We start from the raw sequence: 124,583 nt of genomic DNA on the forward strand, positions 1-124,583 counted from the left end.
TCGCGATAACTCGCGTGAAGCTCACCATGTAACTCGGAATAACTCGCGACAACTCGGCATGGCTCGGCGGAGCTCGTTCAAGCTCGGGACAACTCTCCTTGAAGTCGTGAGCAGTCCCAAAATTTTGAACATGTTCAAAAATTTTGCTAACTCGCTGTAACTCGTGCTGAACTCAGCTAGACTCGTTATATACTCGCGGTACTCGCAATAACTCGAAAGAAGCTCGAGATAAACTCGTAATAACTCGCCATATTTGAGCATACGCGAGTGCATTCCGAGTTTACTAGAGCGAGATACGAGCACTGCGATCGTATTACGAGTGAAGGAGAGGTGCCCGCGAGATTAGCGCGAGTTCAGATCGAGCACCCCGAGTTACAGCGAGTTTCGTATGAGTTTAGTCAGATTGCGTTGCAAATGCACATTGACATGCCAGCTGAATAATGAATATCCAGTGTTCTATATTTTTCCATATATATTTTAAAATGAGAGCACATTTTAATCGACCCACGCATGTACACGTACTTTTAAAACGGCCATTGTCACTGTATTATTACAACTAGCAAATAGGAGAGGAATGTGCCCCGACCCAAGAGATCCAAGAGTTGTGGCCATTCAGGTAGTTAAACACCGAAAGAATAATGTCATTCAAACAAGGGTAGAAGTAGAAGAAGTGCAGGAAGAGAGAATGGAGACGGAAGAGGAGATCAATGACGAGCAGAGACAGGTAAAAGAACAAGACACCAAACTAGACCAGGTCCAAGCTCAAACTACTGAGCATCAGGCCTCGCCTGTCGAACTGGTTGGGGAGGAAAATGAACCCATTTTTCTCCACTCGCAATGTTCTCCGTCTGGCACGCCAGGGAAGACGAAAAAAAAAAAAGAACAAAGAAGTCCACCCCAAACAAGAAGTCCACCCCTAAGAAGTTCACCCCGAAGAGACGAAAAACACCTCACTGCATACACATTCACTGAAGAGCAAGAAGTAGAATAAGCAGAGTGGTACAGAGATCACGATTGTCCGTATAACAGGTGACTAAAGTCATGTGAAGGATACTGCAAAGAAGACAACGCTATAATCGAAGAGAAGGCCAAGGAGTACGATCCGATGTGCTCCGGTAAGTGAAGATGAATATAATACCCCTTTCATAAACTCATCCTCCTATTATCCGCATAAGAATAATGCGGACAATTCAATAAAAAATGCGTTCACAAACTCTGAAAATAATCCGCATTATTTTTACGAGCGCCCGTCCTGAAAAAGGCGGATAATCGTCATGGTGACTGCACACGTCCCTCCTGCGGGAAAGACAGGTGACGTTTAACCGCACCCCGGCAATTATCCGCATTATTTGGGTTTGCGTTCATAAACTCAAAATCTGGTCCCGACGCTGCTATTATGCGGATAATAGAAGGGTCGAAATAATGCGCATATATCCCCGCTCCGATTTTACGACCAAATGTTGCGGATATTATCCGCATTATTGAGTTTATGAAAGGGGTATAAATATCTATTATTTAGGGGGGGGGGGGGGCTCTGGCAGCAAAACGGAGTTTCGCTAAATATATTTTGTTGAATTCATTACCATGATTACTACTATGATTATGATTGCCATAATTATCGAAAATCCTGTAAACAACTGACAACATGACATGCATAATATTTAGTCCTGAAAATTTTGACCCCCACATTTCGTTTATCCCGTTAGCTAGCTATATACTTTACTGTATGAGAAACAAGAATTTAGTAAAGTTATTTGTTTCTTTCCATTAATTTATGTGATCTAAATTCCCAGTGTTCGATTTTTTTTCCAGTTGAACAGCTGAACAATTTCCTCAAGTCTATGAGGACACAGTACAGCCGTCTGACGAACCCAAGGTCTGGAAAGGGGACCAGAGACACACCTTACAGTGAGAGAGATCAGTGGATTCTCAATACATTCCGCGTCCTGGAGGGACATATTGTGAGGATGAAAGGGAGAACATTGGGAAGGGTAAATATGCATTTGATTTTATTAAGATCTGTAATAAGCTACATTTAAACAAAATATAGAAATCGCCATACATTAATAGGTGATTAAACATTATGATAATGAACATTGTTCTGTATTAAAGAAAAGGAACAGTAAAGTGTTACATTACTGTCATTAATCAAAATATGTTTTATTACGTGTGCAGAACATTTTGGTTAACTGTGATTTTTTTTTTTTTCAGTACTCTCGAGATAATTTCGTGATACCGTATAATTCCTGGTTAACTGCTCAATAACTTACTAGTTTTGTGTAACATGGTGAAATATAAACGATGTACCCTTATGAGTATTGAAGTGACTGGTATCCTTTTATTATGTTGCAGCTCCTCCAGCGAGCAGATGAGGTCAGAGATCTACGAAGGTCTTCTTTCGCCTTGTCATATCCCCCGCAAGACCGCCCAGGTCTTCACCAGCTAACTCCGCCATCAGCGTCGCATAGTGTCCGTACTTTGGCCTCCTCAACAACCAGGGTCTTGTCCAAAACCCAAAGCATTTTGGTCCTCTCTTGAGCATCTCTTTTTCTGCGGCGCCTCCTTGACAACAGGGTCGCACCAATCGTGCAGAAGATCAGGGTCTCTTCTTCTTCAAGCAGAGCGAAAATGCTTCTGGCATCCATCTTTGAGCGCCAAAAATGTGCATTATGTCCCGCCCCTCGATCGTATAAAACTCTTATTACTCGTAATAAAATCTTGACAACTCGTTTAAAGCTCGCTTTTAGTCGTATAAAGGTCACTGCAACTCATACTAAGCTCGGTATGTCTCGTTTCGAGCTCGGTTCACTCGTACAGCGAGCGTAGTGAACTCGGCGTTGAGTCTTATAATATTATCACTCATGCAAATTCCAGAAAAAAAAATACATTTCGCGCGAGTTTGTGCGAGTTAACGCGAGTTGGAGTTCGCACAGCTCGCGCACGACTCGCGACTCCAACTCGCCAAAGTGTAAACGTTGCTGACGGCGCAGTGTGCCAACTGTGAGCCTGAAGGCCATTTTGGGAGGGCTATTTTACTGCCATACCTGTTGTATTTGTACAATGCACCTGCCTAGTAAGTTGCAGCAAGTACTCACGTGTATTCATACCGAGTTTGGAGGAATTTCGTGAAACTTCGCCATCGCGGTACCTTTTCAATATTCATAAACCATGTCATTTTAGCCCCGAGTGAACAACCAACCAATTATGTTCATACACTAAAGCAATTGCGTGCTTCTCATTTGAATACGCTACGTTTTTACGAGGTCGCATCGGGTCAACGCGTGATCGTGACGAAGCGCGTATGCAAAGTCGTGACGTGACAATAGGTGCGCTCGTCTTTATTACTATTTAGATTTCATTAATACATTAGCTCAACGTAGCATTTGCTGTGCGTGATTGCATCATGAATATGTATTATTCTTTAACGCTCAACGCACTGTGATAGGTGGTATGCAAATGACGGATTATGTCATAGCTTATTATCTGTTTGTCACCGTTCGCGTGTAGACTTTTTGTCCGTTTACACTGCCGGGCTCGGCCGCGCTTTTAATTCAAACCTTTCAATATTTTGTCGTAGTGGCGCTCTGCTTGAAACAAACCAGTGCCGTAAAGAGAGTTTGGCCAACTCGGTTTTTGGCTTATGTGTTTTGAAGCCTGTGATTGGTCAAAAGCTGGTCCCGTGATCTACAGGCGCCATGTCGTTACTGAAGTGCGCTCATACGCAGTGCCCATTGTCAACTACCCCTTATTTGGCTTGGTTATTTTGTTACGTCTGAGCGTAAACGCTAACCCTGTAACGCGTAATACGCGCGGTAACGACATAATAAAAAAAAATGATAATAGTGAGACTCTTATAAAGCGCACATTTCTACCTAAAAAAGATACTCAAGGCGCTATAGAACAGAGTACATATTGAGTCACGTTACAACAGTATCACAGAAACTAAGACAACAAATTTAAACCAACAAACAATAGGCCTATATACGTACATATATACTATACATACAGGTATACAATGGCGTCCAAATTAGCAGTTGGCCAGACTCTCTTTACATACGGCACTGAGACAAACGCAATTTGGTATAGTCTGGTTTTCAGACCCTTTGCCAACTGGATTCCGTGGCGACGAAGTCGCCGTTCGGGCACAGGCCTTTGCCGAAGGAAAAATCCTTTGCAAGACAAAACCACCTTAAACTATACTAGTTTTCGACGTTGAGGGGGTTAATATCCAGAATAGCGAAATAGTACGGGCAGAGGGTCTGGAAGCCAGACTAAAATTGGCCGTGCATTTGGCCCAGTTTGCGTTTACACTGAGAAGAGGCCGGGCCACCTCTAGAGCGTGGCCAAATGCGCGGCCAATATTGGCCCCGCATTTGGCCTTTTGCGCGTTTACACTGAAATGAAGGCGGGCTCGGCAATGTAAACGGGGTTTGAAACGCAAACTGGGCCAAATGCGCGGCCAATTTTAGTCTGGCTCCCATGCAGACCTGATCTGCCCGTACTATTTCGCTATTCAGGATATTAACCCCTTCAACGTCGAAAACTAGTTTCATATTGAAAACTTTCGGTCATCTGCGAAGCCGCGCTTCCGCGCGAACGCTACAACACGTAAAACGGGTCAAAAATCGACGCATTTTTCCACAAAATCTGCCATTACTTTTAAACTATTTAAGAAGCAAACTTGGGGCGCCCGGATTCTGAATGTAGACACTTTAGGGATTATTTATGTGTATATATCATTATTGTAACATTTGTAGTCGTGACGCAAATTTGATCAGAAAAGTACCTTATGAGTAGATTTGTCTATGGCGAACAGTCCAAATTTGACGAATTTGAGCATATTTTCCCGTCTTGCAATTCTTCCACACGGGATATCTCGAGAACGGAAAGTCGCACGAACTTGGGGCGCACGGTTTTAGAAAGTAGAGATTCTGTCCATTTTTGTGATATAAGAATCTTGTTCATTGGTTCGGCAGTCCTGACGCAAATAAGCAGTAAATCTAGACTACCCAGTCACAATTGCTGTCATAGGGAACGTGTACAATCCACACAGAGCTATCACGTGACGAGACTACCAACGAAAATTTGAGCCGTTGACCTTCACTGTCTGCCGTCGTCAGCAGTGTGAATTCCTGTGATTTCAAGCTTTTGTTTCTCGCCAAATATCATTTTCAATGCAATATCAAGATACAGTTGTATGTGAGACATTATCTAGATACGTAACAGCCTTATGAGCAACATAACTGTTAAGTTTGGGAGCAAAAACAACCAAATACATTTCACATTCCGTCTCATTTTTCGATGATGGCTCTAGTCGGACTGGTGCATTTTCTTCGGAGGTGGTAATAATGTAAGTAGTTGCAACGGTCGCTTGCCACCTGCTGTCTGCAATCGGGTGCTTATATACACGTGTTGTGCACAGGTAATCAACTGAAATAATGTTGTAAAGGAATGATAAGGTCCTAGATTATATCTCAACTGTATATTTAACCCGATTTCTGCCGCCTACACACAACACACTACGCGTGAAATTATATGAACATGATGTCCCTCCACGCACGGTGCTGCAGGCCACCCCCATTAACGTGTCGACTAGCCACTCGCCCCACACGCACTCACTTTCTCCAGCGTCTGCTACGTCGGATTTTCTGCGTGAATTAGGGCGAAAGTTTTCAATATGTGTCCTGCAAAGGATTTTTCCTTCGGCAAAGGCCTTTGCCCTAACGGAGACTTCGTCGCCACGGAATCCAGTTGGCAAAGGACTATTTTTTTTTTTTTTTTTTTTTTTTTGGAGACAATTATTCGAGATGCCACTTATGTATCCTACTCGGATTTCTACGCCTGAAATTTGAAAGTAAAATAATATGTGAGGGATTTACTAGTAGCCTAACACAAAAGTACGTGGAGAGCTCATTAGGCCTACGAGGCGGTTATACAATGTATTTGTTTTATATTAAGGCACTGAGATACCATCGTAACCAGCTACGCTAAGAGGGCTTACTCCCGCGATTTCGCGTAGTACGCTCATGGGCGAAATACGGACGCCATTAGCAAACAGTGATTTAGCTGTTCCACGTTGCTTTAACTATTCATTATTTTCAAACTGTTGCTGGTGCAGTCGCGAATTTTAAGGCACGTTTCTCCAACAATCTCTGGTCTACATTACAATACACGTGACTCTGCATGTCCATTGCCCCACATACTGAAAACCGTGTATTGTTTACGTGCGTGATGTGACTAGCTGCTCATCTAAAAACTTTGGAATTGTATCACTTATTTACCTGTGCACTTAACTACCGAGGATGGCTACTGGCAACGCAGGCAAACGTGATTTGACATTGACCCCGACCACATCATCCAATAAAGCGGCATCAAAGAAATTCAGACCTGATTTGCAAAAATCAATAATCGAAACCCAAGGGATGGATGACAGCAGTGACCCAGACCCCGAGTCAAGTGACATCTCTATCCAGGACATCATCAAGGACACTCTTGCGGAGCACCTCTGTTTCGACAGCGAAGCTGCCTCTCAGCCACCTAAACCTCGGGGCAAAGGAAAAGGTGGAAAAGGTGAGAACCCTGCCCAGTTGGATGTTGCCGAACTTACCAATCAGATCATAATGAAGGTGCTACCTGTAATTGTTGACACTGTCGCCACAGCAGTCGATAAAGCTGTTACTGCCGTTGTCAAGAAGCTCACTGAGTCTCTGGACACCAAGGGTACTCAAAGCAAACTGCAAAGGCAGGCCTTGATGGCAAAGTACGATACTGACCGCCTCGAACAGTACACACGTCGCGAGACGATTAGGATTTCAGGGTTACCTGAAGAAGGAGGCGAAGATGTGGCCAGGAAGGTCATTGACCTAGGCAAGAAGATTGGGGTCAACCTCGATACCAAAGACATTTCGGTCGCCCACCGCAATGGCAGAAAGGATCAGGGCCAACCCCGGCAAATCTTGTGCAGATTTGTGTCAAGAGCCTTTGCCGATATGCTGCACGCCAAGCGGAGTCACCTTAGACTTCGAAGAATACCGTAGGAAGGTGTACATCAATGAGGACCTCACACCTCTGAGGGAGTCGTATGTTGGGATATGCCAAAAGCGTAGCTGGTGTGAAGCGCGTGTCCAGTAAGAACGGGAAGATCTTCTGCAACATGTCCATGAACGACAGGCTTGTCATCCTGGACTCTCCAGACGACATGCTCAAGCTCGGGCTTGAGAGTGTCGACTATAGGCGGCTTGGTCTTGGCTGTTACCTGTATGCTGAGGCCTAGGATGCAGGCAGAGGACCTGGAGCCCACCACCACGTCGACCCTCCTAAGTTGCTGCCCCACCCCCCTGGAACCCAACATGATGCTTATTCCTCTTTCAAAAGCTGTGAATCTATCTGCAAGTACAACTGTTATACTCCTACATGCCCCAACACCAACAACACTTGTAACCCCTCACCTGCCCACATTGATATTCCCAGTGACAGTCTCAATGCTACCCCCCACAATGCTGGTGATCCATCATCTGTTTTTGACCACCAATACTCACGAAAAACTGACTCCGCTACCTTGAACTTAGCCCTTCTGAATGTCTGTGGTCTGGTTAATAAGGTCTCCCTTCCTGACTTTTTGAACTTTACCTCTGATAAAGACATTGTATCGTTGACTGAAACAAAAATGGATGCTTTCGATATTCCCAATGTTCAACTAGATAATTACTCTTTGTTCTTTAAAAATAGAAAAGGCTGTAGCCATAAATCAGGCGGTGTTGCCGCCTATATCAGTAACAATATCATTAACGATTTTAAGATTCTTGATGGTAACTGTAATAATGTGCTATGGTTCCAAGTAGACAAGAAGGTTATTGGCTTCCAGTTTTTATTGGGCCTTGTTTACATCCCTCCCGAATCCTCTAGATTCTCTTCTATAACATTATTTGATGACTTGGAGAATGACATTGTTAATCTTTCGGTAAAGGGTGAAGTTACCTGTATGTATTGGTGGAGACTTCAATGCGTGGACAGGCCGAAAACCTGACTATATTAGTTTTGATAATGATGTACCTCTCAATGTTGGTCATGATGAAAATATATTTCATCAAATTGTTAACATGAGACTATTGATACACTCGGTTTTGAGCTGCAACGTAATTCTTCACACAATGCTACTAATAATTATGGTTTGAGACTAATTCAGATGTGTAAAAATCTTGATCTCTACATCGCAAATGGAAGGCTAGGATATGATCGCTATCATGGAAGGCCAACCTATAAAAACTCTTCCGTTGTGGATTACATACTTTATTATGTCTCCTGAAATGATGCCCTTTGTTTTGCAATTTGAGATTGCAGATTTTGATATCACTTTATCTGATGTACATAACCCTGTCCTGCTCAGTTTCTACAACAGTAACTCTGATCCTTGCAAAACTACTGAACCTGATATAAAAGATAAAGATTATCAGGGTAATGTTCCATCGTTTGTTAGACCTTACTGGAATACCTCTATGGAAATACCCTTTCGTGATAACATTGGTGTGGATCAGATAATGAAAATAGAAGCTGAGCTGGACAAGCTTCTCCTGAAGCCTGTGTCAATTGATTCTCATGCAATATATTCTCTAATTGGAAAAATCAATATGTTTATAACATCTGCCAAACTGACGGATTGTATTAAAAATAGTAAACATAAAATTAGTACATGTAATAAAAATAAAATGGTAGCTTCAGTTATCAACATAATAAGTGGTTTAATTATAAATGTCAAGAAGCTAGAAAAAGGTTAAATCGAGCTAGAGTCAGATACAGAAATAATAAATCACAGACAAATTATGTGAAGATGAATGACATGGGTAAGCTATATAAACAAGTACTTAGAAAAGCTAAATGTGGCTACGAAAAGAAATTTGTGAAGAAAATAAAGACACTGAAATCTAAGAATCCTAGGGAGTTTTGGAAACTTCTGAAAGACCCAACCTCTAAGCAAGGTAACCAGGCTAATTTTGATTTGCTTGTTAAACATTTTGTAGAACTGAATAACCCTTTTTGTGTAAATGATGTTTGTAATGACCACATACCTCAGGTCAGTCTAGATTCAATTAATACAATTATTAATAAGGACTTTACTGAATTAGAAGTAAGTAATGGTATTTGCCAACTAAAACATAATAAAGCTGCTGGCATAGATAATATTCTTAATGAATTTATTATATACTCCAAAGAAAAGATGTTAAGCATGTTGACAAAAATGTTTAACGCTATCTTATTATCTGGTTGTACTCCTGATGCATGGTCAATAGGTATTTTGTCCAATACTTAAAAAGGGCTCACCCCTGAATCCTGATAATTACCGAGGCATTTCTGTTCTCAGTTGTGTCGGTAAACTGTTTACTTTGTTACTTAATAATAGAATTTCTCAGTTTCTGGAAGCGTCTGGCTCACTTGGAAGTGAACAAGCTGGTTTTCGTCATAATTATTCCACATTGGATCACATAATTAGCCTCAAATCAATTATTGACCTTTACCTCAATAAAAAGAAGAGATTGTATTGCACTTTTATTGATTATCGGAAGGCCTTCGACTCTATAAATAGGGTCAAACTGTGGAATCGACTTATCGCTTATGGCATAAATGGTAAAGTCATAAATGTTATTATTAACTTATACAAGAAAGCCAGATCATGTGTTAAGTCCAACGCTGGCCAGCTATCACAACTTTTTCCATCATTAGTTGGAGTAAGACAGGGTGACAATTTGTCACCCCTCCTTTTTGCAATCTATTTGAATGATCTTGAAAGGTGCCTCTTGAATTCTTGCAAGGGACTTTCCCTTATTTCAAACCTCACATATTATGACATACTCCAGACCGATGATACAGTTGTTTACCTAAATTTAATTACACTTTTGTATGCTGATGATACCATAATTCTAGCAGAGTCAAAAGAAGATATGCAAAAATCATTAGATGCTCTTTATTCTTATTGTAATGAAAAAGACCTGAATATAAATGTTTCTAAACCTAAAGTTGTTATATTTTCAAAAGGCAAGGTGAGAAACATCCCCTCATTTCACATAGGAAACTCATGCATAGATGTTGTAGATGAGTATGTTTATCTAGGTATTACTTTCAATTATAATGGAAGCTTTGCTAAAGCCCAGAAAAAACTGTATGATCAAGCCAGCAGAGCTATGTACTCTTTGATAGCTAGATGTAGGAGACTTGCTCTGCCTATTGATATCCAACTTGACTTATTTGATAGTCTAGTACTACCAATTCTTACCTATGGTTGTGAGATTTGGGGCTACTCTCATTGTCACCTCGCCGAAAAGCTCCACCTGAAATTCTGTAAAATAGTTCTTAGCTGTAAATTGTCAACTCCCACCTGCATGGTGTCAGGTGAACTTGGACGCTATCCAATAGCAAACCACATAAGGTACAGAATGGTTAATTTCTGGGCAAAACTCATACACAAAAGCGAGAGTAATATTGCTTTTACCATCTATAGTCTTATTTTTCAGATGCATAACACCCAAGGTTATCAGTCAGAATGGTTAGAATGTGTTAGAAGAACTCTTTCACAGTGGCGGATCCAGAGGGGGGCGCAAGAGGCGCACGCCCCCCTTTATTTATCGTTAAAAACAAAAGAAATAAAAAGAAAAAAAAAATGAAATGAAACCCGGAAGTGGCACAAAAAACAACAGTTACGCCCCCCTTTACAGAATTCCTGGATCCGCCCCTGTTTCAGATTGTGGTTTTAGTGGGGTTTGGTCATCACAAACATGTAACCTTTCATGGTTGAAAGCCAACATTAAACGAAGATTGGATGACCAATACATCCAAAGTTGGTATTCTTCTATTGAATCATCAAGTGCCTGTATAAATAATAGAATTTTCAAGAAAAAATTTGGCCTTGAGAAATACTTATTAATACTCCCACGAAAATATGCCATTAACTTGACTAAATTCAGATTGGGTTTTACCCATCTCCCCGTCACTAGGAAGATTTGGAGATACTAGTTATGATGAAAGGTACTGTACTCTGTGTAAAAGTGAAAAGATTGGTGATGAATTTCATGTCCTTTTTTAATGCAGTTCATTAGAAAATACCAGGTCAGAATTATTACCAATTAAGCTATTATTATACTAAGCCAAATACATATAAAATGGAAAAGCTGTTTAATGTTGCAGATAGAAAGATTTTGATCATACTTGCCAAGTTTGCCCATGCTATTATGGTGGAACTCAAGTCCTCTAAGCCACCATTTTAGCTCCTCCCCACCCCCATCCCTCCCCTTCCCCTCCCCATAGAATACATTTTCCCCCCTCCTAATTCCATGACTCTTAATATTATTGTTTTATTTAGAAACTATATAATGTCTTATGCACCATTACTATTTATCTGGTTCCGACTTAAAGGGATGGTTCAATAGTGGAACAAAATCGAAGCTTTCAACTGTCTTAAAAAACTCTTTGTTATTGTATACTCCGATTAAAATGTAACTTTATTACTTTAGAACCTATTTGCATTTTTGTCCTAGTTTTTAGAGAACTTACAATTCAAAAGAGATGAAAACTTTGTTAATCGATGAATTTATAATCGAAAATCTTTTTTTAAAAAAAATATTTTAGACCTCCCTCTACCCCACTGCTGAACCTTCCCTTTAAGTAATTAAGTAATTAATTTTGCTTACTGCCAAGTAGACCTTGATTCACAGATTGAGTGACGGCTGACAACGTACTCTATATACATGTATATTTGTAAATATATTCTGTATCGTTATAGTATTATGTTTATGTTATGTGCGTTTAAGCCTTTATATGCCCCCACGGGGCCAAAAGGTGTTATTCTCAATAAAGTTCAAAGTTCAAAGTTCAAAGTTTCCCTTTCATTTTCCCCTTTTTAGGAGACATACAGGGGAAGAGATGTCATCTATTTTCCAATATGCAGTCCCACAAAGTTTGAGCTAAAGTAGCCCGAGAAAGAAAGAGATATAGACGGCGTTTGCCAGCTCAAACAGCACAAACTTTGAAGGACTACGTAGAATACAGATTGAAAAGTAATGACATTACTTAACGTATCGACAGAAAATATACTTCTGCTGGCATACTCGTGAAATAGGCCCCACCACTGCGTGTCCGTACTGAATACTACGGCGGCTCTGATTTTTGAGGTATGAAACACAATAAGGATGGTAGGGTTCGCTCCATAGGCTCGCGCTATTAATACTAAAATGGCTGCCGTTGGGCACCATGTGGGGCTCCCAAAGAGATTTTCCCCAGTGGGGAGGAGAAAAATCTCTTTGGGGGCTCCATGGCGTACTACCGTGCGTACTTTACTACACGATGTGTAAGAGTTCTGTGTACTACACCCGTTTGCGTGCGAAATCGCGAGAGTACGCCCTCTTTAGCTTCTAGTTGTCTATACTCTTTGGTTTTTATTACGTGCTTAGCTAGGCCTACCTACTTGTTTTTGACGAAGAAACGTGCAGACGATGCTTGCCGCTTCGCTCGTAGTGGGGAGTGAGTATTCACGGTTCCCACATCATCTTGACGGAATTATATTATGAATGGGTTCATTTACTTGCCAGAAACGGCTATTTATTTTCATAGTCTTTACTGGTTGCCTGTACAATCTAGATCACTTATTTGTACATACTTTGCTAGTCTGTTGCCCCGATACGATGTGATACTGTTTGACGGCTTTGATCCCACATATTATAACTCGTGTTGGTAAAACTAGAGTAGAAGGGATCTCCCGTTTTAAATTTAGTCTAGCTCGCGCTCTTAACATGCTTAACAATGTTGCTAACAGTCTTTAATGTTGTTAGACTTTACTCTTAGAGTCTTAGTCTTGCTGGGGGTGGTCCACTGATCCCTATAAACCCCAGGTATTTTATTAGATGTTGATGTGATCTAGAATCTAGTCTAACTAGACTTCATTAAAAAGCCTTCGACAAGGTACCGCCGCATCGACGATTGTTAGAAAAAAATCAAGTCTTTCAGCATTGTTAATCCCTTGCTTGATTGGCTGAAATCTTTTCTTCTTGGGAAGAAGCAACGTGTTTGTGTTAATGCATGGTACTGTTTCATGTTGGGATGATGTCATTAGTGGTATTCCCCAGGGAAGTGTCCTTGGTCCTAAATATTGATGACTATGTTGTTTGTTATGTAAATGTTATGTTATTATTCAAATGACCTTCCCGAGCAGGTAGGCCTACATGTAACTTCCAGTTCCAGTAGTATTTATTTGTTTGCTGATGACACGAAAATTTTTAAACATATTACTTCCAATAGAGGTGCTGTGTTTCTGCAAAAAGATCTTGATTGTCTTATTGTTTGGTCGAATAAGTGGCTCCTCAAGGCCGTGTCAGTCACACCATTCCGGGCAAGCTACGCGGGCTTGTGGCGAGGAGGTAGCTTCCAGCACGTAGAAGATTTTCAGCGGGCGAACAAGAATGTTTGCAATTTTCATTCATGCCTTGTCATACCGTACGGGGGAACTTCTGCGGCTTGACTTGCGGGGAAACAAATTTACTCCCCGGAGCTCTCCGCAGTTGGTCCGCACCTGACAGTATCTAGTGCGGCGTAGTTGCCCTGAGGTGCTAACGCAAGTCCGATTTAACCGCAGCCAAGTTTTGAGCATGACCAAAACTTTTTCCGGGTGAGTCGCGGGAATGCCCATAGAGGTCCACGCAGAACGCCAGCAGGAGACCCTTAGGGGCAGTACTTTCCAGGCAATTCCCACGCAGGTACTTCGCAGTCCTGTATGCAGCCAAGATAATGAAATTCTGTGAGATTTCAGCCATTCCATTGGAGGAATTCCTTCACTGAGTTGTCAGCCCCCTCGTGACTGGTACAAAGGTCACACAGTATACTCGCAAGTATAACGCGTCCAGCAAGTAAGACACATGCGCTGACTCGCACAAATCCTTTTCCGCCCTCAGGAATGTCCGGTATGCTAGAAAATCCCTACACGTAACAAGCCCGAGTAGCTTGCCCGGAAAAGTGTGACAGGGCCTAAACACGGTTGCGGGTAAAAAAATATGCGTGCGCACCTCCGGGCGACTACTTTTGAGATACGTGCTAGGTACTGTCATGTGCGGATCATCTACGGGGACCTTCGGGTAGTCAAAATTGTTCTTTGCAAGTCGCACGCAAGGCTGGTGTGACACGGCCTTTAGGTTTCATCCTAAAAAATGTTGTGTTCTTACGGTTGGCAACCAAGAATAGCAAGATAATTTGTACGATTACACTATGAATATTGGAAACACTGTACATTATCTTTCACACGTAGATTCATGTAAGGACCTAGGAATCACAGTTGATTCTAAACTTAAGTTTGAACAACATTTCCAGGAACAAATAAACATGCCAATAAAATTATGAATATATTAATAAGACGCACATTTGTTTATTTAAATAAAGATAATTTTTTTACTGTTATATAAAGCTTTGGTAAGACCTCATTTAGAATACGCCAATGCGGTATGGAGTCCTTATTTGAAAAAAACATATTGATCTAGTAGCTTTAGAAAATGTACAATGGAGGGCCACAAAATTAGTATGTGAAATAAGATCCTTATCTTATGAATACAAGATTGAGGCACCTGGGACTTTCAACTCTAGCATACCGCAGGGCGAGAGGTGACATGATTGAAGCTTTTAAATTATTTCATAAATATGATCAGGAAGTAGTGCCTGACTTTGGTTTAATAAAAAAATGCACAAGAGGACATAGTAAGAAATTATATATTTTTCGATCGCAAACCACTACAAGAAGAAATTCATTTTACATGCGTATCAGGAAACCATGGAATAGTTTACCTAGAAATTTAAAAGATGCACCCAGTGTCTTCAGTTTTAAAATTGGTTTGGATAAATTCTGGGACAATGAACCCATAAAATTTAAGTTTGACGCCACGCCACCTGGTCACAACCCAGCTCATCAGAAGGACTGAACCTGGATCTGAATATAGAGGCTCAGCCTGCGTTCAGAATCTTCCATAGGTATCCATAGGTATAGGTATTAGGATGTTGGCAATCTTGATCGGACCCACATACTTCAATGACTTTGTCTAAAGTAACTGTTAGAGGCTAAAAATTAAAATTGTCTAGTCTATACAAAGGAAAGCTGCCCGCTTTAAACCAACGACCTATACTGTGGGAGCTCTGTAACAACCATGCTCCATCAGAACAGCAAACGACCTACCTTGGAACATAAACGTCACATGAACAGCATCATAAGATGCACAGAATAATCTATGGCCTGGTCGATTTGCCCTCTGAAAGACATGGTGAATTCAACCCTGAACCACTTGACGTTAGAAGGACCAGGGGCCCGTTTCATAAAACTCCAACCGGATTTTTTTCCGGTTGAAATCACAAAATTCCGGTTGGAAGCTCCAAACCAGAGTTTTTATGCAACAGATTTTACAGTCTTAGGTTAGCAACCTTTAAAAATTCAGGTTGGGCAAATCCCAACCTGAATTTTTTAAGGTTGCTAAAAAAGTTTTATGCAACGGGACCCTGGAGTTGGAAACCTCTTCAGATAAAGCTCCCTACTTCCAAGTTCCAGAACTGATCTCCATGTATACATTCATTCTTCCCAAGAACCAGCAGATACTGGAAAGTGGAATGTTTTACCACAAGCAATAACCGACATAGCTGATCCAAATTTATTCAAAGATACATTTTAAAACACTGAGTAACGTCCCTCCCGGGAGGCACTAGCTCCCACCATGACCTATGAACCAAAGTTGAGTGTTGCTCTACCAGGGCTGATCAACGTATACCATCAAGATCAAGATGTATCTGGTCGTCGGGGATATGTTCCGCGGAGACTGCGTCTGGCTTCACGGAATCCCCACAGAGGAGAGTGATAACGTCCAAAAAAATAAAAAAGACTCCTCCGGCTCACAGGGGGAAGAGCATTAGAGCATTTAGTAACAGTGTACGGTGTGGCGTACCATCAAGTGCTTTCATTTACAGTATAAGGTGTTATTTTCGCGAATTTCTTAAATTACAGTCGGATCACGAATTTGATTACACGAAAATGTATCCATGCCCTATGGTAATAATGCATTTATGTTTGTGTTTGCATCTATTCTTGAGAACAACATCTTGCAAAAATGTCTCTGACCTCATTCACAAAAATATCTTTACCCCAAAATAACAGCTTATATGCATACTACTAGTACGCACATAGACAGAAGGATCCGTCTGTCCAGGGGAGTCTTTTATTTTTTTGACGTTATCGCTCTCCTCCGTAGAATAGGGGGGGATCTGTGAAGCCAGATGCAGTCTCCGCGGAACGTATCCCCGACGACCAGATACAGACCGATCTTTCAGTCAAGTATGCACACACATCGACACATGCACACACAAAGGAAATTCTACAAAAACAAAATGCCTTCAATATTTAGATGGTAGATGATATCAGTAAACTCAGTTGTCCTGCTCACCCCTCAGTACTTCAATTTCTTTATGACTCTAAATTCATTTATCCATGTCACGTCTTCCCCTAACAGCAACTTATTTCACGGAACAGGAGCTTCAGATGTCAGGAAGTACACATGCTTCTTGCTGGACCAGTCGCCTCCTTCATAGTTCTTTCTGCATGTACCAGGGCTTGTGATGGACTTTGGAAACTTTGATGATGATCTGTTTGCTAAGGAGAGACCAAAAACCAAGAAGACTCCTCAGTCTGACTACAAGCCAAGGGAAATTACACCTCAGGTTCATTCATTTATGCATAACAGGATTATTATCAATTTATTTCATTAGGTGTACATACAAGTAGGATTTGAAGGCAACTTACATACATGTGTATTACTGTAAAAGTGGACATTTTCGCGGTGTTGAAATTTTCGCGCATTTCGCGCAACCAGAAACTAGCGCGAAAATAAAAACACACGAATATTTTTGCTTGCCATACATTCCTGTGCGTGATGTCTTGATTCCGCGGAATTAAAAACACGCGAAACTCTTCTGACCCGGCCTAGCGCGAAAAATTAGTCACGCGAAAATATCCACTTTTACAGTATTTGGTATCTAAACAGATCCTCCCAATATTTCCTTAGATTTATATCTGCTCAGCAGAACCTTAAAATGATTAGTGTGTTGAGTTGATGCCTGAAAAGACTGATGTGAAATGAGATAATTAAGTGCTGATAACTAAGCTTGGGAGTTTTGCGTATCAGGGCAATTACCCCCCCAACTACATGGTAAATACTGGTTAGTGATAAGGTAAGAGTAAAGCTTAGGGTTAGGTTTAGGGTCTAGAGTTTGGGATAAGGTTAAGATTAGGTTCGTGGGGTTCAGGGGAAGGGTCCGGGGTAATCACTCAGGGGGTAATAGTCCTAGACCTGTATGCTTTAGAGTGGTCTCGGGTGTCAGATTGTGATAAGTTGAGGAGTCATAAGTGTGTACTGTTTCCCCAGAACATTTTGGTGATTGCAGAAAGAGTAAAGCACTGTTTTTACTATACCACTGTTATTTGAAGAAAACCAAGCAATCTCTTCAAAAGTTATGAATTTTATTTTTTTTTTAAATCAAATCCACATGCCTTCATCACTAGATTTAAGGCTACAAGAACTATTTATGATGTGACAGTAGTGTATTGATATTTATGGGAAGATTTAATGAGAATTTCTATAAAAAAAAAAAAAGAAGGTATTTTCAATGAAAATTCCACAAGGCACTCGACCTATTTATTGACATGAGATGGGATAGTATTATAAGGAAATATCTGGACATAATTGTTTTGTTTTTAGGCTGCTTAGGTTTGCTTGCACTTTTATTCAAGATCTTGATCCTCAACAAACTAGGATTGATACCAATTTCAAGCATTTGACACAATTATTGATTTTAATTCATATGTTTTATGTCAGATCTAGAACATATCAAATCTGATTGGTACTCATAAAGAGTTTTGGCTGTGTAATATACTTATATTTGGAATGTACACATATGTCACCCAACTATCAAAGAGATTACCAATGTTACACCAAGCCTACATCTTACTAAATGTTTGCCATCTTTCTCCTGGCAGTGGTTCCTCGATGAGCAAGCACCAGTGCGCGATGACCCCATTGAGCAAATGCAGCTCTTCATCCACCGAGGCGACCACCACTACTACCTCGGTGCGTGGGGGGCAGCACAGGATGCCTACGCCAGAGCTTTGGAGCATGTTGCCCCTAACAACCCCACCATGAGACGCCTCCTCCTGGAGTGTCTGGCGCGATGTCAACATTGGGATGGGGACCACAAGGTTGCCATGGAAACTGGAAAGAGATTGGTGAGCCATGTATGACTACTTGCAGTTGGGAGATGCATGCATACATACCACTTTGCAGAATAGTGATTATTGAACTTAGAGCTGAAGTCCTTGTATATGCATACATATTCACATTTGCAAAGTCCAAGTAAGTATCAAATCATTGATGTGTTTGTTTACTAACTTCTGTTTCTGTGAATGGAGATTGATTCAACGCTTATTACTGTACAGGGTTTTCTGTTGTATTGTTAAAACTTGCATTACTGTGGTTCCTACATGTTGTTGCTACAAAATAGAGTGGATAACCCTAAAGTGTGTCTGAGGCTTGCTTACTATACAATGGCATCACATGATGGCTAGAATATTCACAGTATTGGACTTTGGCACAGCAGCTGAAATAGTGTGCTTGAGGGTGAAAATAAGCTGGTTAATCACAGTGGGATATCACTGTGAGAACGTGGCACGTTTAGATTATCAGTTTTGTTTTGTTTTGTTCTTTCCCGTGATTCAGCTGGCAGAATCCACCAGCGAGGATCAGCTGTTTGGAGCGCACAGCCTTCTGTCATTACTATGTCAGGCTGCAGGAGATGACACTGGTGAGAGTGACATGAAAAGCTACAGTCAGCCTTGCCTAAGTCAAATCTGCGGGGACTTGAGAAAGTCCTTAGACTTCTGTGAATTTGGACTTACATGATCAATTTAACACATTTTCATGTCCATTCAGGTTATAATTTTTCTTCAACCAAGCCAACTTTTTGATTTGTGTGAGGTCGACTTACGTGAGGATGACTGAATTTCCTCCAAGTCCAAACCTGTTGAATCAGGTAATAAAGTTAAGGAGGATTGCTGTATCCCAAAGGCAATATTTCATGTCCAATTGCAGCTTGAGACAAATTGTTGTTATGAGAAGGGATCTTGTGCAGTCCCCTCATCCCACCCCACCCCACTGATGACCTGTAAGGAAAAATTTGATGGTTTCTGTGTTCACAGGTCAATTTAATCCTGACAACAAGCCAAAATGGGCAAAACCAACTTTGACATTTCAGGGAAGATTGTTGCTGCAAACTTGATTATATAACTGGCAAAGAGGTATCTCCTGTGTCTCCCATGATTTTTATCACAAGAATGTGCAACAACTTGGAAGACAATAATTCTTGCAACCTGTTTGACTGCCTGGGTAATCCCTCAACAATTTTAAGATGGGGCATTTGCAGGAGGGTTACTGAAAGGGATATAAGTCCCTCTTTGGTACAGTGCCAAACATTCCTCTCATCATGGACCTCTCATACACTTCTTTTAACAAGTATGGGAGATTTCAAATTCAGCGCTAGTGCTATTGCTATCTCGGCACAAGCACTGACTATAAAACCAAACTTGAAATCCCCTAAATGTTATGACCTATTTCCAGTAGTTGGTATTGAGCCCGGTATTGAATGTCATCTGCTGAATCGAGTTCCACAGTTTGATTGTTAGTGGTGATTTACATGTTTTTAGCCCATTGGCTAACACAAGCCCCTTGGGATTATCATCTTTGTCATTTCAAGTTCAGTGCTGGTGTTAGCATTACTGTGTGAGACTCACATTTACATCCATATGTAGATGCAAGTTGTACTGTATGTAAGTCTATGCTAATGCAGTGGTCACCCATGTAATGTACACATTTTTTCAAATGCTCTTTAATGGCTACATAAATCTGAGGCTGGGAGCAAAATTAAGATTGTCGTATTTTGGAGGAGGCATTTTAATCCATCTTCCTCATATCATTTGTCTGAAACTAAGCAGCCACGACTTCATCCTTCAATCATTCCTTTATTCATTACACAATTTCTGCACACTTTGCGGTGGTTTGATGCCAACACCTGGTGTTAGGGATCCATAATTGTGATCAGTACCATTGCATTAATCTGACCATCAGTGTTGGAGCTCAGTTTAAGATAGTCATTTTGGAGAGAGTAGTGCTAGCACTACAACTAGCACCAAACTTGAAATGAGCAAATGTGGCAGTTTTCCTGCAAGGTCTGTCCATACGACTGTAGATGCCATAAATCATCAAGATACCTAGCCTTGACCTTTAATGTCAGTTATCTTAACGATTCTCTCCCTCGTGTCCTTTCTTATCATAGGTGTCATTAAGAGCCTTAAGTTTTGCCTGGCTGTGCGGCCATCCAGTGTTCAGCATCAGATCCGATTGGCAAAGGCCTACCTCAGGCTGGCTTCTAGAGCAGATTGTTGCCAGCAACCTTCTAATCATGCCAAAGTCTTGCCTTCTGAGCAACCAAGCAATCTAGTGATCAATGGCTGGGCACCAGCCTGCAAGACACTGACAAACTCTGAAGACGCTTCAAGGCCTCAAGCCGCAGGTGACCAACAAAATATGAATGCTGTTGCAGATGGAGCAAACTCCACTTGTGCACCCCTCAGAGGCCGGTCTCCATCTACTGGTCAGCCTGCTTCTCATGAAAAGAAGTGGTCTTCTCCAAAGCATGCATACTGTCACGGAAATCCGAGTGGTGATGGTATTCAAGAAAGAACGCAAAAGGTTCCAACAGGATGCAACTACACTGTACCTCCGGCAGTAAACTCAAATGCCAGTTGCAGCAAACCTGCTTATGTACCAGCCCATGGGACTTTGCCTGGCAATGTGAGATTGGAAGCTTTGACTGATGCTGCATCACGTGGTGCTGGAGGATGCCCACTGCCAGACAGCGAGTCAGTTGCTGTAGCAACCATACAGTCCTTGTCTTTGAAGGATGAGGATAGGAGAGAGAGATGCCCTCCGTTGTTGGGGTCTGGGGAACGCTCCCTCTCGGAGGAGGATGGGGAAACATCCAAAAGACTCATTCTAGAAGCTGCTGCATGTCTTGTGAGAGCTCAGTGAGTTTTATCCATACTCAACTTCATATCTTCCTCATTTATTTGTAAATCCCCTTGATCCTGCAGTGTATTTAGATATCAGTGTGTATCCTCTGTATGTAAAGACATTGTAATGCAAGCATCAAGTAATATAGCCATCTTTGCACAATAGATTATCTTTCTTAGACATACATGTATATGCAATATTGGTACTAAAACATTTTACCCAATTAAAGACAATGTTATGATGGCTCATTATTAAGAAAAGAAAAGTGGCAAACATTTCTGATTAATGTGCATATGATGGTCAAGTTACTGGGAAAAAACAAAACATGCTCAAGCCTACAAAAGTTTTGAAACTTGTGATGTTGCTATCAAGATACTTGTGAGCAAAATTGCTGATAATAATAAATTGTTTACTACATATTTAGTTTATTCTATTACTACTCTCACGGATGACTTTGCAACTTTCTGACTTGTGCTCGCAAAGGCTTTGCTATCAATTCTTGCCAGATTTGTCCGTGGCAATATATATATATATATATATATATATATATATATATATATATACATATATATATATATATATATATATGTATACATACATACATACATATATATGTATATGTATATATATATATCAGGGCTCGACACTAACGGTGGCCACCAAAAATGAAAGTCGGGCCACTAAATTTCAAAAAAGGGCAAATTTGGTGGCCCACTTTGGGCCACCAAAACTCACATGGAGTGAGTTAATGTTTTTTATTGTTGTTGTTGTTTTTTTTTTGGGGGGGGGGGGGGCCACCAAAAAAAAAGTTAGTGTGGAGCCCTGATATAATATATATATATTTTTTTTTTCCATTGACTATTGGTTTTGTTTGTGTTACTTGTTTTTAGCAGTCAGTGATCATTTTCATTTATACAAATTTTGTCAAATTTCTACACAACAACAAAGACACTTAATGCATATATTAGCATAATTTCCTTTCCATTTTTTTTTTTTTTCAAGGCAAGGTAAGTTTTTACTTTTCCCCTCACAGAGTCAAGAAAAGTACTGCTTTGGTATTGGTACGACCAACATCTTAAACGACCTTCTGAGTCATCATTATTTGCACACACAGGCAAACACATGAACACCTAAACACACAAACAACCATATAGTGTACAAACACACGCATGCATGTGTATTGCATATACTTACAGTACATACATGTGTATGTATTTAATGGCCTTTATTCCTTGTGTGTAAATCCACCTGCTTGGTACTGAGATGTGCTTGGGGTAAGTTGTAATTCCCCATGCCCTTCTTTAATTCTCTAAAAATATGTAATGTTTCTGACCCACTTTCAGATTGCTCCTGACGTCCATACAAAGCATTGCCATATCATTTGCAAAGAAGAGAAACTCTGAGCTTCTGGCAGAGGTAAGCAGTGCTGGAACTGTAGATTGGTCTTTTTGCATTGGTATACAATATTCTGAGTAACCACATAGCAACAAGAATGTATTGAACCAAAGAGCTAAAAGATTTGTTATTCTAAAGACTGATGCAATTGAAATAATGCAAACCTGCTATCAGTGTATGCATTTTCAAATAAAGTTTGTCTCATTCATGGGGTGTCAAATGTAAATGGTATGGACAATAATGATAACAATAATGACAGTGTTAATTATTACAAAATACTGTACACGCCATGTGTGACTGTGCATCACAAAACCAACAAAAAATCTGATGACCTGATTTTGCGTGAAGACTCAAAACAGTTGAAATGGGTCAACCCAGTCAATATTTAGGTTTTCATATTTTTTGATACTGTAAAAGTGGAAATTTTCGCGGTGTTGAAATTTTCGCGCATTTCGCGCAACCAGAAACTAGCGCGAAAATAAAAACACGCGAATATTTTTGCTTGCCATACGTTCCTGTGCGTGATGTCGTGATTCCGCGGAATTAAAAACACGCGAAACTCTTCTGACCCAGCCTAGCGCGAAAAATTAGTCGCGCGAAAATATCCACTATTACAGTAGAGCAATTTTTCTACATAATTCTAAAGTTTGGAATCATGAATTCCTGTATAATAATAGTAGTAGTAGCAGTAGTAGTAGTAGTGGTGGTGGTGGTGGTGGTGATAATAATAAGGTCTTCTTTATCCAGCGTAGCCTCTTCAGTGTTGCCAATGCTCTACTAGAGGGCCCTGCCATTATTATTACCCTAGCGTTGCTAGGTACCCATTTATACACTTGGGCCCGAATTCTCAAGCTGGAATAAGTTATTCCACCTTTGACAATAGATTCCGGGCAAGAAATCGTGTCATTTTACGTCATGAGGGCCTGATTTGCATAAGAGGCGTAATACTGTAAATCGGCAGAATAAGCGGTGTAATAAAGTTATTCCACCTTTGAGAATTCAGGCCAAGGTGCAAGAGGGACGTGGTGGGTACATCGAACTCGGATCCTCCAATTGGGAGTCGGGAGTCTTATCCACTATGCTACAGCATCCAAACTCTTTACAAGCTCTTCACTTTCAACTCTGATGACTTTTGAAAAGACAATGCTACTGCTTTGAAAGCTAAGGATGTGTTGAATTTAATGCGCTTTATACAGAGAACAAAATTTCAGCTTAATCTGATAATTCCTTCATTGTGGGGGATATATAATGGAGTTGTACGTCCTGTTTTTGTCCCATACATTGCATAGAGCGCAGTATGGTGAGATTAAGTACTTGAATGGACCCTAAACTTCAAAGCCTCTTTTCTCATTAAACACTTTTCCAGAGTGTATTTTCTGAAGTCCATATGTGCTGAATTTAATATATCATTTTATCATTCTGTCCCTCGGATGGGACATAAAATGGAGGTCCCGTGTATGAGAGAGTCACAACTCATGCACGTAAAAGATCCCGCTTCATTCATCCATCGCAAAGAGCAGGGTGTTTAACCCGGTGAAGTGGTCTCCCCTCACATCCAACTGAACCCCATGGAAAACCAGCTTAACGTAGCTGAATATGGGCTATCCAGCCATCACCTCAGATGGAAATGAACAAACAAACAAAGCTTAGAGTCTACTCTTTCCGAATCTGCCTTTCAATAAAAATCTGTGTCTGGCGACTTTTTGGTGGTTCTGTAGTGCAGGGTCTCATAAAAATGAGTCTCATTTTTAGCCAATCGGGACTTCCCAGCAATGTCGCGAGTGTTTGAATTTGCGATAGTGGAGTACAGTACTGAATGGAGAAATGAATGAATGCACTTTGCATTCATGGCAAGAAATAATTTCGAGTTGTTAATTTCGCAGATAGCACCTAAATTGCAAAATTCGCAAAAATAAAGAGCTCACGAAATATTTGGGGTAAACAGTAGTCTCTAGTTTATTTATAAGTTGTCATGTGTGCTTTGTCCAATGCAGGTGGAGGAATTACTTGACTCACTGCCACTTGATCGGTGTGTGCTCCAGGAAATCTGTGATCAAACAGCAGAAAGTCTTCCAGGGAAGGGAGCCTTCAAATGACAGTCAGCCAACAGACAGCATCTGTGTCTCGTCAAATCAATGCTGGATTGTACTAGGCTGGAGTAGGCACTGAACAGAGTGTGTGCTTGTCTGTCTGGAAAATACAGACAAGATTAAATTCTGGACTAAAGCCTAGGCCAAGTTTAGATGCCTCAAGCTTGGACCAATATACTCTTTTTCCCTTGTTCCTGTAGCATACCTGCCAATATGGAACTGCCAAAAAATCAGCATAAGAGGAACATGGACACTGTCAGGGAGCAAAGCACCTAAGCCTGAAAGAGCATAACGACCAAAAAGGGAGGGGGGTGAGATTGTTTTCCCCCTCTCACAGCAGGGAGCTTTTGCATTTTTAAGATGAAATTGTGATATTTTTCAGGGTATTAATTTTCACAAATTTTGGGAGTTGAATGCTATTCACAAATGTTATGCGGAAAAATATTTACTCTGATCCCGTCATGAATGCTACATGCACACATACATTTCCCCACCCATTGTTGGGAGGCCCCAATTTGCAAAATATTAGACCCCCTAAATATACATTTGAATGGCACATTTAGTAATATAGCAAGTATTTTAACTGATTTTCAAAGCAGCATTTATGTATACAATCAGTACCAAATAATGGCAGTGAGATCAGTCTTACCTAAAACATGGTCCATAGTCTAGAATCTCAAGCCAGCTAACGTGGCCTGCTTGGCCTGTTTAAGTACATGTATGTCTGTAGAACAAGTCACAGATTGGCATGGTGTTCCTGTTGCAGCTATCAGTGGTCATCTTCCTCGTTATCATCAGGTTCTCCAAGATCTTCGTAGACAACCTGGACAGAATTTCACAAGACTGAAGATCCTTTCCCAGTCGCCGTTACTATGGTTCATGACCAACACTCTTTGCAAGCTTTACTTCTGTGGGACACATTGTATTGCCAGTTGCTACAGACCAGAGTTTGGAATTTCCATTCCAAATTGTGTCTTACCTCTCCTCTTGCTTCAGAATGCCATCAAGATCATCTGCCTGAAATCTGCAGAATTCGTCTTCAGTATTATCCGTGCCTTGGTTACACAGAAATTGTGACAATGTGTCTGCTAGGTACAATCACTGCTTTAGCTCATTTGCTGTCTCCTTGGCATGTCTAACACTTTTGCAAAAAAAAAAAAAAAAAAAAAAAATTAATGTTGAGATGTTTTTTTGGTACTTTGCGTTTGTTGGTTTGCTCTAACTTTCATTTTTGCCACATCGTTGTATGCCAGGTTTAAGGCCCAATGTTTGTTCTCCCCCCCCCCCCCCCCCTTTCACTCATGCTGTTGCTATTTAACTATTTTCCTATTCTTTTCCCTTGTGTTGTTCCTTGTCTTGTTTGATGTTGCCTCCCTATTCATCTTTATCCTTAACAGGTTGCCCCCTATGACCCTAGCTTGGGATCATCACTGGCCCACCTCTGCCTTTTGTCTGTTCACCCCGTGCTTTAATCCCCCTCATACCTGTTTAGCTCCCTGCCTTTGACACCTAAATACCCCTTTTGTTTCCTTTGTTCTGTGTCCCTAGCCCTCCTTACACTGTGCCCATTGTGTGTACTGTAGTCCATATAAATTATGTGATTTGCTTCACTACATGTTTTTCCCCTTTGCCTCTTATGAAGATTCTGGTAGGATCAAAAGCTTAGGCCCTTTTTGAATCCGCTTTTTGCATTCTGGAGAACTTCCTCCTTGATTGGGTAGGGTTTGAATATGTGACCCTGCACCACAAAATAAACAAAAAGTCGCCAGACATGGATTTTTAGTTAAGGGCAGATTCTGAAAGAGCAGACTCAAAGCTTTGAAATGATGTATAACTCAATTCAGATGGACTCTCCTAACCTGTCTAAATACTTGAATGAAAGCACACACTCTTGAAAAGTGTGAACTGAGAAAAGAGGTTCTGAAGTACAGAGCCTATTCAAGCGCTTAATCTTTACCAAGCCATGCTAGCTGTGCGATGAAAGGGACAAAACACAGGATGTAAACCACTGGAGCAACAACAATGAAGGGATTATCGGATTGAACTGAAATTGGGCATGTTCCATTAACACATTCTGTCCATGATTAATGCCAATTTTCAAAGCAGTAGCGTTATCCTTTCAAAAGTTATTAGACTTGAAATTGAAGAGAGTGCTAGGGATTTCAAGAAATGAAAGGGGACCTCTAAAACATACCTAATCATTTTACTCTCCCCGAAAAAGGGTTGTAGAAAAACTGCTGAAAACACACTTTCTCATTCATGTTATGATCCCAAATTAAAGCATAATGTAGAAGGATAGCTCTTTCAGAAAATATGAAAAACTGAAGATTGACTCAACTGACCCATTTTACCTTTTTTGAGCTCTCACGTAAAAATCAAGGGATGCGACTTTTTGTTTGTTTTGTGATACACGGTCACTTATGTAGGTGTGAGCTGCAAGATAATGGCTGCAGAAACTGATGTACATGGTAGAGGTGCTTTTGTGTCTCACTGTTGTTCATGTTCCCTCAAGTATGTTCTTGCTGTCCAGCCAACAAACAATTCATCATCACACTTTTGATTGCATTCACTTGTGAAGTCAACTTCATACACTTTGGAATGTGAAGCGAGCACTTCAGGTCTCGCAAACCTAATAAGGAGCACCTGAAGTTGATAAGACATAACACTGTGTAAACAATGGATACACGGTTCATTCTTCTAAAATAGCACATTGTTCCCTTCGGACAGCGGCATTGTCTTTTTCAGAAACAAAGTTTATGTATGACATGATGATATCACATTGAGACTTAGAAGTAGAATCAAGTGTCTTACTGTGGGTGAAGAACTAGCACTAGCATTGTGCTTCTTAGAAGATGACTTTTGAGCTAGTCTTGAAGATCTAATAGGATGGATGAGATGCATTTCTATTTGTTATTGTGCTTCGTTTACTTGAAGCAAAAAGACTACCGGTAGTCATTTTCTTCACAGTTTTTACAGCAGGTGTTGATTTCTCCAGAAAAAAAAAGAAAATTGAGTTTGCAAAGAATGGGTTACTTGCCACACAAAAATGTGGACCTACGGTTCCTGAATTAGCAGGAGTACTCAAACCAGACATTGCCTTACCCATCCTTGTTCTGAGCAGCACCTGATTCTACTGATGGAGCAGCCACCTATGTCCTAGTCCAGTACTGAACTCGGCTGCATTCCTGACAAATACATACCCTTTTTTTTTTTTTTTTTTTTTTTAAAGTTTTACAAGTACAGATGTAGATTCCATAGTTATATGCCATACCCATACGCTGCATTCAGATGATCCCCTGCTTCGCGGGGAATGTGCCGTTTGCCAGAACGTTCCCCATCAATCCCATCGTGTGAAAGCTCGCCGGGGACTGACCTTGATCTCTCGCGCAGCTGTTTTCCTCAGAAGTGTGCATGCTTGAAATATGGTGGCAAAGTAGGCAATCAGGCACTGTACAGATTGCTATCGTATGAATTTGCAATTGCGCGTCCTACAGTGCCACTTATGGTGACCGAACACACAGCTGAAACCACCAGCCATGATTTTGTCTCCCTTTCAGCAGGGGATTTCAATGCATGTGTGGACGGTCTACCGTAACACTCTACAAACTGCCCCCGCAAAGCTGGGGATCGTCTGAAACTAGGGCAAGTCATACATACAGGTTTACCTTCTTGGCTTACCTTCTTCCTATGCAGCTGGCTGACCAGGGCCCCATTTCATAAAGACAGTTGCAATGATAGCAACTCTTGCTGCACATGGCAAGTGTCATGGTATTGATCCTGATTCCTGGTTGGCTGTTGCTACGAGAATTTGCTATTCTAGCCAGAGTTGCTATGCTAGAAACAGCTTTTGTGAAATGGGAACCCAGACAAGATTTCTGGCTGTTAGAGTAGTCCTTGTTATTGAGATATTACATGCATGAAATTTGCATTGTCGGTTAACCCTCCCCCCCCCCCCCCCCCCCATCATAATTATGCAATCAATCCAGCTTTTTGTTGGAGACATTCTTGATTCAGTTGATTAAGTCTACCGGTATTTCATATACACTGTACTTGATTCTTCTTCGAAAATAAGAAACTCCCCCATTGACTCCTAGTGACTGTTTATTCATGTACAAACATGTAAGTAAACCTTGCCTAAGTCTAATCTATTTGGACTGAAGAAATAGCTTTGACTAAGAGAAAATTCGACTTATGAGGGATAAAAATCAAGAGAATATAAAGAGAAGACTTAAAAAGTTATTCGACTTAATGCGAAATTGACTTGAGCAAGGGTGACTATATTACAGAGATTCTGAAAGTGCTAGACTTTGTGTGCTCTAGATGAGGAAAATCCTTATTTTGACAAATTTTGAACAAGGTCAAAATAAAATTATTTAACAAGACCCAGATGAATGTTTGCTTTTATGGCTGGTTTCACGATAGTTTATGTGTGTGTGTGTGTGTGTGTGTATGTGTGTGTGTGTGTGTGTGTGTGCTCAAATACATGATGCAGTTTTAAAAATCTCTGACAACAGGGAGGAAACCAATGATATGAAAGTGACATTTCAATATTTTCAAGATTTATTTGTCATAATTGGTTACAAGAATAAGGCATATGGACAAAAATAATTGTATCAAATCTTTTGCATGGTAAACTGTTGTTTGTACATGTACAAGGATAGTATAGCTGCATCTATAGCTATGATGGTGCAGAATATACTTTGCTTTCCTTTTCCTACAAAATTGCATGAAAATATTGCTTTAATTAAAGAACATAATCTCTCAGAACTATAGTGGCATTTCATATCTTGGTGTACATTATATTATATAATTTACACAAATCTAATTTACAAGTATTCAGAGTGATGCTTACTTGACTTTTTGACTTTGGTAAGAATTAGTGAGAAAGAGAGACAGAGAGGGGGAAAAGAAAGAGAGGAAAAGATTCAAAACTTGAAGTGGCTGACATAACAGATTTCAACAGACTTGGAACAGAGGCACAAAACATGTAAAGCCAAGATAAAAATGTTGACATGCGTTACTGTACAATGCTTTCAACATAAGGTGAAAAAAAAAAATACAGTAAACTCTCCTTAAGTTGAATCTCCTGGGACTGAGAAAGAAACCTTATGAAAAACAACAGAAAATAAATGAATAGGACTGGCAAATTATGTTTGACTTAGACGATGTTTGACTTAGGCAAATTCAACTTAAGCAGAGTCTACTGTACCATAACAAGACGAAATAAATGTGATGGTATACAGGTACAATGATTATACAACTGTCTCACAAAGAGAACACAATTTGGCACAACAACTCTCTCTCATGTTTCCGTTGAAAATCTGAGCTGCATACAAATGTAGTCCCATATGCAACCAGAGTTTCTTGACACTACATATGATGCTTTAAAAAAAAAAAATGGGGTTGAAATAAGCTCAAGATACTTCAAACAAGAGAAAATTTATGAGTGATTGGATTTAGCATGCTTGATATTTCCCACAGGGAAAAGTTTCAGACTAACCATGCAAGAGAAATGTTAAACACATGGAGACACACACATATATTTGTTCATAGATTTTCTTGACAATGGCAGCAATCATTCGCAATATGTTCGTATTCTGGAATAGTTTTTAAAACCCATTTGAACATCATCGCACAGCTCCTGTCAGCAGCATTCAACATTCTCTTTTTCTTTCTTGGCTTGAGCCACTGCCATGTTAACCAATGTCACTAAGTTTTCATTATTTATTCATCTATCTTTATACATTTTATGGACTGATTTTGACATTGGTTTTTTTTTTCAGACACTAAGTAAATACATGTAGTCGTGAATCAAAAGTATCATAAAAATGGCATGCAAACTTATTGCATAAGACATCAAATATGCATTCATGTGTTCTGCATTGTATTGGACAGTGCAGCTTTTTTCTTTTTCTTTTTCTTTTTTTTTTTAAATCCTGGTCTGTCTTCTTATTATGTTACTGATCAGTAACTCTACTGAAAGGCACTAAATTCAGGAGCAATTAAAACCTACAGGTTAAAAGATACAAATCTGCAATAAAATGGTATCGTCTGAATGTATCTTATACATGTACATAATATACATTTGCACTACACAATTTTGAATGTCTAAAACTACGCCAGAACCTGCTCAACTGTACATCATTGGATGGACACTAAAATCATCAAAATCTTATCAAAAATACACAATGAGTTATTGATTGCATAAAAACAAATACCAGTAATTATCCAGACTGTGACAGTGGTACATTGTAAGTAGGTGATGCCATTCTGACTAGCTAACAAACTACAACATAAACATCCAACTGCAGTTATAAAATACATATAATCTTAAAAATCATCATCACAATACATGTTCAAATTCAAATAAAAACAAAAACAAAAACAAAAAATACACTTCAGAATAACATACATTTCTGTACACCTACACAATATGAGACAACAAACAGGACATGGGCACAGGAGACTTAATGAATGAAATATTAATAGTGCATTTCCTTTCGGTTAAACAATCAAGTTATGTCTTGAAGGAGAAGAAAAAGAAGTACTGCTACATGTAAGTCCTCCCCCAACATGTATGAGTGCAAACATACCCACAATCCTCAGTAACAACTGAAGCAACTCCATATTTCAGGTCTGCCAACATTCCCACATCCAAATCAGGGAGATTCCACACAGCAATCAGGGAGATATGTGTTACATGCATTTCAATGGGCAAAAATAATTCCCAAATAGGGGAGATTTTAATATTCTCTTATTCAGACATGAACAGATTTTGACATTTTCAGGGAGACTCCTGCAGAATCAGGGAGACTTGGCAGCTCTGACATTATTCAACACATTGTGGCTAGACACATAGAGACCAAACTGAATACCCTTGCAGTACAATGTAGCTGTATTTTTGCAAAGATTGCGAGTCAACAAATAATTGTGACAGTTAAAACAATGCCAAAATATTGCTTCCTGAAACCCAACAGTGATGCATCTTATCTCTAGGGTGGAAAACTCAAGGTATCTTTGCTTCCTGGGAAGGGATAATACAACCATTTTTCATTTCAACTGCTGTGGTTTTGGGTCATAGATTTAACTACAGTGTCTTCAAAACATAAACGTCCTGAATGTCCTGATTCCCAAAATATGTATGGCACATACAGTACTGGCTATCAGCATCATGATTACACTAACCATACATGCACAGCCACACAATCACTGATTTAGCTACATTGTACAGTGGACTCCCGTTACAGCGAAGTCCTTGGGACCGCCAGTTTTCTTTCGTCATATCGAAATTCTGTTATAACCGAACAAATAACATTAAAAAACATGAAATGGATAATGTTGCAGCCTGAATTTTTAGTTAGTTGTAACAGGAATCTTGTTATAACCGTGTTTGTTATAATGGAAGTGCACTGTACAGGTATATGTCAGCTATTGGCAAAGTGTCATGTAAACTCAGTCACACACTTCCACAGTAGAATGTACACAGGATAGAAATAACATAATTCTACAGCTCTTGCCAATATTTCTTACAAATACACCCGAGAGCTGATGGAATGAAATTGATCCAGAAGGAATTGGGTAGATTCACTGTTGTAATCTAAGTTACCATAGGGAGTGTCTGATTTGATTGCATCAAAACGCAAAACTGCATGTGTAGAATACCTTCATCTATTGTCTATACTCGGGCAAGTGTCTATGGGAAATGTATGTTGTAGCAAAATCAGTCTGTCCTCAACAGGTTAAAAACAAACAAACAAAAAATAACAAAAACAAAACTGTTGTAGAAGTGGCCTATGATCACGATGCTCTGAGCATTACATGGTACTGTCAAGCTCAGTAATTTGTTTTGTATACTCTGAACTTGATGCTGGCACCCGAAATCATAAAAAGGAGGCAGTCAGGGGTTAGGGGTCATGGGTCAGTTGTCCCAGGGCTGCTAGTGGACTGCTTGTCTGACTGTCCAAAGAGTGAGTGCTTGAATATGCTGCAATGTAGAAGAGCCTCCGATATCCATGGATCTCTTGAACCTGAGAAATGTGATTCAGCTGAAAGTATTCAGTAGACTCTTGATTTCATATAGCATACAACTACAATGTACATCATATTCTTCTTTTTTCTTTCATATACTGTAAGTAGAGAAATTTTTCTGGTTCAAGCTGCTATTGCGTCCCCTGTACAGTCTATACAATGTGCTAAGTAAACTGAAAGAAAGTAAATGACTATCAACTCTAGAGCTTTTAAAATAAACGAAAATTTTCAAGTATTAAACTCTTATTTACAGTTACTAGTATAGCACAAAATGTAAACCCTACTCCACCTTTGCCACAATAATCAGATTCCTTCAACATGCAGCACAAACATTCTTATATTACAATGCCAGTATTCCAAAAGTTTGACAGGTATGTTTCATTATGCTTTATGGAACAGCATTCACAATCACATTCAAATTTTTGCTTACAACAAGCATAGAATGCATTACAACATATCACTGTGTCAACTCCTAATATACATGTAGAGCCATTTGAATGTGCGAGTGGGTGGGAATGGTGGATTTGTGGATGCACTACACACCTGAATTTGACACTTGTCATGCTGAATACAAGTGAATCGACAACCAGGAGAGCACTGCCGATGAAAGACACATTAAACATTTGTTCTAGGAACTCTTCAGATGTCTCAGTCAGGAGATCTGATTTCCATTTCATGATTTAGTTTACAATTAAAACCTGCTTAACTGAAGTAACCATAGCAACAACTGAGCAATTTCCACCAATCAACTGTGAAAATTCAAGTCACCTGCCATGGCAAATGCAGTCTATACATAAAGTAAAATTATTGCAAACTTTTGTCATTAAATAGACACCTTCTGGCATCTGCCTATTGACATTCAACATGAGTGGACAGTCCTGACAACTTGTACTAAATACAATGACAATTCTGGATTTCTGACATTATAACACTTACAATACTGTGATGTAAGCAGCCAAGATACAGGAGAATGTGGATGGAATGTCGAGTGGCTTGTATGGAAGAGAGAAGATGGGAGGGAAAAACCGGCCCGAGACGTTGCTGGCAGCGAGCACTGACGCTACTCAAACTTCTTCTCACTGGGTCGGTAATACAAGATGGCTCCACACACTAGGAAGTTTAAAGCACCTGATACAGTAAAGTTCGTGATCACTGAAAGAAAACAAATGGTGATAAAGAAAAAGAAAAAAGTAAACAACGTGAATTTGATAGTAAAAGAAGAATCAAGATTGCATGTGGTAGAGCTTACAAGCAAGCTCATAACAAGTACAAGTAAACAGAAGCTATTCGCAACTTGATCCAGATTTCATTCCTGATATCTTTACAGTTTGCTTTGACCAGAATGAGTGGACAGTGTTCACTAATGTTATGTACACATCATCTATCAAATCAATAGAAACTTGAATCTGGCCCACCGGATTACTGTAATTCCCAGAAACAAAAAGCGATGTCTAGTACAGTATAAATGAATCAACACTTAAAGCATAGTAGCAAAATGGACATCTTGTTCCACAAAGAATGATAAAAAGATTATTGTGAAACATAAATATACTGTGAAACAAATGAAAGATCAGAGAAAGCTAAATGAACCAAAAATTAACCCTAGCCCAGGACCGACAGAATCGACACATAATCATGTTCTTCATGCTATAGACCACTGACATCTGATAAACTATTGCTCTGCAGTCACTGCTACAATTTGTGTATAAAAAAAAAAAAAAAAAATTCATTCATTCCTGGTCACAGTGGACATAATGGCCAGAATTCACAAATGTGTGAGACAGATCTCATACACCAACAGACATCCAAAAATTAACGCACCACGGATATGTTGGTCCACGGACTAAATCAAACCATGGTTTTGATTTAGACCATGTTTGTGAATTCAGACCAAAGATTTTGTATCAACAGATAACCAGTTTGTGGGATGGACAAGAAACATATGCATCAAAAAGGTCTAATTAAAAGAATGCAAATAGTACTCACATAAATAGTCTGGCTTGGTCAGAACAGTAGTTACCACACGACCTGTTTACAAAAGCAAGAAATGAATAAAGAACAGAGAGTCAATGTACAGGATCTTTACCTCATTTGACTAATGAGTGCATTACAGGTATTTTTCACTGGAGACTTTTAAGACTGTAGTTTGTCCTAACAGTGCTATGGTAAACACCTGTCCATGTACATGTACTAAACGGACATTGACCTGTCCACAAGAACTTTGATGCAAATAGACATGTTACAGTCCACATATCACCACTATCACTTACAAAATAACAAAGAAAAAAAAACCAGCCATATAGGAGTAGTATTGTAATCTACAAATGGCATCTAAGTTTCAAAAAGTACATCTGGTCACATGGAGGCACTACTTTCCTCTCCTTTATTGAATGGAAGTGCTCATAGCATTGTTCCATGCTTGTAAACATTTTTACAATGCAGAAGGCACCAAAGTTAGGAAATACTGTACGGTCATCACTTGCTCTATAGTTCGCAATGATACAAAAACAAAACAAAACAAAATGTGTGGTCTTATACTATAGAGGCCCCCTTCAATTGTCACAAATAAAAACATTAATGTGTATACATCAGATATGGAGGGAGATAACAGAACCTTTGCTATCTTCCGCATTCAAAGTTTCACTGGAGAACATGAATTGTGCTTCAACAAACATTCAACTGACTCATACGTCAAGACGTGCATTCATGCATGAACTTACCTATTGATGTTAGGCCTAGTACAAGCCACATGGTAAAACTGGCCGAGCCTGAATTCTTGGCCCTGTAGATAGTACTGAAGTTTAGGAGTTTGCTGCTTGCATTCAGAGGCATATTACAGGACTGGAAGGGGAAAAATATGGAAAATGACAATGTTAAAGGGATTGTATAGTTTTGGTTGAGACCTAATATCAGGTTTCTAACATTTTTGGGTGAGATAATGAGAAACCTCTAATGAAATATGAAAGAGCATGTAATTCCATGAGGAATTTAACGTTTATTTGATTAAATTTGGTTTTGAAATAGCTGAGATATCCAAAACAGAGCGATTCTAATAAAGTGTGGGACCCACATTTTACTGTATACACCATACAGTGTATATTTCGCGAGTCTAAATCATCGTGAATCGGGAATTCGCGACGATTTCGCGAGTGGTTAAATTTGCGAGTGTGGAGTCCTGTACTGAACGGAAAAATGTACATGCATATGTAACATTCACATCGGGGTCAGAGTCAATATTTTCGCGTGTCTTTAATTTCGCGAATAGCACCCAACTCGCGAAATTCGCGAAAATAAAAACCTCGCGAAATATTTGGCGTATACAGTATTACGATCGCTTTGTTTTACTTTGTTTTTGGATGTGTCAGTCATGCCAAACCCGATTTTCATCAAATAAACTTTGAGTTCCTCTTAAAATAGTATGATCTGTACTATTTCATAAGTGTTTTCTTGGTATCTCGCAAAAAGTTAAAAGCCCAATTCTCATCTCCACCAATACTGTACCACCCCTTTAATTAGACCTGGTGACAGCATTGCCTGACCAGCCATGTAGTACTCAATTCGGATATGTATTGGTGATTGACATAGATCAGAAAAGTGGTTCAGATGATAGTGAGTCTGAACTGAAATCAAGACTCTGAACTGAGGCCCAGTGAGCTAAAGCAGAACAATTTTAAGTGTTATATCATCTCCTCCAGAAAGAGAGAATACTCTCTCTACATATATATATGATACACACAGAAGAAAAGGGCCTGTGTATGAGAAATCCATATTTTTGAAGGATCAAGATTCATTTAAATTACCAAAGAGTAGGGAGCATTATCCAGTTGAAGTGAGCCACCCTCTCATGAACACGGACAACATCTTGTTAACACATCATGCAGTACATAGATGTCACACGTGATAATGTGTATATCATTCCATAAATCAGGTCTGCACACTTAACCATTTTTTTTTCCCTACTGATCCGACCCTTTTGTCAGACCAGTATGTAAACTGTACATACTACCTAGTACCCAGTTTTTCCATTTTTTACTAGTCCATTTCTGACAAAAGTTACTGGTCAAACAGTGATTATTACTGGTCAGGGACCATCGGACCAGTGCCAATGTGCAGCCTTGCATAAATCATACTTGGATCAATGAGATGTAAAAATACGAAAACAAGGGAAGGAGACACTTGTAACACAAGTAAATGATATACACACATACATTCTGCCAATTCATTTTTGTACTTCGAGGCTTACAAGCTCAATGAGTGAGTTTGTCAAGTGACATAAAAACATGATTCAACTTTGATAAATTTGTTTTTATTTTAAATTTTACCTAAAAGATTGGGAAAGGAAATATGACAAAATGCAGTCTTTTATACTCACAAACAGGAATGCAATAACGTATGCCGGGAAGACACCAGCCCCTATGAGTCCTGCTAATGTGAAAAATCTGAGGAAAGTCAAAACTCTGGCTAAGGAAGTTTGTTTGCTTGATGAAGAGTATAATTTGTACGTACACAAGGGATATGAAATATTCATTTTCCCACATAGCTCCATTATTAAAACACTTCTTGTGACTGTCAATACATATGGTTGAAGAAGTATCATGTATGATCAGTGTATTGCTGCACAATTTCAAATAAAGCACAGAAAACAAAAAGATTACAAATAGAAAAGGATACATGTATCTTCAAGCACTTTTAGTAGCATGTCAACATGATATAACATAGTATTCAAGACATGAGGAACAACTTCATCCAATGACAACAGCATATGAAACAAAACCATTAGACATTATTTAACTTTTTATTCCTGATGTATGTAACATTCAGTCTTTTATCAATTTGCTCTGACAGACAAATACACAATAATAAATTGCATAGCCTGATGTGTTGTTCTATCCAAAGACAAGAAAGGATACACAGCAGCCATGGGTATAAGTCTGAATTCAAGGTTGTCACTGTAATACACAATCAGTAGTACCATCAGCAGAGCTGTGAAAAGAATGGCAAAATGATTTAATAACATTGCATGAAAGCTTCAGGCTTCTTACATTTTAAGTGAGATAATGAGAAACCTCTTTAATAGGAAATATGAAAGAGCATGCAATTCCAAGAGGTATTCAACATTTATTTGATAAAAGAATGGTTTTTAAATGGCTGAGATATCCAAAACAGAGCAATCCTAATAAAAGATGGGATCCACCTTTAAAGACTGCCTTGTTTTACTTGTCTCGGCCATCCCAAAATCGGTTTTCATCTAACAAACTTTGAATTCCTCTTAGAATGGTATGCTCTGTATTATTTCATAAGTGGTTTCTTGGTATCTCGCAAAAAAGTTAATTAAGCCCTATCCTCATCTCCACCAATAGACTACTAGCTAACAGGTCCTTGTGAACAAAAGCAGAGGCATAGAATACATACACATCTGTTCTACTACAAACAAGATGCAACTGTACCTACTACAATAGTTTGTAGGTTGGTGCATGTGATATAATGCAATATGAATTTAGAACAAATCAAAGTTTATATCAGAGATCTATAACATTAGATAAGCTACAGTATAGTTGGCATCCCATGAAGGGCACAAGGAACCATACATAGTATATTTTCTTTTGATCATCACTCATAATTACTTGCATGACACTGTCAGGTAGAAGCATCATATTCTGTATGAACTGCCAACCTTCTCACAGCATGCTTGCCTGTCACATTACTTAAATTATTTAAAACTAAAACATGCTTGTGTGGTATAACCTCCTGATTCTTCCACACTGGTGATTACACCATAGCTTACTGTTTTAACCTCAGTCTTGCACTGTACAGCACAAAAACTTTGGCACTAGCCTTGCAGCTCTCTTGACAGGGCATCAGTATTTATGGTCAAGTCTATACTTAATTTTTAATGACAGTAATGATAAGGACGGCAATGACGACAACAACTAAGAACAACAACTACAATAAGAATAATTAATAATAATCAATAATTAATAATAATAATGATAATAATAATAATAATAATAATAATAATAATAATAATAATAATAATAATAATAATAATAATAATAAAATAATAATAATAATAATAATAATAATAATAACAACAATAATAATACTAATTTAATAATAATCACAGAGATAAAGATCACAGATGAATGAATGTAAGAAACAATGCAGGAAGCATACATTATGTATACCACTGTTGTACTCAATAATATAGCTGTCTGGTGGCTGTCTGGCTATGCTATGCATCAAATCTGATATCAAATTCTCAGAGGCAGAGGGACATATTATCTCTGATGTATTTCTCCTAATTTTGATTAATCAATTAGAGAAGCTATGATTCTCATACACCCTAACCTTGGCTTTCATTAATTCTTACCTTGAATTTCCAGAGCAATATACTCTGCAAAGGCCATCACAGGGAATAGATTTGTGAAGTGGTACAGCAGGCCTACCATGTACCTACATGTAGAAAATGAAATACAAAGGATGAAAGGCTGAAATCATTCATTACAAATTAACTTTCACATTATCAAAATTCTGTAGAAATTGAGGGACTGCATGAAAGTTTTCTTTTTTTTTTTTTAATACTAATTAGGACATACAGTTGATTCACTGACAGGTCTGTGCTTGGGAACCATGATTCTCTTTGTTGGAAACAAATGAAAACCAAACAAGCAAACAAACAAGCACATTATCAGGTATGTCTGGAAAAGAAGCATGATATAGAACTTTTATACAATCTATGAACCATGATTCTTTTTATTGGAAACATATAAAAATCAAACAAACACATCAACATGTTATCACGTACAGTTCTGTATGTCTGGAAAAGAAGCATGATATAGAACTTAAATAATAAATACAATCTATCCTTCTAATTCTGACACACAAAAAAGAAGAAATTTAGAACCATTCTGGCAATTTGAGCAGCCTTCTGCAACTAGCTACTCCTATACCTTACAAAAATAAATAAATGAATACACTGAATGAATGAATGAATAAATAAAAAAAAAATAAACAAATGAATTTAATGCTGAAAACTGCTCATTCAAATACATCAAGCCAGTGGCATAAATTTGAGTCAAAATGGACCCGAGTTTTCGATCATAGCAGAATGACAAATTCACATATTTAAAAAATAAACATATAATACATACAATGTATATGTACATGGACTACAGACAACAACAGCAACAACAACAACAACAAACATGTATTACCTGTGACTGTGAGGGGCTAGAGACATAAAGCACTGAAAACAATAAGGAGTAGGTTGGTGTCAAAAGTAGGGAGCCAATCAGGTATGGACAGGGAATAGAGCAAAGGAGTGTTAAGCAAACATAAAGGAATGGCAATAAATGCAGGGTGAGGAATTGGATTATCCCTCTATCTTTAACAGATCTAGAGGCTTTTAAAAGTGTGGCCAACCTGTGAAGGATAGATCATAGATGAAAGGGGAGGCAAGATCAAACAAGATCGAGAACAACTCAGTGGTAATGGGTATTACGCTTACAGCTCAGGACACACCAAATTTAAAGGGTGTGTACAGTTCTGGTCGAGGTGAGGATTTAGCTTTTAACGGTTTTCGAGATATTCAGAAACCACTCTATGGGATGTCAAAGAGCATGTGGTTCTATGGGGTATCTAAAGTTTATTCGATGAAAATCGGTTTTGAAATGGCTGAGATATCCAAAAACAAGGTGAAACAAAGAGATCCTAATAAAGTTGTGGCATGTCGCCTTTTATTATTAGCAGTTTTTTGGATATCTCAGCCATTTGGCAGCCGATTTTCACCAAATAAACGTTGAATTCTTCTTAAAATTGCATGCTCTTTCATATTTCATAGGAGGTTTCTTATCTCACTTAGGAATGTTCAAAGCATGAATCCGCACCTTGACCAGTACTGTACAGCCCCTTTAAGCCTACATATATGTATATTAAAAATAAAAATGTGGATTGCGTGAAAGTGTCTCAGCAATATTGCCAGTAGCACACATCGGAGGATGATTTAAACAGGAAACTCGGACAATCAATTCAAAAGTAAATTAACAAATTTTTCAAGTTTCGGTGCCAGTAGCATCCCTGGTCCTACTGGATAAGTAGACATGGTAGGTAACTACAGTGTACATGGTTAGTTAGGGCCTGGTTGACATAGACACCACTTATGAAAAAAAAAAAGAGGAAATTTTACACTTCATGCATTAGAATGCATCATTCACTACGACTGTGTTTTAGGGCAATAAAAAGAAAAAAATAGACACCAGAGAAAATCCCACATAATTTTGTTTTACTACCACAGTGAAAGACCACTTCACTCTATTAATATCTCTTTCAGATTCAGAATGCAGTTACATGTATATTAAGGTTAATGTATGCATATCCCCCCTCCCCCCCTCCCCCATCCCCCCCCCCCCCCCCCCCCCCCCCCCGCCATCTAACTTCTCACTCAAACACGCGACGGGATTGGGACCTTTGGAAATCCATTACTGCAAGCTATTACCGGTTAGAGCTTGTAGACTAGTAATTGTCCCCCCCCACACACACACACACACACACATTAAAAAAAAAAAAATAAATTTACTAGATCTAAAGTTTATAGAACTAATAAAACTAAAAGTTTTAAATGAAATATAAATAAAAACCGATCTCAGCGTGTGGGGTCGGTCGGGGGTATACTTGCGTGACCCGCACCTCGTCATAATTAATGTTTATGCATATTTGAATCACATTTCGTCACTGAAATTCTATGAAATCCCTTTTACATACTGGAAAAATGCTGAAGATTCCAATGGAACCCCAAATTTACTGTTCGATCCCGGAAATTTGCAGCTATCGTCCTCAAACGAGAACGATGCGAAAAAGTTGCACGCTAAGGAAGGGGCCCGCAACTCGCCACCCACGCTCCCATAGACAAAGCACGTAAAAGACGTGTGCGGGTGTCCGTGATGCTCCCATATGGCCATAGACAAGCACGTAAAAGATGCGTGCGGGTGACCGTGATGATACTTATTAATATAACATTCCTGATATAAATTTAATATTTTCGCGAAAAGCTGCTCGTTTTTCACCACACTTTGCTTGTTTGTGGTGGTGAGTGACCCTGCCAAGTTTCAAGTTTTTCAAGGGATACTGAACACAGTCCCAGGCATAATTTTGTGTTCAGTGCGCTCGTAACAATTTTAAGCCAGGTGCACCGGGTGGCGGTATCAGAGCTACCAAGTCTCACGCATTCTGCGTGAGACTCAAGCATTTAGGGTCTGTCTCACGATCTCACGCATGGCACCCATTTTTCTCACGCATCTGGTGAAGTCTGCAATTTGGGCCAAAAATAAGGAGCATAGCTCAAAGGATTAAAGTGATAGTTGCAATTGAAGGTATATTTCCCTTTTGCCTTTCAAAATGAGTAAAAAATAGTCACTTAAGTATGCACCAGATAGCATCATTAAGAGCTATTAAATAATTGAAAAAAGCTCCCTACCATGGGAGGGGGACACCCTCCTCTTTCGCGTGTGCATGCGCGCGAGCGCCGAGACGCCGAGTCATAAAAATCTCACTCATAAAAGTTTTTTGAACTTGACATCTCTGCGGTATTCGTTTATTTCGGGCACCTCGCTCAAGCTCACTATAAATTTACACAGGTGGGGGCCTCCAGTTTCAAACGAGTTTATTTCACAACCCCTGAAGCTAGTGAAGGAAGGAGTTCTATAGTATAGTAAGGGTACTACTAGGTCTCGCGCAGGGACTTAATGATCGCGCATAGCGTAACTGCGTATAGCTAGCAATGTTACGCGTAGGACTAGGCGCAAAATTTGCCGATACGCCCATGGAATAAACATACCTGACAACCGCTAAACATGAGAAGGAAGCAGGTAAGAAATTGTGATTTCAAACAAATATTTCACTAAATTTCCAATTTTTTGGAACAAATTTTTCACTAAATTTCCAATTTTTTACCTTGTAATTTACCTACCTTGGCTTAAATTCTTTTTTAAGGATGTCGTAGCCGAGACGTGTCGTCTCGCTTGTCTCGTTCGTATGATCGTAGCCGATAGAATTCGTAATTTGTTCGATCGATCGTTTATAATATTCTACGAAAGCCGAAGCACGTTACAGCCACAGAGTAAGTTAGAGAGGGGCAGACAATTTCACGCATGAAACTACATAGGGCAGCTGCGCGACCTTTACATACCCCGAGAAAGTGAACGCATAAAATTAAGTCCGACATACAAACGGCGACAGCGCACTACTCTGTCATCGTATCATCAGGAGATTCTGGGAGGTGATTTTTCTGCATTTTCGTGATATTTATTGAGAAATTCAGGTACGATTGTGGAATAATTTCTATTATAAGAGCATCACAAATTTTCGTGCGCGATATCTAGACCCCTCAACCATACTAGCACAGCACAGCATATAGACTTAATCATTGATAATTTATAGTCTAACGTTAGAGCCTAGAGAGGGAAAATTGAGGCAATGATGATGATGGGATGAGCATCTCAGCCCGGCCGGGGCTGCATTCCATTGACCGACAAGTAACTTTAGGCCCATGATGTCTAATTCCGCGAAAAACTTCTCATTTACCATGTTTACAATACTCACGTCAATAGATTCTAGATCAGTTTTTCGAAAAACTGACCCAGCAAATGTCATTAAAATTTACTATAAATGAGATGTTTTTAGCGGAATTAGACATACAATGTACCACTGTCCTGATAAATTTACTTGTCGGTCAAGGGGCTACACACACACTCGGCATGCGCATGCGGCATGCATTATTGGCATTCGTTCTAATTAGCCATTTGATTTGATTGTGAAATTGAAGAGAATGGAATTGGAAGTGTTTTACTGTTAGAATATCTTACACAACTGTCTCCATCAATGCACCGTTGAAACTTAGTCCCTTTGCACTCCTTGCTACAATAACATTTCTCATCTGTGGCACTTTTGCGAAAAGGCATGGTGCTACGCAGAAGAAATTAAGAAATCTCAACAGATTGTCCACGCTGACAGCGTTGCTGGTGTCCATGGAGGCTGACATTTTGAAAGTCTTCCCATCATTCCTGCCAAGGACGAAGTCGGAAGTAGTCTCTCTTGATCTTCGTGATGTATAATTTTGCAAGCAAGGTTCTCGTGTGTATGCATACACACATCCATACGTGTGTCAGTGCCGCAATGCAGTTGAATGCATGCTTTTTGCGAACTGTGTACAATCTGCACGATCGAACGACTACTCTCGATCTCCTACATATACGACCTGTCAGCTGAACAAGAGCCCTTAATTCCAAGAGCGAATTTCTGGTTGATCGGTTAACAACTTGGAGAGTTTACACTTTGCGGTGAGTATATTCCTTGTGTACGTTTTTATATCTGTAGCCTTGGTAAATTCTTTGTAAGATATATTTTCCTCTGCAGGTTGCCCGTCATCTCCATCGATCGCAATCAGACTCGTGTAATGTGTGCACATACAGCTAGCTAGCTAACGTTAGAGCTGGCGTCTCTCTGCCTGCCCATATGCAACCCACACAACACAGCTACATACTCTACTAGAGTAGTAGCGAGCTCGATCTAACCGTGTGCAGGACGGACGCCGGACGTCAGCCCATCCCCGGGGCTCGAAGTCCGCAGCATGCCAGCGCGCAGCGCAAAAAGGACTGCAGTACAACTCTATTGTCTCTAACGGTTTAATACTCTTTCTTCCGGTCCGAGCCGAGCCTGAGCACAGAAATAAAGGAAACCACCATCGCAGCTGGGAGCCTGCTAGAGGGGTTTATTTTGCTATAATATCTAAGTTCTTGGAAAGAGTTTCTTATTGAACTTAAAATGTAAATTTAAATTTACCCCCAGCACTAACCATGGCCATGCTAACCTATCTAATTTTATAGACTTAGGACCTATATTCTCATCTTGGAACTTCTGATTCTTAGCCTCAGCTCAGGTCTCTAACTTAGGACTCCGGAAGTCCGGGGTCCTTATGTTAGGCCTAACGTCAATTACAGAGATGCCAAGTTCAAAAAATTTTTATGAGTGAGATTTTCGTGACTCGGCGTCTAGGCGCTCGCGCGCATGCGCGTGCGAACGAGGGGGGTGTCCGCCCTCCCATGGTAGGGAGTTTTTTTTTTTTTATTATTTGCTCTTAATGATGCGATCTGGTGCATACTTAAGTGACTATTTTTTACTAATTTTGAAAGACAAAGGGAACTAGATAAAATTCTATGCCTTCAATTGCAACTATCACTTTAATCCTTTGAGCTATGGTCGCCACTGCGGTAAGGTCGCCAGACATTCACATCGCATGTAATTGTAACGCGCGCCGCGATCGGAGATCAGGTTGGGCGACGGATTTTCACCACTCTCAAAATACATTCGTAATTCACCTTTTTCCTCCGTAAAAACACATAATTTTAATCAAAATATATTTTACCATATGTAACAGGTGATAAAACCATTTTTAATGCGAGGATGTTTTTGATTTAGAATGGATTTCAGGTGGCAGATTGAGGGAGATTTTCAAACGCGGTGACCGACAATGCCTCCTTCATTGAAGCGTATGTATAACACACACGCTAATAATATGTGGCCGGCTAGGGGCGGCGAACTAATTCAGTGCCGATATTAGTTCGCCTGCCCGGACGTGCACAAGAATTACACACAAGTGGCGACCATACGGTAATTGACGTTAGGTACGTTACAAGTTGCCAGTCTCTGACTAAATTGATGTAACACCCCCCTGAACGCGAAGTGTTCGGGCTGTGCATTGTAATGTAGGATCAGGGATCTGGGAAGACCTATCCTAGAACACCTCTCTACAGCCAATCCCGGTTGAATTTCAACTTAAATACTAAAAAATGCGTCAATTTGAATACATCCTGATGTAACTACATGCAGCCGCTGTCGCAAAGCGACAGCGGCTGCACCTCTACTCCTTCGCAGACGTTGTTATTTTCAGCGGTGGGTGTACGTTTCCTTCGTGAATATCTTTATTAATCGTGGAAAACTAAACCGAAATCCATCCTTAAATTCAGGTCTGTAAGCGTCCGTATTGCTTCACTCACATCTTCTGCGTGTTATTGAATAGCAATCACTCTCCTACATACTACAACGTAGCTAGTCAGAGCAGAAGTGAATGAGCTAGTCGGAGCGGAAGTGACGTCAAATCATGAGAGCAGCATGCGCGGAAATACATGTACGTACAAGACGACAAGCTTTATGTAACACAAGAAACGCACGGGCGTACGTAAAATGCTACCACGGTACCTCGGGTTGAGCGTTCGTGGTAGTTCGTTGATTTTGTGAATCATCGCACAATCTACTCCGAAAAATTCAACAATAAGGTTTGGATACCAACAAAACACCAAATTCAACTCAACCATCAGCAAAATACGATATAGGTGGGTGGTATTACTGTTAAAATCAAACAAACTAAAAGACATTTTTGTGGTCTTGCTGTCAAAGGCGATGGTCGTTTACAACGTTTAAACACTAGTAGTAGTACTATTGACACCAGGATACGTGGAATGTTTGGTTCCGCTAATACTAATAGTCCGTTTTGTTCCAAATCGATGACTTTAAAGTTTAAATGATTTGGTCAAAAGGGAACTGTGAGAACAACTGCTCTGTAGGGCGGATTTGAAGCCTCTGCACTTGCGCGGCAGAGGCTGCAAGTTGGTAGCAGTGTAACTGCGACCAGCAGCCCCATACGCATAGCGTAATGGGGCTGTGGACTGTAGCATTCAGGATCATGACAGGGTAGTATTGCGGACAAATATCAACGTAAAATCGAAAATTTTGTTCAATTTGAAGACTTACCAGTGAAGTTAAAGTATTGACAACAGGGTTCGTGCGACATTTGGTTCTGTCAATAGTCCCTTTCTGTTCGCATTGATGACTTAATGTGACTCGGTCGAGAGGAACCTGGGAGAGCTATACTGAATTGACAGCCAGCGCATGTGCACACATCACATGCGCACAAATTTCAAATCCATTGACTGGATAAGATGTCTGTGTGCGCATGCGCTGGCCGTCAATTCAGTGTAGCTCTCCCAGGTTCCTCTCGACCGAGTCACATTAAGTCATCAATTCGAACAGAAAGGGACTATTGACAGAACCAATTTAAACGTTGCACGAACCCTGTTGTCAATACTTCAACTTTACAGGTAAGTCTTCAAATTGAAGAAATTTTTCGATTTTAAGTTGATATTTGTCTGCGATACTACCCTGTCATGATCCTGAATGCTACAGTCCGCAGCCCCATTACGCTATGCGTATGGGGCTGCTGGTCGCTGTTGTTATTTATTTAGTAGCAGTGTAGCCTTTTGACCAGGCACTCTTACTGTGCGACATCGTGTGGCGCCCGATTGCTCTCTGCTGGTGTGTGTGGGCGCGTTTCACTCGAACCCTTACGCTCGCCCCCCTTTCGCTCAACACTACACAGCGCGCAGCGAAAGGGCCTTGTTCAAAGGCTAAAAGCATCGCGACTCTCATGCATATCACCAATGCCAGTCCGGGAAACCCGTTCATGAGGCCTGCTCCCCCGTACGAGCACTCCTCCGCCTCACAAGGTCTCCGGAGAGCCTCATCAAGACGCTCCCGGGGAGAGAGACTCGTGAAGTTCCCTGTTTACTTTTTATTCATCTCACATCTGACATAATTGTCGCAACTTTGCACGGTGATTTTTTGTTATACACACATGTCCACTATCCATGATGAAAAGAAGAAAAAAATTCTGTCTTCTTTTTTTTTTTACAACAATCGAGTTTTAATCAACCGATTCACAGCGACCCATCGAAACACGGGTGCCAGCGGGTTCGCTCAGTGCAAGGCTGCCGCACCTAGCGGCCTGATCCGACTAAATATTTTTGGTGCTTTTTTCTTTGGCTCACACCTCTCCGTGCACGAATCAGCCTTGTGAAGTTGAAGTCTGACATCTTTTTACAAAAATTTGTAACAAGAAAAATAAAATCAGTACTATGAACCCAATCTTGTGCATATATTCCAAATACTATTCCACGCTGATAGAGTAGGTGGGTACTCCAGTTTGTTAGCAAACTAATCACTTTTTAGGTATGACTTTCTTCGTCAATTCCGCCGTCCGCTAACCTTTGGGCGCTTTTTCTGGAATCCCGCGACACGACGTCACATCACATAATCACCGTATCCAGAACAAAGAAACAGCGCGTTAGCTGTGAGATTTTCAGAGTGAGCTTGCACACACACTGGAGGATACAGTATCGTATTAATTAGGGAAGAAACGTATATTATAAAAGTAAGCCTTTTGCTGGTGATATACGAAACTTACAGAGGCGCGAAAATTTGTGTTTCTTTTTCATTGTACAGAGATAGCACTCTTTTGACTCGGGGGCACTCCCACAGTATAACTGTGTACATTGTACAAGGAGCGCCCTGGGGTTAATGTTACCCTACAGCTGTAGACTAGGACGCCAAGATCAATGTTACCCTAACCATCATCTAACAGTGGTTAGAGGCTTTTACTCTCTAAAACCCTAAAGCCACCTAGTAATGACTCTAATTTAAATTCAATCATTTTTTAGTAAATTTACTTATAAAATACATATCACTTAATTTTTATTTTCACTTTTAGTGGGGGGTGGGTACATATGGAACTCTTACCAAATTCTTGCTGGCAAGTTGCTTTGTGGTAGACAGTCAACATCTAGGCCTACACTAGGAGGAAGATGAATTGTAGGTAGAGTATATTCTCTCATTACAGTTGAGAGTGAGTATAAGATTTTCAAAAAGACTAGTGAGTGTTGCTGAACAATTAAAACATGTTAAATGTTAGCAATGACACAAGCTTAAGGACTGAGTGATTTTAAGCTCGGTGCTAGTGCTAGCTAAGATACAGCCTCCCTTGACAACCAACAACCAATTTAAAATAAAATTTACCATTTTTGATTGACTGCTGCAGCCAAGTTAGATGAGTTACATGGCTCACTTTCTGTAAATTGGAAGAACTTTATGGCTGTAACGTGCATAATGTACATTGTATTATTATGCCATGGTACGGATCTTACTACCAGTTATTGCGCACATGGTCACCAAAAGTGGTGTTTTTACTGTTGAACATCAAAGTTAAATGCTTTTGGGTGCATGTTTGGAACCTGATAACTTTAAAAATTTTTGCTTAGAACAGAGACTCCAACCCCAAGCACCTTCTGATCTGGAGATTCTCCCGCCTGAAACCCCTAGCAAACGGGAGACTCCAAGTTGATGTGTGCGAAGCGCGAAGTTCCTAGGATTCTAGATGTTCTCCGGTGCTATCTAAGGCTTATTTTTTCAACATACGATAGAAATAAGTAAGAAATCCTTTCCACCGGGAGACACAGAGCCAGGGCGGGAGAAATCAAATCTCAAACAGGAGAATGGGAGATTGTGCAAAAATGGGCTTTCGGCGGGAGACTCCCGTCGAAAACGGGAGAGTTGGAGTCTCTGTTAGAACCCAATATCATGCATACTACACAGACTGCTACGTGCCTGAGAATTCCAGCGCAGCTGAAACCTTTTTATAGCCTAGTCTGAAAAGAAGACAAAACTTTCTTTGTGCAACAATAAAAATTTGATAAAAATCAGATGAAAAAGAAGGAAGTTACAACATTTTGAAGTTCACTAATTTTTCATGAAACGGTTCTTGCTTGTTTAAAGGAGAATTCCGGTGCAGCTGAAACCTCTTTATAGTCTGAAAAAAGACTACATTTTCTTAGTGCAACAACAAAAAAATTTAATCAAAATCAGATGAAAAATAAGAAAGTTATTACATTTTGAAGATCACTAATTTTTCATGAAATGGTTCTTCAACAGTCAAAATAAATGCACAAATAGTGAAAGTGAAGATGTCATCCTCTCACAATTTTTGTTACTTTTTCATGCACTGCACAATCAGTGGAAAATTGTTAGGTGATGACATCATCAGCTCACTCGTATGCATACCGTACAAGAAATTGTGAAGCAAAACTTCACAATTTCATAACTTCCCTAATTTTTATCCGATTTTGATGAAATTCTACCATTGTAACTGTTGTTCTTGTAAAATGTGACTCTTAAATGATCAGACTAAACTGGACTGGAATACCTCTTCAAAACAGCACCTCACCCACCCACATGAATGCTCAAGGATTTTGGCTTCCTTTACTCGTTCTATTTTCCTTTTGTATAAAAATCTACATTACAATTCCTTACCCATAATTTCCAGGGTACACCTAAACTCTCATCCACACACATGAATGCACCAATACACAAACCAATACAATACACGTTGTACAATACAGTGTACCACAAAGAATTGGCACACTCACTGTACATGCACACATAAATGGCAGACTTACACACACCTTAATATTGATTAATTTTTATTTCCCCTGTCTGTTTCGCATTCTTCAGCCTGATTTTAAATGTTTGGTCTTTTTTTGATGTGCTTGTGTATAAACTCACAACAAAATGATATGGTTTGTACATTTGTTGCTCACCTGAGCCAAATGGCTCAAGTGAACTACAATGTACAACACTATATTGCAATCATTACCCTTGCGACATCCTTTGCTCGTCATGCTTACACTTTTCCCACTTTCATTTTCTTGAAAACTGTTGGCTGGAAAATGACCAAACCTGGGGAGGAGTTTGAATGAATATGTTGGTGGTGCCCCCAGGGGATCTCCAATACAGTGGTTAAAGGGATGGTACAGTTGTTGTTGTTGTTTTGATTTTAATGGCGTGTATCACTCAAGATTGAGTATTTACACCAATTTTCAGTATTGATGGAGATGTAGCCTTTTGTCAAGGCCCTCTTTCTGTAATGGGCGAGCGAAGCGAGCCCAGCTGAGCGTGACAGCGCAAGGGCCTTTTGAGATCTGCTTCACACATTATTATTCATGACATGTGAACCCTTACGAGAATATTCATATTAACAAGTTCCCGCTGGGCAATAGAAAGGCGCGGTCCCCAAATCCTCAGCCTTGGTGTTGTCATGCCCATTCGCATGCATCACTGACCACCCACGGAGGTCTGTGGCGTGCATTCGCTGTATTCAAATCGGGTTCGAGCAGACGGACACGCTGATTGGTCGACTTTTGCTCCCGAAATTGGGGAGCAAAAGTCAGTAATTCAAAGGGCTAACAGAACGATGCGAAGCAAATCTCAAAAGGCCCTCGCGCAACCCCACTCAGCTGGGCTCTCTTTACCATACAGCGAGAGGGCCTTGATAAAAGGCTAGTGGAGATGAGAATTGGGCTTTTAACTTTTTTGCGAGGTACCAAGAAAACTCTTTTGAAACAGTACAGAGCATACCATCTTACGAGGAATTCAAAGTTAAAGGGTGTGTACAGTTCTGGTCGAGGTGAGGATTTAGCTTTTACCGTTTTGTGAGATATTCAGAAACCACTCTATGAGATGTCAAAGAGCATGCAATTCTAATGGGTATTAAAAGTTTATTTGATGAAAATCGGTTTTGAAATGGTTGAGATATCCAAAAACAAGGTGAAACAAAGAGATCCTAATGAAAGGTGTGGCCTGTCGCCTTTTATTATTTTCACTTTTTTGGATATCTCAGCCATTTGAAGACAAATTTTCATCAAATAAACGTTGAATCCTTCTTAAAATTACATGCTCTTTCATATTTCATGAGAGGTTTCTCATTATCTCACTTAGGAATGTTTAAAACATGAATCCCCACCTCGACCAGTACTGTACAGTCTCTTTAATTTGAAGAAAATTGGGTTTGGAATGGCTATAACATCCAAAAACAAAGTAAAACGAAGCAATCGTTATAAAGGGTGGGTCCCATATTCTACGAGGATCGCTCTGTTTGGGATATCTCAGCCACTTCAAAACCAATTTTCATCAAATAAATGTTAAATTCCTCGTGGAATTACATGCTCTTTCATATTTCATAAGAGGTTTCTCATCTCACACACACACAAGAAAAAAATGTTAAAAACCTGAAGTTAGGTCTCAACCAAAACTATATGTGACTGTGCACCTCAAAACGAACATAAAGTCGCACACACTGATTTTGCGTGAGGACTGAAAATAAAGTGAAATGGGTCAACCTAGCCAAACTTGACTTTTCCATGTTTTCTGAAAGAGCGGGTCTTCTTTTACATTATGCTAAAATTTGGTATCATAAAACGGGTAGAATAGTGTGTTTTTTTAGCAGTTTATCTCGAACATTTTTGGTAGAATAGTGTGATTAAGTGTGTCTCTAGAATCCCTTTTTCATTTCTGAAAAACCTTGTCCACACTCTTCACTTTCAACTCTAATAACTTTTGAAAGGATAGTGCTACTGCTTTGAAAGTTGGCATTAATTATTGACAGAATGTGTTAATGAGGCATGCTTAATTTCAGTTTAATCTGATAATCCCTTCATTGTTGTTACTCTGGTGGTTTACTTCCTGTTTTTTGTCCCATTCGTCGCACAGCCGGCACGGTTTGGTAAAGATTAAGCGCTTGAATAGACACTGTACTTCAGAGCCTCTTTTCTCAGTTCACACTTTTCCTGAGTTTGTGCTTTCTTTCCAACATTTAGATAGGTTAGGAGAGTCCATTTGATTTGAGTTATACATCATTTTAAAGCTTAAAGTCTGCTCTTTCAGAATATGGTCTTAACTAAAAATTCATGTCTGGCGACTTTTTGTTTGTTTTGAGGTGCAGGGTCACATAGATCCCTTTAAGGCCAAAATATCCCAAATTATCCAACTTTCTTGATTTGTTGAAATCTTTCATCTTCTGGTAAACTGGGTGTAGGATATTGACCAAGCCTTTGAAGGAATCATCAGTGGAAGGAGGGGATCATATTCAAGTGGTGATAGTGCATAATAGGGGGCCTGTGGGATAATCATAGAGCCCAAATATGCAATATTTGTCAATTTTCATACAGCTTTGCATTTTCTTTTTCCTCTTTATCGTGGATTTTGATCAAACTTGTAAGGGATCATCATCGAGGAAAAGAGAGCACAGCTTGTTAAAATTGTGGTAATGATCCCCTATGGGCAGGCCCCCAACTACAACGTATCCCAAATTACGATGTAGATGAAAGTGTTTCATGAATATTTTATCTGTCACGTCTTCATCTCCTTGAAACTTGATGGTATTATGAGGAGGGAGGAGGTGGGAAATACACGTGTAGCTCAATAGCTGTGTACAAGTATAAATGATGTAGTGAGGGTCTCCTGGGGGCAGAGCCCAAAACCCAGAATCACCTGATTAGCATGCTCAAATACAACATTACCATCTTCCTACATTGTAAAAGTGGATGAGTAGGTTTTGACTGCACCTGCCAAGAATCATGAGGGAAGGGGATCAATAGTTTCTGATGGGGGTAGCCATCATGATGACCCTAGATTGGGCACTAACATCGATGTAACCTATTAAAATTTGCTCATTTTTATAATTTTACTTCTCCATCTTTTTGGTGATTAATGGTTACCTTTTACCAAACTTGGCAGGAGTTATTAAACGGGGAAGAAATCTTAGTGTGGATGTGGCAGTATGGCAACAAAGGTGGCCCTCGAGTTGGTCCCAAAATACACCCAAATTTGTATATTTTTTTTTTTTTAAATAATAACAATTTCTATAGTGCCATTTTTCATTCTGATTAAATGCTCTAGGCACTCAAATGAGGCTTTGCAGGAATCATTAGTGCAAGAAAGGATATCAGTTCAGACAATTAGGATGGTTTTGCCTTGAGGGCCTGCAGCAATCCCCAAATCTCAACATTTTTTGCATGAGTAATTTTTCGTGCTAGTTTGGGTAAGATGAGCAAAAATATTTGCATACTTTTATTTTCGCACTAGTTTCTGGTTGTGCAGAATTCTCAAAAATTTCCACTTTTGCATCCTGGGTAAATTGAATGTTTTGAAGGTGATGTGTGAAACACAAGTGAGCACCACACCCACTGGTCTCTTGGTTTTTCTATTCTCATCGTTCAGAGTCATCTTACTTTTGATTGAATAGAATACAGTACAAGGAAGGAAACTATTTTATTACTGGTAAGAATATGAATCTGATACGCATCTCAATTATTCTTAAGTAGCAACTACATGTATTAGCACACACACACACAACTACTGCAGTATCAGAATGTGTGAACATCTTCCTGCTCACAACGACACACACATACATGTAGGGATGTTGCATTTTGAATGTAACCCCCTTGTAGAAGTTGTTGACCACTGGACTGTAAATGCAGAGAGAGTTACGGTGTTCAACTGTTGTACTGTAGGTGGGTGGTTTTGTAGGACTCTTCTGTCATCGCTTTGCCTTTGAGAAAACTTCTGAGAAAGCAGTTGGTGGCCACCATCTATCACTTGTAATCAACCTTATTACTGTAAAAATATACTTTTTTTTTCTCAAGGAAATGAATGTGACATATCCTCATGGCATTCACTCATTTGGTTATAGTTACACATAGACATGAAAATTCATTTTTACATCAAAACATCTGAGGTATTAGAAAAGGATCACTTGAAGTTGTACAAACATTTGACGTTTGACCATTTGAACATCAATACATTTTTATAGTACATGAAGACAGTACAGTTGAACCTCTCGTATCCGGACAAGTCAGGACCGGGGCTCATCCGGATAAGGGATTTGGCCGGATACGGGAGACTCAATGCTTTATACATACATACACATGTAATGATGTAGCCCATTGTAGTACCACATGTAGTAATGTGTATACTGCAACCTTTTCATTGTTACACTCAGTAACAGACCCCAAACTAGAGGTGAATGTTCATGTTGGAAGTAATATGTAATTCATGTGTGTTTGTGTAGGAGTTCTCAAGGAGTTGGGAATCCCCCTTTCCTCCCGTAATTATTTCAAAAAAAAAAAAAAAAAAAAAAAAAAAAACACGGCGAGATTGCGTCCGTATAATAGAGAGATCCGGATAAAGGGAGGCCGGATAAGAGAGGTTCAACTGTACTATCATTATGAAGTTACTTGGAAATTTATATCATGTCACATTATTGATTTTATGCATTCCTGAAAGATGGAAATTCTTTGTTTCTTTATGGCTTTCCACAGAAGATTCCAAGAATTCAGTGAATTTCAGTAGTGTTAGCAGCAGTATTAGAGGAGAATTCTGCGTACAATATGAATAATAAAAAGCAATAACGATGATGCAGCTTTGATCTCCTAGTCTACACAATGCACTATTAAAATCAAGAAGTGCTAAAATCACACTATTTATTACCAGTATTGAAATGTCCATTTTAAAGTTGGTCACCATTAACACAAAATTACATTGTACATTGTACATGTAGTTGAACACTATTTCAGTTGTACACTTGTACACTGTACATATTCCTCTGACATGCATTTTTTTCACAGAATTTTCTATCCACCTCCTCCTTCAATACATTGTATATGCATTGTTCTGCATGATAAACTTAAGCTTTTTCTGTGGACAATTCATAGTTAAAAGTAGGAAAGTGTTTTACCAAAGGTGACATTTACAGCAACAACAACAAAGTATCTATTTCAGGGGTTTAAACAGGTTTGAATTTGAGTTTGTTGCCAGTAGTAGCTTTAGATTATGCAAAGACGCAACCTATAAAAAAAAAAAAAGAAGTATAATGGCATCCCCATATGATCAGTGCACCAAGTAGCTCTTGGTGTCATGAATTGAGCAGATGCAAAAATTGTCCAGAATGCATTGTGAAAGCTCAGACGATGCGAGAACAATTTTCATAAGCAATTTGTCTCTTTGAATATCTGTGTCATGAAAATCTAAAGCTCCATAATCGCATCTTAAAAAGGCACCTGTTGTTGGTGGGGGGGGGGGGGTCTCCAAAATTAAACATGAACTATTTTGAATGCACACACTTATATTCTTTCACACTGTAAAACCAGAAATGTTGGCATGCATTTCAATATCGGGAATTTTGCAGAGCCAAGATTTGCTATTAAATTGAAGTGCACATTGAAAGTTTTTGTCTACCGGTACACTATTTGCATTGAATGCCCGTGGCACATTCGCAAAAATTTCATGCCGCGAACATTTCTTGCTTTACAGAACTTGATTCCATCTAGTTGCACGTTTTTCATTTCAAATGCATCCTGTTTACTGTTCTGTTGCAAATTGATAAAACTATGATTTATCAGGGTTTATTTCATACACTGTACAACGACATGTGTGTAGCCGTGCACAAACCCTATAATGAATACACCACAGTGCTTGAAAAAAGTAATATGATTACTATTTGAAGTTTTTGAACTTTAGATTTGAGATATGCTGTTCAAGTTACTAAAGTTCTGGTATGTAATTTGGCAAGAGCCGCTTGTACATTTCCCAGATTTTTTTCCCCTATCCGAGTTAATTGATGTCAAATTGATTGCAACAGCAGATATTGTGTATTCTCGGAAGTCTGGTCTCATTTTACAGACATTATTGCTGTGGTCTGCTTTTCATTTCCTGTTCTAGAAATAACAGAGAAACAGGTAGTCTTGGTCTGAACTTTCACTTCCCTTTTTTGTGTGTTTTTTCTGCTCATCGAATGTTGTTTTTTTTTCCCTGTTTTTCTAGGTTCAAATGATTTTAGCTGCAAATTAAATGTGTGCATTTGTATATCATTTTAAATGTAGTGAAATTTTATCTTCTGCTCCTGTTGATCTCTTGTGGTATGACTCCTCACTACTCTCGCCAGCTTTCTTGATCATAATACAGTGCACTCCCGCTTTAAAGAGCATGATTATAACAAAATTCTGGTTACAACAAAATATAATTTAGGGCCGCTACATTATCAACTCTATGTATTTTTATTGTTTGTTCAATTGGTTATAACGAAATTTCGATGAAGTTTCGATATAATGAAAGAAAATTGCTGGTCCCGAGGACTTTATGATAACAGGAGTCTACTGTACCTGGTATGTAGAAGAAAGTTCTCCTGTGCCCCTGCCGTCCATTCAGGTGGTAAGTCTCTCCCTTGGGCCCGAATTCACGAAGGTGGTACAAATTAAACCATGGTTTAAACCATGGACAAAAACTATGGAGCGCCAAGTGTCGCATGGAATATTTCGCTACGAAATCGGTCATTTCGTCGATGAAATGATTATTTTGTAACGAAATGACAACAATTTGTATCTAAATGAACATGTCTTCCCGAAATGATAATTTCGTTAACGAAACGGTCATTTTGTTGACGAAATAACAAATTTCGTAACGAAATATTCCATGCGGCACTTGGCGCTCCATGGTTTTTGTCCATGGTTTAAACCATGGTTTCATTTGTACCACCTTCGTGAATTCGGGCCTTGGAGTCTGGCGGGCTCGCCCCCCTTGCAGAGGCCTTGAAAATGCTGGCCGATTTCCTGGATAACCTGACTTAATAATGCAGCATCATATCTTGCATGGCTGTGGAGTAATTGCATTTGCCCTTGGCAGTGGTTCATCAGGACACACACCTCTCACCCTGTATCTGGAGTGCCAATTACCAGATGAGATGGTTAAAGGCATCTAGGTGAGAGAAGGATATTAAAAGAGGCTCTCAGCAGTTTTTGTCCATCTTAGTACAGTACTCAAAGTTGCTGCCTAACTTGGCTTGGCTAAAATCCTGCTTTCTTTTCATTGGAGTAGTGTTTACGTCATTGCCTGAGCAGAGCACACGCTTTAGTGCGCGTATGTACACCTCCTGTGTGCACCGCTTGAATCCTATGTTCATTGACCTTAGGTGTATACCAAAAGATGAAAAATCCTTCAAATACTGTATACACCATATATTTCGCGAGTCTAAATTTTCGCGAATCAGGAATTTTCGGATGAATTCGCGAGTGGTTAAATTCGCGATCGTGATTCGTGATGAGTCCTTGAATGGAGAAGAGTACACGCATACATCACATTCACATCGGGATCAGAGTAAATATTTACGCGTGTCTTTAATTTCGCGAATAGCACCTAACTCGCAAAATTCGCGAAAATAAAAACCTCGCGAAATATTTGGCGTATACAGTATCCATGAAAATCCCTGGATAACCACCAAAATTGAGTGAGGTGAACATTCATTGTGCCAATATTGACTTTTCATGCAAGTTACAACTTTTTGAGTTATTTTGCGAACAGACAAACCAACACCGATGATCAACCTCTTCCTTCCTTGGCTGCCGCAGGAGTTGTAATAGGGGTATTTGTAATGCCCCTTAAAGGGACTGTACAGTACTGGTTGAGGTGGGGATTCAGGTTAATAACATTCCTAAGTGAGATTAAAGCAGAAACCTCTTATGAAATCTGAAAGAGCATGCAATTTTAAGAAGGATTCAACATTTATTTGATGAAAATTGGTTTTCAAATGGCTGAAATATCCCCCCAAAAAAGTGATAACAATAAAAGGCGACAGGCCATGCCTTTTCTTAGGATCTCTTTGTTTCACCTTGTTTTTGGATATCTTGGCCATTTCAAAGCCGATTTTCGTCAAATAAACTTTTGATATCCCTTAGAATTACTCCCTCTGCGCCTCAGAATAGGCTACTAGATCGAAGGCGCATTACAAATGCTGTACTTATTATTATTATTAATTTCATGCTCTATGACATCTCATAGAGTGGTTTTTGGATATCTCGCAAAACGTTGAAAGCTAAATCCTCACCTCAACCAGAACTGTACACACCCTTTAACACTGTTTGAATGCTCAAAGGGCATAAAAAAAAGAAAAAAAAAAGAATGAAGTTATCATTGACTGCTTCAAAATAACACAGGTGTTTATCCAGTCCTGTCGTAAGAATCAAGAAGTAGTACAATTATTATGTACAATTGTAGAGGAAGCTTTTTCCAGACATAGGGTCCTGAATGTATAAAAGACCTGTCGACCCTGATGATTTTGTTCTACTCTAGGAACGAGGCTGCAAGAATTACAAGAACGGATTGATAGTACTAATATGAGAACAGTAGTGTATTCACTGTGCCATTAACGCGTGACCATGTTTTGTACTAAGGATGATGTGGCTCGTGTTTTATTCTTTACATCGTACGCATTTATAGAGTGTAATCTTCTTGCCGTGTGAGAGTGTTTATTTCTATATGCACATTATGGTTCTGTCTAGATGAGGTTATTTACAAGTAAGTGTTTTACTTACTGAAGATGAAGAGGAAATTAAATATGTAATTGAAACCATGTTTTCATAGCCTGGCCTCACTACTGTACACTGTAAGTCATATGCTCCATGTACCACCCTGTGGCGGTGATGTCCAATATCTCCTCAACTGTAAGTTTATCCCAAATTCAGCCTCTACCCTTAATCATAGAACTGATCCCTTAACTTAATCCTTGTCATCTTAATTCAGTCCTTCGCTCGTGAAATCCGTGTCACGTTCCGTAATGAAAGCGGAGGGCAAGAGAGAAGCGAATGGGAGTTGATGGGACAGTGGTGCTACATGTAGCCATCAAGCTTGAAATGTCACAGCCTTGACACTCCGAGGTGCTGGTGGTTGTTATGGAAACCGGAGGAGGAGGAGAGTGATTTGGGTTTCTGCCCACATCCCTTCGCCAGGGTATAATTGGGTTTTACTCTTGGTGCCATTTCGTATTTCACTCATCCTTGTTTCTTGCATTTTTAATTAAGTAAGGGAAGAGATCTGTTAGGGGGAGGCAAATTATAGATCTACAACTGTAAGGTCATCTTGTTGGTTTTTTTTTTTTTTTTTTTTTTTAACAACAGAGAATATCAGAGAAGGCTGAAAAGCAAGCAGTACTTATCTATTCAACTGTTTTTTCAATTTTGCATTCTATGATGTTACACAGATTTTGAAATCCAAATTTAATTATCCTTGATAAATTCTATTGATTCCAATACCGCCATTCAAAAGCAGTGGCTTTTGGATTAATAAAACATTGATGGCATCAGTAGGCCTTTTCACATCAGCCCGATAAAAATCCAAACTCGAGATATTTTTGGCGATTACAAATTAGCGCGCTATTTCATTTCCTATTCACATCAGCCCGAACATTATCAAATAGCGTGCTAGTTCGCGTTAATTATCCTCTATTTCGGAAATTTCCCGAGTTGGACTCGAGAAATTTTCTCGATCAATTAGCGCGCTAATTTGTATTCACATTATCAAATAGCGCGCTATTTCGTAATCGGTTTAATTTCCCAAGTCAGAAAATAGCGCACTATTTCGGAACATCAGGCTGATGTGAAAACGCCTTGGGTACAGTGAATGGAATTCAGTAATTAATATGAAATTGTATGGGAAAGCAAGTACATTCTTGATTTTCAGGATACTTTCTTTTAAAGCCCAATCAAAGTTCTGGTACGCCTGCGAAAGTTGTCAAATTTCGCTCCCAAATGTGAACGTATGCCTAGGAAATGTGCGAAATAACGCTGTAATAACAAGATATTCGATGGGTAACAACGAAAATGCGAAATATTAACCAAAAAAGTTCAGTCTTAGAACTTACCCGAACGGGGTCAGGCTAAACTCGGACTCGGGATAACTCGGCCTCGCTTTAACGGCGGGATGAGTTGTATTGGTTGTCCCTACTCTGGATTGTACAGTGTTGTACTAAGGGAGCGGCCAGCCTGTATAAACTACATTGTAGCGCTTCGCGTTCTGGCTACTCGCAGTAATAGTCTGAGTTGTTACAACGCGCGCATCAGAAACCTCTTTGGCGCGCTTGCAAAATTAGTGTGCGCCTATCAAGCACCTCTAAAAACAATCAAAGACGCTTGATAAACAACAACAAAAACTTCAAAGACCGTGCTTCTCAGCAACTGAGGTGATGTGCGTATAGGCTTGCACCATTTGTTTTGTACAGGATTAGCATGCACTTTCCTGTCTGTTCAGTTAAGCCTCGTTTGGTATCATACAGTACAATACAAATGACGCACAGGTCTGAGTGCGTCAGTCGGAATTGTGTGCATAAGGTAACTATGGAATGCTTAACCCACGAGGCGAAGCCGAGTGGGTTTAGGCTAAATTCCATAGTTACCGCATGCACACTATATTCTGACTGACGCACGAAAGACATGTGCGTCATCTGATTTATAGAATGGGTAATTTTCTTGTCAAAAACCCATTTTTCTATCGTGTAACCCGATGACAAAATTACTGGATGCATTTCCTTTTGGCTTGCCGTAAACGGGCATGCATACCCGTACTTGCCGTTTTTACTGGATGCATGGCGTTTTTACTGGATGCATGGCCAAGCTGAGTGCGCGAACGCTTGCTTTACTGCGCGAACCTTTGTTACAAGTACGCGTACTCTTGCTAAGTGCGCGATAACATGTTTACCACTGTGACTCAGCGTGCGGCCAGTAAAAATGAACACATAGCTCTCGACCAATCAGATCGCAGGATTCTCGCTACCCATTCTATAATAGAATATGGCGATCACGAACTATGTGTAAATTGTCTGAAATAGGGTCGAGTTTTCCTTGAGACCGAGTTACTGTAATCTGGAGCCTTCTGGAATAAAAGTCGGTTTTCCAACTTTCATTATTTTCTCAAAATACTCCAAAACGACTCATCATTCCGACAAACCGCGTCAGCCAGGTAAGTTTTTTTGTAGACTCTTTCGATATATTGCAAGCAAATATGAAATGGTGCCAGACGGAATCTCAAGCCCTTACCAGAACTTTGTTTTCACTTTAAACTGCCTGACTGAATTTCAAAATGCATGTCAAATTTCACATAACATTTGTACATTCTGTTGAAAAAAGTGAAAATAAAGTTTAAATTGAATTGAATTGAAATGAATTGAATTGAACTGACACAATATAAAATGATGGCATTGTGATTGCAGTTGCTTCAAACTAGAATGTGATAATAAGGATTATGAAATAATGATATTGATGTTACTAAATAATGATAATCGTTATTTTTGTTGTGTACTTATTTGTAATCTTAATCCACAGTGTGAGGAAAATCAAGCATAGTTTAATTATCTCATGAATGTTTACAGATTGAAGGCACATGTTCAGTGCAATAACAATTATAGAATTCCCCCATCAGATTTGACTTGGCAGAATGAATTGGTAAAAGAACAGGCATTCCCTACTGCAAGCTGCACCATAAAATAGTCCCAGTGCAATACACTGTATAATGAGGCAATCTCTATTGCAGTCATACAATCTGTACATGTCAGACGTTTTGTAATAGTGGTTTATTAAATGCTTCTCAACCTTTTTCAATCCGACGCCCACTTTGGCTCCTAACCAAGGCCCACTGAGATCAAGCATGAATCTTTTTCTTATTTTTTCCTTTCTTATTTTTGATCAACATCACACTGTATTCACAGCCCACCTGAGAGAGCTTTGCGGCCCAGAAGTTGAGAAGCGGGGGTTTAATACATGTCAGTGTATTTGATACAGACCATAGTGTAGGTGTAATGGTGGTGTAAAATTATTTTTTTTTTATTATCATTATTATATTTAAGGGGGATGAATTTTTCTCAGATGCTTCTTGAAAGTGTTATTCCTCATTCTCCCTTCCAACTTTGTCCCGATGAACTGTGTGTGTGTGTGGGGGGGGGGGGGGAACTGAGATGAGCCAGCTCGAGCTCATGGTGCCCTTCTCCACAAACAACAATCACATGATCTACGGTTTCTGTAGCCGAGCGCAAATGTGCAGTGACCTCTTGCGTTTGGCTGACGTAGGTCGGAAGATTTATTCCGGAGCTAAATCTGGCATACTTCTGCGACATGCACTTTTCAGTAGAGACCGGCGCTTCCCTTGCATTCTCATTTTCCCCAATGTTTTAGTCTGGTGTGCTCCAGACCTTAGCACAATGCTTTCATTGATTAACTGTTCCTACCCCACCTACCCAATGGTACATTATCTTCACAGAACATACTGTCATTTGTGCATTTGTTTAATGATCAAATGTCACGTGACAATGGTTTCAAGGAATGAACACACTGAATGAACATTATTATTATACTATCATGTATTTAAATGTTTTATTTTTTTCTTTTGGCTTAATTTTATAGGTAAACATACACAATATTAGATTCAACACAGCTGTGTACACTGTAGAGGTATCCTCTGTTTGTATGATATAAATAGCATCTCTCTCTCCCCCGCTCCCTCCCTCCCTCTCTTTTGCTCCATTCTCGCCTTCACCTTTTTTTCTTTCTCACACATCACACACACACACACACGCACACACACACACATAACATATACAATGTATGCGTGAAGGCATCCAGATATTCTGGCACCTATTTTTGTTTGTATGTGCACAAGATGCTGATTGAAATCTGTTCCAGTGCTGCATACATTAGGTGCGGGTCAGCATCATGCTCCTCTTTCAGGATAGTATACCGTGGTACTAGCAGTAGTAAAAGGATGTTTTCATAGTGTGCACTGTGCACACACCGTCATACACTAAAGGCTGTGAGTACCAACATTGACTTGTTTGCATACAATCTCAATGGCATTCCGATTGTGGTTCTGAAAAAACACACAAACGTGTTTGTGTATTTGAGTACTTATACTCTTGTAGTATGTGTTCAATTCAATTTTCAAGCATTTTAATACATTTCAAGTACATTATATATCCTGAAATTGTCATACATGAGGAAACAAGAAAAACAAAGCAAACAAATGATGTTTTCATATTATGAGGAAACAAATAGAAAATCACATTCATTGTCAAATACAGTTTTATCATTTATTTAATGTGTGTGTGTGTGTGTGTGTGTGTGTGTATGTGTGTTTGCCTATGAGTATGTTGTAGAAGGTTTTTCTGATACATTTGCTAACCTCTACATGTCAAACCAGAAATGCCATGCAATGATTGTGTAGAACTTTAACCCCTATCTTGAAAGCAACAAGTCAAATGGAGCATTGTATTTCGTAATCTGTACATCTAGTAGGCTAACATGCTAGTAAAAGGCCATATTGTGGTGAGGGTTTGTCTATGCAAAAAGAACTGTCGTGGTGTGAGCTCTACAATGTACCGTAAAGTTCCGTGTATAGGACGCACCCGTGTATAAGACGCACCCCTACTTTCGGACCTAAAATTAAAAAAAAAAAAAAAAGACACGAAAATTTCTACACAAATATTGCGTGTGTCATACATATTATTTCAGCTCAAAATTTCCCTAGAATGCAGCATGTATTTGCTCTGTTTTTCTTTTCCTTTTATACTTTCTTTTAACGGTATTCATCGGACATCGGCAAAATATGGAAGACGCAAGATGCGAAACTTGTCTCGGTACTCGCTATTGTTTCGCCTTTAAATCGTGGTACATGTGTCATGCATATCGTACTCATGAGTGTACAGTACGATCTTTGCTGTCATACATAGCTAGCTGAGGGTGTTACGCATATTGACGCATGTCAGACTGGAAGGTTCATTACGAAAAATGAGAAAAACATCAACAAATGTAGCAGAGGGATCATACGGCATGACGTACGGTGCGTACGGTAATTACACTCACTGTTAGTGTAGCAGAGGGATCATACAGCGAGACGTACAAGTACGTACGGTAATCAAACTCACTGTTATTTCGCCCGGAGGGATTACCGGTAACATGTATGTCTCTTGTACCGTGCTTGTATGCACAGTGCTAGGCAAAAGGCAGCTCGCTATAACTTCAGCACACGCACACAGAGAGCAATGGACTTGCACACACAGCGCGCAACGGGCAAGCGCGCTCCGATCCGATCGCTGTGTGCACGCGAGTCCATTGCAAAAGCCTCTCTGCAGCTGCTGCCTTTGCAAAAGGCTTGCTAGAGCTACAGTATGCTATCCCAGCTGGCCTCGTGAAATGAAGAGCAAACGAATGACATGGATATGCATGCATGCTTCACACATTGTTCATATTTACGGTGACATAGTGTCGATCCTACTCCCTATTTTACAGCTTTTGTCTATGGCCATATTGATACTAGTACATTGATAAGTTTTACGGTATCAGTAATTTAGTAGTGATACCTGTAGTGTACATCGCGTATTCCAGCTACTAGGTTGGCTGTTGGTAGCTTGGTAGATTCTAGACTGATCGGTAGCATACAGCAGTGCTGTTACAGCTGTTGTCTATGGCCAGATTGATACATCGTTACTACACAAGGCCGATGTAAGTTTATCTCGTATTTGCAGCTTTTGTGTGTGTCCAGATTGAAAGATCGCTCATTTATCTGTAAGTTTTAATGATTGCTTACCTTTCAAACGTCGATGGGCATACATGGCCCCAAGTTGGCCTTATAAAATTGGGTGTACATGACAGATTTTTTTTTCCGTGTTTCAACTGTACACGTGTATACGACGCACCCCCGATTTTCAATGTTTTCCGACGAAAAAATAGTGCGTCTTATACACGGAACTTTACGGTATACAGTGTACATGTACTAGTATTTCAGAAGTCCTACTGCTCAAAGTAAACCTACACAGACTTGAATTAAGTGATGAACATTGTCTATGGAATGGTACCAGCCAATGTGTCCGGACTGCTGCATGTCGTACTAGTGTACATGGATGTGAATATCTGTTTCAGATGATTCATGTGTTTACTGATCATGTATCCAGGTTCCAAAATCATATCCTGGTTAGTATGATATCATGGGAAACACTTGAGATGTGGTATGTATGATGTAATGATAAAAATTCACTTTCAGAAACTATTAAAGCATGTAGGCCCAACAGTGTATGTAGTTTGTAATGATTGCACTTCTTGTATCAGCAGCGGGATGCCATTCACACAGACCAGTACTGTGTAAATTATATGTTGGGGAAATACGGGAGAAATAAAAGTATCAGAGAGTGTAAAAAGAAGGAGTAAAATCATACATAGTGTATGCAAAACAGTGTAAGTTTGATCAAAATTGGATGAAAATTAAGAAAGTTATGAAATTGTGAAGTTTCACTAATTTTCACAGTTCTCGAACAGTCCATATGAATAATGCAAATAGTGAATGGATGATGTCATCCCCTCACAATTTGCCATTAGATAGTACAATATGTACATAAAATTATGAAATTTCCAGTTATTTGATCAAATTCAATTTTGCCCCCGTTTCAAATCCTGATACACTGTACACTGTACAAGTCTCTGACTGGACATTATTTTGAAAAAAAAAATATTATTTGGCCAAAAGTAGCATTATCTTTGATCGTTGAGTACTTTCAGACCCTCCCCCCCCCCCCCCCTAAATTGAATTTTTGCCATTTTTTGGTACACATAAATGGAAAGTTGTGAGGTGATGACATCATCAGCTCATTCATTTACATATTCATATCATCTGTTCAAGAACTGTACCAAAATTAGTGGATCCTTGAAATGCCAGAACTTCCTTACTTTAACTCACATTTTGGTAAGATTTTCAATGTTGTGCTTGTTTTATTACTCTTTCTTTTCAGACTCACAAAACTGGTCTGCATTTTCCCTTTGTAAATCCATCAATGCTTGTGGGATGATTTTTCTGCAGAAAGTCATTTTGCGATTGTATCAACACCCCTAGATTTTGCTGTGTGTCTTAGAAATACCAAGTAGGTACTAGTACCTCCCTGGAAATACTAGAGAAAGCTTGGATAGAACAGGTTGTATTCAATCAGTCATTAATGCAGACAGAATCGTTACAGAGTTTTAAAAGATTGCCAGTTGAGAAAGAAACAGGAACCTTGATCACATTGAAATTGTGTTGCCAATTCCTAATGAAATATAATGTATTGTCAAAGACAATCAAACCTATAGATTAGATGATCTGACTTATAAAAACCAAACTGCACAAATTTTTCTTTAGAAGTGATGAATAACAAAGATCTGAAGTGAAGGTCTTTTTTTTTTAAATTTTTCCTATTGAAACACTTGCATTAAATTGTACAAGTTATACAGATTGAATTTCATCTTGACATATCTGGTAACCAAACCACTGAATGATTTCTGGGATATCCTGAGTCAATTCAACAATTCGGTAAAGTACTAGCAAACTAATTCCTACCTAGCAGTGATTCTGGTTTGTATCATTGGCAACACAATGCTGAAAGGGTTAATAAAGGGTAATGTGGCACCGAAAAGACCTCTCATGTTAGTAGGATAAATGACCATCACCCCATTCATTTCTGACAACGACATATCTGAGGAGTGAAGTAGAGAAGGAATTTGTGCACGTAGAAGTGGTTTTTAATGTCGTCTAGACTACGTCAGTACAAAACAAACATAGGACCTGCATCATGTACATTACAGCCAGGAAAGAGAGGCTTGTTTGTGTGTGTGTATGTGTGTGTGTTGTTTTTGTTTCTTAATATTCCGTGGAAGGCTAGTGATACAAAGCTAATTGATATGAGTCTGCATTCTTTTCTTGCTTAACTACAATGAATGCTCATTGGGTGTAGGGAAGGCAGAATCCGTGGCTAGGACTGCTGAATAATTGAATCTAGAAAATACCTTCCCTCCTTTAAGATTAATTATGGATTTAACAAAACTGATTAATGATCTCATTGATATTCAGATTACCTCTAACTAAATTGTACATTATTCAGCTATATTACTCATAAATGACAGTCTTATCTGATGTATAGTTTTGAACTATTAAGGATCAAAAGTGGGAAGTGTTTTTTGTAACACCTAGACCCCGTTTACAGTGCGAGGCTCGGCCGCAGCCGAGCCCTCCTTCATTTCAGTGTAAATGCGCAAAAGGCCAAATGCGAGGCCAAAATTGGCCACGCATTTGGCCACGCTCTGGAGGTGGTCTCGGCCGCGGCCGAGCCACGGCCGAGCCCGGCCTCTTCTTGGTGTAAACGCAAACTGGGCCAGATGCGCGGCCAATTTTCGTCTGGCTTCCAAACCCTCTGTCCGTACTATTTCGCTGTTTACGATATTAACCCCCTCAACGTCGAAAACTAGTATAGTTTAAGGTGGTTTTGTCCTGCAAAGGATTTTTCCTTCAGCAAAGGCCTTTGCCCGAACGGCGACTTCATCGCCACGGAATCCAGTTGGCAAAGGGTCTGAAAACCAGGCTATACCAAATTGCGTTTGTTTACAAGCAGTGCGCCACTACGACAAAATATTGAAAGGTTTGAATTAAAAGCGCGGCCGAGCCCGGCACTGTAAATGGACAAAATTTGCGGGGCTCGGCCTCGCAATTGAAGCTGGGCTAGGCCGTGGCTCGGCCGCGGCTCGGCCCAGCCCCGCACTGTAAATGGGGTCTAAGTATAGTGAAATTTTTCTATTGGAGCTACAGAAATCTATAGACCTACAGTGGTATTCAGTTAATAGAAACACTTGTAATCAGCAATAACTGGGGGGGGGGGGGGGGCGATTTCCAAAATAAGAAGAGATGATTTAATGGATTAAGCAATGAATCAGGTGCATTGCGACAATGTACAGTATCTAGATGCATACTGTAAATCAGCTATTGTTAGGCCTGTGTTACAATGTATTCCTGAAGCCCCCAGTTTGTACAGCTTGAATACCCAGTAGACATTAAAGGTACTCTTTACCATTGGGAGCAGTGATTTAAAAATGTTTGTGTTTCCACATATTATATGTGTGGGTCAGTTGTATCACAAAACATCCTACCATATAAAAGTTCTGCAATAAAGCATGAATATATCAGGAGATATCACTATTTTTCTCAATAAATCATAACTGCAGACAATTTATTATAGGAACAATTTTATTGTAACTATTGTTGAATATTCTGTGTATTTAACAATACTTTACATTGATTATATTGACTAACGTTTTTACATTGATTTTTTCTATCCAAAACTCACATTTTAGAACTATTTTGAGGCATTTAAGCTGGGATTTTGTTTCATCTGCAAATGGTAAATAATGCCTTTTTAAACAACGTCCAAACTGAACAGGTCTACAGAACTGCACAATGTTGGGCATAATACAATGTACATTGTAATTGTATGTCTAGGGCTTCCATGGTTAGCTTCTCTGAGCTTGAAACTTGATCCTAACCTCAAGAGACCAGCTCTACTGTAAAACCAAATTGTGTGAAATGTTCATTGCTATAAGATCTTAACCTTTCCAAATGAGATAATTGGAATCCTTGTAGACTTTTATTCGACTGGATTGACTAGGTCCCTGGTGACAGTTGGCTACTTTTCTGTCTTCTTACATTTTCTCATAAGTTTGAAAAAGACACTGACCTGAATTTGACACAACTGTCAATTTTCTTAGCTGAGCTATAGAGTATATTTTATTGTAATGGAACACAGTTGTTTTGTGAGATGTTATAAGTTAATGGGAGTTAATAAAATTATGTGCACCTGCCAACAGGTTGTAATTTTGGTCTTCATTATTGTTATTTTGCATGTAGGCGCCGAAAATTAAAAACAATAAACTTGTCAGTAATTTTGACATCATTTAGAATTGCGGTGTCTCGGCATGCATTATTTGTATGGGTAATTGATAATGAAATTCAGAAACCATATCCGCAGAAGGAGGAAGGTTAGTCTGTGGAAATATGTTGTAGCTGTTTTGCAGTAGTACATGGCTGACTGCCAGTACACTGTTCGGCATTACATGTATATGCAAAGCAGCATTCGCAGCATTACTTAGTTGTGTAGACTTACACGATCCTTTGGTCAACTAGAAATTTAACTTTGTACATATTCAGAATGCTAGTACGGTGTGCATTACAGCAGTGATAGTTGTGTGTAGTATTCAAGTTGCCTCCATATGAATCATTTTGATAGGAAAAAGTTTTAATGCATTGTACTTGCAAACTGGGCTGTGCAGCCTAGTGGCAAGACTTTACACATTTATACAGGTACGTGTGGTTGGCTGCTTTTACTGGGCAAGCTTTCAGCAACAAATGCTCCTGGTACTGATCGAAGCCTTGTCTGTCACACAGTGTATCAACTTCAGCTCTCTTCCATATTGCTCCACGTAAAAAAACCCTTTTGCAGTAAATACCACTTCAATATTTTTTTTTCTTTCACAAAAAGAGAGCCACAACATCCACCTAAAACACCTTTCTTTTGTATCATGGGACATTTTAATGCTACAGGTTTACGTAGAAATTAATTTTTGATTCAGACAAAATTTGCATAGAAATTGAGATGTGGCAGAATCGTATTTCAGACTCAGACCAGCACTCTTTATTGGCAGTGCCCCAAACTGCACTGTCTATGACGTGTTACAAATCCATTATAAATGCTCCATGACAACTGCTGTAATGCTACAAGTAGGAGATGCATGGTACATGTACATTCAGGTATACTTCATTTAAAAATAACTCTGTATATTTACGCTGCTATAGATTGATAATGCACATCTGTACAGAAAGACTCTGTACAGAAAGACAAACTTACGGGCAGCATAGAAGTAGGTACTTCTTTTAAACTGTATGCATGGTACATCTTGCAGTGTGTTTTATTCTTTATTTTTGTATGCAACATGGATAGACAAAACAGTTGCATTTTTTTTTTTTGTCCATGTTGCATTAGTTACACACTAAATAAAACACAATGTTCAATAGAATTTTAGAGCTGCTATCTTTTCTAAATTAATATTAGGCCATTCAGTTGAAACACAACAAAGTTTCAATAAGCATTCATTATTTGACCATCATACAGTGTACAAGTATGTACAACATACAATTGTATGTCTGTCCAGTGTGGCATACGTACATTACCCCAAAATTTTTCCTTTTTTTTGTGTTTTTTTTTTGAGGGGGGTGCAAAAATTCTAATAGATTGCTTCTTTATAGCAATATGAAGGCAAAGTTATTTCTCAGTAAAGTGTTGTAAAAAAATGGTACAATGTATTGTATTGGTGGAGGGTAATGCACATTTGAAACAGAAAATAAAATGACTGGAATGTACCCTTTTACTGTAGAAATGCCCAAAGACAATCGTGTTCCAGTCCATGTCCGGATGATAGAGAAATCTGGAAAAATGATGGCAGGACAACCAAGGTCAGACTGTATTGAGATTAAACCACCTGTTTCTTGATTGGGCCAAGCTTAATATCACTGACAGAGATACTGTTCTTTTACAAGAACCAGTTTTGAAAACATTGAAATACATTGTATCATTGATATTTTTTTTTTCAACATTTTTAATATTAGGTCAATAAACAACCTAACATGCAAAGGCTAGGCTGTCACATGGGATAAACAGGAGGCACAAGGCACAAAGTAAAAAAAAAAAATAAAATGAATAAATGTATACTTAGTAAGTGTGGCAGTATCCTATTGAAAGAGATGTTACAGGGTAATAGCTTAATAATCCTTTGCAATTAATACAAGAATGCTCAGCAATTACAGATTAATCACAAGAGATCAAAATTACATGCTTGTACAAATAAGCATAAGAAAGTAAAAATGTGTTGTGGTTCTAAAATATACGTTCTACATTGTATAGCAGTAATACAATTTTCTATCATTCTGGGTATTTTTTTTTCTTCCTTCTCCCCTTTGTAGCTCACTCTTTCTCGTTAACCATTTATAATCTTCATCTGCTTCCCTATACCTTGCTACAATCATGGAGGCAAATATGTTGTACAACAATGGCTACATTGCAGTTCCATGCTACAATGCACAGTACCTGTCTCCCTTCTGCACACTCACACACTCTCTCCTCCTCTCTTTTCTCCTTTTCTTCTCCCCTCCTTATTCCTATAAACTTATCTCCCTCTGCTCCTTCCTTTCAGTTCATTTATCACCTTTTTTCTCTCTTTTCCAGACTACACGTTTGTCTTTTTCATTTAAACAATAACAATAACAACAACAACAACAACAACAACAACAACAACAACAACAGCAACAACAACAACAACAGCAGCAGCAACAACAGCAACAACAACAACAACAACAACAACAACAACAACAGCAACAACAACAACAACAACCCATAAATGCTTATTATTAAAAGAAAAAAATCACAGTAGACCAGACCTAAAATTCATTTTTTTTCTTGGGTATGAGTAGTGTAATAATGAAAATAATGTAGGCAATAAAAAAACAAAACAAAAAGAAAATAGTGATAATAGTGATTATAATTTTTTTAAAGTGACATTGTGGCATTATGCTCATTAGAGTCTCACTGTCTATCTGTGATGTACATGTATTTAACACATTTTGTAATTTTCTTGTTTATAAAAACAGAATTTGGTGGTCATTGCAGAAAATAGGCCTACATGTTATTAAGGTTACTCTGCCCTGTTAACAATAGATAAGGAATTACATCAAGGTTCTTAGTGTTGCGGTACACATCCTCTGACATACAAATTTTTTATCTACTTTTTAGGTTCTATCATTTGGTGTGGACAGCAACCGGCTAGATACATGCATAATTACATGAGATACGTAGATTCATCCCAAATCTATGCATAATATAGCTTAAATGCATGCTGCTTCAATACCACTGTGCTTTGAATGTATAAATTATAGCATTTTTTTCATGACAAATGAGCAATGTTTCTTCTGATATATCTATTTTTGAAAGGATATTGCTTTTTTTGTGCAATCCCTCCTAATATGTGTTTTCCTTAACAGTGTCTTTTGCAGTCAGAGAAATGAAAAAGAGAAGCAAAAAACTTTTTGTATAAAATGAAAAAAAAAAAAAGCTGTTTTGGATGGTTCTCTACAAGTTTGTTCTCCTTATAAATTTATTTTCCCCAAGCTTTTTTCTTCTCAAGTGTCATCTGTTTGTTCGTCTCTCCTTTCCCTCTTCGTCCGTCGCTTTTCTGCTGCCGGAAATCCTCTGCCACCGCCCTGTCCCCTCCCTGGTTGATACCTTCCAATAAAATGTAATATTGCCACAGGCAATTAATTTGACTTTCATTAGCTGCAGGTTTGGAATTTTATTATTGAAAGGGATGGAATTTTTTATCCATTTCACGGGGGAGTGGATACAAATTTGCGCTTTTGCCGCATAAATAATGCTGCAGTTGTACGGACGGATCCGTTCACTGTGCTATGTCGTTTATTTTGCTCAGTTTCTCTTTGTATAACTGTATGCTTTTAGAAATTATTGATTTTCTCACAGGTTTTCTGAAAATGTGTTAAACACACGTACTGTATGCACACATAATATATGCCTTAAAACTGTCTTTTGAAAAACATGATATTGCATCATTTTCTCCATACTGCCTATTGAGAATTTACCTCAACTAGTAATTATAGACTATCAATAGATATGATTAGTATTGAACAGTGAAAGTATGATTTATATTTGATTCAGAATGTATTATGTGTTGAAGACTTTTTAGCAAATTTAGTTTGCCTATTAAGTAAAACAAAATATATGGATAATACCATGGCATATTAAATGTTGATATTGATATTTACGTAGATGAATATGTTGAGATGTATGATACACCTACATTGAGATCAGTTATGCCAAAATACCGCAGGTCTGTTATACAAGCATTGTACAAATTGTGTTTTAATTTTTATCAATATCAAGCATTATAAACATCCAAAGATCCACCTGGTTTCCACGAAAGTATACTTTAATATGATCTCCAGATACAGTAAGTAGCCCTCTCTAGTCATTGGCTGTGTAGAACAGAAGGTATATAATGCAAGAGGCCGTTGATTCCCAGCAATTTGATAGCCCTCCATGATGATATCAAAAGGCCGAGGAAAGTGCACTAGCATGAGGCAAGCTGCAGGATCTCCCATAGGTCTGCATGATTGAGGTCTTTAATTTGGAAGGAGGATTATAAGCTGTCAAGATGGATTCTATTGATTGATCGCCGGGGAGGTTGGGAATAATTCATGCTGACTTTGTCAACCTGTTTAAAGAGAATTGCTTGATATAGAAAACACACGGAACGTCTTGGCCAGTCATCTCGTGTACACATGTAGTGATGCGCTTTAGTGAGTTACAATGACAATAATCTCGTTGCGTCGTTGATTGCATTTCATTTATTTGTGGAAGCATGTGTCTCTTCCATGCAATGTAGATCTCAGATGATTACTAATGTAATTTGCTACACTCCATGTTCAAACAGAATAGTATTAAATGTTTTAAAGTACTGGTTGTTACAAAACAATGATATTTACAAGGGACAGGAAGGGAAGTTACATGTGAATACATAGACATACATGTAATATGAAATTACTGTGCTGCAGCAAGCGTGGGCAGAGCACATTCAATTACAGTGTATGTGGTAACATGTCTAATTTTCCCCTTTTTATCATGACTAAAATATTTGATGAATTTCTTTTCCCAATACTCTGCAGTTACTAAGAAAGCCTTCAAAACTAAATTGTAGTTCTAGATAGATATTGTACTTCATATTAATTGTGTATTAGCATGATCAAATAGAGCTCGCACCGTGCACCTGCACAGCTTTGTAGACTCCTTGTTATGGAAATAAAATAGCACCACCACCATTTAAGTTTTTATAGTTAAAGCCAGAATTCAAAATACCATTGACATGGCACATGAACAAGTAGCTGTTAGTTGTGAGAGATTTCATCATTCATAGTCATTGGGTGTATGATTGCTTGTGTTCTTCAAGAACAGTGATTTTCTTGCAAGACTCTTTGCATAATTCTCTGGGACCTGTGCCATTGGGTTACCGGTGTGTAAAGTTCTTGGAGGCAATGTAATAAAGTATATTATGCCCTGATATTACCTTCAACACCTGCTATTCATTGTGAGGGAGTAAGCCAAAAATAGTACATGGTAGACAGCTTATCCTCAAAAATGATGTTTTACCATGCTTATTTATTTAGTTTATGATGACAGTGATGACAACTTCATGCTTTAACCAGTGATATAGAAGCCTTTGTCTTTTTGCAGGAGGAGAAAAAAAAAAGCCTTTGTTCTCTCAAAAATTAAAGTTTGGGAGTTTAAAAACTAAAATTTTCCACTAGCTGCAACCACCTGTATTTTGTAAAAATTTTTCTTATTTTCTCCCACTTATAAGTTGAGATTGCCCATTTTAAATGGTCATTGACACACGACTGATTACACATCGTATGCAATTGACTACTTGTTGATGTCTATTCAAGTCCTTATTATATAGTGCAAATGCCAGTTCTGAAGTACTGATCATTTTGTTGTGAATTGGCAACACAAACTCTTTGAAGAAAAAAAAAAAGCATGTAATCCAATTTCATCCTCATTTTGCAGTAAAAACATTTTCATGTACACAGATGTATGTAAAATGGTGTCTTACCCATATATCATTTGCCTGAATGTCAAACAGATACAGTGTAGCAAGTACACAAAAACATGTAATACGATTTCATCCTCATTTTGCAGTAAAAACATTGTAAGTGGATAAGACCTGTGGTTTTGTGTCTTGTGTGTGAATATCAAACAAAATATGAACACCCACAGTTGCGTAAAATCTTGCTTTCATGTGCACTATAAGATATTGTAAGAAGAGCCTCACTAGTTACAGGTAGGTAATATAATGTCCCTTTAGAAGACACTGTTGAACCTCTTGATGGCCTAATGTCAGATTGTACTGTCAAACTATTAAGCTGACTGAGTTGTATAATGATGTTGCTATGTGTGAAGACGCTCCAGGGGCCCGTTGCATAAAAGTTACTATTATTGTAACTTTGCCGTCCAATGGTAACTACCATGGAATTCTTGAGTTTGATTGGCTAGTGAGTATTGTTGTCATGGTAGTTACCATTAGATTGCAAAGTTACCACAATAGGAAATGTTTATGCAACGGGCCCCAGTACGTGTTGTGAGAATGTAGGGCTTTTTACACTTGTGTTTCTTAACCCCGGACTTTCTCTGACCCAGGACTATCATTAGTCCCGTACCAATTTTTTCAGCTTTTTACACTCGCCAATTAGTCCCGTACTATCTCTTGTCCGGGGCTAAGGATAAAACTGACCTTTTTACACTCGTATTGCGTAGCCCCGGACTTTCCAAACCACATTAATATTCATAATTACGCTGTGTACTGTACACGTACACGCACGCACCGGCAGCACTTGATTACCTCGTTTCTGATTGGTCAGTGAGGGTCGGACTTCGTCTCCGTCGCTTAGCCCAGGATTATTTTTTCGTTCTGTTTACACTCACTTGCTTGGCACCGCAATTGCGGTGCTAACCCCTGCTATTTTGCAGGGCCAGATAGTACCGTACTATCGGTGGGGCTAGCCCACTTTGGCAAAAACGAGTGTAAACAGAAAGTGGGCTAAGGATAGTCCCGTACCAACGGTGGGGCTAAGGCCCCCCCCCCCTTAGCCTTAGCCCCACCGTTGGTCCGGGGCTAAGCAAAAATTTACAAGTGTAAAAAGCCCTTGTGACTGTCAATTAAACTGGATATACTGGCTGCTTTCTGCTTCTCGATATGGAATTCAACCATTAAAGATAAAACAATCTTTAATACTAGATATACGAAACTGGATATACGAAGTGTACATGCTGATAAACCATGAATTGCGGTATCTTTGTAAATTCTAACAGTACTTAGTAACTGTCTATGGGACATGTAGTAAATCTGCCTTTCATAGATTTTCACACACTGATTTTCACCATTTTGAAGAATTTAGCATTTATTTTTTACCGTAATTTTTTTGTTATACGGTATCTTTGTACAGTATTCATCGCATAATCGGGCATCTGATAATCGGGAACCTCGCTTAAATGACATACGCTTCCCAGAAACATTTCCAATGCACGTTATTTTCACTGGATAATCGGGCGGGGACCTCTGATAAACGGGACAATTTTTCTTCAAGTGATCTTTGATTTTGTTGATATTTTACACAAAAAATCTACCAAAATACCACAACAATATTTCAAAGATTCCCTATCAGTTGTCGTTTACATCAAACTTACAAAGCAAGCTTCGGACTGGTGCGTTTTGACCTCCGTCCATCCAGTACACGTACATTTCAGCTCGCTGCCCGCCTTCGCTTTTCTGTACATGTGTATATATGGCGAGCTAGATCGCTACAACACCAGCCAGCCGGCAGCGTCGCGAAAATGTGTCTAAATCATTCTACAGCGCAGCGGTGTGACCTTGAAATGGTCTCTCGTGCCGTGTTCGAGGACTGGTTTTCGATCTGCGATATTTCACTTCATGTGCATGATATCAAACCAGGTTTTTTTGCAGATGATCAGCGAAATTCTGAATTTTTCAGAAATCATAATATCAAGTAGAAAAGACTGCGATAACATTTTATAATTTCACATCAAAAATCGTGTTGAAAAAAAAATAATTCAATTCAAAATCATCCGGTAAATTTCACTTTTCTAGACAATGAGTTAATAAAAAATCATCACGAAATGGGGGTAAATGTATCAATCAATCGAAAAATGTAACTCTTTATGGGTCATTTCGTGTAGATGGGTCAGGATCCAGCAAAATCTAGAGCAACTACACTGTCAACTAGCCCTAATGAAGACAATCCGATTTCCTTGTGCTGTGATTGGTCGATTACCGTCTGCATGCTGCCATGAATGACGTCATAGTGAATCTCCACTTACGGCTTCTGCTTTTGCCGGGCCCGACGTAAAACTAACTGTTTATAGACTAACATCAAACCATTTTGAAGTTGATTTGAACACTTATTATCACATTTCAGTATGTATCTCGTCTTTTGATGAGTCCAATCGATCAAAATAAATGAAGGAATCGACAGAAGAATGTGAATATATACAGAGTGCAAACACGAACCCGTCAGTGTAGTCCCAAGTATTCGTTTTGCAGTGTTGCGACTGCAGCAAAAACGGTAACTGCACCGAACACTCGCTGCGGTGAACCACAGAAGCAGGTATTTCCGTAAGAAGTATCACGTGTATATCTATACGTGCCTATGATTGTTATGAACTAGTAGTAGTACACTGTAGTAAGTAGCTATAGTAGTAGTAGTAGCACTAATAGTAGTACTAGTACACTGTAGTAGCTATAGTAGTAGTGGACTACTAGTACATTAGTAGACCTAGTACTAGTACACTTGTAATACCATACCAGTAGTGCCAGCAGCAGCAGCAGCCAGTGGTAGTACTAGTCCAGCATAGGTGTACTTGTATTTCTCTGGACACTTGTGTGAATGGGTGCATTGGTCATTGTAGTGTCCAGATGACAAGACGGTACATAGGCTGTGGTAACTAATCACTGATGGGACTCAGAGAATGACGATAGTCAAAGCAAGCTGGCTTCCTTGCGGATCTGTTATGTTCTTAGATATTTAAATACAATGTATATATCTTTCATATTTTATCATTATTATTATTATTATTTTTTACATTTCATCTTTTGTCTCTGGTGGATGGAAGCAAGCTGCTAGCAAGACAAGAGAACAAAAGCTGAAAATCTACTATGGATTGTACAGATTGATGTACATGTATGTGTACTCGAGCCTTTTTATCAAAACAGAAAAAAGTAATCATCAGTGTAGCATTCATTAATTTGCACTGATTTGAAATCCACATTCAAATTCCACAAGACACGACTTTCACACTCTTGCTTGTTTTCCCCTCCTTAAACTGGACATCTCTCTCTCTTTCTCTCTCCTCTACCCAGTTTCCACAACGCTCTTCAGTTATTCTGCATTATCTTTTCAACTACTTCGCAGTATAGGATGACAGGAAAAAACTTTTCATTATCATATGGATTACCCTAAAGTTCATAACAAACTAACAAAATATTGTAAACATTATTGCTCTTTGTTAAACAGGATGTGATGCAAAAAAACAAACAAAACAAAAACATTTCTGTTGGTAAGGTTGGTTGTTTACATCTTTTAAGGCACATGTACCACTAGTACTACATGTATTTGGCAAGAACAGCATATATATATGCTATATATATATATATATATATATATATATATATATATATATATATATATATATATATATATATATTGTCGCTGGGGCGACAAGACCACTTATCTACAAAATGTCAAAGGTTCAGGAGAGCCAAAAAACATGGCGGCCAAAGCACTGTAGCGAATGGGATAGCCTTTCCTTTGACATGCCGTGGTGGCTTCATTTTTGGAGTAAGACAGTTGGGATTTGGACAGGACATCACTTAACCCATTATTTGACCATTAATCCAAAAAAGTCATTTTCACCAAAATTGAAGATACAAGGTCTTGTCACCCCAGCGACGGACTATTATACAGTATATGAAAGATGGCGAAGTAGAGTAGTAATGCATTTCAGTCCAACAGCGCTATTTATTCAGGCTGAATTTTCGAAGAATACATGAATGTCTTCCTCAGGGTTCACAATAACAATTATGAAAATAAACAAAATGAATATTTCCTTTAAAGTGGTAGTCATGGGGAATGCTTATGGCAATGCCCGAGTGTGGTATCTGAGTAGAGGCATTGTGCGTTTCTTATGAGCATGCTGACTTGCAGTCAAGATCAATTTGTATTATTATGATGTAATAATGATAGCAACCACATGAATTTGTACATGCTTAACCAATCAGATCATCAACGCATGTAAGTGTATCATACATAAGTGGCAGTCATAGGAATGATTGTGACAACACGCGTATTTCTCAGTGTAATAACTCAGCTGTATATAACTCACATTTTCATAGACCGAGGTATCTGATGTCCAACATTTCGTTATTCCAGTTCTCTCCCAATCTTATACGTGTCTTTAAAAATGTTGGCTGCATGCCTGGTATCTATTATACATACAATATAATACCATACCAAGGAGGCTTAGTACCTCCTTTGTCATACACAGCTACTTTCAGTGATACACCTGTATTTGTACTTTCCTTTTCACATACATAAAAGCTTTGTAAGAGAATGATTACTGTAAAAGTGGAAATTTTCGCATTGTTGAAATTTTCGTGCATATCGCGCAACCAAAAAACTAGCGCGAAAATAAAAGTATGTGGATATTTTTGCTTGCCATATATTCCTGTGTGGGATGTCTTGATTCCGTGGAATTAAAATCACGCGAAACTCTTCTTACCCGGCCAAGCGCGAAAATATCCACTGTTACAGTATGTGGAACTTCAAATTTGATGAGGGTAGGTATTTGGTCACATTCTGCCCATCAAAACTTTAGTTTGCCACACAAACCTAGGGCAAATAACATAATTCATAAATGTATAAACTACAATACAGGCTTTAAACGAGAAAGCTAAAACAAAGAATCAGTATACTAGTAGTATGCAGAGGTAGGATTGCTCTTAGATGAATACATGTTCATTATTCACACACATTCTTCACACACTGCATTAGACAAAATAACTTATCAAAACTGACTGACACATCTTCACAGTGGCGGATCCAGGGAGGACCGCAACCGGCGCACACCCCCCCCCCCCCCTTAATTTTTTGTTGAAACAAAAGAAATAAAAAGAAGTTTCTGTAAACAGGTATAAATGCACATATGCTTGGTTTGTGCAACTTTGATCACAATGCAAGCAAGGCTATACCATTTTCAGACAAATCTGCAGTGTCTAGATTTTACATTGTCACTATCACTACCTTCACTTTCCATAATTACATGTACATGGTTATCTAAATTTGTAAAATTCCTGCATGTACAACCAGGACCACAATTTTGCCCCTGTTTTTTACATTTGCACTGCTTATTCACACACTTATTTTTCTTACATCAACATTGTCTTGTTAAATATGCAACATTATTTCTTCTTTGTTCAATGTCTCTTGTAAATCCCAAAAAAGTCCTGAGTTTTTCCTGAATAACTGAAAAGCAGCCATATTGAGTGATGTCTGGATACATGAATAGTGGGACATGTCTGGGGCATTTGCCCAGACAGTTCTCACCCAGCATGATTACAACCTGTGAAACCTAAGAGCAGAATGAGGGGGCAGCAGTTGATCTTCATGAGCATTCTACTGACTTGGGGATACACCTTGAGTGTTATACTGACCAAACAAAATGGGTTTAACTAGAATAATAATTTACAGATGCAATCCTGTACAGCATTCAATTTACCAGTTCCTGCGGGAGGGTCATACAAACAAGCTGTAATGGAGCATTTCCGGCATGTTCCATCTCTTGAGCACTCTTGGCGTTGAGCAAGAGCTGACTGGGTTGGTATCCCTGCAGTGACTGGGTTGGTATCCATGCAGTGGCTGGCTTGGTGGGGCATTGTTGGCTTGGGGCAGGGGAGATGGTGTTTGGTTGGTGTCTTCATACACCTTTGGCAAGAAGCTGCTTTTGTGGCACATATCTGGTAAGGGGTTGGTGCTGAAAGGCAAATCAGAGTTTAAAAAATATTCTTCAAGAAGAACTACAATTACATGACAGCCAGAGAAGGATTACAGTCATTCAAGCTACTGCCCACAATTCATTTGACTACTCTTAAAATGTGTACAATTAAATTTCATGACTTAACGTTCAGTGGCATCTTAAATAAGAACATTACACTTTTTCTATTGCTCAATAATCATTAACAAAAATTTACAATACAACTGTACCAACTAAAATTTCAATTTATTAATCCCTGTTTGAGGAACTTGAGTGCAAGTTGAAAAGAGCAAGAATTATAATTTACAGATGCAATCCTGTATCCAATTTACCAGTTCCTGCGGGAGGGTCACACGCTTGGATGTTCTGTCTCTTGAGCACTCTTGGCGTAGAGCAGGAGCTGACTGGGTTGGTGTCCCCGCAGTGGCTGGCTTGGTGGGGCATTGTTGGCTTGGGGCAGGAGATGGTGTTTGGTTGGTGTCTTCATACACCTTTGGCAAGAAGCTGCTTTTGTGGCACACATCTCGCAAGGGGTTGGTGCTGAAAGGTTAATTCAGAGTTCAAAAAATATATATACTTTGAGAAGGACTACAGTACAATTCAATTACACAACAATTATAATTATTCTAAATATTTGTCAGGAATGAAACTAATTGCAAAAATGTATACAACTGGAATTTATACAGTTCAATTCCAATGGCATTTATAAAGGAGAGCATTGTCTTTCTATTGTTCAAAGATCATTATAGAAATTTTACAAAGAGGCAAAAGAAAAAAGTGAAATAGCAACAATTGAGATGAAAATAAAATGACATTTGGCATGAACGTAGTATACGAAACATGCATTTGTCAAGTCTATTAAAACACAGTGGAACCAGAAGTAAATAATATTTCATTTGTCACAAAAACATTGGTACATCACCCCATTGTATTCAAATTGTCAAAATGCTAATGCTACGACTGTGATAGTATGACTAGTATGAGGTGGTACATTATTATGATTGTACATATTCCCATACCATGTATTTTGAATTCATCAAACTATAGAATGTAGAACTTAACTGTTAGTTCTATTAAAAATAATGATAATAATGATAATAAAATAGTGCAGGGTCTATGCCAAATACAACAAGGGAAATTGACTGATGTCATGTACATTTTACTAGTAGATCGTACTCTGTCATGATCTATATCGATCTCTGTACTTTTAGTTCTAACCAGTACTAAGTAGCGCTAGCTGTGATACGATACCGTGGACGACTGTTTTACAGAACAGGACATCTAATTGTACATACGGGACTACGGCCAGTGCGTGCGCGATCAAAACTTGCCACTGCAGAGACAAAATCGAGTCCGGAATTCTCGTTAACGTGAAGGTCACGTGACCCTACATGCATACAGATGGCATCGCAAAACCAATATTTTCGGAAATTTGCTTCGACTTTGGGTGCAATTTTGATCACTTCGTTTATTTTTGAGCCAAAATGAGGCTGGTATCAAAATTTCCGCTAGAATCTCATCTATTCAAATAACTGATTAAAATAACCATAGGAGTTGTAGATGGGTCAGGATCCAGCAATATATCAGTGCATGTCAAAATCAGATTCTATCGCAAGCAGCTTCTTATATCCATTGTATCTCCCTCAAAAAGTGTCAAATTCGGCTAAAAAAAGTATGGAATTAATCGTCTTTTATTGGACTGCAAGACTTACCCGGTCACGGCTCCGGAAACAGGTTCATGGCAACGTAATAACGAGCGATGTTGGGGATATACATTTTGCGTCGACGAAAAGCCTCGTCGCCAGACACATGCGCAGAATTCCTGCGCGTGGAATAAATTCGGTGGATTTGCTCATTAGCATACGACGCTGCGGACTGACTGACACATGTACAGTGCAGTGATCGCGGCAAGTAAACAATCAAGCCGTGATGATTGAATGATTGAAGGACTTTTCATTGACATTCCCACATCAGTTCTGGGTAATCATTTCCCATGGTTGTGGATATATGTATTTATACAGAACGCCCTACGTGTCCAAGAATTCTACGAATGTTTAAGAAAGTGCTAGCTTTCAATCCACATATTTTGTGTTTGAAGAGAGGTGACAGAAGAAGAACCCGGTTGCGATTACTCTACATCATTGCGAGAATGCAGGGACAGCTAGAGGGTCGCGCCGAGGGGTAGTGTGGTTGTGTATTCATGTACATGTACAGTACGTCAGTATGCATGTGTGTGTGTGTGTGTGTGTGTGTGCACTACATAATGTACATGTCGTATGCCGTTAGTGTATGGTGAGTGCTCATCGCGAAATCGGGCACCCCGCTTAAAGGGGCCGTGTTTGCTACTCCCAACCTGTCCCGATTATGCGATGAATACTGTATTCACGTACACATCAGAGACTATGGTACAAATGTACAATGTACACATTCTAGGGCCACGCTTCTCAGATTTTACTCTTGAGCAATGCCTTTAAAATCACCGACCATACCAGTCCACAGCATTTGTTTGGTCACTTCCCCTTCTTCTCTATACATTATTACAGTGTCTTTTCATTAATTCTATTACTTATGCAGGTACATAGCAAGGACTTAAATACACAGACAGGGACCATTGGTGCATAGTGGACTGAAGGCTGTACAGTGGGATACTTATCTACAAAAGGTTACTGGTAGACAAGGCCCATAGACACACCACAGAGCAGGGGAGCTTTGCATTCAAAGTATGTTAACGCTACCTTTTCTACAGGCCATACACTTCTAATATCAGTTTGCTGTTTATGTGCAGTGTACATTTGTTTCACACAAAAAAAAAAAAGAAAAAAAGAATGATGTTTTGACTACAGTGGAGCTTGATAGGCTTGTACTGTATATTTTGTAGGATGGGACTAGTATTAAAGACTGTTTTATCTTTAATGGTCAACCATTCCATATCGAGAAGCAGAAAGCAGCCACATGCATGTAAAATCTTTTGAGTATTTTAAATCCCTTGGTAAAATCCCAAATACACCCCCAGTCTATTTCAAGGAGCCCGCAGTGACACTTAGTTGAGTGAATAACTCTTTAGTGGAACATTAACAGGAGATTGTAATTTGTATGTTTGTAAAGGAACATTAAAGACATCCTACGTTGTGTTAAAGGTGCTTGAAGCACAATGTACCCCAAAGAAATAGACAGTATGGTTGCTTCCTCATTCTTCTCTTTTTTTGTGTGTGCTAAAATGAGCCATTACTGAATGTGACTTGATTTATATTCTTATGGATAATTTGATGTACCTGTGTCTTATCAGAGAGGAGGGAATGTAGTTTGTCCAATTTCACAGCAAAGAAGAAGAGAAAGAAGCAAAAAGTAGGTTATTACCCATGACTAAAACCAAGAAAGGATTTTGTAGCATTTTGTTTATATGATTTTAAGCCAGAGCAGTTAGCAGTGACCACAGGGGATAAATTTAGAAATGTTGCGGTTGGTATCGCCATGAGAGATATGTTGGGCTCCCAAGCAGCAGCCGTCCAAACCTCTGCACATCCATCATGGTCGCACCGACTCGTCTTGTGGTCTCGCGTGGTCTCCCGTGTCACGCTGGAGCACTCAAATACCATTCATGTTTGTTCACCTCCTCGAGACGGCCGCACTCCAGCGTACACTTGTGTGTTCTCTGGAGGAGCTACACGCTTTGGCACACGCTGCTGACGCGAGGAGGACTGTCCCGTATGGAAGTGCTCCCAGATGGGTGGGGTCTGGTTGGGGTGTAGGGGTGGGGTATGATGAAGGGGTAAAGATGGAAGTGGATAGGTAGAAGTTTAAGAGTGATGTAGATTGGAGTGTGTACACGGGGAGGGGCTGGTAGAGCAGTAGGGTTGACGTGGATTTGATGTAGTTTGGGTAAAGACAGAGCAGGTTGATTGGGCTCTGCAGCTGATTTTCATGTTTCAGGATGATTTAGGTCGGGGTAAGTTTGATCAAGGAGTTGTAGCTCCCTGTTTGGATGATGCTTGGAAATGGATGGGATGAGGTTTTGGGTAAGATTTTGATAGGGTATGCGAGAGGCAAGTTAGCACCCAGGAGAAAGTAGGTTGGATGTGGTTATGGAGTTATCGTATTCACTGCCGATGAGACATACTGTTTTTAACCCATTGAGGACTAGCTGATTTTGCGGTACTCACGCTTCCCATCCAGACACCTACCCGAGTGTACTTGGCACTAGTCTTCAAAGGGTTAACGAAAGTAAAGCACGAAATGCAGGGTGTGGTCTAAATGCAACCTCAACCAAATCATGGTCTTTCCAATCCAGCGAATCACCTGCATAACCAACATGCAGAGTTTATAGCATGCTATCAGACTATATCATGTGCCAATGAGCAACTCTGTGACATCCAATTAATTAGTCAATGTTGCAGACAATGCTATGTTCCGCAATCAAGTGGCAACTTGTGTTTTTTTTTTTTGGTTTTTTTTTTTTTTTTGTCATCAGCTACACATGTACATGTACTAAATCGATGTGGTGTCCATGCCAATTTTGAGGAAATTACACAGCACAGCATGAAAAATACATCTTGCATCTGATTGGCTGAGAGCAAACTTGTCGTACAGAATGCTTCATGAAATGCCTCCCTGATCTCTGTGTATTAAAGTACTCACATCCAAAGAATCTTGACTGGAGGGATCGTTACCGATGGTATTATATGCTTCAATGCTCACATTCGCCGACCGCTGCTTTATATAGTGTTTGAATGTATGCCGGTGGGCAGCAAAAAAGTCGGACCACCCCGAATCCCATGAATCAATGAACTTGCACTGATAATCACTGTGCTGGCAGTATTGTGGTGTACTCTTACGTAACCTTCTACAGCTTTGAGCTTTGACCACCTAACTTACACCACAAGTACATAACCTAAAAATGCTGGTCAAGTTCGAATATGGGCGAAGTCAGACAAGTTGAAAGGTCAAATGGTCAATGAACTTTAAAAAACACATGCATGTTTGAAAGCATGTTTGTTCTAAACACTTTCAGAGTGTTTTAATGTGGCATATATTGGTATTCTCAATTGTCTACCTGTAAGGTAAATCAAAAGCGTGCATAAGAAACCCCTGGGAAACTATGTGTGGGTCAACAGTAGCTGTGATTCTTTCACATAATCATAAAGAAAATATTTTTAAGAAGTGTGCAATGTGTCAGGTTAGTCTGATAATCCCTCCACAAACGTTGTAGTGTTTTAAATCCCTTCTTTGTTCTACACACAGTGATGATTAAACTCAGCACACGTGAATAGACCCTTTTCTTGAAAGCTCTTTTCTTCTGAAGTAGCATTCATAGTTTCCATCATTCCATTTTTGTGGTTTAGGAACATTCAAATTTGCGAAATTTGACCACAAAAAAAACAAAAAAAAACTGCAGAAACCTTTTTTTTTTGGGGGGGGGGGAGGAGAATGTAATACCGATCACATTTTGTGCAGGAATAGAAATAGGAAAATGATGATCTGTTGGCCTGCGGAGGTAAAACAGAGAGATGTACCATGTGTGATAACATTCTTTCTGCAATGATTTATCACCCATTGATACAAGTCGTAATGATGATCAAACAACAAATTTTCATTGCTCTTATGTAGCAACGTGCAATATATATTCCAGCAATTAATTCAAAATACTTCTGGAAAACAGTAGTACATTGTCAATGCATATTGAAGCATCTATTTGTGAGGGAGTGCCTACAAATGCTAATCAAATAAACAAGAAAGAAAATAGTCGTGGTTGATCTTTGCCATCAAATTCCCAGTGGTGCGGCAGAATACACAGTATGAGTTGATGATGACATAAATTATTGCGGTTCGTGGCATTCATCAAGCACGTCCCATACTGTTCAGTGTATGTTATTGGCAGTGTACAATGTATTCAATATTAAACCTGTTTTCCATGCAAACATGATTATGATACGTACTGTGTATCAATCAATAATCAAATAGTGAAAGGCATGATATATGTGAAGATTCGGTTTTTTCATTAGTGCATGGTTCTATTAACAGACTTTGGTAGTCCATACATTGTGTATATTGTACCTTCCAGTGGTACAATGTACGAAGCTTAATATCCTGAAAGATATTCTCTGAACATAAAATCTTTGATATCACATCCAAAAAGCAGTTTTGATCTTGTAAGTTACATTGTAAATATCTTAACAAAGATATTATTTAAAGGGGAAGGCTAGTAACTGATCAGTGGGAATCAGTGGAAATGCTGGGAGATGATCGTTCCAATCCTTATGGGATTCATTCAAGAGTTCATTGTATATCTATTGTTGTGTGAAAATGATTTGCTTATGAATGGTCTCATATTCAAGTAATGTGCAGTTTAATGCTTCCAGGTTAGCGTCCCTGGTCAGTGACGGGGCATTAATCTGCACATTACTTGAATATGAGATCGTTCTGAAGCAAATCATTTTCACACAACAATAGATATACAATGAACTCTTAAATGAATCCCATAAGGATTTGAACAATCATCTCCCAGCATTTCCACTGATTCCCACTGATCAGTTACTAGCCTTCCCCTTTAAACCATCAAAGCTTGCTTTATAAACTTGTCGTTAGTTGTGATATCGTAATGATGTTTCTTTCATGTAAGCCTTTTGTTGTTCAAATTATTTATTTCAGTTCAAGAATTTTCTAAAGCCTCTTTTTATGCTATGAAAATTTATGACTGAGTCTTATATGTTAGGCAACACATATTAAATGATTAAAGTTGACATCCCTGTCTCCATTAGGCAAATTCCTTTTTTTTTTTTCTTTTTTTTTTTTTGGTCTGATTTTGTGCAGATTGAATGAGTTTAGTATGTTCTGTCTTAGATCTTTCTCCTGTGCAGGATACTGAGTAGAATTCAGAGTTACATATTTGAAGGACAAGGCGTGATTTCTGTTGGCAAAATTTTCTATAATACTTGGTGTTGGACATTGTCAGTTTTATTGTGGACATTGTCAGTTTTATTGTCATAGTTTTGTTACAGAACCTGTGATGTTATGAATTAAAGGAGATTGAAGTCCTTTGCTCTCCAAAATGGATTTTAATGAGAAAAATGTAAGTCTGCAATGTATCAGCAGAAGCAAAAAGTATTCTAATATGGTCAGTTTTACGGTAAAGGGTGTAACTTTCAATTTTTAGCCTTTTGGCCCACCCTGAACACATAGATTTACAGATCTCAAAGATTTTTTTTCCCATGTGAGTCACCTTATGAGTAGCCACCTTGGGTAGCATAGTCAGGTCCAGGTATTGATGCGTTTTGTTTTGACAGTCACATATGTACCCTAAAAATGACTATTTTGTTGCATTGAAATTTATATAACATTTTTGAAATGTTAATAATTTTCTACAGCAACTGCAGAGATCTAATTTTTTATGTTAAAAGCGTAGTTGTATGGTCAATTGAAATGACCAAATTAGTTTGGTTTGTATCTGGCCCTTTATTTTAGAATACTATGACTTCAAATTTGAGGTTTCGGAGGCTTCATTTTCCGTTAACAATTGTTTACAAACTTTGATGGACAGTAATGATCAGTGGATGTGTTTTGGTTACTTTCTTTTATGCTGAAAATAGTAAGGTACAGCTAAACTTTAGACTTACATCAAAGTTTACTTGATTCTAGGGCTATTTGAAATTTTGTGATAATTTTATTCCATCAAGTGAAATTTCCGTTAGCAGTTTTGAAGCCTCCGAAACAAAGTGTTTAGTCAAATAATATGAATATAGATAAGAGAAGCGACCTAATCTATATGTCAAAATGTAGGATATGGGGCCCTAACCTAATAGACCAAAAATAGTTAAGATCCGCCAAACTCTCTGAAAATAGGAGACAATACAAATTTTCCGTTAACACGTGAAGCCTCCGAGACGCATGAAGCCTCCGAAACAGCAAAAACATCTAATTTGACATTTCTGATAAATTCTTTGAGTGTCTGCCCCAAATTATGCCATGAAATCATCAACAGACATGGACAGACAACAAAAATAATAAAAACATTATGATACTGCAATAATTTTTTGAGCTAATACACTTTATAGAGAAAAAGTGGTTTCGGAGGCTTCAAAAGGATGTTAACACTGCATTTTTGTGATTTTCTCTGGACAAAATCAAATTAGATTTATTGTTCACCCACCCAATGATCGCTTATGACATATCTAAAGATATTTAATCACATTCAGTTTTCTGGCTGCTTTGTTGACTCACCAATATAGATTTACTATACGATTTACCTATTTTTCTTAAACAGTGCAGACGTGTCACACATAACTCACCTTTTCATTCAGCAATAAAATATTAGCAGATGAGGATGTCGCCCCACAAATATGTTTAAACAGTGTATATCAACTAAAAAAGACACAATTTACCCATCACTTTCTACATAACATACATGATTTTCATAAAAACATAAGGCATACCAGATTAATTTTCCAGATGTTTCGGAGGCTTCATTTTATGTTAACAGCATGTAAATGGAATGTTTTGATTACAATTTTGTAATTCTAAGTCTATCAAATAACTGTTTGGACTGAATGAGACTTAATGATTCCTCAAGCAAGGTGTAGATAGTTGTTTAAATGTATGAAAAGCATTTATTTTGTAGGTTTCCTTTTGAAACAATGGAACAGGCTAGATATTGTGAGTAATGAAAGTGACTTCCAGCTTGCGTGCATGCCCACATCATGCAACAGTAGTGCAACAAAGCAAGTAGTTGTGGATACATCAATGTTCTTAAGTTGGATAACTCATTTTTACTCTTGAGAGAAGTTGAAGTGTTGTGACCATATTTGTATCACTCTTTTGACTGGTTAGACTTTGATAATGAAGACCAAACAATTACTTGATTATTTAGTGTTAAATACACTTTTTTCTTTTTTTTTTAAAGAACTGAACACTATTCCTGTCCTGAAGATTCAAGGACTTTAATAGATGGTTATTCAAGAGGGAAGCATACACTTAACTAAGAAATATATTACTTTTGAATTTAAGGTTGTATCTTTTATGCATGATCCAGAGCAAATGGTGGAAAATACTTTTTGGATTTTTACACTTTCGACTCACTATCATCTGAGTGTAATAGTTTCGAAACACAATCTTTTACATGTCCATTTATAACCCATTGACATATCCATTCCATTGTTACTCACATGGCATTTGTTTTTGCCATACTAAAATCTTGACTTTTTCAGCTTTCCATTTCTTAACAGTTCTTTGGCTTTCATTTCCAATACTTATTTGGAGGAAAATAATTAATCAATAAATTTGTGATTGGATTTGAAAATAGCTATAAACATCTTGCAGATTATCATTTCTGTGGTGTGACTTGGATCACAGGGTACTGTTTTGGAATTTTGACATTTGATTACTTCATTCAGACAGGTTTTCATATCAATCTGTATGTCAGATCTGAGGCATGCAAGGTGCAACACAATCTTGATACTATACCCTATTTTCCATACTTTATCATGCTGGCAGTGACCACTTGACTATTTTTGATTAAACAAAATGTAACTTGTGTTACGAAACATCTCTTCGCATACATGTGTGAGACTCTATGACATGTTTGCGGATGTAGTTCTCAGTGCAGTAAATGGACAGTAATGGTTGGGATAGGATTGTTTATAAATGACATCTAGACCTCTACTTATAAATAGCCTGTTGCCATGGGGTACATGTAGTTTACATGGGTGGGTGACTGGAGAAGTTATGTTCATGAAGAACAATATTGAAATGATTGAAATCTTTATAATCTGTTTAGTCCTGGCTTTTCTGGAAAAAGTTACAAGCCCCTAACTATTTTGAAATTCAAAGGTTTAAACTGTAGTCTGTGGGTTTATATACTATTTAAAACAAACTTGTGGGTTTCTAAAAAACTTAGATATTTAAACACATTTGCTGCTTTTTAATTTTTTGCTAAAAAGGTTGTCATTTTTAGAAACAGTAAAAGTTCTGTTAGCAATTTCTCAATGCGTACCTTCAAAAACAGGCCTCCTAGCTGTCACAGGAGTCACACAAACTGGAATTTTATAAAATAACTATAAAAAAAAGCCTTTGAAGAATTAAAAAAAAAGAAAAATAAAATGATATGAAACAGGGGTGACTTGTATACCACAGAAAAAGAAAGTAAAATTCTAACTATCATATATTATAGGGAACTATACATTTGGTCAACATTTTTTTTTTTTTAATTCAAATTCGTACACAGTCATGGGTAGGGTATGTATATTTATCTTTTCAACAGGCGATTCAAAAAGATGACTGGGATCTTGACCATTTCAATTTCTATTGAGCTCCATGATAATATCACCAATATATTGATTATTCCAACTCCATTTTGATGATGACAGTTTGATGATGACCCTTACATGGAATGGCTGATTGGTGTTTAAGATTGCTGTTCTATGACCATGATCACTGCATTTGATAGCTATAGTAGGGGATATCAGGCATGGTCATATGAAAAAGAATGTTAAACCTTTTTTCCCCTTTCTATATTTTACAATGCTATGTTGTAATCTAACCGTCATGCCATCACATAGTCTATTTTCTATCCCTTTCTCATCAACAGTTGAAATTGATTTCACATACACTGTGTACATATGTATATAAAACAATTATGATGGGTGGTTTATATCAATATACATCCCACAAACTGCACTTATAAAACAAGCAAACATAATCTTTGCATTAAGTCTATAGCTACAGTTCTAACTCATTGAAAGTAATTCTTACTGCATTATGATGAAAAGTTTGACAAATGCATACAGCTGTTCATGTGTGTAGCCTAATCATGTTCTGCATTGCCAAAGTCATGGATATGCAAATACAGTGTATGTATACAACTGAGCATAAAGATTTAAAATATTTTTCTTTGTCTCTTAACATATATGTTGGAAAGTCTTTTTTCTGCATACAAATAAATACTATTTTACATGTTACAACATTGTTAGTTATTTGGAAACAATCTGCTGCATTAATGTACTTCATATCACCTTAAAATGGACCATTTTTGCATGTTAACAGTCATGATGAAGCCTCCGAAACATGCGTTGCTGCTAACTTTAAGCCGCAAAAAAAAAAGATGTTCCTAATCAGTGTACTTTTATTGCTAAACCTGCAGTTTCCTTTAGAATCATATTGCCTCATGTAATGTCATAAATTCGAACTGAGCATTGCTCAAAGTGTACACGGTTTGTTATTCACTTTTGTGGAAGCCAATTTCCTTGTAATAATAAGTACATTTTGTATGAAGGGTAAACATTATGCACTGCCATAAAATGTACATCTGTATACTGTTATTCACATTTTATTGATGCCTTGTTCTTATTCTAGCATGTAGTGATAGTTGCTTACTGTAGTTTTATTATTTTAAGTGAATACAGGACTAGAACTTTGTGTTAGCAGTTTTGAAGCCTCCGAAACACACTAGTTTGTTAACTGAAGCCTCCGAAACTCACAAGTCTGAAAATTTCAACTTTGTCAAAAATAATCAAATTTCTTTGGGATTTGGGTTGATAAATGTTTGTTACCAAGAGATAATTTAGGGCTATGTTTAGAGTGGCTCTTGCTTCTAGAACATTCTTTTAACTTAAAAATAGTTTGTCAGGTACCATTTTTACCTTGAAATTTGAAGTTCACATCCAAATAATTGCAAGAGCGAATATCTGTTGGGGGAAAAGTGTTTTGATATCTCAAATATATGTTCACAGCAAATGAAAAGTTGCATTACCTCCACCATTTATCTTCATTTGGTTGCTGTGGGTGACCAAAACATTCTTGTTGTTTTTACCTAAATTTATCTAAAATTCCATAATAGTCACTTCATTTTTCATATTTAGCCTAAGAATTAAGCTCTGGAATGACAAAATATTGAAAATATAGACATTCCTGTATAAAATAAAGGCAAAGATAAAAATGGAAACACAACTTTAATTTTTGACCCTTGCCACATCAAAGTTACACCCTTTACTGTAAAACTGACCATATTTTTTAATGAAATGATATTAAAATGATGAAGTATAAACTAATTGCTGCTTTGTTTCCATGAATGAAATGTCACACAAAAATATACGAATCTAAGAAGCTGCAATTTATCAAACCAAAATTTGTTTTGTCAAATCTTGGCTGACTGAAAAGTTGTTGTTCTCACATGTACCTTTTACTATCTACATATGATATCTTTTTTGTTGTTGTTGTTGTTGTAATATATTCCTGGCTTCGTAAGAAAATGTTATTCATGAGAGGTTTTATAGTCAACATAGATATTTTTCGTCTGGTTTGCAGTGGCTCAAAGGCCCCCACACCCCAAGAAAAAAGACAAAACTCCAAACACAACAAAACAAATTAAACTGAACAAACAAGCAAAGCAATGATACAAAAGAAATATAACTTCAGGCCTTAGAATAATTTGCATTTCCATTTTAGGACGGTAAATATTCATCACCAAAGATGCCTGTAACGGTGCAGTACTTACCCATCAACGCATCAGGTAGGACTCCTTAAAAAAGTCAAGAATTTTCGAGGAGAGTATTCATCACTTTTCTCCAACCCCCTTCTTCATGTGCCCCCTGCCTCTCTAGCCCAAGACATAGATGTTCATGCTTCTCCCCTCCCCATACACGCCAATTAGGTTCTTGGTTACTTCCCCCAAGACATGGGGGAGCGCTCCAAATGTCAGACATGGACATGTTACAGGCATGACCTACTTTGGACTCGGGGAGTAGCGAAGAGTGGCCGGGAGCTTCGAAAAAAGGAGGGTCAGAAAATGTTATTTGCAGGAATTAATTATCATCATTTTTTGTTCTCTCTCTCTCTCTCTCTCTTTCTCTCCCAGAGATATATGCATGATTCTTCTCTACCATGAACATTTTTTCATTATATAACGCAACTTGGATGTGTGGTATTGTATTTTATAAGCATAAAGAATTCTCACCCACCAATGTCTGTTTTGCCCATACAAAAAAAGCTGAATGTAATGTGGGAACACCTGGATGAAAGGGGATTTTCGTTTTATTACATATAGATGATTAATGAAAATAGTGCAGTGCTAAGTTTCACCGGTGATGAAATTACATTGTTGTAGAGGACTTTGTTAGAGACATAAAGTCACTGTTCTGTAATACATGTACATCTTCAGAATTACTTGTTGTCCTCTCCATAATCAGATAATTTTACTTTAATTTTTATTAGTTTTTTTCATACATTTTCCAAGAAGTGATTTAACCCTGTAATATTGTATCAGCATGCTGCATGGTACAAGCTCAGACAAGCCATTCTCATGACATGGGTATCCCATATTTTATGAATACATATGATAGACCTCTAGGTGTAAAGATTGGAATTCATTGTACTGTGAAAATGGTTCACAAAGGAGAAGTAAGAAAAATGAAACAACAAAATGACAAATGCCTGTTGCAAAGCTACATTCCTGTATGTGCAGTTGTAGACCATTCCCTATACTGTAAGCATCATTACATTTCATTAACCAAAATATTCCCTTTTACATATTTTGCATGTACATACTACTGGATATCACTCTGGAGTTAACTGCAAATTTATCCACTTGTTTGGGGGGAAAAATATCTTCAGCACTGAATGAATAGCATATAAACGTATAGGCAAATGACCAACCAAATTCTGACCTCAGTATGGTCAAATGTGAATTAGGTTTTTTTTTTTTTTTTTTTTTTTTTACATTCAGATTTAGCATCTAGATGTCTGATGCCCCCCCCCCCCCCCCCCATGGGGACAATCTAAGGCATGTCACATTAGTGGGGACTGTGATTGTATTATTCTCTCCTAACAAGCTACAGATGAAGTTGCTTGATTTGAAAATCAATAACACTGTGGTGGAGAGAACCACCTGTCACTGTATATTCATCTGATTGTACTGTGTTGTCTAATGAAATGTCTCCCCATAATGATGTCGTCTACTTCACCATACCAACCTGTAGTTCTCACAGCTGTGATTGTTTAAACCCCTCAGTGGAAATTATCACAAATTTCTGTGAGAGTTACTCTTGAAACAGCTCAGAAATGGCGATTGTCCACATGAAGGATGCAGATTTAAGGGATTATCTGATCAGGATTACACGGGGTCTTCATCAAAATCCATCCCACTTGGAGACGATATATGAAGTGTACTGTTTTATTGTAGAAGAGAAACTGTTTTGTGTGTTGTGTGGTATAATGTGTGACTATGTTTCTGATGTGTCTGTGAGGTGTCTTGTGTTGTGGTTTTGTGAACTCTTTTCAAGAGCAAATACCAAGCACTGAGAGCCTGTAGTTGAAATTATGGATGCCGAGGTATCAGGAATAGCACTATTTCTCTGAGGGGCACAGCCCCGAAGAAAGTGCTATTCCTGTCATGAAGGAATCCATGATTTTACCAGAGGCTCAAAATAGCACATGATATATTTGTTTTATTTCCTCAAATACATATCTTTTGAAAAAAATTCAAAACATTGTCACTTGAAATAACCATTCCTCTAGTTTTGTTGTTTATTGACATTGATATTGCAGCATGTTATAGGTGATAATGCAGTGTACCGTACGCAGGTGATGATTATTCACAGTGGTCTATGAGGCTGATACCAATAGCACCTTAAGGCCGTGTCACACCAGCCTTGCGTGCGACTTCCGAAGAACATTTTTGCTATCCGGAGGTCCCCGCAGATGACCCGCACATGACAGTACCTAGCATGTATCTCAAAAGTAGTTACCCGGAGGTGCGCACGCTGGCTCTATTTACCCGCTGCCAAAAAAAGGCCCTGTCACACCAGCTAAGCGGGCTTATTGCGTATGGGGATTTTTCAGCACGCAGAATAATTTCTGCGGCCGGACAAGGTTTAGGGCGAGTTTGGCGTGGGTATTACATGATAAACGCGTAATACCTAAGTCCTTCTTGCGTGTATTCCGTTGAACTGCATGTTAGGCGCGTGGGTATCACGTGATAGCTTCGTGATAGCTTCTTTTATGTCAGTTACGGGCGACATACGGGCTCTGCGAAGTACCTGCGCCACAACTGCGTGTTATCTGCGTACTAGTCGCCTGCGAGGTGAGTGCTAGCCTGAGCAATAGGCTGGTTCGAGTGGATGGGCAAACAATCATTTGTCAACTAGCTTTCAAGAAGTGAAGATGCCCCGTAGACGGAAAGTGCACAAGGGCAGAGAACGTCCAGTGGATGGACAGCCACAAAGCCCGGAAGATTCACAGCAAATGCATCAAATTGCTGCTGAAGTCCATTCGGCGGATGAAGTCCTGTCCGAAAGGGACCAGGTAGTCCTCGACGCCACAGAGGACAGAGGACAAAGAAGAGAATGAGCCCACAAATGGCACGCACTCCCTTCACATAGGCATAGATCAGCGGGCAACTTACCTACTTCAAGTGGGTCAAATGCCTGTGAATTGCGGTGGCTACGGCCCTCCTACGGGTGTTCTGCGTGGAACTCTTCGGGCAATCCTCACGACTCATCCGGAAATAGTTTTGGTCATGCTCAAAACTTTGCTGCGGGAAAATTGGACTAGCGTGCACAACTTCGGGCAACTAAGGACGAGATAAGTGCTAGGTACTGTCAAGTTTGGGCCAACTGCGGAGAGCTCCGGGTAGCAAATTTGTTTCCCCGCAAGTCAAGCCGCAAAACTTCCCCAGATACGGTATGACAAGGCCTTGAGCATGCTCAAAACTTGTTCCGGAAGAGTCACGGGAGTTGCCCGTAGAGGTACGCGCAGAACACAATTAGGAAACCCTTACCGGTAGTACCTCACAGGCAACTCCAAAGCAGGTACTTCACAATCCCCGTAAGTCGCTCGTAACAGAAAATGGATCGGTTTCAAAGCTCTCACGCGAGTCACACGGAACGCACGCAAGTAGAAGCTAAGTAGCACGCGTCTAGTAAGTAAGAAACAAGTGCGAAAATTGCAAACATTCTTGTCCGCCCGCGGAAAATCTTCTACGTGCTTTAAACTACCTCCTCGCCACAAGCCCGCGTAGCTTGCCCGGACAGGTGTGACACCGCCTTTACACACAATACCGACGATGAATATGCCATAAGTATGACGTCATATTCATTGTATAGTGCACTATTCTTTTTCTCAATTTTTCTCAGTTGGCATCTTCTCTTCAGTAAAGCAATGTTATTATGTAAAGTAAAAGTAATGTTACAAGCTGGTATTATCTGAGAAAGGGAGTGACTTTCATGTTGATTTTTGTATTATAGTATACTAATCATGCCTATACTAGTAAAACATCGGGAGTGAGTGACCCAGATTAGCCAGTGAAGTGAAAACTGATAAATAAATGTACAACCGGAAATATTTGATAAGCGGCATGACATTTTTGTGAATTAGAGCTGATGGCCTCTTTTGCGGCATGAAATATTCCCAAATTGCCAGTGAGTATCCAATGCATATAGTGTACACTTTGTAGACAAGAACTTTTGCATTAATTTTAATTTCATGAATCTTGGAAACTCAAGAAATTTGTGAAATGTATTATATGCAAAAATTTTTGGTTTTACAGTACCCTGACAAGGGTGTATCCCTATATTCATTATATTGTACTGTATATTCAGGTTCTCTTGAGTGGAGTAAACTTTGGAGGTATCTCGGCCTAATTCGTGCAGAACCAGTGATTTATTTGTGGGCATCCTTGTTGGGCAATTTAGTTACTCGCTGCATGCAATTATAATGTGGGGCCTCTTTCTACCCCGCACTTTCCCCTTGGAATAAAACATGATGTCATGCCGGCAACATGTTTATAAAATGCTCTCCATTTAATTTCCAGCCAGTTCCGTTGAAAAAGAAAAGAGAAAAAAAAAAAGGAATAAAAGAGCAAAACGTAATCACCGTGTCTGCAGCCACCGAATCTCCCTCCTTGCGCTCATGTTTTGATGCGGAATATTTATTGGCATTTTAATACGAAATGAACTCACCACTTCTTGTTCAGGACTTGTCTTCATTACCTGTACACCAAGCATTTTCCCCCCATTCCAGGGGCAGCCATCTTGTTAGCCTGCAGTGCTACCGACTAGTGTCATGACATGATGAACTACATTCTGTATTCTTTTTGTCGCTCAATCAAAATGGGTATGGGGATGTGGTCCCTCAAGTGGGTTTTCTTCCTTTCGTTTATTAAATGCATTTTCATTCGTTTTACAGTCATCGGACACTTTAGAACAATATCAAAGTGCCTGTGCATTTTAATGATTAGATTTTATATCCTACTATTTCACCAACTGGCTACAAATGCAGCATGCCTGGTAATGTGCGGCTATTAAAAATTCACATTTCTCAGTTACATGTATGAGAAATGTGAATTTCTAATATCCGCACATTACCAGGCATGCTGCATTAGTATAATATATATAATAATATATTGCATTTTTTTCGGCACTTTCTTATCTCGGAGTTGATGGGTTAAATGGTATAGAATAAAGAATTATTGTATTCGCCGAATATTTCGCGAGGTTTTTATTTTTGCGAATTTCGCGAGTCGGGTGCTATTCGTGAAATTAAAGACATGCGAAAATATTGACTCTATTCCCGATGTGAATGTGATGTACGCGTGTACATTTCTCCTTTCAGTACAGGACTCCACGATTGCGAATTTAACCACTCGCGAAATTGTCAGGAATTCCCGATTTGCGAAAATTCAGACTCGCAAAATATATGGTGTATACAGTATGGAAAGCAAACAGCATGGTCCTGTGTGACTGGAGAAATGATTTTGTGTACAAGATGTACCATCTTCTCTGTCGAAAAGTCAGGTCATAATTATGCACCCTCTTTCTTTCTTTTTGTTGGCCTTGTGCCAGTTACACATTTTAAGGGCATATGGTCTATTTTTAGTGCAGTCCCGTCAATATAATTACAGTAGTGGAGTGAGCTGATTGCTCAAACTGTATGCTGTGTTGTAGCGTGAGGAATATTATGATTGAAGGTAATCATGGTGATAATGATGTAGTGCGAATAACAGTAAAAATGCTGTTAGTACAATTCTCAATCATTTTCATAAGACTTCCATGCATGTCTTGACTAAAAAAAAGAAAAGGGTTCTACTCCATCGCGTGTGCACGTAAATGCATTTCTTTACCTCACATGATTGCATTACTTGTCTGATCTCACACTGCTATTGGGCCAGCATTAAGAAATTGCAACATACCCCGAATGTCTTGCTGTTAATACAAAACATGTGATGCTCTATTTAATATGCCTGTAGAATTTCTGTGATTTTCAGGGGTGAATAATAAAGTGGGACAGTGAATGCAGTATTGCAAGAGTTTCATGTAAAACTGCAGAGTGTCTGATTCATCTGAAGCAAGATAAAAAAACCAACCCAGCGTCACGTGAAAATATGCTCCCCTTTGTACCGAGAATAAAGGTTGGAATTTTTCGTGGTACAAATGAATTCAAGCTGGAAATGTACAACATGGTCAATATTACCCCTCCCTCATTAAAGAGGTTTCCAGTTTTATCATTCTGAGAAAATTACCTACCTCTAAGGTATGCCAGCTTGTGAAAGGATCTAATTTTAAAGGTTGTAAGAGGAACACACAAGGTTTGAGGGTAAGAAATGAGAAGGAAATGTAGTTTTGAAATCAGCATCTGGCTGTCTGTCAAACCTTTCCACCATGCTTCAGCCCTGTCATGCACTGCTGGTTAATGTGTTGACCATGTCCCATCTGTTGGGAATATTTGTGTTAAAACTTCCATCATTTTGGATCATTACACAGTGCACAGCTTTGCTGAAGTGTCACATCTTGATTCCAAGATGTTGTGCAGATTCATAAAAATGTATGGTAATAGTAGACTACTGTATTCATTTTGGATTTTTTTTTGTGTATGTGTGGGGTAGTTTAATTTTGCAAATTTCACAAGTGCACTCTTATTCTATAAATCATCAACAAAATAACAAAAGTTTGCCTTTTGTTACACCAAATGCAAAGCTCATTCTTCAAAAAAAAAGGGGGGGGGGAATCCCTAACCTTGCTTCTTGACAAGGGATAACACTCATTTCTCACTCTTTCGCTGTGGTTCATGATCACAAATTCAACCCCTTTCAAAGTTGTCCTGCGAGTCCCAATTCAAATTTATGTTACACCTATACCTACAAGTGGAGTATACATTGTACATATACAGTAGCATGTACACTAGGTTAGAATGTAGTTTTCTCAGAATGTGAGATGACCCTGAAAAGCCAAGCTATGAGTCATCTTCCTTCATTCCTACATGTCTCTCTCTCTCTATCTCACCAATCTCCATACAGTAATGCTTCAGGCAGACACTTTCTTCATAAACATAATTTCCACCTGTCAGAACATTACTATTCCCTTCTTCATGGTTTTCCATCAATGTTAGCTCTCTTTACGTGCCCTTGATCAAACCCCCTGTTCCCAAGTCTAATCTTTAACGGACCTTTTTGCTCATCCGCGACATCGAGGGATTACATGATGCCTGATCCTGCTAAATCACCACATTATTACTAATATTCAGGACATGCCTTCAAGACCCTCACATGAATGCACAAATTTTGGCCGCCACGATGCACGAGAAGGAGGACGAGATTGCTGGGCAATCCCACGCTGGCTTTTGGGGAGGGACGGGGAGTTAAGGAGACCTGACTTTGGAGGAGCTCTTTATTTTTCAGTGTCACCTCCCAGTGCTACATGGGCATTTCTGGTCTCTCTCTCCTTAATGCTCCCCAACGGCACCTGATGTGTTCGGAGCGTGTGGGTCCCAAAGCTCCGTGTTCAGTGATGCGCAAAGAATCGCCTTGACGCCTGAGAAAGGAGGGGGGACGAAGGAGAAGACCAGTATAAAAAGACGACCGATATGAAGAGAAGAGAAAACTACATGTCACTTGCCCTACGTTATCCTTGAGGTTATGACCATTGTAGAAGGGAAGCACTGGTCTTTCTGGATCCGTGCATCCATTTTGTCATACCAGCATCATGTTAATATTGTATGCCCTTAACCCATGATGGACCAAAGTCCCTTGGAACGCATGAATATTACATTTGATGACTTGTTTGTGTCACGTTGAATGCCGAGCTGCAAAAAGGGCCACGCATCACCTTTGCTTGTAAATATCTAACAGAGTTACACTAGGTGTAAAAGGCATTATTATAGTAATGTGGTTCCGGAGAATCCTATTCCCCCAGGAATAGTAAAAAGTCATGGCTGCTTTGAGACACCACAGGCCTACTGAACTATTTGTCTGTTAGTGTCTCCGGCTGTATTACCAGGAAAAAGAATATATTTATATACACTGCATGTGTGTGTGTGTGTGATATTGTTATATATCTGAATGACATCATAAATGTTTATACCATCACAATATTATCAATAGTGTGGATGTTGTTTGAATCATGAATTTTTATCAAGTAGAAGAGGCGAGCATGTACAATGTACACCATCCACTGGCATTCACAACGGCATAAATGAGGTGACCAGCAAAAAACAAAAATGTAATTCATGCATAAGAATATGCCTGGAAAAAAACAACAAACAATCAGTAAGATTCCAATAGCATGCCCTTGATTTCTACTATACATGTACTCTGTACAAGCTGTGGTTGCTGGTGGAGAATGGAAAAAGAGTTTTGTGGCTTTCATGATTCTCCACCTACTTCATTGCAATGCATGCTGTCAGTATAAGATATGAAGATGGTGGTGTGCTATTAACCTTTTGTGTGCTTTGGGTGCTGATCAGTACAGAAAGCTCATAGTGTTGTATGCACTGTCTAAAGTCCCTGGTACTTTGGTATTAAGGGTCAGCCTTCCCATCCCCTTACACACATAAATTCAATGTGTGAAAATCTGGAAAACAGCTATGCATTGAATAGAGTAAAGTGACACAAAAAGGTCAAAGATACATTGTATGTATGTTTCTTTTGTCTATCTCTGTAAGTGAGAAATAACAGTTACCTACAGTGTAATTGTATTTTAATATCTAGACAAATTTATACCTTTTGTTCAAATATCTATGTGTGCTAATGTGCCCGTGTATTAAAGATAAAGTTCTGTAAATAATCTTGTAGTGTGCTGTGGACATTGATGGGGTGCAATTATGAGACAGCGATTGTATTGGAAAGATTTGAGTTATTGTGAGCTTATGTTGTATTGTACTGCATGTACATGCTACTGTACCTAGCACAGCCTCTGTACAATACTCCATTTTTATGTGAAGTGAGTTTGCTCATAAATGACCTATAGAAACATATCTATTCTTGTTCGACCCTGTAATAAAACATGATATGAATTTCATTTTCATTCCTTTTTATTTTTCTATTTCATTTTCATTCTTTTTTTTTTATTTTTCTGCAGGACTGTTTGCTATCCTTGAGGAAAAGTGAGGAGACCTATCACCCAAGGAAAGGGATATACAGGTAATAATGATCTACAAGATCTTAAACCCTGAAACAAAGTCTCAACTGATGTGATGGGATTATATTGTAGACTGATTAATCAGCACAATGCATTGTGGACATAGGAGTGACTGGAGATATGTGCTTGGATACTTCTCCGTTTAGAATGTAATATCAGTTGTCTGAATCTATTGATGCATGTCATTGTTGCTACTTTATGTTGTCCAGTGGTCATTTATCAAGGTGTTTCTAGTGTACAGTTCATGTGTGCACACTGTATGCGCACCATCTCCACACCATGTGGAGCATCCCTTCTGATCGACAATCCCGAGGCTTGCGGGACAAGTGCCATCTTCGGGTGTCCTCATGTTTCCTGAGGTTGTTGATGAAAGCCACACCCTGCAGAGATAGGCTCAAGTGATTTGAATGCTAAAAAGGAATACATGAAGTGGGGGTATCAGGGACGGATCCAGGAATTCCGTAAAGAGGGGGCGCCTTTACAAAATTAAAGGGGCGGCGCACGCACCCCAACACCCCAATAATTTTTTCTTTTTATTTCTTTTGTTAAAAAAACAATAATAATAAAGGGGGGGGGGGGTGGGGGGTGGGCGCACCCGGTGCATCCCAGCTTGGATCCGCCACTGGGTATGATATACGTGTATGTGCTTATGGCCTTGTGCATCTAAAGCCTTGATGATAGGTCTGGTTGTCACGCCATGTGGATGAGGCTTTCAAGTGGTGGCCTGTGATGGGCAGTCCTGCGAACATGGCCGTCGTGTCGGATCACGCTGAAGCGTGCCTGGCCAGCGAGCCGGGAATCCCGGCAAGATTACCCTGTCGGTGTTGGGAGAGGAGATATTTTCACAGCAGAATTACGGTGTATGATGAGGGCTTAGAAGGGAGGATTGGTATCAGTCTCAGGATTAAGCAATGTACAACCACAACTCTCTTAATGGCATCCCCTTTCCCTCCTCTCCCTCCCCTACTCACCCCCCCCCACTATCATAAATTGTTTCTCAATACTCCTATATCATTCAATCGTCCACTGTTACCCCATCACCCATGATTACTTGAGCCTCATTTAAGCCCTAGTGCCCATTTCCTCCGTAAATTATGCCCCCTTTTGGAAGCGGCGGTCCCATTTCAACTTGCCAGCCCATACTGCTAAATTTAGCCTCTCACCGCACTCACCATATTGATTCCCATCCTGGCAGTATACTTCCACCTGACTGCTGGCGTGAATATTTTGACAACAAGCAAGTGGAACTTAGCTTCACTGACACTAATCCTCTAGCGAACACCAATCACAGGTTCCTCTCCTGGTCTCATAATGCCATGCAGGTAAAATCTTGAGTGTATGACTTACCTTGACCCCCCCCCCCCCCCCCCAAGGAGGCATTGGAAATCACTCTGAGTCATGGTGGAACACAATTCTGAATCAAAAGTGTAAAACTGAAATAAATTACCCCTGTACATGCTCTGAATTTAATGACATAGAGGTAAAGGAAAAAATACAGGATTTTTCAAGCAATTTGAGATGAAAATTGATTGGGAATTTCTGAGGTATGGATGTATACACTCACAAAAAGTAAAATAATGAATAGGACCTTAGTGTTCAATTCCTGTAAAAAACACCTGCCTGGATGTGATTATTAAATGTGGGACTATAAGAATATTGGGGAGTTGGGTTCCTTATTTATGATTTTCTTTCTTTCCTGCTTGCTTTTCTTGGGTACACCATCACTGCATGATGTATTGTAGCCTGAGTTTTACATTCACAGCAATATTTTGTCTCTTTATAGCATGAATACAAGTAAGACACACTTTCCATTGTAGTTGCTTGCAATTAAAACAAAATCAAATCTCTTTTTTTTTTTTTATATTGACAAACCACCAGTAGTATGTACTGAATTCATTTGTGCATGCCATTGTTAGCTAGAGTTTTGCTATGAACAGAAATCACATTTTTGTCAGTATTTCTATCATAGAAAGAGGAAAAATATCTGGTGAATATTAATACCTACAATGCATACACGACATGTAGGATAAGATTACTTTAATCAGGTAATTGAAATGCTAGACTGTAAGCTGAATGCTTGAATATGTCTACTGATACTGCAAGAGCTACCATAATGTCATGATATCATTCCAGGGAACCACATCGGATCTTCCCTGTTTGTAGTTGTTGTTGCTGTTGTTTTTTATATGAGTTACTACCTCTTCCGAAGGAACCGAAGCATTTGGCATTTGACATTTTCGTCTGAACGCTGCCAGGAAGTGGGTTACCCCGGAATTTGATAGTGACATGCCAGATTTATAGCCAGCCTCCCTTACATGTTTCCCCTATTTGTGTGCTACATGCAGGAATATTGCGAGAGATTAAAGGTAGCAAGGTGTGCATACACTTAAATCTCTACATAAAGGATTGTTATGCTGGAGTGAGTAGTGGTCAGTGGACAACAGTAACTGTAAAGCATACCAGTGGTACGTGACGTTTATTGCTAAATGTTCCCGAAACTGTACAGATGTGAAACGTGAATGGACGATGGTCATGTAATGTCCTTTAAGTTACCCCTATGTAGCCAGAGGAGGATTCCAAGAATAGCTTTCGTGTCTCCTAGAAATGCGTTGGTTTGCCAATGCAGTGTTTTAAATGCATGGGGTTGTTCCTGGCATAACTATTCCAGGAATCACCACAAGATAAGCCCACAGTGAGGTTGCTGTGCTAATGACCTTTAAATATCTTCATGTACTTTGCAAAGGACTGTTAAGAGCTGTATACAAATAGTTGTTTAATGTGTTCCTGTAGTCACTTTATATGTAAAGGGTATGTGTGTGGGGGTAAAAACATAAAGAGCTTTTCAGAGATGCCTTCTTTGTGTCTGTTATTTGCATTTCTACCATATTAACTTCAGGTTCTATTTTGGGAATAAAAAGAACAGAGATTGGGGAAGCAGACAAAATGACTGTAAAGAAGAGACAAAGTAGACAAAATGAATAAGAAGAAGAGACAAAAAGAGATAGAAAAGACAGAAGGGAGAGAGAGACTGGGGATCAAATGTCTTCTTCGTCAATAACAACCTACACTTGCTTCGATACGGCATGCATAATTAGCTGTGAATCCGAGTCCATTATGTACATAGTTTGTATGCATTCATTGAGATAATTATCTGCTGACTCACATAGCTTCGAGCATCGAAGGAATGTCACCACCATTGAAAGAAAACATTTAACAACAGTCACTCCTTCACACTGCTGTTTGTAACAGTTAATGTATTTATATCATTTTTTTGAAATACATTCAACATGAAGGTTTGCTGTAGCTAATTGTGTTTTTGTTGTTGCGGGAAAATGACATGTTTACATGCTGGCTCATAATGCTTGCCATTTTAAGTTAGTACCGGTAATTGTATAACTAACAGATGCAAAATTCATATGTGAAAAGCAAATATTTTGTCAAAGTGGTTGAACAGTTGTTTAAAAATCATATCAGAAAAATCATACATTGTAGCTAAGAAGAAATCCACCACTTCTTACTATAATTCTTCTTAGGGCACCACTTCCTACTACAATATTGGTAAATACTTCTTATTACAATTCTTCTTAGGGCACCACTTCCTACTACAATATTGGTAAATAAACCTTCTCTTTGAAACAAAGGTATAAACTCATAAGTTCAGAAAACACTACTTGTAAATGTATGGAAGGAGCAAAGCATGTCCTGCACATTTTTTGTTAGTCCTCTGTATCATCTGCAGGTGCTGTGGCTCCATGCAGGAAATTATCACACCATGCCCTCAGAATTCTGCACAGATTGCGGCAATTATCCCAGGCAGCTAAGACTGAGGTGAAGAAGGATTCTGTCTAACTTATTTTTGCACAGTGTTTAAACACAAAACAAATCAATACAACAACAGCAATGAGCAGAGGTTGCAGTTGACAGTGACTTAACCTTTTCTTCTTGGAACTGGATGGCTCTGCTCAGATCCTGTTACCATGGTAGAGCTTCTTCTTGACCAAGCTTACTGAAGCCAAACATCATCTATCCCCTCCTTCCGATATTAAGATCATGATTGAATCAATATTTGATAGAGGCTCATGTGTTGAACATGTTTCGTCCTGATACTTTGGTTCACTTTGGGTCCTAAAGAATTAATGCAGCCCAAAAACATGGCAAAGATTTCCTTGTTACATTTATGACAACCAATCACATCCACAGTCCAAAAGTTGTACTGTTTGAAAACCAGGAAGCATCCCCCCCCCCCCAAAAAAAAGAGAAAATAGTGATAATAACAACACGTCGGTTAAGAATGATAAGGGCGTTAAATCCATAGTGTTCGAGACAACTTAAAGCCCTTCTCATTCTCAACAAATGATAATGTGAGTCATCTTGACACCAAAGAACACGTATGCATATTCCTAGAAAGCCTAGTATTCATAGTATGAGAAATTTGCCCGTTACCCATTAGAAGCCGTTTCAATCATACCATTGTGGTATAGACTTCTCTCAGTCATTCCCATTGGTATCCCCAAACCAGATTAGTAAGATTAGGGGGAAAACACACAAATAAAATGCTCTGATAACAAGGTCGGAGTAGGGAGAGTTTTTAGGATTTAAATCAATTTCCTAACTGTGGAAGTTGTAGGAATAAACATACTGGCCCCATTCATATCATGTGTTACAGAAATATTTGTTTCAGAAGATTAAATGTCAAGAAGTTTCCCTCTTGAGTTCTCTCTTTTTATATGACTTTCTACAAGACGTCGACATCTTCATATATCTTATCATGCTCAAGTAGTTAGTTCTTCAACAAGTTTCCATGTTGGGCTTGTTGAATCTCATATCAAAATAGAAAGTGAATGATATCATTTGAATAAGTAAGGAGGGGGATTTCCCATGCTAGCAATTTGGATGTGTTCTCACTCTGTATGTCATTCTTTAGTATGTTGATATATATGTACAGTATATCATTTCTGTACTGTAGACTTACTAATAAGGGCTACTCGACATCCAGTAGAGTGCAGATGATATTTTTCTGCACTTAAAGTAGGAGATATGAGTGCCACTTTTGAAGCAAGGCTATAATGATTCTCAGAGAAGAGAATTGACGAAAAACACTGAAGAAAAATTGAAGAAAAATCTCCTCAGACAACTGGCTGAGTGAATCCATTCTTCATCCAAGCTCTTCAAAATCACCAGCGCATCCATGTGGAGCTGCTGATATCCTTTGTTTCATTTCGTTTTTTATTTGACTTCTCCTTTTCTGTATTTCCATGTGAGGGAGGGGGGGGGGCAAATAATTTGAAGTGTTTCAAAATACTATTGGCCTACAGATAGGCTAGCTCATACACAGTAGATATCCTTAATGTCTTTATGGGTCTATATTGATAAAAGAGCCTCCGAGCTTTGAAAAAACAACAATGTTTTGAGTCACAATCAAAATAGCCTCTTACCCAAATCACTGTTGACTCTGGCGTAAGTAATGTGGGATATGCGTCATCTTTTATTAGAGTCTCATGGATGAAATTAAGTATTTCATAAAGTTAATGTTTAAAGGTCTGTTTTATATCCTAGTCTGATTCACTTTCATGGCCAGATGTTTGGACAGCCGACACTTGATATACCTCTGTACTTCCTGCTACAAAGAGTAACAAGGACAATATCTAGGCATTGAATAACATGAGCACCCCGCCCCACCCATCCTCCGCTCAGTCAGAGAAGGAAGGAATGCAAGTACATGTACAAATTTGTCAACTGCTGGCTGGCAGGACACAAATTGAGGTACCTACATGTACATTAATTGTTTTGATTTTAGGCAGTATTACATCTACTTTTTCTTCTCAGTTAACTCCACTGACATTTTATTATAAACCTAAGTACAATGAGATTCAGGTTGTTTATATGAAAAGAAAATCCTACCTACAAACATGTATTAAAGGCATAGTTTACCATTTGCAGATGAAACAAAAACCCAGCATTAGTGCTTTAAAATAGTTCTGAAATATGAGTTAGGGATAGAAACAACCATTGTAAAAATCTATAAAATCAATGTTAAGTACTATTAAATATACAAAATGCGAACAATAGTAAAAATAGAAATGTTTCCAGACAAAACCATCTACAGTACAGTTTATTAAGAAAAAAGATATTTTCTTCGAAATATTTTAGGCTTTATTGCAAAAATTTTATATGATAGGATGTTTTGTGGTGCAACAGACCTACACATCAATGCATTAAATGTCATATCTTGAAAAAATTTGAAATCACTGTCCCCAAAGGTAAATAGGACCTTTAAGGAAATTCATCCATGAATATATTAGATTTGCAATGTATGATCAAATGTTTACGTTTTGCTCCATACCCTATTGTCCGTTAAAAGATGCTTCAAATCAAAGCCATCATTAGGATGATAACAGTATTCTTCTAATCAAACTGATACTGTAAAAGTGGATATAATTTTCGCGCGACTAATTCTTCGCGTTAGGCCAGATGAGAATAGTTTCGTGTGTTTTTAAATCTGCGGAATCAAGACATCACGAATAGGAACATGCACGCGTATGGCAAGCAAAAATATTCATGTGCTTTTATTTTCGCACTAGTTTTAGGTTGCGCGAAATGCGCGAAAATTTCAACACCGCGAAAATTTCCACTTTTACAGTAGATTACATGTATGTGTGCACATGTACGGTATATGAACATCTAATATACAGAAGTTCATATATCACAGTACATGTGCATATTATAGTGACATGTATTCATCTCTTTGTTGATCTGTCTATTGGTATTGGTACAAAATTGTGTGTGATGGAATAACATACACCTGTGGCTGTATAGATATACTGTATAAGCTGTTATTTTCGCGAGGGTTTAATTCTCGCGAATTTTGCAAATCACAGTTGGATTGTGAATTTAACAACACACAAAAATGTTGCCAGATGCTAGAGTAATAGTACATTTACATTAGCGTTGGTGTCAATTCGCGAAAACAACATCTTGCGAAAATGTCTGTGACCTCCTCATTCGCGAAAATATCTGTACGCGAAAATAATATAGCAAATACAGTAACAGCCAAACATTCATCCAATTTCCTAGTCATATCCAGTATAGGTTTGAGTTCATAAATACTGCAAAGTCTTCAAACAGAACAATCCATTGTGATAATGCATTTATAGATGCTATGGCTCACATGGCAATAAATAAATGATTAGTGCATTGATATGATAATATTGCAGAGAGTGAAATGAATACCTAGGCAAGGACGGTGAATTTGTTGAATGGCTGTTCAGTATTGCCACAGACAACCTTGTACCATTACCAGGAACTTACCAGGGCATGTTTCTATTAGTCCAATCCAATCAATTCAATGTAGAGCTCCAGCAACTACAATAGATGATAGCCTTTCCATATTGAGTGCTCTTGTGCAGCCCAGTCTGCCTATTTCATCGTGATATGATGTTACTTTGTATGAAATCAGAAAACCGGAGATGTGTTATCAATGAAAATTAAAAGAATAACTAAAATCAAACATGTGAAAAAGTTATGAATTGTTACAGTTGCAAGAGTGATTGAGGTGTTGAACAGCTAGAACTCCATTTATTTTGTGCACGGATGTCACAATTCAAAGTTTTATCTAAATTCTCAAATATCCTCAGAGGAAAACATGCAGAAACATATTACTCTAATCATTGTACCATGAACAAATCTGAAGAATTTTTTTTTTTCATAGAAAATGAAAATTGGTTAATATTTTGCATAAAACCCAAACAGAGAGCTGTCTATCACACATAGATCAGAAGGAGTAGCCAATGTTTCTCTCTACACTTTACAATTCATAATTTTCTTTACATGTGTCCAATCTGTTTTCCTTACATTTGAACAGATCACTATGTCTGATTTTTCTGTTTTCATAAATTTACAGATCAACACAATTCATTTTTTTTTTTAAAACAAAAGTGTCCAATTTTTTCCCCAGAATTTTCACTGATCTGCTTCTCTGATTTTTGTACTTCCATGTAAAGCAACATGATATCAGGTTAAATATGCATGTAGTCCCCCAAGTCTCGTGTGCTGAGATTTTGAACCACTATGAGCAGAACAAATGTGACAATTTTACAGATTGAAAATGATGAACTAGATGTAAAGATCTCAAAGCCCTCTTCCACAAGTCTCTCTCACTGCCAAGATAAAAAGAACAGGCACGGCCAGGAAAATCTGCCAGCTCTATCAAGCAAGAAAGTAATCAGTTGTGTTGATTTTTTTTGGGTAATAGTGCTGTTAACTCTGGGCAGATGTGTTGCTTGAATTTTGGGTCTTGTCCACTCCGTAGAAGAGAGTGTTAACCCATTACCAAGGCAGCTAGTCGGCTCGTGATTACAATGTGAGCAGATGGCGGGTAGAGTTTATGATCTCTTTTCAGCCTCACCTTCTCAATTGATAAGTTTGGCATTCACTGCATATTTGATAGCAAATCCGTTCGTGTGTTGTTTCAGAGTATTTGAAGCTGTTTTGCGTGGTTGCCTGTATCTGCCTAATTGGTATCAGAGGAAGTGGAAAGGTTACGTAGTGAATCTAATAAAATTGTTAGGCGAGAACAGAGAGAGTAATTGAAACTGTGGTACTCCCTGGATGAGTGTTACTGTATACAGCTGTATATGTTTCACAGCAGCCACAACACACTGTGAAGCATGCTGAATCTGTGCACGGTGAGTGTCATAGATACAACTTTCTAGTCACATTTGCTGCCATGGGTTTTGTAGCAGCCTGGATTTTGATAAAAGAATTCATGCAAATAGGGAAAGAAAACATTTAGTTTTTTGTGATGCGCAAATAACGATGTGCCGTTAAGATTTAAACTGTTAATTTGAAGGGAATTGTTCACAAACATATTTGATAGTTTCTGCAAATACAAAAAAAAAAAAGATTAATAAAAATAGTGAAACATTCTGTGAAAGTTTTAGGAAAATTGGACATTTGTTTGCAAGGTATAAGTTACACATTGTAGTAAAGTTCTGGTCAACTCCAGGAACTCCACTTTCCAGTTGAAAAATCGTCAACAACTTGTTATAGTAAAGGGTATATACAGGAAATATGGAAGGAATTCCCCCCCCCCCAAAAAAAAACAACAAACAAACAAACAAACAAACAAACAAACAAACAACAACAAAAACAAAACAAAACAAAACAAAACACCTAACTTTTCATAGACATCAGAAGAGTACTGGACCTAACTACTACAGATGGCAAGGAGAATGATATTGCCTTAAAATATCTCAGACTCAGTAACATGTCACAAGAATATTTTTTTTTTTTGATAAGAAATTATAGAATTTCTTTCTCTTTTGTTTTTTTCTATGTACAATAATTTTTCTACTTTGACACTGTAAATTATGTACCATAATAATCAATTTAAGTGCACATACACAATGTACAAGGTACCTCTATGCAATGTATTTTTCATGCTACCAGTTACCTACATAAAATCAAAGCCTGTTTGAGAGCCTGTATAGAGAGAAAAAGCTTTGTAACAATGGCTTAAAAGTCTACAAAACTCGTACAGAGGGGAAAATGTCTGGTTTGACAAATTACAACCTTATGACAACCATATTTCCCAGGAGGCCATAGTAGAACATCAATGAATATTGATACTGTCTTCATAATTTGACGAGTACAGACCTTTGGGTAATTTTGCAATGAATGACTTTAGAGGGTTGGGTTTTTTAGTGCCTTCCCATCATCATCTTTGGTTCTTTTTACCGTATACATGTCTTCATTTCCATCTAAATTACAGGAAGTGCACGGTAAGTAGATTTTAAAGTAGAGTATAGCTGAATAATCACAAATTCTGTGGCAGAGTGGCTTCATTCCGTGCAAATTGTTGGATAGGTGATGGTAATTAGAATGAATAAAACTCATGCCTCGGTATTTCCTTGGCTCAAGCTTGTCTTATCTACAGGAGATGTGGAATTACTGATTTGTCTGTTGTACATTTTCATAGAAAGGAATTAGTGAGCAAATACTCTGGATTTTGCTGGCTTGAATACTGCTCGATATCATAAATGCAGAAACAATCTTGTATACAAGGCTATATATTTGAAAACCGCTCAGTGTTTTGTTTTTTGTTTTCAAATCAATCCTGTAAAAGACGTTCTTTTACAGCTGAGTTAACAAAGCAATTCAAAAATCCTTTTTTGGTTCAGCTCATTTCCTCAAAAAATATTTTTGTCTGTTGTATACATATATCCCACATGTGAACAAGTAAGTGTAATTCCATTGTTTTGTGCAGTAAAACATTGAATGATGAATTGTGTACACGCACCTGACAGGTACAAATTTTTTGATTTTCTGGGGTCTTTTTTTTTTTTCTCTTTCCTCACAGCGTAATTTAACATCCACATATTCCTCTGATGAGGCATCTATTAGAGATTGAAAAAAAAAAAATCCACATATATCCTTTTTGTTCAGACGCACAATTTGTGTTGATTGGGAAGTGGCATACATGTATAGTCATTGGTGGCAGTTTGTATGGAGGGAAGAGAAGGTCATGAAATACCCAATTCACACTCACTTCATATACCCAGATACAGTGGCGGATGGGGGGGAGGGGTGCCCCCCTCTTTATTTTTGGTTAAAACAAAAGAAATAAAAAAAATGGGAGGTGCATTGGCACCCCCTTCTAATTTTTTAAAGGTGCCTCCCCTTCACGGAATTCCTGGATCCGCCCCTGCAGATATCCACTTACGACAAACAACCTTTATTTTGGGAAGCCATATGGACCAGAATAGTACAATGATGCAGTGTGGAAATAATGAAAAAGCAAACAGTTATCTGCACCTTCCTTTTTTTTTTCTTTTTTTCTTTTTTTGTGAGTAAGATTGGTCTTAGGGTATGAGTATGAATCGGGTCACAAGCAGAGAGAGAGAGAGAGAGAGATGGTGTTTGTGTGTAATCAAACAAAGAAGACATATTCAGGAAGGAAAGGATGCAGAGTTGGAGGAGATAATGAAGTGGAGGTAATGGCAGTGACAAATGGCAATCAGCATCTCAAGCCCACAAGCTAATTTTCCTTTTCAGATCTACTGCCGTGCTCCGTCGGCCCCCGTGTCCATGTAGACATGAGCTTCTCGTAATGGATCGGTTGGTGAGAAGTTCATCTCTGGCCTTCGATTTGGTCGCCTCTTTCCTCGTTTTGTTTTCAATTGATGCTGCTCCTGCATGCATGTGCACACCAGTAAATGATCTTTTCTCTTTATTGCCTAAGATTCTTCACTCCTTCGCACGTTGTCTTGAGGTGTCATGACTGGATTTTGTCCCTCTTTGGGACATCAGGGAGGTGGTTGCAGGTTATATGATGTGGTATGCACTCACTGAAAAAATCAAAGCTTTCATTTGCACGACAAGAATGTCATTATCCTTCTGAACTCAAACGTGGCCATCAATGTCTTTGGTGTCTGTCTTGTCAGGCGATGTAAGTGCCTTCGTAATGGCCGCGTCAGTTCATCGACCAACCGTGGGGGACGTTATGGCTCGGAATAAAGCCTTACTTATATCAGATGGGCATCAACCTCTCAGCATCCTGGCAAGCCAGCTACAAATCCTTGCAAGCACGCAGTCATTTCTCATTGGCTTTTAACTTCGTATTGAGAGTGAGTCTAGATGGTGTACAGTCTACCCGGAGTGAAAACCTGTTTGGTTGCATCACCATCAAACGTGGATCAGCAGTGGTGTTCTCTGTACATGTTACACACTGGACATACAGCTGAGTGTGGCTGCATTTTGTGTAGTTACCTTCTGATTTGCAGAATCACACATACTGTTAAAGTGGAAATTTTCACACATATCGCGCAACCAAAAGCTAGTGCGAAAATAAAGCTAGCAAGTACTTTTGCATGCTGTGTGTTCCAGTATTAAATGTACCGATTCCGTGGAATTAGAAACATGCAACATTCAACTAACCCAGCTGAGTATGAAAAATTGCTCGCGCAAAAATATCCACTTTCACAGTACACACATATCTAAAATACCATTATTTGGAATTTGAATGGAATCAAGTAAACTGCCTTCAATATCCAGATATACATTGATATCCAGCTTGGTAGCTTGATGCATGATATCCAGCTTTGTGATAACTTTGGGAAGATATTCAAGTTTTCATTGCATTCTTTCTATCAATTATCCAAATGTGCTTGGGATTTTAATCATGGGTATCATATTTTTTTAAACTTTTATTCAACATGTTCTTGGTACTGATCAGGCTTGACTTGATGTGTACACAATTTACAATGTTGAGTTCGATTAAATAACCGAGACAATGTTGGAAGCTTCATCTAAAGCAGTCATAAACAAAAAGGCGATGGGAATCAAAAGTTTGGCATGTTTGGCTACACAGTAAAATAAATCTCAGTTACCTTCATGTATATATGCAAGTTACATGAGATGATAGTGTCATTAACCTCCCTGTGGTCTGTCCACCACAGTGTTATAAAATAAATTGCTAGATCAACAATTTCTCAACTTTGAATCCATGTTTTAAAAAAAATGGATGGGAATTTTCTTTGTCTAGTTTCCGTACGCCTGCAGAAACTGGGTTTTTGCTTTGTAATGGGCACATCCAAAAGAAATTTACAAAATAAGGCAGTGATAAAATGATTTCCGTCAGGTAACAATGTAAATGTGAAATATTGGCCTAAAAGGTGCACTAACAGTATTGTAATCTGAGAATGTAACTTTGATTGTAACGGATATTCCAAGCAAATTCCAAAAAGTGAAAGGATGAATTTTAAGCCCTTCTGAGAACCAAGTTTTACCTTGAAACATTTCCTGTATTCATCAAACTAACTTGAACATAACAAGTTGTATGGCATGTAACATTGTCTGAGGATTTTTGTGGGATTTCTCTGAGATGGCCTTTCCTTCTTTGAAGCATACCCTCCTCCTTTTATGTAAATATATGCAAGTTTTGAATAACCTTTCTTGAATGAATGATAGAGTAGAAAATTGGCACGCATTGTAGCGGGATCATTCTAATTGTGAGGAGCCAAATGCAATTTGTCTCATCTTTAGGCAGTGCAAATTAATTTTGCATTTTGGAAGCGAGACTGTTGACATTCTCCGTACTGAGCAAATGACAGAAAATTGCACATAACATGGCGCTTTTACTACCTACGTTATTTCAGAAGGCCTGCGCGTTTAAAGGGGAAATCCAGTCCAAATATTTAGTATGATGAGAAATTGTAAAATATTATGAGTTCAATAGTAAGATTTTGATCAAAATCGGGTGAAAAATAAGGAAGTTATGACATTTCGAAGTTTCGCTAATTTTTGAGGAAATGGTTCTTGAACGGTCAATATGAATATGCAAATGGCAAAGTGAGCATGTCATCCCTTCTCAACTTGCCATATAGTTTGTAAATAAAATTTTGAAATTTCCAGTTTTTCATTCAAACGCAATTATACCAGAGGCTCAAATCCTGATATATTATCTAACTGATCACTATTCTGAAGTTGTTCAACCAGGAATAACATCATGTTTCAGACTTCAATGACAGAAACATTTAATTTTTGTCATTTTTTGTACACGATCAGTGGGAAATTGTGAGGTTATGACATCGTCACCTCACTCATTTGCATATTCATATCCACTGTACAAGAACTGTATTGCCGAAATTAGCAAACCTTCAAAATTCCATAACTTCCTTAAATGTTTCATCCGATTTCAGTCAAATTTTTACAGCTGAACTCATAAGATTTTACTTTTTTTTTTATATTCAGACTAAGTATATTTGGACTGGATTTCCTCTTTAGAGACCCAGTAGTTTAGGGATTCATGGAGTGGGAAGGCTGGCCCAGGTCGGATATATTTGAGAATCCGTGTAACGAATTGTGTACAGCTTTACCACTGATCTCTATGTAAATACACAGTCACACAGTTGAATCTCGACTGGAGTTGACCATTACAGATGAGCGTATGCTGCAATGCGTGTATTTGCTGACCGATGCTATTTGTGGTTTACAAATGTACCCCGTTGGGCAGCAAATGACTTGGGTCACTTTGTGAACCTCCATGTGACAGGGTCTCTAACAACGCACTCCATGGATCTAGTAATTATTTTACAAACCTGATCCTTCAAAAAGCAAAACAGAAAACAGGAAACGGGGTTCTCGTTTGACAAGGAATTATCACCCCTTCTCTGTTGGAACCTTTGGTCACTGGATCTACCTTGTGTCTTCAAGCTGTTTGTGCATCACCTCCACACCATTGGAGCATGTTTTTGTTGTTCTGCCCTGAACACCCTGAATGAGGCAACAAATATTCTAGGACCTAGGGAGCTGCTTTGTGGTTTACATGACCCTGTTTACACCAGAGGCCCAGGCCGAGCCGCAGCTTAGCCCAGGTTCAATTGCAAGCCCTTGGCCCCACATTTTTTTTTTTTTTTTTTTGTACGTTTACAACAAGAGATGAGGGTGCGCGGAGCTGTGACTTTCTAAATTCCAGCTATCTTTTCTAATCAGCACTAGGACATTCAGTTGAAAACCAGCAATTCTTATGATAAACATATAGCATTTAACCTTCACATGTTAGTAGGCAGATATCAGTCCAATGTAACATTATGTCCACCCCAAAATTTTCTTTTTGACCAAAAACCTAATTAGAGAGTGCTTGTTTGAAGAAATTTGGGGGCAATTTGATCTCTCATTAAAGTACTCTGAAAGATCGTATTGAATTGGGGGTAATACACATTGGAAACAGAAAATAACCAGACATCACTGAATGCCCCCTTTACTGTGGAAATACCCAAATAGCAAGTCAGTTGGTTACATATTTCAAGGACATGATGTAGACTTATATCATAGGTCCAGTTATCGTCCACTTGACTGAACATCAAGCCCTTCAGTACGGCAATGACTGCCATTGCTCCTCTCCAGCACAAAGGAACAAAGATTTGTCAGCACATAGGAGAGAACAGCAGCCATCTCGTTCAATTGGGAATCAATACCACACAGAAGGTAAATTGTACAATGGCCTCATTACCATGGAAACGGCAATAAAAGTCTTTTTCTCCCTGTGTTCCCATTCACTTGCTCCCTCATACAGTCAATATTATGTCAGCACTCCCTTGGGTTTGAGAGATACCGTCAACATCCTCACTGCCTTATTAGCGTCCACATTTTTTCTCAATCTCAATACTCTTGAAGGTATGGAACCTGTTTTTATATTTCCGTAGTTTATAGGGGTGGGATTGGGGATGTTTGGCCCTGGCTATGGGGATGGGGAGAGGGAGGGATCCACTGTTGAATAGGAAAGGGCTGATATGGTTGTATGTTGTAGAATTGAATTGAGAAGGGTTTTTTGGCAAATGTGTGATTTCAAACATTTCAAGTTTGTCCTAAGAATTTTAGGAGAAGCATGAATCCATTGCGTATCTCGTATTTAAACTTTGCAACCTTCTTTTTCAATTTCTCAGTATGTAATTCTCTCTTGCCATACGACCATGGACCTAAATTGGTTCTTACAAGGTTTTGAGATGTTGATTAGCCATGAATGTAAAAGGACAGGAATCTTGTCCATTAATTACAACCTTATTAAAATGAAAAGTTTGTCTGGTTTCTTTCTCAGAAAGACTTTAGACACAAAGACACCCTTAATCCTCTCAAGGTTGCTTGGCTAAACTACTGCTGATACTGGTGCTGGTGCTTGGCTAAACTACTGCTGATATGGTGCTGGTGTTAGTGTTGCTTTGTGAGACCCACATTCACGTCCATAATGGATGAACGTTGTACAACGTACGTGTAAAGTCTATGCAAATGCAGTAGTCACCGTGGGGAATATACACAAACACTCTAGACACAGGGCTTCATAAATCTGAGCCTGGGGGAAAAAAAATAAGATTGCTGTGTTTTAGAGAAGGGATGAAATCTGTGACATTCTAATCCGTCTTCCTCATTATGTATCTAAAACTAAGCAGTCATGACGACATCTTTTGGTATTTGACTGCAACCATGTGCCGTCACTTTTTTCATCACATAATTCCTGTGGACTTGGTGGTGATGTGATGCTGACACCTAGTGTTGGGATCAATAAATTTAATCGGTATCATTTGCGGTAATCTTGCTGTCGGTGTTGGAACTCAACTTAAGGCAGTGGTTTGAAAGATAGCACTAGCACTAACACCGAACTTGAAATTACCCACTGTGTGCATGCCGTGTGCTAGTAGCTGTTGGAGGCTTAGTGTTCCATTCCACACCATGTTAAGTTTATTTTACTTTGATGTTATACAGTCAGATAAACATAGTAATCAAAGTTTCATTCAAATCAGACATGAAATAAGATATGGACTTTGAAAGTTTGAGGATCATTTGAGATGATTTACTGAGTACGTGATTCATATCATATAGTACAGTCGTGTAAATCAAAAGTGCCATTCGTAGATGAGTGGAATTCATTGTGGTCCGTGAGCAGATAAACCAATGTTCAGATAAACCAATGTTCTGAAAAACCCAAAACATTTACACAGAACAAGGCTGATGACATACAATGTTATTCCATTACAATACCACTTGCTTCACAAGTTCACCTGTGTAGAATTTACACATTGTATGCTTTTTTTTTGTTGTTCTGCTTCCTTGAGCACGTAACCATGCATTATTGCATGAAGCCACTACTTGTACGTGTATGTTATCATCCATGTTCATTGTGATTTGTCATGGATTATTTCTCATCTTAATCGCTATAAGTGCTGAAACACTCCATCCAGTGTAACCAGTTTACATTATACGTAGTTTTTAAATTATGCAAAAGTCTGAAAAAATCAACCAGAGGCCTCCTGTAGTAAGTAAGTTTTCGCAAAATTGTTATCGTAAAGTGGTCTCATACGTGCATACAAATTGGAACACGCAATAATGTCATCCCCTTACAACTCTCCCCATTAGTTTGTTCATCAAGTATAAATGTTGATTCATAGTTTATGTCTACAATTTGGCTGCAAAATTGAATGATGAACACAGACAGGCCCTGATTTGTCATTCAATATCTCTCATTGAATGCATAAAGTACATGTACCTTTTTGTTAAAGCTGTAGCGGGATTAAAACATTGCAGAGTATGTATGGGATGATGTTACATTGAATTTTTTTATTTTTTTTTTTCATCTTTCGCTTTCACATTTTGGGGTGACATCATCAAACTTAAATGATGTAGAAACATGTCATCTCACTCTCTTGACAATTATGTGAAACTGTCATCTCACATGTACTAGTTAGGACATACAGCAGACCTATTGGGAAAATGATGCGATATAATAGCGGAGGTATACAGGTAGCCATAGAGACATTTCTAGTTTTCATTCGATTTCATGGTACTCTCCCAGCAATACCATTGCACCTGCTAGAGGCAAGTGGTTTTCATCATGACATTTCAGGAGCTGGGGAGATGAATTATTGATTGGCAACATTTGCCCCACTCGTCCAATTGGCAGTGCAGTTAATGATTGGTGAGAATTAGAGAAGCTAATTATAGATTGTTATTGCATTGCTGGCTGTACGATGAATGAATGATAGACATCACAAGCTTCAATAGGTTGTTACCACATTTTACTCTTCTTTATGGCAGAGAAAAGCAAGAAAGCATTTTTTTTTTTCACTGTGATATCATTGATCATGCAGAAGTGTTAAAAAGAATGCATGAAATTGGCATATTAGTGATTCAGCACCTCCGGGTGTGAACAGTCTCCTTTCCAAGCATTTTTCATTTGCTTGGGAGATATTGGTATGTCTGTTGTGGTTGTTAGCTTTCCAATTGAGTTGCAAGTGATAAGGTGGGTGTGACATGCATAATTATCACTACAGCAATGCCTGTGCCAGAAGCTTAGAAAACATCAAGATATTGACAGTTTATTTGATGGTCGCACACACACATACGCTCACACACACACCACACACACACACACACACACACACACACACACACACACACACACACACATGTACCCTCACACTCAGATGCACACTGTTAGGGTATTCTCTGATCTTGCTTTTCCAGGATATATGTGTAATTCTTGCCACTGGAGAAAAAACAAACAAACAAGAACAGCAACAGATGACATAACCATGCCGTCCTCACCTCATCTTAAATGTGAATGTGTTCTCATTCTGACACTTTTATGTCATTACCTTATGATTTCACATCTAAGTTTGATGATACTTCTGCCATTTTGTTCTTATGATTTTGTTGTAGTTTCAAAAGTATAATATTTAGAAGTCAAATTGATTATAAAGTACTATTGCTTTAATTTGGATTGCAGGTTTGATATCTATGTGTGTGTGTGTGTGTGTGTGTGTATGTGTGTGTTTTATAGGTATAGACACACAAATGTATGCAGGATTGGACCATAAATAATGACTCTTGTTGAAGATGTCATGTTTGTGTACTTCATCAGCAGATTTCATTCCAGGAAAGTGTCTTCTCTCCAACCCATCAGCTCTCCCATATGATATCAATAGTAGAGCTAGATATATTGTCTGATGACACACTGATGAGTGAGTTAGTATGCCTCTTGATAGTGGCCACTTGTAGTGTCCTCTCACCCCACCCCCTCCGTACCCAAGATGAGAGTTCAGTGAGGAGTGGTATAGAGTTATCTCTGAGGAGTTGCTGTAGAGTCAAAAGTCGCATTCACACAAAATAGCGGGATAATGATTGTGATCCAAATCTCAAGATTTTTGTGCCTGTTCAGACGGACAGAAATATCCTGCTAATTTCCGATGATTTGAATGCTGAAATGATTGAGCCATTGCATATTGGACGATTTGATACAAGTGGTCACAACATCTGCCTCACCTCATTTTGTTTATCGTTCATTTAGGAAGGATGTAAATTCAGTAGAAGATTAATATGAACAGGTTTTATTGATAGAGTAATTTGATCAAATTGTCAATGGAATCACATTGGAATAGATTCATCTGTTATGCTGATGTTGAATTCTCTCATGAATCCAAGAATCTCCAATAATGGTGTAGGCCCATTGCTACATGACATCTCTGTGGATGTGTATCATTGGTCAATTCATTTCATCTACGTTTCAGGGAGCCTCCTCGTATCCCCCCCCCCCCCACCCTTCCCTTGTTAACCTTCATACCTACATCTCCTTTTCTACAGTTTACTACCTCTCTCAACTTTTTCATTCAAGTTTTATCCACCACATCCACCACCACCACCACCACCACCACCACTCTATCAAACGTATCTCTACCTAAATTGTTCTTTTCCCCCTGCATCTTCACCCCTCATCCATGCTTATGTGCTTGCCTCTCACCTATCACCTTGTTATAGGAATCTTTCTACCTCATTATTTCAACAGGAGCAGAGTAAATACTGAGGAAAGCAACATGAAAAATTTATTTTCTCAATCGACTCCCTTTCTACAAGCAGTCAGAAGGGGCAAATATCTTCCTTTCCTCTCTTTTACTTTGCAAAGAGCAGAAGAATTTAATTGTTCAAGATCCTGTGCATACATTATTCCATTGATCTTATTAATGTAAGGATAGAAATCAACCAAACAGTTGCAGGGTGACACTGGATATTACAGCCATCATTATAAACTTGTCAAGTGAATTGTTTGGTGCAGACAGTGGCCCATAGTGCTGTGTAGGGGAAATCACTGCATGAAAGCAAAATATTCTACAACATCTACAGATGTCTAGTTTGGCTAAAATCAGCCAAATGAACTGTAAAAAACTGTGATTTAGATGTCCATACATCATTCAGAATGAGTTTGTTTGTGATCTTACATAGACAGTTTCAAGGTTTTATGATGTATATTTCTTTTTAATTAAGTTGCTTAAAAGAATCTTTCTATTCAAGATATTTCAAGACATTTACGTTTATGTCTGTAGTTATCAGTCAGGTTTTGTGGTTACAATGTTCTTTATTGCAAGGGTTTTTAGTAAACCAATTGTAATCCATAGATTTGTGTGAACATCCCTATGGACTGTTTCTTAAGCATTCTGAAGGCAGAGATTATTTTATTGACATTTGATGCCAAATGTTTGAGAAGTGACAATACCAGGTAACAACTCAGATTCAGTGGCAAAAATGGCACAAACCAAGTCATAGATGTGGATTGTGTTAATACAACAAGGGATACTGTTGAATGTAGGTCAGATGGTCCACTCATGGATGCTTCAATCTGGATTTTGGGATGAAACATCTTTCCCGTTATCGATTATTACCTCGTCTCTCCTCTCCCGCTGCTTTTAACCCTTCACCCACGCCCATTATCCAACCCCCCCCCCCCCCACATCAACTCTCCTCACCCATATTGCCGGGCCGCAAGACATCCACCAGGCGTCCACGTAATAAAGTTTGCTGTAATAACATCAGACCGACAATCGCTGGACCCCTCTGCCGCCTCGTTGGGCTCATTTCCCCGCCTCCGTTGCTGGCAGCGACCGACATAGATTTAAGGCGGACGAAAGCATAAGCTAATTAACGCAACTGCCAGGCCCCTCGCCTACGGAAGAGGGCTAAATTACGGCAGGTTGGTATTCAGATCTGAGCGGCCGCTAACCCGTAAAGCCTGCAAAAGGAAAGTAAATCCCCCCGTCTGATATAAAGTTGTAACGCGGCTGTATCTCTCAGCCAATCCTGTTGAAAACAAAGCAACAAAAGAACAAAAGTGAAGGGCGCATAGATGTTTTGGTATCACTGCGGTAGCAGACTGCACTGCGGCATCCCTGCTCTCAATCCAAGGTCTATCTGTGAAGGGCATCAAGGCCTGGTATGGTGGGAGGGTCTAGTGAAATGAGTCTATACCTTGATCCCTTCTGCTGCTGCCGTGGTGACAGCCCACAAGGTATGGTGTGATTCGTATTCTTGTGCTTAGGGTTACCAGCATACTGAATGCTATGTTAAATAGGTATACACAGATTACACAAATTATATATGTTTTTTAAATCAATGTTTTCTCCTCAGCCCCAAATTCACACATTGAGTTTTCTATTTTCATTATAGTTATTTTGCAGTTCATTCTAGTTCAAACATTTGAATTTTTTTTCTTGAGACCATTTTGTTGTATTTCTTTGATGTTACAATACTAAAACTATTATCCCTGAGAGGTTATATGGCATTTGTTTGTTTGTTTGTTTTGTTTTTTCTTGAGTGATATTAATGGGTGTATACAGTTCTGGTCGAGGTGAGGATTTAGCTTTTAACGTTTTGCGAGATATTCAGAAACCACTTTATGGGGTGTCAAAGAGCATGTGGTTCTAACGGGTATCAAAAGTTTATTCGATGAAAATCGGTTTTGAAATGGCTGAGATATCCAAAAACAAGGTGAAACAAAGAGATCCTAATAAAAGTGTGGCATGTCGCCTTTTATTATTAGCACTTTTTTGGATATCTCAGCCATTTGGGAGCCGATTTTCATCAAATGTTGTATTCTTCTTAAAATTGCATGCTCTTTCATATTCCATAGGAGGTTTCTCATTATCTCACTTAGAAATGTTCAAAGCATGAATCCGCACCTTGACCAGTACTGTACAGCCCCTTTAAGTCCAATCTAACATCACCTCCTGTTAAGAATAGCATTTGTACAATTAGATAATGCTAATAATAAACTCTTTTCTTTTTGGGGGGAAAAAAAAACGTGATTTGTTGGGTAGTTATTTCCATCTGCTGATTTTTTATAATTTTACAAAACACCACACTTTTATACTGCTTTTTGAACACCTAGGTATGAAAATAGATAATACAATGTAAACAGTTTTACAAATGCTTAGTATTATTGTGACAGTTATCTAATGATGATGCTGATGATGATTTGTATGAGTACAATAAGCCAGTTCAAAGTTAGCTCATGGACACATTGGTATGAAAATATAACCTTTCTTTTTTTCTCATTTGGTATGGGACGCTTCACTCATTTTCAGCTGCAACATTATGCATTTATGCTTTACGTAACAATATATGGGATTCATGAATCCTGTTCAAACAAAGAATGAACTTTTGTTGACTAGATGACCAGAATGATCCGTCAATTAACACTATTGGGAAAGCATCCATTTCATTATTTTGCATTGAATGTATTAACAATCTCTTTCTATTGATATTGCCAAATACCGCTTTTGCTGTGAGGCGGATGTGCTGGCAAGCAGCATTTATAAGGATTGCATGGATAATCATTACATCACAGATACTTATCCCAGTGAATTTAAAATCCATCATGCCTGTTGCTACGAATGACCTTTTTTTCTGCTCATGTGCAAAGTGGAACAACGAACTGGCTTATTTATGGTTACAGGTATCACTTCTAGACTAATTGCAGCAGAATGATAATGGATTTTGCTATCTTGAGAAAAAAAAAAAGGAAAACTACAAATGTAGGGTAATGAAGGTAATTAAAAACAAAATCTCATAAACTAGCGTGGATTAAAGAAAATGTCAAGAACCAAGCTCTATGAGTGTGAGTTAAGTGGGTTGGACATGTTATGCGGGGGTTAATAGTGAACAGAATGACCTGCAAACCTTTTTTTTTTTTTAATGTACGACT

The 124,583-nt window shown here is 38.7% G+C and overlaps 2 protein-coding genes, 1 long non-coding RNA gene and 1 pseudogene across 3 annotated transcripts; 2 read left to right on the plus strand and 2 right to left on the minus strand.

Moving 5' to 3' along the window:
- Positions 1-16,522: 16,522 nt before the first annotated feature.
- LOC140234190 (uncharacterized) lies at positions 16,523-25,104 on the plus strand. The gene is made up of 6 exons (XM_072314257.1): positions 16,523-16,722; positions 18,038-18,283; positions 18,774-18,858; positions 20,386-21,136; positions 22,466-22,538; positions 24,512-25,104. Exons 1-6 carry the CDS (start codon positions 16,621-16,623, stop codon positions 24,611-24,613), a joined length of 1,359 nt encoding a protein of 452 aa, XP_072170358.1. The 5' UTR covers positions 16,523-16,620; the 3' UTR covers positions 24,614-25,104.
- Positions 25,105-33,411: 8,307 nt separating this feature from the next.
- LOC140234348 (solute carrier family 66 member 3-like) lies at positions 33,412-43,670 on the minus strand. The gene is made up of 7 exons (XM_072314406.1): positions 43,495-43,670; positions 39,006-39,088; positions 37,546-37,618; positions 37,008-37,074; positions 35,356-35,476; positions 34,622-34,663; positions 33,412-33,787 (listed from the first exon to the last, which is right to left on the minus strand). The coding sequence occupies exons 1-7, from the start codon at positions 43,668-43,670 to the stop codon at positions 33,696-33,698; spliced, it is 654 nt and encodes a 217-aa protein (XP_072170507.1). The 3' UTR covers positions 33,412-33,695.
- Positions 43,671-43,869: 199 nt separating this feature from the next.
- Positions 43,870-102,064, plus strand: LOC140234189 (uncharacterized). Its single transcript, XR_011901596.1, has 3 exons — positions 43,870-43,968; positions 83,244-83,389; positions 102,002-102,064. It is a non-coding gene; the product is annotated as an uncharacterized lncRNA (long non-coding RNA).
- Positions 78,546-82,410, minus strand: LOC140234102 (uncharacterized; annotated as a pseudogene).
- Positions 102,065-124,583: the final 22,519 nt, after the last annotated feature.

The sequence above is a fragment of the Diadema setosum genome, chromosome 10 (genome assembly GCF_964275005.1).
Source record: "Diadema setosum chromosome 10, eeDiaSeto1, whole genome shotgun sequence".
Lineage (NCBI taxonomy): Eukaryota > Metazoa > Echinodermata > Echinoidea > Diadematoida > Diadematidae > Diadema > Diadema setosum.

Bases quoted from the DNA above. Each gene is read 5' to 3' on its own strand.
- LOC140234190 (XM_072314257.1), top strand. From the start codon at position 16,621: ATGGACTTTGGAAACTTTGATGATGATCTGTTTGCTAAGGAGAGACCA. The intron at 18,284-18,773 runs GTGAGCCATGTA...CCCGTGATTCAG, and splicing joins TGGAAACTGGAAAGAGATTG to CTGGCAGAATCCACCAGCGA. The intron at 18,859-20,385 runs GTGAGAGTGACA...TTCTTATCATAG, and splicing joins GGCTGCAGGAGATGACACTG to GTGTCATTAAGAGCCTTAAG.
- LOC140234348 (XM_072314406.1), bottom strand. From the start codon at position 43,670: ATGTCAGCCTCCATGGACACCAGCAACGCTGTCAGCGTGGACAATCTG. The intron at 39,089-43,494 runs GTAAGATATTCT...TTCTACATGTAG, and splicing joins GCATTGATGGAGACAGTTGT to GTACATGGTAGGCCTGCTGT. The intron at 37,619-39,005 runs GTAAGAATTAAT...TTCTTTTCACAG, and splicing joins TATTGCTCTGGAAATTCAAG to CTCTGCTGATGGTACTACTG.